General features: G+C 36.7%; 12 protein-coding genes, 3 long non-coding RNA genes and 1 pseudogene across 24 annotated transcripts; 11 read left to right on the forward strand and 5 right to left on the reverse strand.

Moving 5' to 3' along the window:
• Window positions 1–6,357: 6,357 nt before the first annotated feature.
• LOC126615912 (probable galactinol--sucrose galactosyltransferase 1) lies at window positions 6,358–10,729 on the reverse strand. Its single transcript, XM_050283836.1, has 13 exons — window positions 10,253–10,729; window positions 9,559–9,818; window positions 9,376–9,466; window positions 9,056–9,104; window positions 8,868–8,959; window positions 8,682–8,789; window positions 8,460–8,594; window positions 7,961–8,371; window positions 7,707–7,848; window positions 7,535–7,602; window positions 7,299–7,433; window positions 7,001–7,218; window positions 6,358–6,901 (listed from the first exon to the last, which is right to left on the reverse strand). The coding sequence occupies exons 1-13, from the start codon at window positions 10,441–10,443 to the stop codon at window positions 6,528–6,530; spliced, it is 2,274 nt and encodes a 757-aa protein (XP_050139793.1). The 5' UTR covers window positions 10,444–10,729; the 3' UTR covers window positions 6,358–6,527.
• A 5,053-nt stretch (window positions 10,730–15,782) lies between these two features.
• LOC126616532 (oleosin S1-2) lies at window positions 15,783–16,526 on the forward strand. Its single transcript, XM_050284600.1, has one exon. The coding sequence runs from the start codon at window positions 15,853–15,855 to the stop codon at window positions 16,270–16,272; it is 420 nt and encodes a 139-aa protein (XP_050140557.1). The 5' UTR covers window positions 15,783–15,852; the 3' UTR covers window positions 16,273–16,526.
• Window positions 16,527–18,224: 1,698 nt separating this feature from the next.
• Window positions 18,225–23,042, forward strand: LOC126615698 (vacuolar cation/proton exchanger 5-like). Of its 2 annotated transcripts, XM_050283574.1 has the most exons (13): window positions 18,226–18,428; window positions 19,015–19,177; window positions 19,366–19,626; window positions 19,701–19,768; window positions 19,856–19,884; window positions 20,583–20,779; window positions 20,862–21,074; window positions 21,258–21,392; window positions 21,661–21,777; window positions 21,852–21,905; window positions 22,105–22,221; window positions 22,423–22,522; window positions 22,660–23,042. In XM_050283574.1, exons 2-13 carry the CDS (start codon window positions 19,142–19,144, stop codon window positions 22,680–22,682), a joined length of 1,350 nt encoding a protein of 449 aa, XP_050139531.1. In that variant the 5' UTR covers window positions 18,226–18,428; window positions 19,015–19,141; the 3' UTR covers window positions 22,683–23,042. The 2 variants fall into 2 exon arrangements, with proteins under 2 accessions (XP_050139532.1, XP_050139531.1); XM_050283575.1 differs by lacking the exon at window positions 19,015–19,177 and having other exon boundaries at window positions 18,225–18,428.
• A 964-nt stretch (window positions 23,043–24,006) lies between these two features.
• Window positions 24,007–30,630, forward strand: LOC126615697 (probable amino acid permease 7). 4 transcript variants are annotated; one of them, XM_050283571.1, is made up of 7 exons: window positions 24,007–24,328; window positions 25,041–25,274; window positions 25,754–25,847; window positions 29,254–29,468; window positions 29,586–29,719; window positions 29,838–30,065; window positions 30,153–30,630. In XM_050283571.1, exons 1-7 carry the CDS (start codon window positions 24,265–24,267, stop codon window positions 30,552–30,554), a joined length of 1,371 nt encoding a protein of 456 aa, XP_050139528.1. In that variant the 5' UTR covers window positions 24,007–24,264; the 3' UTR covers window positions 30,555–30,630. The 4 variants fall into 4 exon arrangements, with proteins under 4 accessions (XP_050139528.1, XP_050139529.1, XP_050139530.1 ...); XM_050283572.1 differs by lacking the exon at window positions 24,007–24,328 and adding an exon at window positions 24,773–24,932; XM_050283573.1 differs by lacking the exon at window positions 24,007–24,328 and adding an exon at window positions 28,721–28,814 and having other exon boundaries at window positions 25,126–25,274.
• A 2,670-nt stretch (window positions 30,631–33,300) lies between these two features.
• LOC126615700 (transcription factor MYB80) lies at window positions 33,301–34,930 on the forward strand. Of its 2 annotated transcripts, XM_050283577.1 has the most exons (3): window positions 33,301–33,719; window positions 33,813–33,942; window positions 34,105–34,930. In XM_050283577.1, exons 1-3 carry the CDS (start codon window positions 33,587–33,589, stop codon window positions 34,829–34,831), a joined length of 990 nt encoding a protein of 329 aa, XP_050139534.1. In that variant the 5' UTR covers window positions 33,301–33,586; the 3' UTR covers window positions 34,832–34,930. The 2 variants fall into 2 exon arrangements, with proteins under 2 accessions (XP_050139534.1, XP_050139533.1); XM_050283576.1 differs by having other exon boundaries at window positions 33,301–33,942.
• An 849-nt stretch (window positions 34,931–35,779) lies between these two features.
• Window positions 35,780–49,032, reverse strand: LOC126615696 (proteasome activator subunit 4-like). The gene is made up of 35 exons (XM_050283569.1): window positions 48,686–49,032; window positions 48,342–48,444; window positions 48,132–48,244; window positions 47,534–47,656; window positions 47,072–47,173; window positions 46,816–46,981; window positions 46,438–46,554; window positions 46,269–46,336; window positions 46,051–46,152; window positions 45,747–45,963; window positions 45,083–45,304; window positions 44,871–44,998; window positions 44,667–44,784; window positions 44,357–44,575; window positions 44,125–44,280; window positions 43,931–44,007; window positions 43,615–43,823; window positions 43,187–43,403; window positions 43,011–43,090; window positions 42,815–42,932; window positions 42,559–42,729; window positions 41,770–41,938; window positions 41,656–41,699; window positions 41,509–41,551; window positions 41,269–41,414; window positions 40,937–41,031; window positions 39,927–40,822; window positions 39,061–39,342; window positions 38,874–38,969; window positions 37,947–38,125; window positions 37,513–37,594; window positions 37,106–37,230; window positions 36,514–36,606; window positions 36,052–36,205; window positions 35,780–35,961 (listed from the first exon to the last, which is right to left on the reverse strand). Exons 1-35 carry the CDS (start codon window positions 48,844–48,846, stop codon window positions 35,920–35,922), a joined length of 5,433 nt encoding a protein of 1,810 aa, XP_050139526.1. The 5' UTR covers window positions 48,847–49,032; the 3' UTR covers window positions 35,780–35,919.
• A 2,545-nt stretch (window positions 49,033–51,577) lies between these two features.
• On the forward strand, window positions 51,578–53,354 carry LOC126615702 (uncharacterized). 2 transcript variants are annotated; one of them, XM_050283580.1, is made up of 2 exons: window positions 51,578–52,931; window positions 53,022–53,354. In XM_050283580.1, exon 1 carries the CDS (start codon window positions 51,884–51,886, stop codon window positions 52,553–52,555), a length of 672 nt encoding a protein of 223 aa, XP_050139537.1. In that variant the 5' UTR covers window positions 51,578–51,883; the 3' UTR covers window positions 52,556–52,931; window positions 53,022–53,354. The 2 variants fall into 2 exon arrangements, with proteins under 2 accessions (XP_050139537.1, XP_050139538.1); XM_050283581.1 differs by having other exon boundaries at window positions 51,578–52,848.
• On the reverse strand, window positions 52,959–56,493 carry LOC126615705 (THO complex subunit 3-like; annotated as a pseudogene).
• Window positions 56,494–65,231: 8,738 nt separating this feature from the next.
• LOC126615707 (uncharacterized) lies at window positions 65,232–69,722 on the forward strand. The gene is made up of 2 exons (XR_007620881.1): window positions 65,232–65,600; window positions 65,750–69,722. It is a non-coding gene; the product is annotated as an uncharacterized LOC126615707 (long non-coding RNA).
• Window positions 69,723–73,491: 3,769 nt separating this feature from the next.
• LOC126615703 (uncharacterized) lies at window positions 73,492–77,724 on the reverse strand. Of its 3 annotated transcripts, none has more exons than XM_050283582.1 (5): window positions 77,581–77,724; window positions 76,534–76,755; window positions 76,112–76,234; window positions 74,938–75,109; window positions 73,492–73,670 (listed from the first exon to the last, which is right to left on the reverse strand). In XM_050283582.1, exons 2-5 carry the CDS (start codon window positions 76,717–76,719, stop codon window positions 73,591–73,593), a joined length of 561 nt encoding a protein of 186 aa, XP_050139539.1. In that variant the 5' UTR covers window positions 76,720–76,755; window positions 77,581–77,724; the 3' UTR covers window positions 73,492–73,590. The 3 variants fall into 3 exon arrangements, with proteins under 3 accessions (XP_050139539.1, XP_050139540.1, XP_050139541.1); XM_050283583.1 differs by having other exon boundaries at window positions 77,577–77,648; XM_050283584.1 differs by lacking the exon at window positions 77,581–77,724 and adding an exon at window positions 77,519–77,540.
• A 3,355-nt stretch (window positions 77,725–81,079) lies between these two features.
• Window positions 81,080–82,798, forward strand: LOC126615704 (multiple organellar RNA editing factor 6, mitochondrial-like). Its single transcript, XM_050283585.1, has 3 exons — window positions 81,080–81,578; window positions 82,031–82,128; window positions 82,389–82,798. The coding sequence occupies exons 1-3, from the start codon at window positions 81,193–81,195 to the stop codon at window positions 82,439–82,441; spliced, it is 537 nt and encodes a 178-aa protein (XP_050139542.1). The 5' UTR covers window positions 81,080–81,192; the 3' UTR covers window positions 82,442–82,798.
• A 2,948-nt stretch (window positions 82,799–85,746) lies between these two features.
• LOC126615701 (KH domain-containing protein At5g56140) lies at window positions 85,747–90,193 on the forward strand. The gene is made up of 7 exons (XM_050283579.1): window positions 85,747–86,051; window positions 86,221–86,306; window positions 87,825–87,970; window positions 88,789–88,908; window positions 88,985–89,101; window positions 89,297–89,440; window positions 89,559–90,193. The coding sequence occupies exons 1-7, from the start codon at window positions 85,915–85,917 to the stop codon at window positions 89,706–89,708; spliced, it is 900 nt and encodes a 299-aa protein (XP_050139536.1). The 5' UTR covers window positions 85,747–85,914; the 3' UTR covers window positions 89,709–90,193.
• LOC126615708 (uncharacterized) lies at window positions 87,150–87,656 on the forward strand. Its single transcript, XR_007620882.1, has 2 exons — window positions 87,150–87,190; window positions 87,438–87,656. It is a non-coding gene; the product is annotated as an uncharacterized LOC126615708 (long non-coding RNA).
• A 4,973-nt stretch (window positions 90,194–95,166) lies between the features above and the next one.
• LOC126616610 (probable calcium-binding protein CML21) lies at window positions 95,167–97,519 on the reverse strand. Its single transcript, XM_050284683.1, has 6 exons — window positions 97,374–97,519; window positions 97,113–97,178; window positions 96,391–96,631; window positions 96,097–96,299; window positions 95,823–95,997; window positions 95,167–95,494 (listed from the first exon to the last, which is right to left on the reverse strand). Exons 3-6 carry the CDS (start codon window positions 96,587–96,589, stop codon window positions 95,388–95,390), a joined length of 684 nt encoding a protein of 227 aa, XP_050140640.1. The 5' UTR covers window positions 96,590–96,631; window positions 97,113–97,178; window positions 97,374–97,519; the 3' UTR covers window positions 95,167–95,387.
• Window positions 97,520–99,447: 1,928 nt separating this feature from the next.
• Window positions 99,448–101,912, forward strand: LOC126615830 (ubiquitin-conjugating enzyme E2 28-like). Of its 2 annotated transcripts, none has more exons than XM_050283743.1 (5): window positions 99,448–99,612; window positions 100,287–100,378; window positions 101,039–101,166; window positions 101,335–101,439; window positions 101,552–101,912. In XM_050283743.1, exons 2-5 carry the CDS (start codon window positions 100,309–100,311, stop codon window positions 101,693–101,695), a joined length of 447 nt encoding a protein of 148 aa, XP_050139700.1. In that variant the 5' UTR covers window positions 99,448–99,612; window positions 100,287–100,308; the 3' UTR covers window positions 101,696–101,912. The 2 variants fall into 2 exon arrangements, with proteins under 2 accessions (XP_050139700.1, XP_050139701.1); XM_050283744.1 differs by having other exon boundaries at window positions 99,463–99,612; window positions 100,300–100,378.
• An 8,589-nt stretch (window positions 101,913–110,501) lies between these two features.
• On the forward strand, window positions 110,502–111,338 carry LOC126614827 (uncharacterized). The gene is made up of 2 exons (XR_007620540.1): window positions 110,502–110,856; window positions 110,946–111,338. It is a non-coding gene; the product is annotated as an uncharacterized LOC126614827 (long non-coding RNA).
• The last annotated feature ends 4,036 nt before the right edge of the window (window positions 111,339–115,374 follow it).

Consider the following 115,374-nt stretch of genomic DNA (forward strand, 5'->3'; position numbering starts at 1 on the left):
ACTCTCCAAAAAACCCTCGGCACTTTGTGGCTTCGACATAGAAAAATGGAAAAGAAAAATAGAAATTTAACACTACATGGATGTAGGACTTGTTAAGAGCTTTCCATGGACACCAAGATCACCAAAAATGGAAGTCGGATGAAGGAGATATGGCTGGGTCAAAAATGCTCATTCGCGGGTCAAAAAATGACCCAACTTGGGTCTATCTCCTTTCCCCTCCTTGCTCTCCATTCTGATTGGCTGCTCCTCTCATTTTCTCTCCCGCACTCTCTCCTTTCTCTCCTCTCCCTTGATGCCATTTGGCAGCTTTTAAACATTTATTTATTTCCCAACAACTAAACCATCTCTAATCTTTTTGTTATAACTCTATTTCACGAACGGTTTTCGCCTACGCGTTCGTGAGATCGAGCTCTATTCGAAAATATAAATTATGACCTCGAAAGGTCTATGGAATTTAAATAATTAATTTCGAAACTGCAACCTTCATAACTAGTTTAATTAAAGCCTAAATTCAAATAAATTAATATAAATTCCCGAAAAATAATTTAAAATCTCAATAATACAAATACGTAGATTATAACAGTGAAATCCAGGAACAGGATTTCACAACAAATGTCAAACCTTGTCAATCAATTGAAGGGGCTAAAATTTATGCTCAATTGTGTTTAAGATTTAATCTAAGATAGCTGATAATTAAAAGCATTTTAGGTTATCATGTTTGCTATTTTATTTCTTCAAAAAGAAAATGTTTGGCCTTTGCGGCCTCCTTACCATTAACTCAGAGATTTTTTAGTGTACTGGAAATATGACCTAGTACACCAAGGGTCATTGTACAAGTAAATGGACACTTTAAAAAAAAAAAAAAAAAACTTCTCCCCAACAATTAGGGTAGCAGGCCGTGTTTCGCAATATACTGAAAAATCTCTCCCATTAACTACTACATAGAGAGCCAAGAGTTTTTTGTTTCTCCAATCCTTTAATCCTCCTCACGGGTCATACATGAGTAGATCTATCGATGTATTCTATAACAAGTTCTCTGTGTGTAGTAAGTCCAACAAGTTACCTTATGAGGGTGAAGTCTCTTTACTTTTGCTGCCCCAATAACCTACATTGTCGATTCAGCTGGTGGTTCCCGCACATGGCAGCTAACATTTTTGCTTTAGATCGAGGCCAGCTTGTAATTGTCAAACTCAAGCAACCAGTTCTCATCCGAGAGATGAGGGAGCATGCCGGTGAACTTTTAGTCAATCATAGTGTTTGGACTCGAATTTACACCATCGGCCCGTGCAATCAAGATAGTTGAGTGAGTATAGTTTCACACCGTCAGACGAAAAGTGGAGATAATTCATTTTATTATTATTAAAGGATAATGTTATGGTGTTTTATCATAATTATCTTTTAATAGTAATTTATTATGAAAGATGAGATATATATTTCCAACTGGAAACATGGCAGCACAAGTCAAGCTGACTTGGGTGTTCTGGCGTTCGAATGTGTGGTGCAAATTGTTTATTGTTTATTTAAAGTATGGTGAGGATCAGGATGCATGCATGGTTAAAAATTATGAAGAAGCCTAAATAGGATATGATTGGATTGGATTTTGGTGGTGATGTGATAAGCCTAGGTTGAGATGATGACACAACAAACCTAGGTAGACTAGGCTTTTTGTGTGATTGAAGTGAAGGTTTATGCTAGAGGTTTTTTTTAATAAGATCAGAAGCCTAGGTGGATTAGGTTTATAATGTGGTGTGATAAAGCCTGAATAGGCTTTATTTTGGAGGTCGCAGAAATTTAAAGGCCATGGATCAAATTTTATTCAACGAGTTAGAGTTGCAGTCAAACTCTATCTAGCCGTGCCAAGCAATAGAGTTGCAGTCAAACTCTATCTAGCCATGCCAAGCAAGTACATCAGCCACTATAAATACAGAGTCACGAAAAATAGGAAGGGCACCTTCAACTCAATACACAAACTGCTCTGTACAAACCCTCGCTCTACGCGAATTCTCTCAACAACCTTGAGATTTTTTATTTCTTTTCGCCGACACACCTTCAATTTGGATAAACAGCATTGTGAAGGCAACCGGTGATATCTTTAGTTGGCATAAACAGCACTGTCACCATAGAATCGGCCGATCTCGCAGCATCTTCAATTGGCATAAACAGCACTGTGTCAAGGGCGATTGGTTATCTATCCAAGTCTCGGTCGAGAAGGATTTTCGAATCCTTATTGATTGAGGTCATCTCATTAGCCTTCTCGGTGAAGTGAGGTGTTATCAGGTTACTACATTCGGCACCCTGAGAGCCGAATTTGATATTGAACTTCGCAGAACTAGCAGCCTTGTCTTTAGGATCTAGAACCCGAAGGCCGAGAGTGTTCCTTCCTCGGCCGCAGTCGCGAGATTCAGAAGTCAACAGGGCACCCAACGCAACATCAACAAATTTTACTCATCGGTCGAGCTCGGCAGACGAGTTGGCACGCCTGCATACAACCGAATGACGTAGTTAGCTCATTAGTTACTTAGCATGCGCGCCACGTTGGCTTATTAGTTTTTAGGGTCAACATTTTGGCACGCCCAATGGGACACAGTGCTAAAACTACGAAGTTCACATGATCCATCTCGATCAGGCTTCATGGGATGAGTGCCATCGCCTATTAAAGAAGAAAAAACAACTCTTCGTGAGATTGGGAAGAATTTCTGAAATGCAAGAGGCCGAGGGGGGCAAATTTCCGCTCCGGCCATAACCAATATTCGGCCTAAGAAAATTGTTAATTTGGCTGAAGAACAAAGGCCACCTATTTTTTCGGTCGAGAGTCGAGACTGAAAGTGTGGTAGGCCTAGAAGAAATTGTTCAAGTTTCCGAGCCACCAATTGACTCAGAAAATGATTCGTCAGATGAGTGCTCCAATGACGAACAAGACCAATACACAACTTTTGACCATAAAACCACATCAATTAATATGGTAATTGGAGACATGGTCTTAGACGCCGAAACCATGACAGTCGATATGGTTATTGGCGATAAGGCTGATATAGAGAAATCTCATTCGACTAAGTTATTTACGTTAAAAGTTGAAATTGGCGAAATTATTATGCCTGGGGGGCATGATAATTGTTCAACACATTCGGCAGCATAAAGTGGAAAATATTTCGCCAAGTAAAAAATATTTGGAGATCACTTGCTATTCGGCTCAATGCAAAATCTGATTGGCTATATTAAAATACAAGGATCTCGGCTTGGAGTAAAGCATCGTTGGCCTCTTTCTGGTTATTATTCAGCCGTTTTCTTTTGCTTTTGCTTAAAAAAAAAAGGAAGAATAAATTATTTTCTTAAACATTGACCTTTCAGGCCGATACAATAAGAAAATAAAGGGGGCAACAATAGTGCAGCATTCCAACACATGATGGCTCGACTTAAAAAGAAAAGAAAAAAACAGTCATGGGGGCCGAGACAAAACATTTTGGCCGAGGTCTAGATTAGGCCGAAGTCAAGAAAAGTAGGAAAGAATTCGACCGTAATTGCGGTTGAGATTATGCGCATTGCTGACATGGGATTAATATATATATACATCGGCATCACATCAAGCAACCAGGCTACATATACTATCAGGTTTAATATGTATATATATATGGCTTAAAATAAGGTGGCAACTTGAAACAGTATATTAAGTCGAGGTCGCCAAGGTTGAGAAAGTAAAAGGTCGCCGAAATCGAGTAAATAATAAAAAAAGAGATTGGCCGCATAGAATATTTCTAGACCTCGACCTTGGTGTTTCTCAGCCTGCATTTGTTGATGTTCAAGACAAGCCCTTTTTGAGAAGGTTCAATCACTTTTATTAGTTATTAGTATATAACACACATGCCGAGCTCGGTGAGGCATTATTGTCGAGTGCTAGTGCTATCGTCCATGGGGTCATTCAGCTTGCCATGCATATATATCCTGAGTACCATGAGAAGCGATGAGCAGGGCTTCAAGACTTCGACCCCGTTTTGGTTTTTCTCGGCCAGCTCGTCAAGGTTTCTTTCTAGACGTGTTAAGCTATGGAATGGATTCCTCAACCATATATTTCTTCGACTGTGCTAATTTCCTTAACCATTCGGCTTACGATCGAAGGTCAAGGAAATTGGGGGGCAATGTTTGGACCCGGATTTACACCATCGGCTCGTGCAATCAAGATAGTTGAGTGAGCATAGTTTCACACCGTCAGACGAAAAGTGAAGATAATTCATTTTATTATTATTAAAGGATAATGTTATGGTGTTTTATGATAATTATCTTTTAATAGTAATTTATTATGAAAGATGAGATATATATTTCCAACTGGAAACATGGCAGCACAAGTCAAGTTGACTTGGGTGTTCTGGCGTGCGAATGTGTGGTGCAAACTAATTATTGTTTATATAAAGTATGGTGGGGATCAGGATGCATGCATGGGTAAAGATTATGAAGAAGCCTAAATAGGATATGATTGGATTGGATTTTGGTGGTGATGTGATAAGCCTAGGTTGAGATGATGACACAACAAACCTAGGTAGACTAGGCTTTTTGTGTGATTGAAGTGAAGGTTTATGCTAGAGGTTTTTTAATAAGATCAGAAGCCTAGGTGGATTAGGTTTATGATGTGGTGTGATATAGCCTGGATGGGCTTTATTTTGGAGGTTGCAGAAATTTAAAGGCCATGGATCAAATTTTATTCAGCGAGTTAGAATTGCAGTTAAACTCTATCTAGCCGTGCCAAACAAGTACATCAGCCACTATAAATACAGAGTCGCGAAAAACGGGAAGGGCACCTCCAACTCAACACACAAACTACCATGCGCAAACCCTCGCTCTGCGCGAATTCTCTCAACAACCTTGAGATTTTTTCTTTTCTTTTCACCGACACACCTTCAGTTTGGATAAACAGCACTGTGAATGCAACCAGTGATATCTTCAGTTGGCATAAACAGCACTGTCGCCGTAGAATCAGTCGATCTCGTAGCATCTTCAGTTGGCATAAACAACACTGCGTCGAGGGCGACTGGTTATCTATCCAAGTCTCGGTCGAGAAGAATTTTTGAATCCTTATTGGTCGAGGTTATCTCATTAGCCTTCTCGGCGAAGTGAGGTGTTACCAAGTTACTACATTCGGCACCCTGAGAGCCGAATTTGATATTGAACTTCGCAGAACTAGCAGCCTCTTTGTCTTAGGCTCTAGAACCCGAAGGCCGAGAGTGTTCCTTCCTCGACCGCAGTCGCGAGATTCAGAAGTCAGCAGCGCACCCAATGCAACATCAACAAATTTTACTCCCCGGCTGAGCTCGGCCGACGAGTTGGCAGGCCCGCATACAACCGAAGGACGTAGTTAACTCATTAGTTACTCGACCTACACGCCACGTTGGCTTAGTAGTTTTTAGAGTCAACACATAGAAAGGCCAAATCGCGTAGGCTTGTAGCAATGCCAAGTATCTGTTGGAAAATTAGTATTTATTTTATTATTGTTTATGGTTTTCTTGTGAGTCAAGGATATTAGAATTTCTTACCCGTTAAGGATTAGGGTTTTGCTTTAGTTTTCACTATATATAGCAGTGATTGTATTAGTTTATTTTATCAAGTCAGTCAAGAAGTAGTCTCTTCAGTTCATGTAACCTTCTTGGCAATTCTGTTGATTTAAGTTTCATATCCAGTATGTTCGTTTGTTCATCTCGCACTCCGATATTCAATCCTATCACCATACTTTACCCATTCAGCAGAACCGCAAAGCCAACAGCCAACCATTTTCGGACCATGATGTCCTCCATTTACAGTGAACACTTCGATGCAGTTGTCATGGAAAATGAAGTTTCTTTCAACAAAATATATATACTTCTTCGGCCTCGTCGTAGATTGCCTGTTTTCAAATGCTCTATGTGCATGCATCATCGTCATTAGAATGTAGGCATTCATTATTTTCACGCACTGAACGACTGTTCGTTCGTATGGAACATCCTTAACGAAAACCCAAAACTTCCCTAATTCAACATTCCATATTCACCATCGATCCGATCTTAAGCCTGAAGCATCAAAGTATAATAAAATGTGCAGAGAGAGGGAGGAAGGAAAGAGATGAAGGAAGGAACCTTGAGCAAAGATCGTAAGGCATCCACGCATCTAAAAGACGGTGTCATTCCCCTCGGATTGTACAGTGCCCCTTGTGATTGCTCTTCGCAAGCAACGCCTCCGAAACATCTTTCTCTTTCCCCGAAACTGAGATACAAATTGGATTAGAAACAGCCGCCTAGCAGACTTCCACATCACAAACATCAGGGCAAAACATCCAAGCAAACCAATATTCCATGTCAAGTTTCAAACTATCGAAATAATACGGACAATAATACATTGACTAAATAAATAGAAGCTTTCATTTCATTTCTCTCCGAATTTAATGACGCAGACAAAATGGCAGGCTGCATTTTCCTCCCAATTTTAATCAATACGATGACAAGGTACACCATTTCCTTCTAAGGCGTACACAACACCAATACAACAACACTCATAAATTACAATCCTTAAAACTCGATGCTGATGTTCCAAATGTGCAGTTCTTTCTCTGGCACTCTCAAATCAGTGGTGAGTAAACCAGACTCGGCTTCATATCCAAACTCAGTTTCCCCCGAATCAACAGTTATCCTCTTGGGTCGAGATGATGAGTAGGCTCCGAATATACCACATCCGCGAGCTTTCACGACAACTGTTGTGCTTGTGTTAGGTTCATCATATTCTTTTATGGCTCCCCCAGAGTTGAACATCTTGATTAGGCCTATGGGAGCAAATTTTATGCCGTTGGACAGTTCCTTGACAGGAACCACTGTGAAGACTTCATATTCCCGGGATTTTAATGTTATTGGCATGGATGCATCCTTGGGAAGACAAGACACCTCTCCTGCAAATTTAAATCAATGAATATGTTAAATACTCTAGACAGTATGGTGTACTAGTAAAGCGTACAGACTACACGAACTAAATCAAATGCTAAACTTACCACCAAGATGAGAAAATACGACAACATCCCCAGACCATTTCTCATCTGCGACCTTGGGCAAATAATCAACATCTTTAGCCCGAATCACCCCGGTAATTGTGCCCGGTTCCAGGTCATGGATGAGGTTCTTCTTTCCAACCTTACACCACCCAGCTCCCTGGCAATTGAAGACCCCCACAACTCCAGTAACATCGTTCAGATTCCATATCTTCAGAAGACTGTAATACCATAATTTAGATTAGAAACACACATCATTTGAAGAGACAAAACCACAAAACATTAATGTCCTTTTACGAACCTTTTCCCATCTCGGGCAGGATCAGAAAATAAGCAATCCCTTGTTGGTCTTCCTGGAAGTTTGGCCCTCAAGATAGATCCATCAGGAAGTACGAGCTTCCTCAGAAGATCGAAGTCATGCTGCCCAGGCTTGTCACTGCATCATATATAAATAGGTAGCCCAGATAAATTTGTCTCTGGTTTGATTATTTTCATATCAGAAGGAGAAGCTGACAAAGACAAAAACAAATACCATACCTAACATAAATTGCACATCCTCCAACCGCGCGAGCTGCTCCATGATATTCAGCCATTGGATGCAGGCTCTAACATGCAGAACAAATCCAAAATAAGAGTTGAAAAACTAAAACAAAATAGGAGAATACTTGAACTTCAAACTGATATCAGATATCAGAGTTTGGCTGCTTACATGAAACATATCCCAATCCGGCTGCATAAACTCCCCAAGGAAAACGGTGTTGTAAGCAACCGATGCGATATGAATTGTGTGTGATGCTGGATCTCTAGGCCAGAAATCATCTGATGCCCTTATAACAGCTGTCCGCTTCACACTAGCAAATTCAAGGTCATACCAAATCGTTAATGTTGAGAATTCATACCAAAAAATTCAAGGTCTTACGAAATCAGTAATATTGCGTGCATAAACGTGAAAGAGATTTTTACCTGTATAAAGCATCTGTATTGTGACTCATACAAGAAATAATTCCATTGTCAGGAAAGTTTCTAGCGACAGACGCTTCCAATGCTTGATGGTATTTTCTCGTAAGTTTTACCCTTCCACCATGGCCTGCCCCTAGGGTTTCAAGAATGTTCTGAACATCAACTTTTACTCCATCTATACCAGCTGATGCGAGATAAGAGTGCAGTTCATCATAAAAGTTGAAAACTTTCTCGGGGTTCACAAGGCCGAGCCCATTTGTTGTAATACTTTTCAAGGCATCACAATCCTCATTAGACTCAACTCCTGGAGATGAAATTGGGTAGGCCAACTTTGAATCGTAGTGTTCCATTTCAGCAACACCAGGTCTAACACCGCCCCAATATCCAGTTATGGCATGCCACACATAAGCATATCTGCAAGTTTGAAAAACAAACAGAATTACTTCCTAATAAAACTAAATTGTCGTGACAACCAAATGCCGGAAAATACATCAAGACTTACTTCAAAGCGTGTTTTTCCTTAATTTCGGTAACAATGTGGCGAAGCCCCAAAGCAGGATCCTCTACTCTGTGACCCTCTTTACCATCTTTCTGAAATTTGTGGTTCTCTTTTATATGTGTTAACCTGTTTGCAAAGCTGCAAGAAAAGAACAGAAATAATAATATAAAGAAATTTGTAAGGTGAGACTCATGAAAATGAGAGTACTTTGGACCAAGTGCTCACTTTGCTGCATTATCAGCGTCGTATCCAACACCAGAGGAATCCATGTCGACTGACTGCCATCCATCATCAAGAATAACAAACTTTGGAGGGGCTCCACCACTTTCTAGGCTGCAAAAAACACTTGTTACTGTCTCTGTAATGCTAATGTCAAGTATTCAAAAGCATCCATAACGAGAAAATCAGTACCTCTGCAGTCCTTGCTTCAGGCCTTCTGAAGTCACATCGGTGTAGAAAGCATCCCACGTACACCAGCCAAACCAGTTCAACATGTCTGGCATCTGAAACATATATCATAATTCATTTAGAGATGATCGAATTGAGGGAAAAGAAAAGGTGAATTCAATCCGCAAGAACTGAAGAAAAGATTAGGCTACCTTCTTTCTCTCGCGATGAGAAAATGTCTGCAAATGTTTCTCCACGGTCCTGTATATAGTTAACATTACAACTATGTCAATCGAAAACCCCATTCACAAATAATGTTGTCAAGAAAGAGTGACAGTCCTAATTCAATTTTAATTTCAACTTCAACGAAGAATCTCTATCAGAAATTCGATATCTTTGTTCATCCTAAACTAAAAGCACGGCGATCTAATTCCTTTGTACCATTTACTAATCTGAAAACTTAAAAATAAGACATGAGCAGAAATCAAAGAACATATTAGCAAGCGTGCAATTTATTAACTCTTCAACTTACTTCACAGAATCTGTGATGACATCGAATGGGTCTGATCCGGCTCCAATGAAAACCAAATGACTACCCTCAAATCCATCAGCAGCGGGATCTCCTACAAAACCGTTTCAAAACCAACCAAAATTACTTCTAAAAGAACAAAAATAAATATGAAAAAATTTGAAAACTTTTTGACTTTTGCCTAACCACTTTCTAGGCAGATTTCAATCTCATTAAGTTCATTTCCTTGAAGAACAGCCCTGAAGTCCCCTTCGAGAATCGGCAAGATAACTGTATAAGCTGCAGACTGATCCGCCCCATCTTTGCTTCCTTCACCAAAATGAGACTCATCCTTTGTTTCCACAATCAAAAACTGAGTCTCAAAGGGAACATCTTGGCCTCTATTGCCCATCCTCTGTGTCATCCACCATAATTTAAACCGGAAAACGCACATGAAACGCAATCCCCTGCACACAAAAATCGAGTACACCAAAGATTCACATAGGTTCGAGCCACAAATCCAAATTATGAAACTTAACCACATCATTAATCACAATTAGAAAATTGAAACAAAAGATCCTAAAACTTACTCAAGTTTAAAAATTGCATCAACATTAACATAGAATTAAGCCACAAATTCAAATTATGACACTTTCCCACACTACAAATCGCAATTAAAAACGTGAAAACAAAAGAACTTACTCAAATTTCCCAATTGCATTAACACATAATTAAGCCACAAATCCAAAATATGACCTTTCCCACATCACTAATCACAATTTAAAAGGCGAAAACAAACAAAAACGTACTCAAGTTCGCCATTAACTTAACGATAAACACGTCGAAAATCTCAACTAAAAAGGTAAAAATAACTAAGGAAAAAACAAGAAGAAGAACTTACTCAAGTTTGCCAATCGGGAAGACCCTGCGGCTACCAACCTGATCAGATTGGACACCGATGAAAGCACCATTGGTCAATGCACCCCCAGATGCCGGAGTAACCACAACGTTGTCATGAACCTCAGACAACACTTTGTTCCCCAACACCACCAAGTTCCCATCCTCCACAGAAATCCCAGCCCCAACCGTCATCTTCGCTCTTCCTCCGCCGCAAAAAGTTCACCAAAAACACCAACTACACCTCCACAAGAACAGTTCGAGTGAAACAAGAACACCCCAACACCAACAACGCAATTCGATTGCAGAGTTAGACACGAATATTGGAGGAAAATCCAGAGAGGGGTATTTATAGCAAAATATACAAAACTGTCACGATTAACCGTGAAGGAGTTATGCAAATTTGAATTTTGCAATCCAGGGACTCCGTGTAAATCGGGGAAAAAAAATGACACTTTCCTCGGACTCCGTGTCGAACGTAAACAAAAATATCTTGTCTTGGCGGGAGCGAAATTTATTTGGGATTCGTCGCATGCACCATGCTGTCACGTAATTAAATCATATATATTTTTTTGGAAGCATATTAAATTATTGAGATCGAGTTGTATTATTGGTGTCAATTTCCATGTTTTCGACTGACATAAAACTTAAAAGTTAGGCTTTTCATTGGTCCCTACACTATATACAGCGAATGCATGTGAACCCATCGAGATCAAATATTTGGTATGGCGTTTATCTCATCTTAGTTATTGATTGATACGTATTTATAAATTTAATTTTTTTTAAATTTTATTGTTAAAAAATTAAGAGTGGGGTTAGGTAAATTAAATTTATTAACTAAATTTACAAACTAAATGATATGTCATTAATAAAAATAAACACATTAATCAACACTTAAATAATAACATAATCTTTAACTTATATGTTATTTAATTTACAAAAATTTTTCTACAAATTTAATCTACATAACATTACCCTAAATTTAATATATGCCGAACAAAAATTAGTCACAGAAAACCACACTGCAAAAGACAATCCCATCGGTCTTTCGATTATTGGCCGTCAGATGTGTGGCGGGGGGGGCCACATACACAGTAATGCTGAATCAGAATGTTGTCATATACAGAGTCAAACATGTGATTGTATGAACGTTTTGAGGGTTGAAAGAAAGAAAAAGAAAAGGTTTGAGGTGTGACAATAATTTAAACATCTTTTAATTTGGATAATTGATGAGTTTATACTTATGGGTATAATTAATATAATATAAGTCAATTATTTCTTCTTATTGGCGATTTTGAAGGTATTCTGAATGATATTGGTTTCAAAGTGATGAGTTTTTATTATTCGGGTATAGTTTAATTTAATCTAAATTATAATGTAAGGTGTTTGAACCTGAGTATTAGGGAAACAACACGGATCTAACTAATTTGATCAAATATAATCGTTGAATGTCATTGCAGTATATTTATTGTGACTAGAAACCAAAGTGGAGAAAGGCAAAGGAATCGGTTTTTGGTCCTTGTTTTTGTCAATAGTTAGATGGGGTTCTGAAAGAAAGAGGGTGGGAAGCCCCAAATCCGAGTGAGAAAATACACAAGGGTGCTTAATTTTCCCTGTGACGCTAACCCTATTTGTTTGCGGTTGTAGATTTGTTAATGATTGATTAAAATAGTTGGAAACGGGCCCACAAAGATCAAGGGTATTGATCCATGTTGGTGCCGTGCACAGGAGAAGAGGAGCACTTGATTATCTTCTGAAACTAAAATCTACTCTATTATTGTGGTATTACCAATTACGTGACTTCTTACAACTTGGTGGTTTAGTGGTAAATGATGGATTGCGATATTTTTTTTTAAATTAAAAACTGAAAGTCTTGGGTTCGAACCCCGTTGTTGGTATGGAAGCCAGACTTGTTACTAGGAGGAAGCTGAAATAACTCTATAAGTCTTTCAGGCCCTGAGAAGGAGTGAATAACAACTGTGACTTGCCACCAGTTATCTCCGTCAAAAAAAAAAAAATTACGTGACTTCCCTGCTTCGCATGCAAAGCATCCAATTTTGAATTCAAAGAGAAAAAAAAATCTGAGGAATTTTTTTTATAAGAAAATTTGAGGAAATTAGAAGAGACAAGTTATCCGAAGAGAGATCATTTCCAGATCTCTTCCATCAAGGTCCACCAATCAATTAATCAATGCCCTTAAAATTTGATTTAACGGCTAAAAATATGGGCTCATTTTTAAAGTTATAATGATTTTAGCCGTTGAATTAAATTTCAAGGATCCGAATTAATGGATTGGTAGGCTTTGATGGAAGAGATCCGAAGAGGATCTCTTTCAAAGTTATCCAATAGCTAGAGGTCATGTGAACCCTACAACTTGGCAAGCAATTGGGTTCCACCAAATCATTTGAAAACAAATCATGAGATTTGGTAATTGAACTTGATACATGGAGAATGACTTACATGAAACAAATTCATCGTCACGTGGTATCTTTTGTTCAATAATATATGTTGTCATGTATATGTTTTTTTTCACAGGACAATGTATTATTGAATAAAGACTTCACCTGGCAATGAATCAATTCCACATAAAATACTCTCAAATATACACGTGAGTACGTGGATACGTCGTGGCAACTCATCACTAGAATTATATACGTGGTGCAACGTCATTTGTACGTAAAGTACAGCTCATATCACACTTGGAATTCATTTTATAAGCTCGTAAGTTCATAACTACACGCTTCGTTTTTCTTTAGTTAGAAGGAATGAGACCTGGTCAGTAGGTAGGCCAATACCAGAAATTAAGAGATGCAATGTTAATTAATTAAGGAGGCCGAAAGTCGTGCGAGAAGGTTGAATTTTCAACGATAACGTTTCGAATCTCTCATTACTTTGATTTCTCGATTGGGAGCATTTTTACTCACCACTATTTAGTGTGGTGGATGTTCGCTACCCTAGTAATAACCGTTAGATGAGTTTGAATTTCGAGATTCGTGTAGTGAATAAGCACAAATCTCAATATTCAAACTCATATAACGGTGATAAATAGGATGATGAGTATACACCACACTAAATGGTAGTGAGCAAAAATACATTCTTCTCGATTAAGTTGGATTCGATGCTCAAATTACTCTTCGAGTTTCTACATTGGATTAACCAAACGAGACTAATTAAAAGTGAACAGAAAGCTCTAGGCTGTCGGAAGAGAATTGCCAGCTAAAATGGTGGCGTATTCCATTCTGTTCATTCCCCTCTGCACGATGCATGAGTTATTTTCCTTTTGGTGGAACGAGTCGGATGGCTCAATAAAGATACATTGACTTGCTTGGCATAATCTCTCGTGCCCTAAACCCGAAGGGCGTCTGGGTTTTCGCAACCTTCATGCATTCAACATGGGATTACTTGCTTAACAAGGCTGGAAATAAATCCAAGAGCCTCAATCCCTTATTTCCACTGTTCTCATGGCAAAGTACTACCCTCAGTCCTCTTTCATTGAGGCCTCAGTAAATTTGAATTCCTCATTTGTTTGAAAGAGCATTTGTGCTTCAAAGGAGGTTATCATTCAAGGCTCCAAATGGCAAGTTGGGAGGGGGGAGAATCCATTCGGATTTGACAAGATAGGTGGTCCATGGTAATCACGATTCCAAATTTTCACTTGGATTCCTTTTATTCTCACTATTACCACCACTGCTCCAATCACCATTTCTACCAACACCACTCTCGTCTCAGCCACACCATCCTTTCCACCACCGCCACCATTACTAGCAAACATAAATTTGTATATATATTTTATGACATTTGGTACCAGACACATTTTCTATATTTTCATTCTCTGAAAATCACTCTCGGGCTAAAATGTCAGATGCATTCTCAAATCATAAAAAATACAAAATCTTATTTGTATTTTTGTTTTACAAAACAGTTTTCCAAAAATCATTTTGTAAAACTTTACCGAACGGACGCTAATTGTCCTAAACAATTTATTCTTTAGGGAAGGGAAGGAAATCTGGGATGGGTTTCTAGAAATGGAAGCTTTCTATTTATGTCAGTTTCCAAAAATAGAAATTTACTATTTATGTGTAAAAAATTAAAATGTTCCTCACTTTCAAAACTTGTAACTTTTTTGTTTCAACTTCGATTCACGAACAATTTCGCCTCAACACACATGTGGAATCGAGCTCGGACTTGGATTGTCTGCCCTCCTAGTTGTGGTGCCTTTCCATGCCCTCCTATTTTGTGCGGTCACGGTTAAGCCACGTCAATATTTTATATTAATTTTTTAATGAGATAATAAGACAAAAAATAATTAAAATATAAAATATTGACATGGTTTAACCGTGACCGCACAAAATAGGAGGGCATGGAAGGACACCACAACTAGGAGGGCAGACAATCCTTGTCCATCGAGCTCCATGCAAAAAGTAAAAGATTTGGCCCACTAAACCAACATAATTCATTGAAAATTAAAGAAAGGTCAAATCAAGCCTTAAACAAATCAACCTGGGATTTTCGAATTCATGAACGAAAATAAAATAAAATCCCGAAATTTAAAAAACATATCTAGGAACAACGACATCGAGGAGAATATTCACATGGCCAACATGAGATTCTCGAGATGCTTAACACAAATAACATGAGAAATTTTTTAGTATACCTGTAACATGATCGGTATACCACGTATCATGATACAAGTGAAAGGATATTTGAAAAAATAATTATATTCACTTATATTATGACACGTAATGTACTGATATATGTTCAATGAAAAACCTCTAGCTCTTTACCCCTTGACTTCAAGACTCGTTACTAACTACAGATGGTCATTGATAGTGTTGATATAGTGACTTGATTAAAAAGAAGAGAGACGACATTTGAACATTATTTTCTAAACTACATGATGTGATGATTGATTATTAGATTTTTTTTTAAATCATTAAATAAAGTGTTCAACCATCAACGTTCATAAAGTTTAGAATATATATATATATATATATATATACATTTGAACATTATTTTATAGACTACATGATGCGATGATTGATTATTAGATTTTTTTATATCATTAAATAAAGTGTTCAACCATCAACGTTCATAAAGTTTAGAATATATATATATATATATATGGTCTAAAAATATGGTATTTTCTACTTTTTTTTTTTTTAGTTAAACGATAGTGTTAGTAAGTTAAATATTAGATTAGCCACCGACGAGATTCGAACTTACGTCGTCATGCAAAAGCACAACACATTTCCACGTGATAAATGGCCACTTGCAACCGATTTTGTGCGTAACAACCTTAAGGATGTCCATTTTTCTTTTGGATATGAGGCAAAACATCCATTGGATTCTTCTTCTTTTGTTGTTGGTACTACAGTAATCGCCAGCAAAGCCATCCATGCAAAACTACGTGTCGCGTCTTCCACTGCCACGTGTCCCACATGAACTCCAGCAGTTGCCACATAACAACAGATATCAAAACCTACACGTAAGCAAAACCCAGCTACCACCTCAATATAAACCCTAACCTTTCTCACTTCAAAAAAGCCAGAGAGTCGAAAATTATACGGATCTTCATTTCACGAAGTATATATAAAGCAGAGCACAATGGAGATTCAGCATGGACAGCAGCTGCAGACCTCAGGCACAAAAGCGCTATTGGCTGCTTTCACTGGCTTAGCAATCGGAGGGCCGCTTGTGGGGTTGATGGGGTTCAGCTTCTTGGCGTCGGTGACACTGGTGGTTTTGAGCTCGCCGCTTCTGCTTATTTTCAGCCCGCTTCTGTTTTTTGCTGGGTTTGTGTTTGTCGGAGCCTTGGCTGGGTTTGCTGTGGCTGCTGCCTTGGCTTTTACAGGGATGACTACTCTAGGGTGGATTTTTCAGGAGCTTGCAGGTATAAGGCTTTTGGGATTTGGCGGCGGAGACGGTGATGGTATGGTAGAGAGATTGAAGGATAAAGGAAAAGATTGGGCTAGGTTTTTGCAGCATGGGACTGAACAAGATGGCAGGATTAGTAGTAGAGGCTGAAACTTTGTATACAGATAGATATATAGCTGCGGTGCATTGCACACTCTATGGTCTATCTTTCCCTGGTCATCTTCTTGTATGATGTAGGGTTGATGGTGTATAATTCAAAGTTTACTCCAAATTTATAATATCCTTTTCTGTATCAATAAATTAAGTTAATTTGTTTGTCTTATAACAAGAGGATCAAAACTATATATTTTCTAACATACGGTGGGAAATTCTGACTGCAAGTGGATGGGCAGTGGGCAGGCCAAACCAACCTAGCAAACGTTTGCAATTTAAATTCCTTATATTTAGTAATGTTATTCACTCCTTTTATTTGGAGCAATTAGTCAAAGTAAAGGATCTACTGTAGAAAGCTCTTTTTGCATACATTGGATGGAAGAGGAAGAAGAGAGAAACTTAATAAGGTGGCTACATAACGCAGCAAAGTTAAGCATAAGGTATAATGTTTTGGGTTTAGGGTTTGGGGAAGTACTTTGCCGTTTTTATTTTGGATAATATCAGACATCAAATTTTTTAAACTAAATTACAAATTAAATCATGTTTTATCAATAAAAAAAAAGCACGTTAATCGATAATTATTAATAGTCCAGTCATTTAGTTTACAATTACATCATTTACTTTACAGTGTATTGGTTACGGTTTAAATATTTTCATGAGATGAATCGATGAGCGGGATAAAACTGTCAAATTTTATTAATTTTTATTTGAACATCACTCTACAAAAATTCATTCAAAATGAAGGGTGCACATTTTCTTATTTACAATTAACGTACAAATGATTTAAAATAAATTTTCGTATTAATTTTCAATTAAAAACGTTCATATAATATTTTATTTACATTGAAGTTTATCATATAAGCATATCAAAGAATGAACAATTCATCATATGAATATATTATTTGATATTTATGCCGTTAATTTGTTTTATCATAACCTCTAAATGAAAATTAAAAAATTAAACGATTTTAATTATAAAATTTGTACGATAACATAATTATTCGCAAAGGAAGAATAAGCTCATTCCCAATAAAAAAAATAGTATTATCCATATATATAGTTGAAGATGTTCATACTTATTTGCCAACCTTGTACGCCTAAATCTCTTAAAGTTCTGGGGGAAAGAAGATTTTAATTAATCAATCAGATTAGTTATTAGTGGTGGGTTAAGTTGTTAAATATTAGAAAGTTAGATGGAAGTCGAACTTGTACCATAATGTATAAATATTATTATTTTTTGTGCCTTCGATCAAGTATTATCTACCATTCATATTAATTTTGATGTTGAATATATACTTAAATTAACTAATTAAAATGGAAAAAATAAATCAGTATCTCCTACATTTTTCTCTCTCCCCTCTTTTCTATATTTTATCCTACTGTCCTACATGCATAGCATTGTGTAAAATTTCTAGTTAACACTTAAACACTCCACACATCTTTCATTAACAACATGCAACTCATCTTGTCATTTACTAACAACTTCATGTAACTCATCTTGTCATTGATCGTACTTGCAACATATACTCGTGCATTATTATTGGTGTGTTTTGATGCAACGAAAACAATTAATGAACCACTTATTACTATAGTCTAATAATATTCCTCTTTATTTGTAAGTGGAAAGTCTTAAGTTCGATTCTCATCCAAAGCGAAATTGAACCACATTTTTATGGGTAGCCCATAATGTTAGTAGACTAACCCACCTCATCAAATATTCAAGGAAAAAATGTCACTAAATAAAAAATTTAGTATACTCAATTTTAAACAGAATGAGAAAGGTCTGTATACTACCTTTTCTTTTTCTCGTTTTTAAAATGAGAAATATCATTCTGAATACGTAACATAATATTTATTAGAGTTCGTTTGTAAATGTTTTTAAAATGATTGAAAATATTTTTAGTGGAATTGATTTTGAGTTCTAAATACAAACGACCCGCGTTTTGTCCAAAACCACTGGGTTGTTTTATCGACGCGGTTGCGGGGAGAGTGCGCTGGCGTAACCAAAGTTGTGCTTCACGAAACAGTTTGGTTCAAGAGGAGCATAAAGATCCAATCTTCCAATTAGTCCGCCCACAAGGAGGAAAAAAAAACCCAAAAATAATAATCAAAGAGGAAAACCAGCGACCCGGAGATTTGGATTGATTTGCTAGGTATTACTTTCTTATTTCTTTTTTTGTTAATTTCTTTTTCTTCTGTATTTGTTCATGGGATTGTTTGAATTTGGCAAGATTAAGGTTACTGCTTTACTCAGATTCCCATTTGAGTATTGATGGTTTTGTTTGAATTCTGTAAAAACCCAGTTTCAATTTCGTGTTTTGATTTCAACCCAGTTTCTGTTTCAGCATTTTTTTCGTGTTAGTTCTGGGAATTTTATTGGGTTTCTTTGAAAACCGAGTTAAAATTTCGTGTTTTGATTCCTACCCAACTTTCGTTTTGAGCATATTTTTTTTTGTTAATCCTGAGAATTTTATTGGGTTTCTTTCAAAACGCAGTGAAAGTTCGTATTCTGATTGCAACCCAGTTTTTGTTTCCGCGTTTTCTGTTGTTATACGGATGAAATGGAGTCTTGTAATTGGAACATTGGGATTGAGAATGCAGTTTCAACGTGGAAGGAACAAACTTTAAAGTTTGATTTGTGGCGATTTTCGTAACCATTTTTGAGTTGTTGTTTTAGGGATTTAATTGTGTTTATGAGGTAAGTTTCAGTTTTTTTTTTTATTGTTCAATTGTTTGCAGTATATCAAGCTTGGCTCCAACATTTTGAAACATCTTGTCTCATATTTGAGAAATGCTCACTAAGAACTTGGTGCATGGATGCCATTTTCTTCGTGTGGATGAATCATTGCGTATTTAATAAAAGACGATGAATTATAAGCCTGGAATCCAGTCTCAACTTGAAGTGAGTTTAATTTTCTTTCTCTGATGACTAAAAATTTGTCCTGCAGCAGTCCATTTATTTCCGTTTATGCATTATTTCTTTTTCCACAGCATTACTCAAAAGAACTAACGTAATGTTATTTCGCCATAGGCACTGGGAATAAGCTTTTGAAGTGATGGTTTTGAATGTTATGGTGTTTCTTGTAACAGATGGAATCACTGGGTAACGGACCAATACATGAGTTTGAGGATGAGAGTCTTTTTACTCCAAAGACAGAGGCTCAAAAGACACGTTCTATTGAAGCAGTGGGAGAATGTTCGTTTTCAGGAGGTTCACAAGCTAGCGGTGATAAAGTGTGGAGGAATACTGTTTATAGAAGCATAAAGACTGTTGTTTTCTCAACTAAACTGAACTTGCTTATGCCTTTTGGGCCGCTAGCGATACTTGTCTATAAGCTAACCGGCCATAATGTGAGTTGCAACTCCCCCTTCCTGGCTCATTACACCGTTCAATTTTGTATCTAATTTATGGATATGAATTACAGGGTTGGGTCTTTGTTTTGAGCTTGTTGGGTATAACACCTTTAGCTGAGCGTTTGGGTTATGCTACTGAGTAAGTACTATTTTCCCTCTCTTCTTTCTATATCCTACTAGCTTGAAATTTTGAGAAGCTAAGTCAACCTCATCTTTGCTTTTATAGGCAGCTGGCATTCTATACTGGAGCTACTGGTAATGTATTCTTGTTTTTTTGTGCATGATCAGTTACTTTCTACCTCTTAATCCTTTTTGGTTCATTGAATCAAATTGCTCAATTTGTATACGAGAGTTTGCAATCTAAATGTGGTTTTATCTGACTGGGAGTTGACTTTGCTTGATATTGCTGAAAAGAAAACAAAAGTTATCTTGCTGAAAATCATAAAAAATTATCTAGGTTGCATACTTGATGTGATGAGGAAAGGATCTTTATCTTATTATTTCCAGCCACATTTTAAATATGGATTGAAATCTGCAATATATGCATTTCTATGTAATAAAAGAAATGCATGTCTTTTTCATAGTCTGGTTATCTCCTTGCTTTCATTTTTTCTGAAGGAATTCAGCTTCATGTAGGATATTGATTAAGGTGCTGGAAGGCTATTATGAAATTCTCCACTTTTATATGCGCATGCAATATGCATAGATAATATATATGTATGTATATATATTTATATATACACACTTTACATAATTGTTTTGCCTTTTGTTATAAAAACTGTTGTGTGCTACGGTGATCGTCAAACTCACATTGATACTTGGGCCAGAAGCATCGAGTATTTAGTCTTGTATAATTGCTGTCCTAGTGTATTGTGACTATTGTCTTATAAAATGGTCGGTGACAACTTTTCCTTCTTGGCTCAGTTTTTGATATATCAAATTGGAACTTGCAGTTGGGGGTCTTTTAAATGCTACTTTTGGAAATGCAACAGAACTGATTATATCAATTTATGCACTGAAACGTGGAATGTTACGCGTTGTTCAGCAGTCGTTATTAGGCTCTATTCTGTCAAACATGTTGCTGGTGCTTGGTTGTGCATTCTTCAGTGGTGGGCTTGTTTTTCAAGAGAAAGAACAGGTGTTTAACAAGGTAAATATATCGGCTCTCTTCTTTTCCTCTAGAATTTCCAATTCCTTTATCTTTCATTCTGAATCTTATGTATATTGGGCAGGCAACTGCTGTTGTGAACTCTGGCTTGCTGCTAATGGCAGTCATGGGCCTACTTTTTCCAGCTGTCTTGCACTACACTCACACTGAGGTTAATTTCGGGAAGTCAGAGTTGGCACTTTCAAGATTTAGCAGCTGTATCATGCTCCTGGCATATGCTGCTTTTCTTTTCTTCCAGTTAAAGAGTCGGCATAATCAATATGTGCCTTTAAATGAGGTTAGCTGAGTTTTTCTTTTCTTTTTGTGCGTAAATAAGTTCCTTTTATATTTATCATCCTCGTAGTTGTTATTAGTATGGTTCATGTTTTAATTTGTGTCTTATTTCATCATTTGGCTTAGAAATTGTGACTGTTTTCGCACCATATTGAATTTTGTGGTGGTATGTACGGTATGAACTCAGGAAGGGATTCAGAATGAAGAGAACGCAGATGACGATGAAGCTCCTGAGATCTCTAAATGGGAATCAATAATTTGGCTATCAATAATGACTGCTTGGATCTCAATCGTATCGGAATATTTAGTTAACGCCATAGAGGTAATTAGAAGATTTTGTACTTGGGTTTTTTAGATTATACATCTTAATAAAGTTTCAATTTTCCCTCTCTCTGCTGCCTTTTATACTTGTTATTGGTCAATGTGAGTAGTTGTTGCTTTGCAGATTGCAAGTGATTAATTTTCAAATATTTCAATGGGTTGGAAAAAAAAAAATCGGTGGGATCAGAGTATGGTGGAAGTTTGGCACACGTTGTCATGCGTATATATATATGATTGATGAGCTTTGACGTTGGATGGTTGTTTTGTAGGGAGCATCTATAGCATGGAACATGCCAATTTCATTTATCAGCGTTATTTTGCTCCCAATTGTGGGTAATGCTGCAGAGCATGCCAGTGCTATTATGTTTGCCATGAAGGACAAGCTTGTAAGTCTCAAACTTTGTTGACTTCTTGTGGTTTCTCTTACTTTGTGTTCCAATAACCATGAATTTTTCTGCAGGACATTTCTTTGGGAGTGGCAATAGGGTCGTCAACGCAAATATCCATGTTTGGGGTGGGTACTTATCTGAAAGTTTTTAATGTCATTATCATGTTTCTAATAAAACGATGTCTATATTTTGTTGTATACTGTCATCCGCATTTATACCTGTTAATGATTCAGGTTAATTATAATAATAATAATAATTCAGAATCATGCTTTTCTATTTCTCATATATAAATACTTAATAAACTTTTTGTTTTGGTTATTGCAGATTCCTTTCTGCGTGGTTGTTGGGTGGATTATGGGACGCCCTATGGACTTGAACTTTCAGCTTTTTGAGACGGCAACACTTTTCATAACTGTCTTAGTTGTAGCCTTCTTGCTGCAGGTATGCATTCCAATCCCTGAGATTGAGAACAAAACCACGTAATGTCTTTTTTGAAGTCAATTTGTCTGAATAGCTGAAGAGCTTTAAATTTTGAATGATCATCTCTTTTTTCACTATCTTGTGCTCATTGTTATCTTTCCATTTGATAATTTCGTTTTCAACATTACATTCTCTTTTTGTTGATCTTGGCTTTGTTTGCAGGAGGGAACTTCTAATTACTTCAAAGGGTTGATGCTTATTCTTTGTTATCTGATAGTTGCGGCAAGTTTCTTTGTTCACGTAGATCCTTCTCCGGCAGCAGGTATGCCCCCCTTCTAGCTGCTGGAGACCTCGCCCTCTTTTGTGTAAATTGAATGATTCATACTGTATCGACGACATGCTGTCTACTGGAAGAGTACGGAAAGTTTGTCCTTTACATATTTTTGTGTAATCTTGGAGGGGAAACGCAAGTAAAAACGTGAACATGGAAGCTGTTGAAGATGACTATAAATAGAAGATGAGCCTGTTCGAGGACGTCTACGTGCAGAATGAGATGCGATATTGGAGATGATATGTAGTTCATACATAAGTCAATGAAGCTGTTGATTCTTAAGCTGGATCGGATCTGCAAATGATTTGGGGTCATCTTTCTGTTTGTACATATATACGAGTTTTCGACTGGTTTTTGTTTTCGGCCAACTTCTGCTTGTTTTGTACAATGAATATATGTTGGCTTGGATGTAAACCTTGACATAAGATGAGGGGGAGAGTGGTCAAGGCGCAAATTCTCATTTTATTTCATGTTAATGAAAATTGATATACAAGTGGTTCTTGAGTTTGTCTATGGTGACTTATGAAAAATATGTTAATATATTCGTTAAATGGTCAAGTAAACGACCATGTGACCACCTTTAAAGGTTTTTTTGTCAAACTAACTTCTCCACTTAATAAAGATATTGGCAAATTTTTCACGGGATGATCAAAATGATTTAAGATAGATAAACTCAAGAACCACTTTTATCGATTATTATTGTCAGAGATCAAAGTGAGGAGTTATGCTAATTTCAAATACTATTTTGGCTAAAAGTTTTGCTCTCCTAACGTCCTAATTTTGAGGAGCTGTGATGACCAAATATATATTAACTCCAAGATTATATTAGTTTAAATTCAAAAGCTTAAAACTCCGATTATTAGTTGATTCAAAGCTTAATCGGAGCCGTACTATGATTGTATTGCCCTTTTGAGTTTTGACATTTTGTTGATACATCTTTAATTTTCTTGTTGCTTGTACATAACGGCTTTGAATATTTTGTAGATACATCTCTAATTTTCTTATTGCTTGTACATAACGGCTTTGAATATATTATTCGACTTTGGATTGTGAATTGGAAGTGGCTAGAAAACACCATCCCCCTTAGTTTTAGAAATTTAACAAACTCACAAAACTTTTCTTCATCTAAAAACATTTAGACAATTTTCTTCTATTATTAGCAATATTTTTTATTTCGACAAAAAACAAATAAGGAGTCACACTTTACAAGGATTTTAAATTAATAAAAATATCCTTAATAATAAGAAAAATGCCCTTGATAATAATAAAAAGTTGTCCAAGAGTTTTTGAATAAAAGCAAGTTTTGATAGAGGTTATTAATTTTTTAAAAGAGTAATGCGAAATGATTTCCACTCGCTCTTTATTTCTTATTCACTTTTAAGACTAAAAATAAGTATACGTGCATAAGGAGAGAAAATGTGTACATAAACTATTTTTCAAAATATAGATGAATAATCGTTGCACGGATGAATTGGATGCCAACAACTTGTTTAGTTCGTACCAAACTGTCAAACTTTTTGCCTCACCAGAAAAGAAAAACAGTTCTAATTGTTTCTTTCATTTCTTTGACTTGTTTGATCTGCGTACTGCAGCAAGATGACATATATATCTGCCTAATTTTCTGAGACATGCAAAATTTATACCTTGTTTTTGAGCTGCATGCCAATCTGTTTATTTGTGCCTCCATTATTTTGACAAGTTTTCATCTGTCAAAGTTTTGAGGGGGGAGAGAGATGGGTGGTGGTGAAGCAGCAGAAGATCAGCAGCTACCGTTGCTCCAACCTCTCAAAAGAACAGGTAATCTCAACTCATCCCAATTTTTCTGACAATTTTTTTTGAATTTATGCATATGCAGTTAGATTTTGCTGCAAGGAAATCTGTTAGCACCAAGGGAAGTAATAGATTTGTTGACAAGTTGCACGTGGCCGTTTGGTTTAGCGACACTTGATCTTTGTATTGTTGGAGTAGATCATGAGGTAGAAATTTCATGGACGATAGTCGTTGAAGGAAACAAAAGAAATTTGAAACCAGAGGACTCAGAGGTTCCATGTTTAGAGCTTGTAGAGCTTTCACATGACAAGTTCTGGTGGTTCTGTCTAATTAGTTGGGTAGGTTGTAGTTTTTGGGTAGGTTTGATTGGCAGTTGTGGGGAGTGTGAACAACCAACCCCTAGTGGTCCTAATTCCTCCCTCAACAAACATGATGCTTGTGATCTTTTTCTCCAAACTTTGAATGTCTTATTCATGTATTTGTATTATTGATTTGGGACGCTATGGTAGCATCCCTCAGTGTTTACAAATCTCTCTCTCTACTCATGAAACTTGTCTTAGCATCCGAATTAGCGTTTTTTAGAGTTTTCTTAGGGGTTTTGGTTCTTGACCCCCTTATCTTAGCTATCGAGGTATTTCTCTTTTGCTTCTTTAATAAATTTCCCCCGTGCCGTCGAAGTTGAACCAAAATATAATGATGCGGAGGCGTTAATTTTGATATGAACTTTTGTTATGTACAGGAACCATATGGACTGCAGTAGCACATATTATAACAGGCGTAATAGGAGCAGGAGTATTATCTCTTGCATGGAGTGTGGCTCAGCTGGGGTGGATTGCAGGTCCATTGCTTATGATTGTCTTTGCTTCAGTCACCATTCTTTCCAACAACCTCCTCTCCGACTGCTACCGATTCCCGGAATCCGATAGCCCGACGAGAGTCGGATCCTACATGGAAGCTGTCAAGGTCTACCTAGGTTAGCATTTCTAACCCTCCTCTATAAATATACTCTCTAACTTTTATTTTTGTGATCTTTCTAGCATCCCATTGTCAATTTTGATCAAAATATGTATAGACCTTATGAGACGTAGGGTATGTGGCATGCATTTGTTGGGTGGCGATTTCTTCACTCTCATTTTTGTCCATTTGCACCTATTTCTTTTCGCTTTTTTCTTTTCTTTCTTCAAATATCAATTACCAAAGTATAGGATCAACCGGAAGGAGAGCAAATGGACAAACTAAGAGTGTAAAAGTCGTCATTCTTTTTTGAATCTTTTCTCATTTTGTTGAAAAACGGGAACTAGTTATACTGTAATAAGATTGTGAATGATAGGGCAATCGCCCACATGTTAAGTAGTAAAGGACATTTTAGAGTCACTCAATTTCTTGTAACATGATTTATGTGTATATCGTATACAGAGTTTTAATTTTGACGTGTGTATGATTGAATTTTAGGAGAGAAGAGTAAAACAGTGTGTGCAATATTTGTACACGAGAGCTTGTATGGCTGTGGAATCGCTTACGTTATTACAGCTGCTAGCAGCGTCAAGTAAGTCCTTGTCAAACCTTAATCTGCTTATTGCTTTTTTTTTCTTGTGGGACTTATCTTGCAAAATTCAACGTGATTTAATTGAATGATTGTTTGCATGCTTTAAGTCCTGTGTTTGAAAAAATTCTAGCGCCTGTCAGATCATATAACTGTGCGGTCACACACAATAATTAGTTTGGAAAAATTTTAGCGTCTACTTGTCATATCACATGACTGTGCGGTCACACACGATAAAAGATCGTATATATTTTCTTTTCTCTCCTTCATGCCCATAGATAGATAGATCAAGAGAGGCCGCATGCTACAGTCACACGCAAAATTTCTCTCCTAAGTTTGGGTGAAAATCAAGAGAGGTGATTTTCACAATCTTTTTAGCACCTCACACATTGATCTTTAATCTGACTATCAGATTGAATAAATTAAATAGAAACAACAAATATAATTAAACAAGGTTGTGCGAAAAGATTAAAGAAAGAGTTATTCTATACCAAAATCATACGAGTCACTTGGGTTTATGATCCCATTTTTTGAAAAAAATAAATTGGGTCAAGTTGCTTAACATACTGGACCATAATCCAATTGAAAATGAGCCATACAACTCATTTTCTGCTGGGCCAGGCTATTCTTGTACATCTGGGCCAATACCCTCACAACCTTTCTTGGGCCCCATAATGGAGTGTTTGTTAGTGTGTAGGGACATGATTTGATCTAGTAAGTGTTATAATATAAGTGGTAAGAGATTATCCAACCATTTGTATTATAAAACTTGATGTATGGGGTCGTGTTTCCAGCCGGCACACTGAAAAATATTTTGTATCAGAGGCAACAAAAGGGTTTTTAAGCGTAAGGTAGATTAGAATGGTGTAGGTCAAAATCCAGAAAGCTAAAATCCAACTTGAGCCGATTAGGAGAAAATATTCGGCAGAGATATCTGATTAGAACAACTCTCATATCGGGTGATTGTGCACCTCTACTCAAATTTTCTCGCCGACTAGAGCGTAGGGATCTAGACATGAAATGATAGAGTGACGAAACATAGCATAAAGCAACAAAGCAAAAGAGGCCAATTGCCAAGGCGGACTTGAAATTGACAATAATTTGGAGCCTCTGAAACCGACCTAGCAATTTCTGCAATGTGAGGACAAGCTTGACATAATAAAGTTGATGCAAACACATATCAACTTGACATGAGAAAAAAAGGAGGGAGATGCTCGTGTTAGAAAAACTACAAACTCATTACATGTGGGTTAGGGTTTTGCTACGAGTAGTCGTCCACGAATTACTGACTTCTATCTACTAATGCAAACAAATCTACTCGTTAATCAATAATTCGGTGTTGATTTCTATATGTTGTGTGCGCCGATTCGCGTATGCAGCAACCACGAGTGTTAAATTGACTCCACCGTAGCTCCACCTGGTTGTTGGATGGAGCCAACGCCGGTGAGGGAGAAGGTGGGGAAGGCTGTCAATGGTTTGCTTACTTGACAAAGACGATGAAACCCAAATGAGACGTTTAGTAACGGAATATCCAAAACTTCGGAGTATCGTAGCAACGTCAGCAAGTTTTTAGATGAAAATTATTATATCACAGCCTTTTTTGGTTCATTGGCCACATGTATAATCGGAGTGCTTTCAATTGAGAAAGACCACATACTTTCCAAGCAATTTGTTTGCTTGAGAAGGGGACTGACCACCAACCCACTCACCTCTGATTCTGAAAAGGCAAAGTCATGTACTAGGAATCAATTAAAAATAATGTGAGGACCAAAGTTAGAAAACGGGTAAAAGATGAACATGATTGATAGGCCCATTTGTCCAATTATTGAGAAGGTTAAAATAAGATACATTATCCATTTCTCAAAGTATGAGAAATCTTTTCCGTGGAAATCTCTGTTTCTTTTTACACATCAAAGTAGGCTTAGAGGAATCTTTTTCGTGAAAGTCTCTGTTTTATTTTACAGACAAATCATAATTTGATACATTGTATAAATTTCTTCTTTTTTGTGCTTTTAACAAATAAACTTTAGTATACGTGTTAGTTTGTGATTTACATGTAAGAAAAGAGATGAATCCTTAAATTAAGGAGTCAAGCTGTGCTCGCAAAGCTACATATAGTAAAGCCAAGTATGAATTAGAGAGAGAGAAATGGAAAATCCAAGTGTAAATTAAGGTTTGGAAATTAGGAAGTTCCTAGGTTCCAACTGCTAGTCTGATAAGTATGGCAGTCCAACACCCTCTTGAGTTAGCTAATACTGGTTCCTGTGATGATGATGGCCATCCACTAAGAACTGGTAAACTTATCTTAGTCTAATTTAATTAAGCGTAAGCTAGCGGTTTTAATACTTATCTTTTAGCTTCATGCACTCGTTATGTGGATGTGGAAAAAATTATATAATATTCAGTATGGAGTGCATGCAGCTAAATTTGGAGCGTGAAAATCGCTCTCGAGCTTACTGTATCATTTGGTCTTGAACTTACATAGTTTCTGGTGAGAAACTCATCAATTAATCAGGAACTCTATGGAGTTGTGTGGCTCATATCATCACTGCTGTGATTGGATCTGGAGTTCTGTCTTTGGCATGGAGTACTGCACAGCTAGGCTGGATTGGAGGGCCAGTTTGTCTGCTTAGTTTTGCGATTGTCACCTACATTTCTTCCTTCCTCCTTTCGGATTGTTACCGGTCTCCTGATCCTATCACCGGAACTCGAAACAAATCTTACATGAATGCTGTGAAAGTGAATCTCAATAGTAAAACACCGAAAACCTCCCTTTTTGGATCTTTTTGTTCTGCATAGTCTTCTGTTTAGGATATGTTTCTAATAGATTGGATTCTTTTAACGTGGGATTCTGATGTAGTTCAGTGATAGTTCAGGTAGAAAAAAGACCTGGTTTTGTGGTTTCCTTCTATATTTCAGCATGTTTGGAACTGGTATTGCTTATGTGATTACCACTGCAACCAGTATGAGGTATTAACTAGCTTCCCTACTGAATGCTGTGTTTTTCGTGTTGCTTGGTTTTGTTTCAGCCCCTGCTATAAGAACATTACTAGTATTTATGCGTTGGGAGTTTTAGTTTATGCTTTTTAATTTCTAACTCTCTCATATATTAGTGAATAAGATTAACCTTCACTACGATTCTTGGAAAACATGCACAAACAGAACCGGTTATAAAATTTTAATCAAAATAGTACTGGAAGGATGACCACTAAACCATGTTGTGTGTACGACTTATTGTTTGTTCCCCGCTTCTATTTTATTTTATTTTTTTTTAATGAAGAGTTTGTAACGAGTTTTGTTTATGCATATTCTCCTAGATTATACTCGTATAATGATGCTTACACTTCTTTCCAACAGAATTAAACTTCGGAAAGACGATACATATTAAATTTTGTATTCTATTTTGTAGAGCCATTCAGAGATCAAACTGCTATCACAAAGAAGGGCATGAAGCTTCCTGTCAATATGGAACTGGTTTGTACATGATGCTATTTGGACTTGTCCAGATTGTAGTGTCACAAATACCAGATTTCCACAACATGGAATGGCTATCAGTTGTTGCAGCAATCATGTCGTTTACCTACTCTTTCATTGGACTTGGCCTCGGCATGGCGAAAGCAATAGGTATTCGCTTCGGATTTTCCAGCTTCTTTTCACCAAACCTTCCGGCCTCATTCTTCAGAATAAGAAATAAATGAAGACCCGGAAGTTTGATTTTTAAAATGTGTTTATTAATTGCAGAAAATGGGAGGATTCAAGGAAGTCTGGCAGGAGTCCCAACCTCTAATGTTGCTGATAAATTATGGTTAGTCTTCCAAGCACTTGGAGACATCGCTTTTGCCTATCCGTACTCTATTATTCTTCTTGAAATTCAGGTTGGTTTTCTATAATCTTTTCACAAGCAAAAAAGAAATCTGATTAAAACCGTACGAAATTCTGATCAACTTTAGAAGCTAATTAACGTTGGATTGTGTGATATCTGTTAAATCAAAGGATACTTTGAAGTCCCCTCCACCAGAAAATCAGACAATGAAGAAGGCCTCAATGATTGCCATATTTGTCACAACCTTCTTCTACCTCTGCTGTGGATGCTTTGGATACGCCGCCTTTGGGAATGACACGCCCGGGAACCTCTTGACAGGATTCGGATTCTACGAACCCTACTGGCTCATTGATTTTGCTAATGCTTGCATTGTTCTTCATTTGGTGGGAGGATATCAGGTACTATAAAATAATATCAAAATTTTCAAATTCGACCACTTTTCAATCTCTTGTAATCACGTACGTTTCACATGTTTCATCTTGCAGGTATACAGTCAACCAGTATTTGCAGTTGCTGAGAGATGGTCCAGGAAGAAATACCCAAACAGCGGATTTGTGAACAACTTTTACTCCATCAAAATCCCATTGTTGCCAAGATTTCAAGTGAATCCCTTCAGGCTGTGTTTCCGAACTGTTTACGTTGTATCAACTACCGCAATTGCGATGATATTTCCTTACTTCAACCAGGTTTTGGGAGTTTTAGGGGCCTTAAACTTTTGGCCTTTGGCTATATATTTCCCTGTTGAAATGTACTTTGTACAAAAGAGAATCGGGGCTTGGACAAAAAAATGGATTGTTCTAAGGATATTTAGTTTCATTTGCTTTCTTGTGACGGTTGTGGGTGTGATTGGATCAGTTGAAGGACTTATTAGTGCCAAACTTAGCTAGGGAAGTACAGAGAATATTGTAATTTCCTTCAAAATATTACAAAATTTTATTGTTTCCATTGCAAGTTACAAAATAAGATTCCACTGAGCAAATATCCAGCTTATATATCTTGGTTATATAGTAGTTCTACCTGACACTCAGACTAGATGAAGCACATTGAAAACATTAGCAACTTCAACGAGTTAATACCGCTCAATCGAAAACGAATCCTGTGAAGAAGTAGAAGAAAGACCGTAAAAATGCAGATTTCACCATTTATATATCATCAACCTCTTAACTACTCAAAATTTTATGAAGTGCTTGTCTAATGCAAGTATATATTAAGTTCGATTTTCCATTACACCATAGGGTTGTTATTGGTTAACCATTAAGACCCATATTAAGTTTGATTTCTCATTACACCATCATCGCCACTACCAATCTCAACATCATATTATGATGAGATTACACTAAAAAGGTCATAACGGTTATCCATTAACAACCTAATGGATAGATTTTCCACCTCTACTCATGGGCCACAAACCAAAACCTCAAACTCCTATATAGGGATGGGCAAATACCCATTGGTTATGGGTAACCGCGGTTACCCGCCCATTTAAATTAAACGGTTACGGTTATGGGTAACCGTTTAGATAAATAAACGGTTATGGGTAACACAAACCATGTTCTCGATCCAATAATACTTAGCACCCAATAAATTAGCAAGGAATTCATCGGTCTTTCTCTCAATAACACTGCTACAAGAATGATGATTCTCATCATCAAGAAATTTGCCAAATTAATTTAAATTCTTTGCGGGTAACCGTGAAATTGACAGAAATGCTTTGACAGAAATGTCTTCTAAACAATTTTTGTAACCCAATAATACTTAGCAAATATTATATTTACCTTCATTGGTAACAGTTAAAAATATCATCTGTAAACTATTATTTCAATTATTGGAATGGTATAAAGACTTAAAAAATCAAAATACGGAAATGTATGATGAATGTACCTATAACGGTGTTTAATTGTAAAAAAAAATAAGAAAAATATGACAATTTTTTTTTTAATTTTCAAGTTGTTAAAAGACATGTAGACGGGTGAAAAATGGGTAATGGTAAAAAAAAAAGATAAACGGGTTAAAAAGGGTAAATGGGTAAACGAGTATTAAACGGTTACGGTTAAATGAGTATGCGGTTATGGGTATGGTTAACCGTTTATAAACGGTTATGGGTATGGGTATAACCGTTTAGGCAATTACCCAACGGGTAAACGGTTATGTGGGTATGAGCATAAACGGTTATGGGTAAATAACCGCGGTTACCCGCCCGCCATAACCGTTGCCCATCCCTACTCCTGTATCTTAAATCAGAGCTAAACGCTGCAAACTTAATTGTTCCCTCTTTCTTACCCCAATTTATCAGTGTGACATATTTTCTCTCCCATAAGTAGGGTAGAAACAAGATAAACCAAATAATTAAATAATTAAAACCTATGCCCAATTTGTGGTATAATTTTTTTTTTTTTAACTTTTGGGATTTGGGACAAGAATATTATAAGCATTTTAGCCACAATGATCTTAAAATTGGCATAACTCATCATTTTGATCTCTGACAATGAAAATTGATAGAAGTAATCCCTGAGTTTATCTACCGTAAATCATTTTGGTCATTTTGTGAAAAATCTATCAATATCATCATTAAATTGTCACGTGAGCGACCATGTGACTACCTTTTCAAGAGTATTTTTGTCAAACCAACCCTATTTTTTCATGGAATGACAAATGATTTATAATGAACAAACTCAGAGACCACTTCTATCAATTTTCATTGTCAGGGACTAAAGTGGGAAGTTATGTTAATCTCATAGACCATTTTGGCTATAATGCCAATATTATATAGGACAATGCTCTCATATTGCAATATTATTGTAGTAGTAGATCTCAAAAAACAATGTTACCGTAGCAAATAGTTTCATTACATCGATAGCATCTCAATATGTTGTCGAAATTATCCATTACATAGCATAGAGAAAGTATCATATGTTGTCATTGTTGTAGATTAATTTACTACAGTAAATCGGTAATAGTTCTATTTGAGAACGTTGTTACAATTTCAAAATTTGAGAGCATTTCCCAATATTATAACAAATGGTAAACATGAGGCTTGCATGATCCATACATATTCATCAAAACTAAACAAAATATTTCTTATGAGGGGTTATTTAATTATCAATTTAGGTAGGATCTTGGTAGCTCCACCAGCTTTAGGAACAAGTACATGAAGTCATCCATAACCATATATTGCATGATTACGCAACATTCTTGGACAACTCCTGCAGACAAAGCCACACGGTTGCAGACAACATGAACGCACAGCTTGGAAGAAACTAGTAGGAAATGCACACGTGACCCGCACGTGCAACAACCTTAACTAGGTTTTTGAGCAGAGCAGAAAGCCACCCAGAAATCATTGATGAAGCATCATGCATGCGTGCGTGCAGTCAACGAGAGAGAGAGAGAGAGAGAGAGAGAGAGAGAGAGAGAGAGAGAGAGAGGATTGACCGGGTGTCTTGTGGGTGATCTACCGGCCAAGTCTCACACGCTCAATGGCGTTGAATTTTTTAATGAAATCATGCGCCTTTGATGGGATTTTTTCCAGTAACCCTAATAGGCCATGGCCATGCACTTGAACCTTTCATTCATTATATATAAAGAATATTAGAGAATAGGTAAACCTGCAAGAAGTAGACTCTCTCACAAATATTAGAAATTTAGAAAAAAAAGAAAACTCCCCAAGAAAATGTTTTCATTTCTTTGTTTTTAGCAAACCAAAATCAAGGAAAAAAGTTTTAGCTCTCTCTTAATTAGCTTAGTTTACTTCCACTGCTCTCCAACTCTCAAACCCTTCTCTTGATTTTCTTTTCTTTTCTGAAAATTGTTGGCATTTTCTTTTCAGAAAATCTCCCGCACGAAGAATATTATTAGTGGCGTTTTTTTAAGTTAAGGAGTGAGAGTTTTTACAAAAGTAGATAGATAGAGTGAGAAAGAGATGGGTCGGATTCCATGCTGTGAGAAGGACAACGTGAAAAGGGGGCAGTGGACTCCTGAAGAAGATAACAAGCTCTCTTCCTACATTGCCCAACATGGCACTCGTAATTGGCGCCTCATCCCCAAGAACGCTGGTAATTACAACTGCAAAGCTCTCTCTCTCTCTCTCTCTCTCTCTCCGTCCCTCCGCCCCTCCCTCCTAAAACGTTCTTCATTTGGTTTACAAGGTTTACAAAGATGTGGGAAGAGCTGCAGGCTACGTTGGACGAACTACCTTCGCCCGGACCTTAAGCACGGCCAATTCTCCGACGCGGAAGAGCAAACAATTGTCAAGTACCACTCCGTTGTTGGCAACCGGTAATTCATTAATCTTTTTCTATAATATGATCCAAAAAGAAATTGTTGTTAGTACTCTAAAATATACTCATCTTGCATTCCTTGCTTATTCTTTTCACTATAATTAAATAACTGCAAGATAATCTTTTTAAAGTGCAATAACAGCTCTCATAAATGTCACAGATGGTCGTTGATTGCAGCGCAACTGCCTGGCCGCACCGACAACGACGTGAAAAATCACTGGAACACCAAGCTGAAGAAGAAGCTATCGGGCATGGGGATCGACCCCGTCACACACAAACCCTTTTCGCACCTCATGGCCGAGATTGCAACCACACTAGCACCGCCGCAGGTGGCTCACCTCGCAGAAGCAGCCCTCGGCTGCTTTAAGGACGAAATGCTCCACCTCCTCATGAAGAAGCGCATCGACTTCCACCAACATACCAATCCAACGCCGGGAAACAGCACTGCCACGTACATTAACAGCCAACAGGAAGAAAAGCTCGACACCGTCAAAAAGATCAAGATTGGTTTATCTAGGGCAATGCAAGAACAACCGGACATGTTAACCTCAAACAAACCTTGGATGGACACTATTGGAGCAACATCTGCGAACTTCACAGTGAACTGCAGTGATTTCCCCTTGCCCATGTCTGGATTTCAGTACGGCCATTCCACGTTTGGGAACGAAGGCGATGGATCGCCGTGGAGCCAGAGTCTGTGTACCGGAAGTACGTGCACGGGGGCGGCGGACCAGCAGGGCCAGTTGGCTGACAAACTGGAGGTGGAAGAAAACGGAGAGGAGTCCGAGGATAGAAAGGAGCTGAGAAACGGATCATCCAACATATTCAACTCGGATAGTCTCTTGTGGGATTTACCATCTGAAGATCTAATGAATCAGATGGTTTAATATATAAGTTATACAAGTGTGTGAGGGAAATTTAAAAGATAGGTTCAAATAAATTTAAATTTCCTGTGACAGTGACAAACAACGATAATGTGAATAAGGTCATTATATAAATTATGGTAAAAGATCATATTGTTAAAAGAAAATTATAATTTACTGTGAGTTGCATGGTGGATCATGCGAAATATGAAGATGAAGAAGATGAATCATGCGAAACAAGTGCTTTTAAGGACCCTTAATTCTCCTCACATCCTCCTCTTCGTTTCTAACGACGGCCTCATCTTCGACCTCCTGCTTCTCCAAACCTGGCTGCATCTCCCCCGAAACCCTTGTACACAACACGAATTGGGGATGTTTTTAATGGTTTTTAATCTTAATTTGTGATGTCAGATTTGGTGAACAACCTTCTTGGCTGTCGGGGCAAATGTTAGCAAATGTTAGTACAATGACAACGATGAGCAGTAAATGTTGTAGTCACAGGTTGGAGGCGACTCATACGTTACCAGAGACACCACTGGTGAGTTCTCAGTAGGGGTAAGAAGATCACTCTTCGCCTTAAGGAAGAACAGCTTGAGTACCTTGAGGAGCACCGTCTCATGGATTGGATTAAGAAGCACTCTGAGTTCATCGGTTACTCAATCTCACCCTTGATTTGAGAGGACGAGCGCTGAGAAGGAAGGGGCCGTTTAGGACGTCGACGAAACGAAGGAAAAAGAAGGAAGATCTAAGGCGATAGGTTAATTCTTAAAAAATGTTGTCGAACTTCACTAATCATTTTCCGTGAACGGAACAGATGGCGCGGTTGATTGCCTGGTCGCACCGGCAATGACGGGAAACATCATCAAACTGAAGAAGCTATCGGAAGAAAACGGAGAGAAGTCCGGCAATGATGTACTTATTCGGATGGTCTCTAGGGAAGAGACTAAAATAAATTTCTTTGGCAATGATTAACAATGATAATGCAAGGCTTATTAATATAAAATTATGGTAAAAATAAATTATATAAAAACAAAATTACAGTTCATTGCTAGCTTTCAACCAATTTGTTGTACAACTATGTGGTTTCTCTTTCCTACGAATTACATGGTGAATCATGCGAAATACGACGATGAAGACGACGTATCAGCCAGAACCTGCATATATCAATTGAAGAAGAAAGTTGGAGAACCAGAACTAAGGAATAAATATTTTAGTGCAAGGTTTAGTTTGGCCAGCACACGCACCTCAAGTTGCTCTTCAGTAAATGAATCTTTCTGAAAATTCCATGTATCAGCATGTGTACGTCGAAACTCTGCAACTGCTTTTGTAACTGTAGATTTCACCGGCGATGGCTCTCCACTAAAACGAGCAAGTAAAGTAACGTGCTCGGGCAACCAACTGAGAAAACAATGGAAAATGGAAATGCTATGAGATAGACATTCAAACATTCATATCCCGAGATAATTAAGATGAAAGAAGTCATGGAATAAACGGGTGAGCAAATGGAGTGTTAACTTCCTCAACTACAACAGGCCACTGAATAAATTTGAGCTTGTCATACTTGAGAAGAAAGAAAGGGATCGGTGTTCTTAAATTCATTTGAGCTTGTCATACTTAACGCTGCTAAAACCCAAACTATAAGTGCAATTGTTTGAGTAACCGTGAATAAATTACAAGATCAGTTGCCTGTATTGGATATGACGTACCTGGGCATATCATACGGGGCTGACAACACGGAAGCTACCAAAGCAAGTACAGCACCGTGAATAGAAGCTATGGACTGGCTTGAGCTCAAAGTTCTGCATTCATACACAATGAAAGTATATGAGTTTAGGATTAAATTATTGAAATCATATAGGAGATGCTTAGTTGCGGCTGTAGACATAAATACACATAAAACTGCCTCATGTATGTATGACAGCATGCATTATGCACGTTTATGAATGAATACATGTAGTATTGTATACTAAAAATATGATGTTAACAATGGACTTCAAAAGAGCTTCTAACATGCTATTTGCACTTCAAAAGTAGCTTCTTAGACTCCTCATGTATAAGTGTCTGCAGGAATGTGGGAAGCTACTTTGGAGTGCAAACAACATTTCCTTGTCTAAATCATTTTCTACCCATAAAGACGTTGAGTTTCCATAAAAACAACAAAAACTTGATGCGAGACCAGCAAATTCTAAGAATGAACAAGTGAATGTGGAACATGGATAAACGATACAGATATATGAATCCTTTTAAAAAAAGAACATTGTATAACTAAAAACAAGTCTTTAAAAGCAAGGGGAATACCTCCGCTTTCTCTTCCTCTGAAGAATAGTAGCTTCTGTATAAGCTTTATCGCGAAAGTCTTTAGCAAGATCTTCATCCCCACCCTTCATTAGGCCAGCTAAAACTGCAGCAGCATGCTCTCTTACCTGAGACATAAATTATAAGTTAAAAATACAAAATCAACCCAATGTTGAAATAATCTAATACCTAAAAGAGTCGGAGACTCTCGAAAATCAGTGCATTAACGTTTAATGACCATCCTTAAGAAACACCTAAATTCAGTTTTCCTCTGCTTTCCAGGTCAGAAGCTTTAAAGTATGTGAGTGTATAGATCTACGTTCTATATATAAATAAAATTGTTCAAAAGAAAGGAAACATTAAGTCATCAAATAATGAAATATGTTTATTATCTTGAACTAGAAACTTGCCTCAACTTGGTTGTCTAAAAGTAGATTTTCAACAGTTCTCCAAATTTGCTGCTTCTCCGCATTTGAGAGAATGAAACTGTGCCTGTTGTTTGAGAAAATACAAATAATAATAAACTTTCTTAGTCTACATGCTAGAATCAACACCATATGTTATATCTTATCAAGAAAACTGGAAACTTCAAGGTACAAACAGAGAAAAGGATGGCTCAAAACCCTTTATCTTTTAGTAAACACTGACCAGAATACTTCTATAAAAGCCAATTATGAAAATCCGATGCTCTTTTATGGTGAACACACAAAATGTGTGAAAATCAAATAAGTATTTAGTTTGTCTTTGGGATTCCTAACCAAATCATATAGGCATAGGACAAAGGATACAGACTGAAACCAGAGGCTCGTAACAGAACAAAAAAGATGCAAAATATGTATCATACCTATACATAAAAGTTCGCAGATATGTAAGTGTTGCAGATCTAATTCGCCAGTTAGAGTCATTGGCAGAAGAAAGGATCACAGATACAGCCTCCTGGAGATGAGGTCCACAGAAAATTCTCCACTTCAGCAATTCAAAAGCTACTTTCGCTAAGGTTGACAGATCTTTACTTGACGTTTCCTTTGGGAAAAGAAAAACACCAAAATCATTACTCAGATACAAAGATAATTTCTAGCGCCATTACATTACAATAGAACCATCAGGTAGATTGTCACAAATTATAATATCAAACCCATCCAAGTAAAGAGAATCATAGTGGCTATCCAGGGATGTATTAACAGAGCCAGGGTACTGATATGACACGTAGAACCAACAATAGATCATGTTAGATGAGCTAATTAACGGATAGCTCCACTCAAAACCTCAATTTCTAAATTCCACATTAAAAAAATACTACAACTGGTTCTATGAAACTTAAAAGTGAACTTACGCTGCTAAGCAGCCAATCTCTTTAACTAAGATATTTTATTGTTGTCATTACCAATTTGCTTAAATTCAGAGAGCTGATTGTTTGTAATTGCAGGTTAATTTAAGGGCACAACATTAGGGCCAATTTTGAGGAAAACTTTATGTACTGGTGTTCTATGTAAACCACTGCCTTGTACTGGACACAGACATTTCCTCCTGTATTCTTTTTTTTTTTTTATAACAAAGTTCTTTCATCTTATCCCAAACCCCCGATTCTGATGGAAAAGATTCCATAATGCCACATGTAAATGATGATAAACTATCCCCTATTAGTCACTTAAAATTAAGCCAAGTACTCATGCACAAAGAAGAGTAAAATACAGTGAACTTCATAATGAGAATTGACCTCAAAAGCAAACCAGTAAACACCACCGAAAGCGACAACTTCAATTTCACATACCTGTAAGGATATTACAGGAGAAAGAAGTCCCACAATAACATCCAGAAGATATGAAATTCGCCCAGACTTCAAAGATGAGATGATAAAATGGAAAAGCTTCACAAAATATGAAAATGTACAAATCGATCAGTCCAAAACTTTATAAGAATAAAAAAAATACTACTAAGAAAATGTAAACAAATAGTACCGTCTCCATCCACTTGATATCATCCTGTGAATCACTATTGGAATTCCCATTCTCAGAACTAGTATTTGTTGCGGTCTCCAAACTGTCAGACTGGGAAGTATTCTGAATATTCATCAGCACTTCAGATGCTCTCTCTTTCAGAAACTGAACCCAATTTTTCCCATCAAATTTGTAGGCAACATCTCTTTTTTCCCCCTCATGTGAATGCTCATGATTAAATGACTCATAAAGCTGGATGTTAGAGCACAACACTGCAAGAGTAACACCTAAAGCTTCTCTTACCTGTCCCACAGAAAACATTCGTCAGAACTTATATTTAAAATGAATGACAAGGTTTGAAATCCCAATGAAAATGCATAACAGGGATAGAGGAAGAAAATAAAGGTTGCTTCTTTCTTTCAAATAATGATGCTAAATTACGAGATCAAAAACAAAAGAAATTAGGACAACAACGACACACACAAGAGATCATTTTGCAAAAGTTTCGGTCAATGAGTAACATGGTATTTAATAACCTCCTACAGCGATCAGTAATCCTCATCACAATGTCAGAATCTCTTCCACTCATGTATCTAATTGGACAAGACAAGAGTATGATTCATTTATAAACAGAAGTCACGTGATATTGCCATTCTAAAATGAATGATTGATTAAAAGTAAAAACTTGTTAATCAATCTTTCAAAGTATCACAATCCTCTGATTTTTTTTTATAATGAGAAAATATCTGATGATAACCTAGCCAATAATTTCTTATGAGAAAAGTACTGTTAAGTGCTCTGCTAAGATCTATTTTATCCTGCTGATTATTCTTGAACAAAATCAAATGGTAAAAGGCATGTACAGATACAGAGTGAAAAAGGCTTACCTGGGCAGATGAATGGCACATGCTACTAAGCAGCTCCTCCAGAAGTCTATAATGGAGCTGTACTTCAGTGAACGGCATTGTCTGTGGAGATAATTCTATAAGTGCAGCCGAAAGAAAAGCATAGCGCTTGGCAACTACAGTAGTGGTTACAGTTCCAGTTAAAGGTGTGGCCAAACAATCCAGTACTGGTTGCCTCAAAACAGGAACTCTCGTTCCATGCTTCCCTTTCCCAGTAACAGCGTAACGTATACAGGCTGCCCACTCAGGTATTGACTCTACTGATTGTGATACGATGATATTCTGCAACTGGGCCAAAATCCAAGTGTCCCATGCCACTAAAATACCGTCAACATCAGAATGTAATATTCCAGCCAATGCTTCAGCAGCAACACACTGCTTAGACCTCTCCTTGGCATTTACAAACTCCTCTAATGAGCTTTTCAGTGACAATAGAACAGGTATGCCACATTCCTGTATTAGCCGCTTGAAAATTCTCGCAAAGTTTGAGTAAAATGTGTCACTCCCTAATAAAGAGATCCAAGTAGGAGTGCGTGGCCATGAAGCGGTGAAATCAAAATAAAATCGGGTGATTGATTTGTCTGCTAGGCTCTGAAAAGATCCATGATTTCCTCTAGAAGATGCACTTTCAGCATCAGTAACAATATGAACATGAGAAAGACTGTTCAAGGTCTCATTGAAAAAACCATCTTCCTGAAATATTTGCGTTAATTCTCCTTCAAGGGATGACTTTTTACTTCCTTGCAAATTCCCAGAGGGAAGAGTCTGTTCCCCAGCAGACAGTTTATAAGGTGATTCTTTTAACAGTGTATTTAAAGCTGAAATTGCAAGTATCCTTGTCTGAGGAAGCTGACTTTTTAAATTCTTTAAGAAGTGACCTGGAAGGACAAAAATAAACAATTTCGAATTTCACTAAAAAGGAAACCTGACAAACAAGATTAGTGCAAAAAAGAAAAGGGTCGGCCCATGAGTCAACAAAATCATGAACCCACCTGCAGTTTCACTCAAAATTTTTGAGGAGGAAGTTGGATCATTCCTAGATGACATAGCCAACAAGAGTAGAACCCTATTAGCCATCAGATTGTACCTGAAAAAATATAAAGAAAAAGATTTTAACAATTAACTTTATGGATTTCAATGCCTACGCATTTAAAGCTTCTAGATATGTAGTTCGCTTCAAATAGAAATCTTCAGGAAACACCAACCAGTCAAGTATAGTTTCTCAGTTTTAGTGTTCAAGGGACGCACCAGAAAGTTCAAAGATTAAGGTGAAAGTCAAAAACGTTTTTCAAACCTAAAAGGTACAAAATATTTAGTTATTTACCTCCAATGCAAGCCAGTAGATTCAAAACTCATAGAAGTGATCTGAGAAACCAAATCTGCAAAATCTGGTGCTTCTGTATGATTGCCTGATGCCCTGAAAATGCTTCTAGATACTCCAGCAAAGTGGATGTTGTATTTGACAAAAAGCTGCTAGCAAAAAAATTATTTTGTTTATGACAAGCACAAAGATTATTTCAGACAACTTGAAAATCACATGACTTAGCTTTATCTCAACTTTTACCTCATTGATTGCTTTCTGGGTTTTCAGTGATTCATGATGAGAGCTTCAAGAGGGAGAAATAGCAGAAATAAGTCTATAACTTCAAGATTAGCAATGCCAAATCAAACTCACATCAGATATTGCTACATGTCTGAAAATTAGCATTACCTTGAAAGAATTCCAAGAATACAAGAAGAGAACGCCTTTGGGTCCTGGAATGACAAACATATCAGAAAATCTAATTTGCAAAATCAGTTGGAGCAATTTGTGTTGAATGACTACCATTGTCAAATGCTTGAGAACTGTCTGCGTGGCAAGGACTGCACATGAACCTAGCACCGCATATTCTGGTGACTTGGGATTCCGTAAATTCTCTGTTAGAGAAAGGACGCACTTTGAAATCATTGATGGCCATCTCTTTATCATCTTTAAAAGAGATTTTCCAGCAAGTCTTGGACACCATGTGAAAAATTTAAATAAGATATGGTGTCACAGAATTGTAACATTGGAAACCACTAAGAATCATTGAAAAAATATCAGTGCCATAAAGAATCAAGGAACAAGAGGTAATATTTACTAATTTGAATAAGTGGTAAAACTAAAACAAGATAACAATGAAGCAAAGGAAAAGGGAATACTTATCTCCACTTGCAAAGAAACCAAAGACAAAAGTTGACTAATTGGGAAAACAACGTTCTAGTAGAAGACATAGAAATATGGGAAACAAGATCTTCAGAAAAAGAAAAAAAAAATTATGGTAGTCTACCACCAAAACTTCTTAAAACATGGAGCACCAATCAAAGTGCCTCTTTCTCATTAGAGTGTTTTCTGACACATCATTCAGGTGCCGTGGGTTGTGCACAGCGTCAACATGTGATCACATCAATTTCATTCTATTTTTGGACTTGTTGCTTGTATAAGTATATGCTGATTCAATATCAGATACAGATGCAGACATAGTAGGCTCCATTTTGTTAAACTATATACGGATAACCTGATGTGCATTTTGAGTGAACAATATATTTGCTACGGCTTCATTATAAAGTAAGGTCAAGAAGATTAGAGACTCACAAACGAACAGTTGCATAGCTATGCAATGAGAGATTTAGAAGATTATCCACCAAAAGATTCACATGGTCTGGTGGACCGTAATTCCCATTAGTACGATATATGTGATAAGATGATTGTGATGATCTCCAAGTACTGTGCATGAATGCCTTGTCAATGAGTGCCCACCGCGGCCTGGCACAGAATAACATTATCAGGGTTCAAATTCTAAGATAGATATGATTATTCAATGTGACAAAAAGGAGATTCATTTTCTAACCTTCTCTTCCCCTTAGAATGAGCTGAAACTATAAAGTTTACTGAAGGTTCTACAATGGCAGCAGATTCTAGTTTCCATGCCTGCCTGTGATTTGACCACTCATCATATTCCGAACTTCCTGCATATAGGGTAAAGAAATTGATGATGAGAGAGCATAGGGGGTCAGGATGAGTAGTCTAGAGTCAATGTCCATTACCATAGTTTCCTAAAGCATCCATAATACGAATAATGAGTATCAACAGAATGCTATCATCTGATTTTTTCTCTAGTATGTATCTGCACAATGCACAAAGATAAAAAAGGATTCAGGTAAATCAATCTGCACAGAAGAAATGGCAAATATCCACAGGAACATTCCAATGTAGACATTACTTGCAGGCTGCATGTATAATGTCAGCAGCTTTTTCCCGCAATTTAGTGGTACCAACAGTTGAACCTGTTGCTCCAGCTATTAGAAAAGCAGCATGATTTGGATGTTCAACAGTCCCATTCCTTGAGGACGGGGCGAAGTCAGGCAAACAAGACAAAACACCTTGCAATGAAGAATCTATACGTAGAAGAGTCACTTTCAAGTGATCTTTCTCATCTCCTGGGTTGAAAATGGCATGTATATTAGACAATATAACTTCACTTCCACACATATGAAAAGGCACTCACATACAAGTATATGCGCATGTCATACATGGTTGCATATCAGTTTGAATACTACATTATTTAATACACTGGATCTCGCTCCTGATAACAATATCTCCCTTCACCACTATATCTCCCCAGGGAATAATACCATAAAAACAAATTACCTGGATCAGAGTGGAGTTTAGTTTCACATATTCTCGAAAGATCATCCAAAGCCATCCGAAAATGAAAGTCCAAAAGTTCATTTGCAAATTCAACTTCTTCGACACTTGGGATATGCCACTTGGGGGCCGCCAATGGTTTATCATTCAAGTAATCTTTGGTGCTGATCCATTCCTCTAATGCAGCAGCATTTGGATGATGCAAAACACACCTAGAAAAAAAGAAAAAAAAATTATTTTGTTCCTTTGGCAGACAGATTTAAAATGTATATTGTATATTCACAGACAAATATGTAGCTAGTAAGAAAAGTTAATATACTTGTACTGATCAATAGGATAATAAAGAACCAGGCTTCCAAGGAGAGATCGAAGAAGATGATCACCAGCTCCATTGACCTGTCAAAAAAATCATTCAGATCATTAAACAGTGTCAGAGAGCATCACATTTTGAGACAAATGTAAAGGAAGAAACTGCTGATCATGAAGGAACAATAGCCATCATAGTTACAAGACCTTCCAAGATGGGGACTCAAAAGCAGAAAGTATAGCCTCTTTGAAGTGATCCTTGTAGCGCAGAAGTGCAGGACCTCCATAACTTATGGCAATTGATACCACTTTTAATTGATAGTCAATTGCTGTTTCAAGAGCTGGAGAAATTGTTGGCTTAACCTGGAATGAAAATAATTTAAGTTCATAATAAAACCCTAGACACATATAGCTTTAAACCATTCACAACAAAAAGTACCTTAGTTGACACTGAAGTGTCACATATTCCTCTACCTCCAAATCCTGTAGCTGGTGTTCCTTCCAAAGAAGAAATAACAGACAATAAAACTGGCTTGACAAGTTGAGTAACCGCTTCTTCTGGGTTGGAATGAACGCATGCACAACAAAGCAGTCCAACCTCTGAAATTGCCCCAGGAAGAATATTTGTCTTCACAAACTTGGAGATCTTCTTCAAAGCCTGCCAGTGATTTGAGGAAGAGTTTACAATTATGTCGTGATGAAATGTTTAACCATTAAAACACATTGATTATTATGTCAAAACTACAAACCTGATTATAGAGAGGTTGTGAAAGTCTCCCGAGCAAGATTTCAAGCATGCAATAGTAGTAAGGACCATCCTCAACTAGAAAAGTTCCTGACACTGCTGATGAATGTAGGCCTTCATTCCTGCAGCAGCAGTAACCAATTACTGATTATAAATAAGTAATAAACTATACAAGTGAAGCAACAGAGAACTGAATGTCATTACTTACGTAACACTGCTTGGTTCCAGGTGTAAGAGTAAGGAAAATAGACGACACAAGAACTCGTCTAACCATTCAGAAAACCTAATCATTGGCATGACTGATAGCTCATCAATATTATCATCCAATGAAGACATCTGCGAACATAAGTGAATTAGTAAGATTGTATAAGCACAACCTACAGGCATATTGTCAATGTTAGTTAAGGGTTGTGTGCTTACATTGGAAAATATAGAGCCAATTAATTGCATTGTTGCTAAGGTTTTAGGAGGATCATTGGCATCCATACCAAGTAATGCGTTGGATAGTGAAACCATCAAAAGCTCTATGAACTCATCACCATTACCAGGATCAACTGATTTTGATAGGGATGTGAGGAACAATGAACGCCCAACAAATGCTACCGATGTCACTGCAATCTGCAACTGGTGGGTGGCAGTCATCTGACTAGACAAAAAAGTTGGTAAAGGAGAAGTTATTTCAATGAAAGAACACCACTTACAGGAGCACACATTTCCTATTATCCTATAAAGTGCATGCACTAATAGAAAATAACACTAAGTTTTATAAGGCTGTATGTTGAGTAGAAGCCTTCATAAAGGACAATCAAAAAAACATTTTCTAGAAATAGTTTGCCTAACATTCACCAACAACAACAACAAAGCCTTTTCCCACTAAGTGGGGTCGGCTATTTTGCCTAACATTCACCAGGCAGAAGAAAATAAATTCCAAAGAAAATTCTTTCCAATAAACTTTTCCAGCAGAAATATTCCCTAAAATTCTATTCTCCATCTGAAGTCTGAACCAACAGAACCTACGGTAAGCCACATATAGTCTGTATTCAGTAGTTCTAGAAAAAAGATCAAAAAAATCAATATGACTGACCGTCTCCAAGGCCATTTGGAAGCGAGATGCGACAAAAGGAAGGACGAGAGTAGGCTCCACATAAGACAAAATTGAAGTTGCAGCAGCAACTGTTTCAGAAAGATGTTCATTCTTGCTATATTGACCACGATCAATTAACTTGAGCACCACCTTGACAAAGAACGTCCTTTCTGATCTTCCTAGGTACTGTTCATCCTGTCTATCTTTATCAATGTTCCTGTAATAAGAGTAATTTAGTGGAAAGAGGACAAAATAGGCCAAAGCATATAAAGAAAATATCCATATCATGTAGACAGAGTCTTACAGTTGTTCACGCTGTAAGCGTTTCTGGAATGTAATTACCAAATAGAGCAAAAAACGTTCTAATGCATAAGTCCAGCGACCACCATTAGAAGGATGGTAATACCTACAAAAATGAACACCGGTAAAAACTCAATAATAGATCCTCAGAACAAGCAACATGCTATTAAACAATATAACAGAGAAAAAGAGAATTAAAATTGAGTATTTGAGTATACAAACTGTTCTAAGAGATTGACCAATTTTTCAAAATGCTGCTGTGCTGAGCTACCAGGCCTTAGCAAATTGACCTGCAATTCCAGTCATAATATATCTCATTCTACTATCAAGGAAGCTTATATAGGGACAAATTCATTTAATGCAAAATGTTGTGTGTGGCATATAAACTCACAATGGACTTTGCGATGGCCTTTGCTGGGGTAACTGTCTTATTGGAGAACAAGAATCTTGTGTTTCTTGGAACATCCACAGAGAATGGATATGATCCACCTCCATTTGCCACAGGAACCTTAAAATAAAAGATAAAACATTTAAACTTATAATTTATTTAATACACTTTTTAACAAGTTTATTATCTTTACAAGCCAAGTCACAGTATAATTATCAATAATAGTACAGCAGAGATCAGTCCAGATTTGATTGTACTTCGATTACGACAAGCTTTGGAAACTAGTAAATTATGTTCAGCGGCATGATCAAACATCAAGGAAAATGCAAGTAACCTAACTCAATACAAATTCAAGCTTCCTTGAAGGGCTTATTCACTCACCTCAAACATATTTAAGTATCTGGTGAAAAGTGTGGGCAAGTAACACTCCCAATCAATCAACTTGTAGTTCTTTACAACACGAGCTATAACAGCTGCCCATTGACTGTTCCAAAATTGGCAATTCGGTATCGAGTCCCAGAGGCGGAAAAACTCTTTAATCCAATCGCTGCAATACCAAGAATACAAGGTGACTTGCCACAACAAATCATGTTGAAAACCATAAAGAACAAGAATATGAGATATATGTGCTCCTTACTGCGAGAAGAAGTCCTGGTTGTCCAAGTTTGTAGGAAGAAACAGTCTAACAAACCCGGATCCCTCAAAGGATGAATTATGCCAGGGATTTTCCAATAAAGATCTGCACAATTTGTTTCAGTAAACAAATAGAAACAACAATGAGGGAGTGAGTGGAACAATTAAGAGTTCAACTGTAATCACCTATCTTGTAGTTCTATTAAACGTGAATGTGCATGTGTGTGTATCTATCTATGTAAATGAAAACATACAAAAATTTAAAAAAAAAAAAAAAAACTGAAAAAAAAAATGATGCAAAAGTGACTTGGACCATGTGGAACAGTATTTTAATCCTTTTGACCTGATGAAATATCAATAGTGTGTCAAACATCCTAGAGATGGATGGAGGCTAAAACCCAGAAATGGCATCATGCATCCCAGTCCAACTAACAAATTCAAGGGAAAAGGGCCTCAAAGTACTTACCTAAACTCGGACCATATCTCAAAGGCAGAACCTGGTGGGAAGAACTTCCGGCAGGACCGAACTAGAGAAGTAGTAGCCTCAAAATGCCGTTGTCTCAATCTCCAGCCTTCTGGACCTGTATTCCTGTAACAGGTATCAATATATGAAGTTCTTCAAAAGCTGTCTATACGTAAAATGCTATACCAATTTAATTGAGGAGTTGGTTGCATCACATAAAGGTAGTAATCAAGTCAAATATTTCAAAAGAAACAATAACAAGAACTATACAGCATTATTAAAGCCAGATGTCAGGTTATACACTGCATACAATTAAGCACTTGAAGTTTGATTGGTTATCATCTTCCTTCATCCTTCCTTGAAGCCATTGGCTTCAGTATTTAAGAACACCTTTTTTTTTCAAAACCACAGTTTGACTGCATTCACAATGAATCATGAACGTATGTACATAAATTTGTCCTGTTTAGAAAATAGATGGTCTTATCTTAATATTTTCTACTGGCATCTATAATAAAATCCTTATGAATTAAGAACAAGCAATAAATTAATAAAACTATGTATGAAAAAGGCAGTATATTTGAAGGTGAATGTATAAGCTCACCTAGTGAAATGTGTATGGATCAATGTATCGTACAAAGGCCGCCATTTTAATTTCAAAGACAACTTCTTTCGATGCTTATTGAGTAGTTTGACTAGGATATTTCCCCATCTAACCTAATCAATACAAATCGAACCCATATTTAAGAATAATGACGACAAGCATGTTAATGAATAATGAATTTAAGTAAAAATCAGCTATACAAAGTATTACCTGGGCATAAAGCTTATTTTGCGATACATAAAACAATTCCAATCCAAATTCAACAAGGGCAGTTACATCTTCCAAGGATACTTCACTTTTCGCCTTGACGAAACTGCATAACAAATTATACATCCAACTTGGCAACTTCAATATGATTTTACAGTAACACTAACACATTCATTGCTTACAAAGCTCGAGTATATTATTGAAATGATGAACAAAAGTAATTCGGATTTTCAAATTTAACAAAAAACGAATTTAAAACAAACCCAACAGCAAAACAATAAAATAGTTCAGAAAAACCATAAATTTAACGAAAATATACAGAAAGAGAGTAAATTGAGTGAACTCACAGGTCGATAACAGAAACCCATTTGAGAGTAGCATAGACGGATTCAGGGTCGTCGGGTTTGTACGAGTTCTTGACGGAGGAGACGACCCAGGAGAAGGACTCCTTCTCTTTCTTCGACTCCTCGGCCACCGGTGGCGGCAGCCATGCATTGTAGAGATGCATACTTTGGCAGGATTTGCTCTGCGATTGGTGATCCGAATGAGAAAGGGAAATGAATTTGGGAGAGCAAAAGCTGCTAGAGCGTGTAGGGATTTATAGTGAGAGCATTTGAAGACTTTGGGTTTTCAGCCTTTCTTTCTGAACAAGAAAGTTGGGTGAGGGAGACGGATTGGGATTTTCTTTCTGCCCTGTGGGAAGACTGGCTACCGGGAGGGGTGTTTTTGTTCACTTAACTTTGTGCTTGGTAATTAATGTTCGTCTTTTGCCGTCAGAATGAATAAATCAAATAAAAACAACAGTTTGAAAAATACGCTAAAATACTTTGTCCGACAAACACATAAATATTTTAATTTAACTTTTGAAAAGAGATTTGAGTGTTCTAAAAAGGGAACCTAAATCTTATATGGAATATTACAATGAAATGTTTTCCATTCAAAGTAATTAAATTACTTAATATTCCAACTATAAATACAATATAGAACTAGCATATGGGCACACACAAAGTGTGTGAGAAATTTTTTCTATTTTTGTTTTTTGAAATAGAAGGAGAGAGGAAGAGAGTTATAGAGAATGTGGGAGTGAGAAATATTTTTTTTTAATTAAAGATGTGTTAGGATTACATGTAAGTGAGGCTTAGAAAAAAAAACAGCAAAATTTGGTTGTGTGAAATTACATTTCTGCCCCATATTTCTTATTCATGTGTTGTTTTAATTGGAAAATTAAACTGGCAATTTCATAATATTTTGATTAACAATGAGTGTTTTATTAATTAGTATAGATATTATTTTTTTTGGAATAATTTTTATTGTGCTATTATATTACTCAATTTTCCAACAGAATATTGACTTTGACTATGAGACACTATGACCCTTTTTTTTTTTTTTTTTTTTTATTTTGTCAAAAAATTGAGGAAAAGAGATTTACTTTATTACAGGATCATACCATACCACATCTCTTTGAAAACTTTCAAGAAGATCTTAACTCATTTTTTAGTTTTTACAGATCACTCAAGGGATTGTTAATGGCAGAATTCGAATTTATATTTTGGTCTAGTGAAAAGAACGATCCAATCGATCCTTCCAAACTTAACCAACTCTCGATGGTTATATCAAACAATTAATTTCAATCCAAACAATTAGGGCTTAGGGATTTTGTATAGTTTAAAAGAAGTGATATTGATAGTACAAAAGTCATCTCACGTGCTTTTCCCCACAAGTTTCTATCTTTTTTATTTTTGATGCAATTTTTTTGGAATACTTATACGTCTCGACAATTGGGTTGTACCGTGGTAATATGTATTCTTATTGTATAAATTGTTGTTGAATGAGGGTAATTTGATTCATTTTTAGACGAATTTTAGAAAAAGATAATGAAATTGACACTTAAATCAACTAGAACTAGAGTCTTTGCAGATAACGTCCTGAATAAGGTGCGACAATCTCATTCCACGCTAATACGCTTCTTACAATATTGACCGACTACATTACAAGACAAAACAAAGAAAAGAGTATTTCAGTGGCCAAATTGCGTGCCACGATCAAGGCAATAAGGTCTTGTAATGCAATTTTGCATGTACCCTCCCTCCACTTATTTAAAAGTTAAATATGTACAGTTTTTTTAGATATTAATTTCTCAAAATGGTTCATTCGTATAACTTGGAAAAGAATCCTCGCCGGATCTTTTTCTTGGGGATCCTAGGAATTTTGTGATCATGACCGTTCATCGTACATCGTTCGGTCAGTTTTCATTAGGTACTATTTATATTTATTTTAAATTTTAAATTTTGAAATGATTTCTGACCGCACAATGTACGATGAAAAATCACGATCAAGAGATCCCTATAAAAAGGATCCAACGAGGATCCTTTTCCATATAACTTAGGGGGCATATTTGCTAACATTGGAGTACGGAAAAGCAACTTGGCACAAATCTTAAGATTAGACCCAAAACTGATTGCAGTGGCGTTCTAGAATTTATATAGCTGACTTCATTTAATAGGATAAGACTTTTTTTTGTTGTTGTTGGAGTATGGAAAAGTGACTTGATAAATGGGATTTTGATCCAATGGAGCCAATTGGATTTATCATAGGGAGATTCAATGGACATCCTAGCTTGATGTTTTGGTCACACCAATCACAATTTGTGTTGTTGAAAACTTGCAATTTTGTTTATGCAATTGTTATTACAAGCGATATTGAAGAAGGGCGGATTCAAACGAGAAATTTCGGAAACAAAAGGCGATCACTCTTAACCAATTGAGACACAATCACTTCACTTGTTTTAGGCAATTAACTTAACACAATTAATAACAAATTTTACTCCACCCTAATCTCGTGTCGTTTGTTGGCCACGAAAACAGACAAGCGACATAGTAGGAACCAATGTTTCGCTATAGAGAATTAGTCTAAGGTTGTATGACATTCGAGCTATTGAGCTTCATTATGTTACGAGTCGGTTTTTAGGGGCAAGTTCCGACCATGGGCTCGATTAAGATGATCGATAATTGGTGTAGTCATATTATAAAGTCACTAAATATTGGTACATAAATGCGAGGCTTTTTCTAGTGCAAATTTAAGTTATACATTTGAATAAGAGTCGTTAGATCAAGTTTTATGAGTCCAAAAATCCAGTTTGGGTGTGCACATAAATTCGTACCGATCATATGGGCTTCAAATATTGACCCAAACTACTATCTAAGCCCATCGGAGACTGAGAAAATGCGACTTTTGGAGAGAATAAAATAAACGGCCGGAAAATCGGACCGTTTGGAGAAAAAGTAACCGTTGCCGGCGAACCCTCATCACTCTCAGGCTCTTCCCAACAAATTTAAATACCTCGGAATCCTTCATCTTCCTCCACCCAAAAGCAATCGATACTAATCATATCTCTCGCTTGCTCTCTCTCTCACTGCAAATTCTCAAGCTTTCTCTCTCTAAATTTCAATTACTTTGTTGAACTCCCACTTTCTGCACATTTTGTTCATCTACAATTCCATTTTTTTATCTTTCAAGCTTTGATTTATTCAAGCATTTCTTTGCCAATGGCCGAAATGAAAGATGCCCACATTGTTGAAATCCCTGTAGACGAAGAGCACCAGCAGAAGCTCTCGTCCGCCATGACCATCATTTCCGCAATCCAACACCACCCACTGATGGAAATCTCCGAATCCCCCGGCCATCTCTTGCTTCTCAAGCTCTGGCGAAGGGAAGAAGACATTTTCGCCAGGCGCATTGCGCGAAAGGAGTCCAGAATGGACTCCATCCGCCGAGAAATCTTTCAGCTCTGCTGCTTTTTATTGATCTTTCATGGGTTCTTCACCACCATCCTGTTCACGTCTTCGTTTTACAAATCGGAAGACCACCATGTCTGTAAAAAATGGTGGATACCGAGCGTTTTGTCCCTCTCGACCTCTTTTGTGTTTGTGTTTTTGGTGCAGGTGAATCTTTGGAGGTACTGGAAGGTGTGGAACCAGTTGCTGAGGGACAAGAGCGTGAACCGAGAACTCACTAGGTGTATTCAAGAGCTGAGGATGAAGGGGGCGAGCTTCGATTTGTCGAAGGAGCCGCAAAGCCGGAAGAGGATGAAGAGCTCGAGCGTTGAGAACAAATGGAACCCATTGACTTGGTGCTCTCAGTATCTGATTACCATCTGCCTTGTTTGCTTTGCAGGTTTGGTGTTTCCGGTTTCGAAATTCATGCTCTGCGGATTATGAAGATGCTTGGAAAAGTAAGCTGAAGCTGTGAATGGTAGCATTCAAGATTGCTCAAACCAGCCAACCAGCAGAGCTGAACACAGCTGACTTCAGCCGGGTTCTCCATCAATCTCCGGGCCAAAGATTGCTCAACTCTTTCCGTCAAGCAGTCACCGGTGATCTGATCAGAGTCTTCATTCAATGCCAGTCACGGTGATCTGATCGAAGTCTACATCCAATGCTTGGGAAGCCTGCAGAAAACGATCCTTCAAACCAGCCCACCAGCGGAGCCGAACACAATTGACTTCAGCCAGGTTCTTCCATCAATCTCCTGGCCATTGCTCAACTATTTCCGTCAACCAGTCACCGGTGATCTGATCGGAGTCTTCATTCAACGGTGATCTGATTGAAGTCTTCATTCAACTTTTAAGAAGCTTGCTAGTATCAGATAATCTATCATGGTAATCCAAATGTTTTGCTGCTGCAGAATCATCCTTTTCTTCGATGTCCAAAAGGTGAAGGGGGGATGAAGCCTCTTTGGTCCGCTTACTAGCCAGACACATTCGAACAACCAAATTATACTCTCTTTTCAGGTTCTGATCATTCAAGATGAAGAGCGGAAACAGACATTTTATCTGGGCACACTACCTTTGAAGCCTGCATTCACTCAAACAACGAAATTACATCAGTAGGTTTTGCAAAATCTAATACTTCCAGCCAGATCAAGGGCACACTGCTAAAGCTCTCCTCTCTTTGTACATGTGATTATATATCATAATTCATCCAATGAAATTGTTCTTGTTTATATACAGAAATACAATTGTGTCATACAGTCATACTACAAACACCTTTTATCGAAAATAAAATTATCAATATTCTCAATAGAAATCAATATCAAGCAATACTTGTTTTCAACAATATGAAGGTTTCAAATAAATAGTACAAGCCAAACAGAAAAATGGGGCAAAAACTTGCTCAGCCTCGTGTTGAGAATAAATAGGGGATGTGATATCCACACACCCTTTTTACTTCTCTCACACCCTTTTAATTTTCGGCCGTCGGTTCGGATGAATTGAAAAATATCAAAAGGACAAAAATTAACAATAATAAATGATTACTGCTTAACAATACAAAAATAAAAGTATTTTCTTCTTTTGTTCGTTTATTAATTTTCTGTCCATTTAAAATGTGATGTGTGAGTGAGATGTTTTATATTCGATTCTCGTCAAATGCAAGTTTAGAACCACAACAGTCGCGTCACATGCACAACCGCTCCAATTACAAGCCAAAGGAGAAGCGCATAACTTAGGTTGCACTTTTGAAGCCAAATATCCTAAAAACACCTGCAACAAATTAAGGTAACCAAACACACATCAGTTAAATTTGTCTTGTGCATATGAATGAGCTTAGTGGAAGAAGAAACGGCAATACCTTCATCAGTTTGATATTTGTTCTTGTCATCTCCGGCATATGCAAGTAGATTGGATTTGGGATTCCACTCAACGTTGTTCATGGCTGCCCTACATGGAATCTGATGTACTGTCCTCCCGGTTTGAACATTTGACTGTTTTAGACAGCAGCAATATCATCATTATTACTATTTTTTAACAAAGTCACCGTACAGGTGATGAACAGGCGGGAGCCCTTGTAACCAGACATCCTCCCATAGGGAGAATATACTTGAAAAGATAAAAGCTAGGAGTGGTAAGCCACATGAAGCACTTACTATGTCAATGAATAAGTCTTCACTGGCAGACGTAAGATACTCTCCAGTGTGGTTGAAGCTTATTGTCCCTCACAGGTGATCTGAAAAGGTACAAAAAGAGGTCATTCAAGTTTTACGGTTTCAGGATGCTGATGATAAAAGTCTACCCAACAAACTAGTTATTCAATAACTGCAGAATTTAAAGTAATAAAAGGAATAATTAATTTAGAGGCAATACAGGGTAGAACTTACTCAAGTTTTGGAAATGTTTTCACACAGAGCATCTCTGAGATATCCCACAGGCTGACCACGGAATCAACACTCCCAACAGCAAAATATCTGTCATGGTACAAGAGCATTAAAAAGAGTACAAGGCAGCAGTACAAGCAGGTCTTCATGTGATATCGCCAAGAGCATATTTTGGATCGATGATGGTGGAGTTTGATAGGCAGTACAAACTAATGTAGCAAATTAACAGGCCAGATGACATCAAAAAACATTTTTTTTCTTGCTTGAACAAAATAAAAAATAATAGATCTTTGTAGCAAACCTTCCAATTAGGTCAATAGCAATGCAATAACAGGCAGCTGTATGAGCCATGAGAGTGTCGACTGGTTTAAGAGATGGGTATGCTAGTACTTCAACCTTACCCGAACAAAAGAATATATATTTAAATATCCAATCCGAATTTCAACATATAGAAAGAAAAGAGATTACTAGCAGAAAGTTATTCTCACCGTTTCCAATCGTCAAGAAGAAAATTTCACTTGTTGTGCTCCAAGCAATTTCATTAACCTGGAAAAGCAGAAGACTGCCCAATAAGTATTTGAGGTGCAGAGTCAGATGCTATAAACAGGATTTGAGGGTATCCCTTGTACTAAGATGAAGCAACAAGCGGAAGGATCGCACAAATGATCTACAGATAAGTTACACATGTTTCCACAACTATGAAGCAGTCATACTACTTACGTTAGTGGCTCGACTCACAAAAATCATTGAAAACATAATCAAGTGGATACAGAATAGTCGATTCAAAGCACTGATGTTTAATGAAAAAGGACGAATTAGTGTTGATTATTTCATAAATTTTACGCCTTCAACTCCAACACCAGCATGAAGATCATAATAAAATTGAATGACTTCTCAAGGTTAGGCATCAAAGTTTTTTCAAAAAGCCTCATGCTGATGAGATATTAATACAAGAAGGAATAAAAAAAACGTGTCCCTTTTGATAATTACCTCATAACTGAACTTTCGTTTGTGAATTGGCTTAAACTTCCGAACATCCAAAATTGTGAGTTCATCATCCTACATTTGAATGAGGGGCGAAAAAAACAGCATAAGAACAGCAAAACATAGGTATTAGCTACTGATACCACCACTCAGAATTCCACAAAATGAAGTTACTAAACCAGAAACTGCACAAACTCGTGGAATAGAGGTTCGGGACAAGTAAACATTACCCTATCATTACCAACGGCGATGTGCGTCCCATCAGGTTTATAGGTGATATTAGTGTTCTCCCCACTAAGTTCTGCTAGCTGTGCACATTTTCCACCTGAAGCACCCACATAGGGATAACATCAAATTCCCATCTTTGGACCTAAAAAAAAAAAAAAAAAAATCGAAACTTGAAATAGCAATGGCTTACTTCGAGCAGTGGCAATCAAATTCCCAAAGACGAACCGTCTTGTCCCCAGAGGCAGTGGCAATCAAATCAGCATGCTTGGGGTCCCAACACAGCTGATCCACACTATCTGTGTGCCCCTTCAATTCAATATCTTTAGCCTCACCCTGCAACATATATAAACAGATATATAAACATATATTAACATATATACAACTTAGAAAAAACAGTGAATTTATTGGAAATATGAATAAATTAACTGGAAAGAGCTAGCTTTACATGTCCATGGGGCTCAATGTGCAAAACCCTAGCAGTTTGATCAACAGAACCCGACGCAAGCTTCGTCCCCGTGCAGTTCCAAGCCACAGAATGCACCTTTTCCACAACGAAACGAACAAATTTAGCATATTGAAGACGGGGAGCAATAGATTATAGGGTTTTGTGTAGATTGCGATTGGATTATTTAGAGAGAGAGAGGACCTTCTTCTTGTGGCCCTGGTACTCTCTGCTACTGAGATTCTTAAAGTGTATAGTGGGTTCCTCCGTTTCTGTCATCGTTGGCGAGCTTCAAGGTCAAAATGCTTACTTAGTAGCGGGAAGAGAAATCAGTCCCTCCATAACCGAAGGGTGCTGTGTGTTTGGAACACAAAATGATACATCATATTTTATTTTATAAATAGTATAAAATTTTATTTTCAAATGTTTTTACATTTATATAATAACATTTAATGTAACATCTTACGTCTCGGTCATATTTTTCATAATTATACCGGTGTATCGTTGATTTGTCAAACAACTGTAAGGCTTGAATCTCTTTAAAAACAACTTAACTCGCCCCTCAGCCTATAAGTATCAATGTACTTCTTAGAAGTATATTATTTAAAAGATGTTTTGGATGCGGTTCTTAATTCTTATTATTCTTTGACTAAAATCTTAATGGTATTCAAAGTTTGATCAAAGTCCTTGACTCTGTACATCTCATCATATTACAGTTAATATTTATATTTTTATAGTTTTGACATTAATTGTTTGATATTTTATGAGATTTATAATTCTATAAATTTAAAATCCCTCATTATAATACTATTAGAAATGGTTACAATAAAAAAATTCAAACATTTTGATTGAATAAATGGATAAAAACTATGTAAAAATAAGAAATAATAAATGGCAAAAGAATCTATCCGTAGTGTTAAAAAAATTGGTACATTTCACATATAACAAAGTGATACATTAATAAAGAATAATGAGTACATTATAAATAAATTAGTGTACAGATAAAAGATTAAAAAATTATGAGTACAAATGAATTTAAAAAAATATAGGCGCTAAAAAAATTAATACATGGTACAAAATAAAACTAAAAATAAAATACTACAAATTAAAAAAAAATGTTGCAAATTAAAAGTGGGTACAAACTAAAAATATAAATATAAGTTTAGGCATAAAACATAAATATTCCATATGTAATTTCTCTATTATTGATTAAATATACAATGTCACGTGATGATATACACATGGGTACTAACACAAATAAAACTTTAAAAAATATGGTCACAAAAAGAAACTAATATATGGGTACAAATTAAAAATGAAAAAAAAAATGGTACAAATTAAAAATGACACACCTCGACCGAGATCAAGGCATGATGACCGTCACGTGAGAGTGACGTAGTCATGTGCACAGTGCGGAAGTAATAAAGAAAGGAAATATACAAATAATTAAAAACCGAATTACTAGAGTGCACTACTAAACAGGAAGTGATATGAGTTAGTTACAAAAGTAAACAGTCATAATCAGAGCATAATAAGTCTATGTGCAGTCCAGTAGGACAAGTACTAGTTGTATAGTACCAGGAATGTCCTACTATTATTTAGATGGGTCAGAATTGCCGACGTCCTCAAGCCACCAACAACAAGCTTACTTAAAACCTGGAGGGGCGCAAAATATAAAACGTGAGTGGGCAAAAACAAATGTTTTACAAAATCATTTCATTTATCAACATAACTAACCCCTCGTTGTAAAACATGTATAATCTTTCCCATAATCAAGATATAGGCATATATATATATATATATATATATATGTATAATCATATCAAGTCAATTCATGCTTCACATAATCATATTCATATGTATGTCATACCAAGATATAACAGAGTAAGCAATTCATGTAAGAATAATTTCATAGAAATATAACATGTTAGCCGGAACCTCTGTAGTAGTCTGTAAGGCTGAATTCATAGCTCAAAAGTCACTCTAGCCGGAGTCACTACAATGACCTATACGGCAACATATTGTACAAGAGTTGAAACCAAACAAAAAGGTCTATACGACAATAACGGTTGTAATATAATCATGCTCAATACTACTCTCACATAATAGCTGGGCGATAAATCCCTAGTCACCTACGAGTTGGAACCATAATAAAGGTCTGTACGACAAGACTGTGCACCTAAATTGGATCCAATATGAGCATATGGTGCGGGAGGTGACATAATAAACAGACATGTGTCATATCTATGGCTAAATCACAATCACCCTAAGTGTAGTTTTATGAGCTCAACATCATTCAATCACATATCACATCATCGATGATTCACATAACCAAACACAACTTACCTAAGCATCCACAACACCACATTTACATATATAAAGCATCACACACCAAATCATGAATGAATTATAAACTTATATGCATGGCATTTATGGCATACTATCATTTAAACACATATTTCTGGGAAAATATCAAGTATATAATATATACTAAAAACCAAAAGCCCACTCATTAGTATGTCGAAGGGTTGTAGCTCCCGAGTCGCCCTTGGATACGCTCGTCATCGGGATAAGTCTCACCTATATACGAATTAACTATAAAAACGTTATTTTAAAGCACTTAGGTAAAGCTAACTAATAACTTCTCATACAAAGCTCAATTTTGGTATTTGAATATACCAATGTGACCTACACAACCTCACGAACATTGTGATATTTTTAAAATAATTTTTCTGTGGCTCACGCGCCTGGGAGGGCACGGCCTCACTCGCATCATCTTTAACCTCCAAATGTTGGAACAGTGTCGCAGGCACCGGATTCTGGGCAGACCTGCAACTGCATTCTTTCACTCGTTTTTCATCATTTTCCACAAAATTTTCACCAAAATGTCATAAATCACGAGAGGAAGAAGGTTATACCTCTTAGGAGCTTCAAATCCCTCGAAAACTCATCAGGAAAATCCTACCAAAATCGGCCACTTTCGAACCTCGTGACCATGACGTCAAAACCGAGCCAACGAAGCACTCCGAGCTTTGTGAGAGCCTCTTAGAGCTCGATGTGAGCTTGGATTGTCCTAAAACATAGCCATTCAAAAGTTCATGAATAGTGCTCAACTCGAAGCTTGAGTTTTTAACGTGATATCGGACGAGTTCTTACCTGAAATTGGTACCTTTAAACTTGTAATGGAATAAGGAACACAATGGTGTGCTCAAAACCTTCGATATGTGAAGCTTAAGGCGTTCTTGCTCTTATCCGTACGTATAGCAAGGAGAGAGAGAGAGAGTGAAACCGATAGAGAGTATGGGAGTGAGATAGAATGTGATGCGGATGTGTGTGTGGTCTCATCTGTCCACCCACCAATCAAACCAATTATTTTCCTTACTTGCAATTGGGTCCAACATACTAGGGACTCATCAAATTGGTCTTTAAACCAAAACTTAGTCACACAACGCCACCAACGCTCAAGAGCAGTTCCATCTTTTCACATCGCCCAAAATTATTTCCGAAACGGGCTGTGACAAAAAATAGGTACAAACTAAAAATAAAAATATATGATAAAGAATTTAGCCATAAATATAAATATACTAATTGTAACATTTTTAACACTAAAGGAATATATTTAAAAATAAAAATATTTTATTATTCAAATAATTAATGATGTTATTAATACCCAAGGACCTTGATCAAAAATTGAAAATGGATAGGATTTTAATCAATAGAGTAGCAAAAAGAAGGATGTGAACCTAATTTCTCCATTATTTTATTATAATTTTTATCATAATTTTCTTATAATTTTTTCAACAAACTAGTTTTAGCATTCGCAAGTGGCATTTTACCAAGTGGTGAAAAAGTGTTGAGTCTTTGCATGACGCTATGGATTCGAATTTCGTCGGTGGCTAATCTAACATCTAATCTAACAAAATCTATGATTTGACAATATGTGTATATATATATATATATCTATATATATAAAGTGAGCACCCTAAAATGGTGAAACATTCAAAATACCATAAATTGTCCTTTAAGAATTTCATAAATTACAATTGAACCAAAAGAAGCTAAAGTATTTAACCATATTTTTATTTTGAATGAATTTAATATTTAAAATTATAGAAAAAAAAAAACCTCCCACATTAGTCTATATATATAAAGTGAGCACCCTAAAATGGTGAAACATTCAAAATACCATAAATTGTCCTTTAAGAATTTCATAAATTACAATTGAACCAAAAGAAGCTAAAGTATTTAACCATATTTTTATTTTGAATGAATTTAATATTTAAAATTATAGAAAAAAAAAACCTCCCACATTAGTGGGTGGTTTAACGTTTTTAATTCATTTCTTTTTTTTTAATATTTTTTAAAAGAATATGTAAATTAATTATTTAAATAAAAGATATATATAAAAATGTCAATTGCCACACGTGTATGTGTGGCAAGAGGCTAGTAAAGAATTAATTAATCGGTTGGATATTCGGGAGTCAAAAACTCGTTAATTTTATAAAGGCATTTTGAATTATTTGATTTATTAGATCTTGAATTTTAATGAATTATCTATCTATATATATAAAGTGAGCACCCTAAAATGGTGAAACATTCAAAATACCATAAATTGTTCTTTGAGAATTTCACAAATTACAATTGAACCAAAAGAAGCTAAAGTATTTAACCATATTTTTATTTTGAATGAATTTAATATTTAAAATTATAGAAAAACAAAAAACAAAAAAACAAAACCTCCCACATTAGTGGGTGGTTTAACGTTTTTAATTCTTTTTTTTTAATATTTTTAAAAGAATATGTAAATTAATTATTTAAATAAAAGATATATAAAAATGTCAATTGCCACACGTGTATGCGTGTGGCAAGAGGCTAGTATATATATAAAGTTTTAGCATTCATGTTAACTCCTGACAAACACGTTTATTGTCGATAAATCATTGTGGTAAAAAAGTTCTAATCATACTGAATTTGTTTCAAGCCATTATTATTTGATGAAAATAAGTAGAATATTTTCACCTTGCCAAACCTTCTCTCTTTGGATGTACTAGCCTTCATGCACTCGCGTCATTTTTTAAATCACGGCATGCTACATGCGACTTACATGTTTTAAATGTATTTATATGCGTGAATTGACAAAAGAAAAGTCAAATATTTGAAATAAATGAATAATTTTAGATCATGCTAGAAAAAACAGCTCACAAACTAATCAAAGTAACTAAATTCACATAATAAAATTGGTATTTCAATTTCCATCTCCATTTTATTGAATTTACATTAAGAATTGAGAAAATAATATTTAATAAACAATTGATTGAATCACATTATTATTAGCTTATTGTGAGGCTAAGCACATCCTCTTCCTTTTAGTGTAGATAATATAGTTTGTTAAAAAAAAAAGAAAAAAAAACAATCATTTGACAACTAATTTAATCACATTATTATGCACGTGCAAATTTTTTTCCTAACCGGCATTATACGTCTCTTAAGATGTTTTGAACATGTTTAAAAATAGAGAAAATAATATTTAATGAACAACTGATTGAATCAAATTATTGCTAGCCTATTGTGAGGTATTAATTATATATAAAAAAACTGTACAAAAAGAATTAATTATTAAAAAACACCATTAAAATGACGAAAATAACCTTGCATTATTTGGTGCATTATTATGGGTTGCTTTTGAATTTTTTTGTGACATCCCACATCGCCCATGGAAGTGATCCTTAAATGTATATTCCTATCCCTACCTAGCACGAGGCTTTTTGGGAGCTCACTGGCTTCGGGTTCCGTAGGAACTCCGAAGTCAAGCGAGAAGGAGGCTAGAGCACTCCCAGGATGGGTGACCAATTGGGAAGTTGCTCGTGAGTTCCCAAAAACAAAACCGTGAGGGAATGGTAAGCCCAAAGCGGACAATATCGTGCTACGGTGGTGGAGCGGGCCCGGGATGTGGTGGACCCGGGCCGGGATGTGACAATTTGGTATCAGAGCCAATCTTTGGCCGGATGTGTGCCGACGAGGACGTCGGGCCCCTAAGGGGGGTGGATTGTGACATCCCACATCTCCTAGGGGAGTGATCTTTAAATGTATATTCTTATAACTACCTAGCACAATATTGTCCGCTTTGGGCTTACCATTCCCTCACGATTTTGTTTTTGGGAACTTACGAGCAACTTCCCAGTGGGTTACCCATCTTGGGAGTGTTCTGGCCTCCTTCTCGCTTAACTTCGGAGTTCCTACGGAACTCGAAGCCAATGAGCTCCCAAAAGGTCGGGTCCACCACATTCCGGGCCCGCTCCACCACCGTAACACGATATTGTCCGCTTTGGGTTTACCATTCCCTCACGGTTTTGTTTTAGGGAACTCACTAGCAACTTCCCAGTAGGTCACCCATCCTGGGAGTGCTCTAGCCTCATTCTAGCTTAACTTCGGAGTTCCTACGGAACCCGAAACCAGTGAGCTCCCAAAATGCTTCGTGCTAGGTAGACATAGGAATATACATTTAAGGATCACTCCCATGGGCGATGTGGGATGTCACAATCCATCCCCCTTAAGGGCCTGACGTCATCCTCAGCACACATCCGGCCAGGAATTGGCTCTGATACCCAATTGTCACATCCGCCCCGAGTCCACCACATCCCGAGCCCGCTCCACCACCGTAGCACGATATTGTCCGCTTTGGGCTTACCATTCCCTCACGGTTTTGTTTTTGGGAACTCACGAGCAACTTCCCAATTGGTCACCCATCCTGGGAGTGCTCTGGCCTCCTTCTCGCTTAACTTCAGAGTTCCTATGTAACCCGAAGCTAGTGAGCTCCCAAAAGGCCTTGTGCTAGGTAGGGATGGGAATATACATTTAAGGATCACTCCCCTGGACGATGTGGGATGTCACGTTTTTGTGTTGGGGGCATTTTTGTCCAAATTTTTTTGGTGAAGCTTGTGACCGCAAAAGGGGTTGTTGGCTTTATAAAGATAACAAGCAAAAAAGTAACCTCATCAGTTACAAATGTATTGGTATTTTGCATTTACAGAATTACCAAAATTTTCAAGGATGATTTTGTGTAAAACCAATAAAAAGTTGCAATATGTCAACAATATTTATGTTAATTATAAATATATTAGTTATGTATTGTGATACTTAAATGAATTTAAAATAAACAAAAATTACAAAACATGCCGCTATAACTGGCACCTACTTCAACTAACACTTCATTTCTCATAGTTTGTATATTTTGGAATAAGTCAATATGAATGGCAATGTATGTTTCCTTATTACGTTTTTTTTTTCTTTTGGATTTAGACGATGCATTGCAATGTTTGTTTCTTGGTTTTGTTTTTCCATCGCTCACACATCTCCTACGCTTCACACCTCGCGCGACTCCTGATTTTTACATTTAGGTTCAGACACTGTAATGCATTGTCTATTTCTTGGCTCTATTTTTTAGGATTTAGACATTGTAATGAAGTGTCCGTTTCATGATTTCGTTTTTTTTTTTAATTGAGCAGACTCCTCCATGGAAGGGCGAGAGAAAAAGTGATAGAATATACATGTTCTAACTATTTATAGGATTTAGATAATTTCTGAATTAGTTCCATGGGGATAAAAATCCAATGACCAAAACCTCTCCCCCTTTTTCTCTTCCCCCTAAACTCCTCTTTCTCCCTCGCACCGTCAAACCTCGCCTATGTTAACAAGCCCAAAATTTAATTGCAAGTCATTTGTGCTCTAAGTTTGATTTATTTTTTGCTCTCTCTTACTGTTTTAGCTTTTTGTTTGTCATCTCTTTCTTATTCTTCATCATTGCTTCTCTCTCTATTGTAACTTTGTTTCTCTATATAATTCTTCTATAGTTATGAAAAAGATTTGCAACCAAAAGACACCGGTTGGCATGACCTTCTCTTTGTTGTTTCATTAACATTGATTGAGATTTTAAGGTCGAGTAACCTGCAAATGAGGGATGACGTGGCGCTTGGGCTAATTTTGGGTAAAGTGAGGAACATGCGATTGGGGTTGTCGGTTAGGTGGGTTGTAACGGTGTTAGGGCAAATTTTGAGATGGGATTAAATTTGATCTGAAATTTGGGGTGCTAGTGGTTCGAGGTTGAGAGCTTTGAAGTTAGAGAGAAAGAGAAGAGTTGAGGGAAAAAGAAAAGGAGAAGAGATTTGGCCGTTGGATTTGTATCAATGGACGAGATCCATTGGTCTAGGAGAGTCAAATCTTAACTATTTATAATGACTTAAAGCATATGTGACATTTATCATTGACCTATGCTTAATTAATAAAAATATATCATTGATTAAGGTCAAAATAAAAATATGTCATTGATATATAGCTTAATAGTAAAAATTTTATTGACTTTGGGCTGAATTGCCTAATTTTCAATTTTTATTAACAGATGTATGAAACTGTCACAGAAGTTTGACTTTAGGTACCACTCTGGGATGAAAAAAATTTGATGTACCAAATGTTGAAAGTCAAGAAACTTGAGGGTAATAAAGTGAGATTAACCCAAATTTATTATATATCATATAAATAAGTGACTTATTATATTTTAAAAAATACATAATTGTATTGAGATACATAAATTGTAAAATAAAATGAATTATAAAGTATTAGAATATATTGAAAACCTGAAGAACAAACATATAATGAGTGTTCATCAAAATATTTAACAATTCTCTTAGATTTTATTGAAAAAATAAAATACAAAATGAATGTTATTAATTTTCAATCTAAGTGAAAATTACGATCTAAAATGGTGCTTAGGCCGTCTAGGCATACCCCTAAATAGATCTAGACGCTCTTTATTAATTTTCATAATGCTTAGGAAGTAATCAAAGTCCTGACGAGCAGCCTAGTGTAGAATTTTTAGAACAATGCTATTAAGTGATTCAGATTATTGAAAAAGATATTGCAAAAAAAAGAAAAAAAGTCAATCTAAAAAATTACGAGTAGTAGTCGCAGGAGCAGTAGTTGCAGTCAAATATCCACTAATGACAAAAGAATGTAAATAGTAATAATTCGGGTGTACTTTTACTATTTAGACTTACCCTCTTGGTAATAAAAGAGAAACGAAAAAGACGACAAGAGATTTCCCAAAAAAAACATAAAAATAAATAAATAATAAAAAATAAAAAAGTAATAAACGACACAAACCCCAAAGTCAAATCGATCTATCTACACCGATCTCTCTTCACCCATCCCAGTTCGAACACTTTACTTCTCCCTTCTCCTTGGCCGCCGCCGCCTTCGCCCCTCCTCCCCTTATTTCCACCATCAGTTCTGAAGAATGATTTTTTGTTGTTATGGATCCATGCTAATCGGAGGAAGAAGCAAGCCACAGGGAGAGATTATGTATGACGGCTTGGATCCGTAAGATCCCCAAATCCAACTTCCCACTCCAATCCCAATCCCAATCCCAATCCCAGTCTCAACCTAATCGTGGAATTGAATTGAAGGTGTTTATTTTTCAGGCTCAACCCAAAATCCCAATTCCAATTTCAATCCCTCCCTATTATCCCGATTCAGTTATCCCAGTTCCATGAATCTCAATCGAATTTCAATTTTAATGCTAATTTTTATATATTTTCCTCTTATTGTTTTGCAGGCAGGCACATAGCACCAACATCAGATCAGAAACACAGAGAAGCAACAGAGGTAAATTTGACACAAACTACTTTGTTAGCTATACTATCTGTTACAAGTCAAATTACTCAGTCATAGAAAACAAAACAAAAAAACCTAATCCCAATATTCATCACTCTCCTGTCTCTCTCTCGGCCTCCTTCCAGCTCTCCTCTATCATTCTTTCGTGCTCCGACCTCTTCACAAGTTTTCCGCACCACTTCGATCCCCACGGTAGTCGCCTCATAGGCGCAAACTCCCAAGTCCTGTTTTTCCGATCAAATTTACCAGTTAGTGGGATTCACAAACATACATTGTATGAAAATAATTTAATTCATGTAGGAGAGTTTTCTACTTACTCGCTTGGAAGCAGAACCCACGCCCCCAAACTCTCGATCCCTAGCACGTCTTTCCCCTTCTCGACGAGGATATTGCCATCCTCCCTGGCCTCTTTGCCGTATGAATCCCGTAGCATCCAGAATCGCTGACCATCATCGGTCACTCCGTGACCGATGAGAACTAAGGCATGGAGGCCCCATCCAACACCGCAATAACTGCATTGAACGCTAACAACCTGTCTAAAATGGGGACACTCGGAACTGGTGCATATGTGCTCAGGGACCTCATGCGGTCCTACAATCATCCCCTACAATGCAGAAAAGGTGTTTTGATTAGAATTTTTATTTCTCGAAACCTTTAAAAAAGAGAGGTTTGCCCAACTCACTCTTGTATCAGAGTCAAATACAGGGTGGGATGCTATAGTGACAGCAATCGGATGCTTGTCTAGCATCCTCTCCATCTCGCGCTCCCCTTGAATACGGTGACATAATCCAAAGTATATCCACTGGCTAATATGCTAAAAATGAGAAATAGTTACACAGTGAGTATCTTTGTGTTTAAACTATAGAAAACAAGATTTCTAGTCCTTAAAAATAATTACTTTTAGATCAATTCCTTAATTAAGATTAAAAACTAGTTTAGTCCTTTGATTCGTGTTTGAGTTAGCATTTACATTCCATGTCATATTTAAGTTGTTTTATGTAACTTTATTGTGTTTTGTCTTCCTATATTACACCAAAATATTGCTATTAAATGGTTTCTCAATTAAACGGATTTTTAAAAAAATTCTAAATCAGCATCCGACATTTAAAGATGCAACGTCAAAAGGACTTAGAGATTAGGCTTCTGCAATTGAAAAAGAGATTAGGCAACCATCTATATGTTGGTTGATATCTTCACATACATTTCGGTTGTCCGTTTTTTATTTGCATTTTAGGTCTCTTTATGTTCTTTCTATTGGTTTTGGACGACATATGACATGTGTATCTAGGTGATTCTAACGATTTTTGAAGAATGTGTTCAACCTTAGTAATAATTTGTGCATTGTGCTTGTGGTATTTATTCTTATTTTATTGCGTTTGTGGTTAATTTGTTTTGGTTGCTTTTATTATTGGATTTGATCATTTTGTTAGCGTATGAATTGTTGAGTTTGGAGTTGGGTTTGCTCATTTATGTATTAGATGTATGTGATTAGGTACTATAACTTGGATACATTCGATTAGGTATTATGATTTAGATACATTTGATTCGATAATATGATTTGGTGTGTTCAACGGGTACTATGATTTATGTGTGTTCTAATAGGTATTGTAATTTAGGTTTAAGGAGGTACTGTAATTTAGATACATATACTAATTTGGTGTATTATACGTGTTATAGTTTGCCTTTTTTATCTTGTAATTTATGCATGATTATATGAAAAATCTTCTAGGTACAATAATCATGGAAGAAATCAAACATAAATCAAGTCAAAACTAGTTCCTAGTAATGTGGAACATACCAAGAAAGTTTGAATAATTAATTACAGGGGCACAATGGGAATTAAAAGTCATTTTTTTTTTTTTTAAAACAATGGAATATGAGTTATCATAATCATGATGATGTGGAGGATTAAGATTAAATATCTTATCGAACACTAGGTTTTAATGAAAAATTAATCTAATTCAAGTATTACAATTCATTTACCCAAACAAGTTAGCCATATTTTAAGTTAATTTAACCAATGAAAATCTGACCTTTTTTCGCTTCCCCATATACGGCCAATCCTTCTCGAGTATAGCACCACTAGTGTTCATCAGGCGAAAAGACATCATCAGATTATAACCTCGATCCTTGGAAACTCTAAAACGGCGCACGATACTCTGCGGAGAGAGCCTAACTCGTCTCCGCGTCTCTAAAGCGTATAGCGCCTCGGCGCATACGCATGTGGATATTGCCCAACAATGGGAACTATCCCCTTGGTCGCGGATAGGACCCAAGATGGGCCTCCAATCCACAATATAATCTCTATCATTGTCCTGCAAAAATCCATTTTGGTGTCCACACAATCAGACTTAATAATACAGCTCCATACGTACACATTGGTTGGTAAAAGTCTATGCACACATACATAAAAATATATCTCATGTTGTTTATTTTTTATCATGTATGCACATTGTTTCTTTGAGATTGTGCCTTTTCGGTCATGTATGCTCTTTGTTTCTTTGATTAATCTAATTCATCTAACGATAATCAATATAGTTTGATTGGGACCATCACCTTCACCTAAGTGATTGTAATTTTCAATTCATTTCTATATTAGTGTTCCTTTGGAAAGAGAGATTCCCTCTTGAAATCATTTCACTCGACCTAGTGGAGTCACTCGGCCAATTAGTGCTTGCTTTGCCACGTGCTCAAAAAGTGAGTTACCCATCCAATGAGGGGTTGCCACGCGTGTGAAATGGTTGCAAGAGAAAATCTCCCTCTCCTTTAGGAGGTTTAGGGTTTGTGAAGACCTTTCAATGCCAAGTTTGAAGATCAATTCATGAACACCTAGTAAAGGGTACAATGTATACATAGACATAATAAGTAAAATGATTGGGGGAAATTAGCAACAAGAAAATAATGCACTTGTACATTTCGGCCTAGTGTAACCTAGTATTCAATACATTGATAAGGTAGGCGAACTCAGTCGTTGGGAGAAAGAAGCTAATAAGAGTCCTAGTAGCGCCACTTGTATTCCTAAGATCCTCTGGGCCCGAGCCTAGTAACGAGGATTATTGACTGAATTAGTAGTCATCGACTGCCTCCAATTTTAAGAACGATGCGTTCTATGGTGTCAAGCGGGAGATAAGGGATTTCAAGATTTTGAAATCACCCTCACAGAGCATCTGCCTAGCCTCGACAACTCTCACAAAATGGAGTTTGGCATTCGAATAGAAAAGGAAGTGAAGAACATTAGGTAATGTTAAAGCAAGTAACACATCAAACTCTCTTTTTTTTTTATAACAAAAATAACCTACTAAATAAATGGCGAAAGTTACGAAATATTCAAACCTTTTTCCTGTTATACTCTTCCACGGAGAAACGGGCAGGAGCCATGGGATGATCCATAGAACAAGGAGATGGACGGCCGAGGAGTACTGTTCATAGAATAAGGGGATGGACGGCCAATGATGCTTACGCCGTAGCTTCGGCCCTATACAAATTGTAACGAGAAGTGTTACAACCACACAAAAAGGACAATCCTTGCACAAAACCTAAAACCACTAAGACATCTAGCTAGTAGTAGTTAAAACAGATAGACGAACACGGTATGTACACAGATGTAAATATACATGTAGTATGTTCATCGGGTTCAAAATGTGATACCTGCATGATCCAAGATTTGGTCGAATGAGGACTTTTTTCGCGGTGGCAGAGAGACCTTGAGGTTGAGCCATTGTGGTGGTAGATGGCAGCAGTACCAAATCGAAAACCCTTGACCAAGTTTGCAACAGCCTTTCTATGGGTGCTAAGACAACAGGATGACTTACTCCACATTTTTACCAAACTCTGTATATAAATAAATTAGATTTTGGGTCATCATCATCACAATCATCACGATCATATCAAAAAACCAGCTCATTTTTCGGTAATCGCAATCATCGTCATGTTGATAATATAATGCGGAAGTTGAAGCCCTAAATCCCAATACAAGAAGCAAGTAATAAACAACGAAATCGAGTCGGTGAAATACGAAGGCATGGACGGTGGACTTCCAATTCCCAAGAGATTTGACGTCCATGGATTGCATTTGCAAGCCGGGCTTTTTGTGATCCATTTGTTCTAACAGTGAGCTAAATAAATAGGTAGCAGACCGGCCAAACTTGCAAAGAAATCCAACAAAACGTAAAGAGAAGAAAATTCAATCAACTAAAAGTAGAAACCCTAGATCCCAAATCTAGCCCAATTTTTCTTCAAAGAAATCCAAACGGCACTACAAGGCATGGATCCATATACGTCGCACAAAATAACTAGTAAAAATCAACTACATTGTCATTGATTGAGTCGGTGAATTGAAATTGCGTACTCACCCAAGAGAGAAGACGAGATCGGAGACCCGCTGTGAATTTTTTCTCTCTGAATTTTCCTTCAGCTGTCGACTGCTTGCCGCATCTTCCATCTTTCCGGTTGTTTTTGCATTTATTGTACTTTGTTGAGCTTCCTACTGCCGTTGGATGAAACCCCGATCAGATCCTTTGGGCTACATTTCCATCTAACGGTGCACCTAGAGGCTGGAGCCTTAATGTTAACTAATAAGTTTTTTAGAAAATTAAGGGTCTCATTAGATTTTAGTCTTAACGAAAACACATTTAGTGGGATTTGTCCAGATTTTTCAAGGCCATGAGATACCTACCCCCTGGAGCAATTCTACACTAAGGTAATTACTGCTTTAGTGAACAATAACCGCATGACTGCATCTCCACCTCAGAAATCAATGCCCCAAGCAACTGAGCAAGTGCATCAAAGATTAGTTTTTTTTTCCCTAAAAAAATTAATAAAAGAATATTATGATTAATTTCCGATAGGATATTTAAACAAATCCGTCGCGCCATGTATTTTTTTTAATTGTAAATAATTTTTTTGGCTAAATTTATATTGCTGGTTAGATTATTTAAATTTTGTGACCAATTTGTGCCACATGGCACGTCAATCATTTTCGTTTTTTTAAATTTTATAAACTCAAAATCTGAATTATTATGATAGTCCGATTATATGACCATTGGAAATCTAGGGGTCTAAATCTCCCACGTTATAAAGCATCTGCATTGCAGGTCTCACTGAAATTTTGTCCCTTGACGCGCCACCACGCGCACGTGTAATACACGTGCTGAGCACAAAAAAATTTCAACTTGATTGGCGCCAGGTTGACGTCACACCAACTCAGGCCCTCACTCGAGCCATTCTTGCTCGACTGCCCAAGGGTGTTGGGCTAGCCTGACTTGTTTGGTTTGGGGTGAAGGGGATTTTGCGGGTTTTGGGGGGTTCATTCACGCACTTGCACGAGGGGTGTACTTGGTCTTACTAGGCTGATTTCAACGTTAGAAAATTCAATTTTATGGTATTTATGTCCTGCAGAATATTAGAGAGAGAGAGAGAGAGAGAGAGAGAGAGAGAGAGAGAGAGAGACAACGGCAGGAAAGGGGGTGGTTATCATTGGCCGACACCACCAACAAGGAAGGTGGCATAGGATGAGTGCTTAAGATAAGGTGTTAGAACTTTTCATTTCTAAGTGAGGTTTTAAGTTCGATTATCATCAAAAACGAATTTGAATTACATTATTGTTATCTCATTATGAGGTTAAACTCATCTCCTCCCGTGTAGATAACAACAATATAAGCCCTAAAATTGGAATTTTCAAAGAATAATTTTGAATTTAGGGCGTATTCATAAGATTGTGAGATGTTGAAAGAAGCATCCATTTCAATATTGAATCAGCCCATCAAATTTGATCCAATATGGATAATTTAATCACTTTTATTAAAAATGAAGGTGATGATGAACCTGAATGTACACTACAATTAAACCTCTATAAATTAACAGCTCTGAAACCAAGAAAAATCTATAGTAAAACGTCGATATTTTGGGATCTCTCCTACTAAGTCCACTAAACCTAGTGATCTGGACCATTAAAATTTAATTCAACGGCTAAAAACATACTCCTTTTAAAAGTTATAATAATTTTAGTCGTTTGATCAAATTTAAAGAACTCAGATCACTGGGTTTGGTGGACTTGGTGGGAGAGATACAGAGATGATCTCTTCCCAGTAACCAAAATTATTAATTTATTTATTATTTGCATCTCCTTCTCCTTCTTCCTTTTCCTTCTTCCTTCTTCTTCCTTCTCCTTCTTCTTCTTCTTCTTCCTCTGAAATCTGGGGAAGTTTGTTTGTTTTTTTTTCTTTTTTTTTCAACCTCCTTCTTCTTCTTCCTTTTTCTTCTTCTTCCTCCGACTGTAATTTTTTTTTTCTTCCTCCTTCTCCGTCTTCATTCCCATTCTTCCTCCTCATTCCTTCTTCTTCTTCTTCTTCCTTTTCCTCAAAAAAAAAAAAAAAAAAAAAACTTTCATCTTCCCCCAGATTCGGAGGAAGAAGAAGAAGAACGAAGAAGGGGAAGGAAGAAGGAGAAGGAGGAAGAAAAAAAAAACTGAATCTGGGCAGATTCGGAGGAAGAAGAAGAAGAAGAAAAAACTGAATCTGGGTAGATTCAGAGGAGGAGGAGGAGGAGGAGGAGGTTGCAGTCGGAGGAAGAAGAAAAAGGAAGAAGAAAAAAAAAAAAACTCGGATGACACGTGGCGCCCAGTCAGTGTGTCACGTCACAGTTAACAGAAAACTTAACAGTTTGACTAACGGATGTATGAGACTGTCCCAAAATTTATACTTTAGGTATGAATCTGAGACGAAATAAACTTAATGTACTAAATGTTGAAAACCACGAAACATGAGGGTAGTAAACAGTCTTTTGGTCCAAGATATATATATCTAAGCCATAATGTAAACAGGGCTGGCCCATGGGTTGTGCGAGGTGTGCATTCGCACAGGCCCAAAAGGTAAGGGTACTCCGGAGAATTATTTTGGTCCAAGATTGAAAACGGGCCAATGTGCTGAAAATGTGTGTTTTCTTTTGAGCTAGCTCATATTTCAAAATAGTGGTCCTTTTGTCTTACTTGTCCAGGCCTATACTTATTGTCCAAAACAATTTGACTTTTATTATATCAAATTTAAGAAGAGTTTTTATCATAAATTATCTCTGAAATTGATCGTCACCATTAAGATAGTGATAGTCTTTAAAATTGAAAATCAATTAATGTAGTCATTGAAAATAAGTGTAGCAAATCAATATGGTTCTTCCGTTACAGTTTTGTTAAAAATTCCTTTAAGTGCAAAAGTGGCACATATATGGATCCATAAGATTCACCGGTTTTTATCACAAAAATGATCCCTGAAATTGACCTACACTATCAAGTTTTGGGTTTATGGGGTTTCGATGGAAAATAAGAAAAGGGATTTTGGGAGAAATCGGTGAAATCAAGTTTTGGGTTGGGGGCAAGGAGAGAGGGAGAGTGAAAAAAGAACAGAGAGAGGCCTTAGCTAGGCTAGTCCCATTGTTTTTGGAAAGTCTTGATAAGAACCTCCAAGGACGCCTTTAGTATAGGCGAGTAACATTAACCCCGATTGATCACTGGACTAGACTAATAATTATTCCAGTCTAGTTCAATTACAATTAGTAAGGGCAAACAAAAATCCCCTAATAATATAAACAAGGCAACTTTTTGCACTCCATCTATAATGATAACTTTATAAATTTAAGGCTTATTTTTAGCAATGTTCCTTTTTAAAACTTCATTTTGATATCACCTTGCTCTCAACTTAAAAGTCATCACTTTATTTTCTAAAACTAAAAATTCGTTTCATTTTAACTAGAGCAACGAGGGATCATAGTCCATAATATTAACACAAATGGTTAATAAAAATGTGCAATTTTGGTAGTAGAAGTTCCATAGCGAATCGTCTTTTCCACAAACTCGTGCTTCTTGTGTTTACCTGGTCAGCAAAGTTGACAATTAAGCACATGCCAAACAATGAATCTCAAACTACTTCGATATTTACGCCTAATTATTGTTGCGCCCGTTAAAAGTATTTCTGGAATCCCACGTTGCCCCCGAAAACTCTTTGTCTCGCCTACTTCGCCCTTCCTGTCTCACTTTTTCCTCGGTCCATCAAATTTGTCAAAAACTCTTATCGACTTCAGTTGAAGAAATAGGGATAAAAGCGAGATGGCAAAAGTGTGACAAGATGAGTTTCCAAAGGCAAAATGAGATTTGAGAGACAGTAAATCGGCATACCAATAATCAAGCCTAAAAACAAATCCAAGCACAATCCATTATATATATAAAGAAACACGCATGTGAATATCGCGTTTTAAGAACGGAAAAAACAGAACAAACTCAGGAAATTGAAAACAGAATAACCAAGATAAACTACCTCAAGAATTAACGTGGTTCAACTATATGTGCCTATGTTCACGAGGCAACAACAATCATTCACTACATCAATAACAAGTGCAACGAATAACCTTACCAAGCCTCTCATTCTTGACGAAAAACCTGAAAGAATAAGAACAAGAAATACACTCTATATCTTTTCTTAACCACCTCGGGGCCCCCGCGCACACAATTTGCCCTTACAATATTCTATCACTCTTAACTCCCCAAGTGGTATACAACTTATTGTTTTCCTCCAATTCAGAATTAGTGCAATAGTTCCTTTATATTGACATATAAAGGTCTTCTTCAATAACGATTACTGATCCTAATTGGAATCTAGTTATCAATCATTCTCTCATTGGAAAACCAACTCAAAACCAATCGATCTAGCCATGAGCAGGTTGAAGAGAGCTCTAACATGCCTTGGAGGACTGAACCCACGTATGTGGCAAAATACTGAAAGGCCAACCAAGATCCAAGTAGGGAAACAACTTCAATTTGATAAATAATTTAATCCTCTAAGATTATAATTCCAATAGACTTTAGGCAACCCATCATGGGCTAGAAGAACCCAACAACACACATACATTGCATATAGCAAAACACACGTAAGCACAATCACCGTTTGCAAATTAACACGAGCATGTTTCCATCCATTCGGATCGAGTACACGAGGATCCTTACAAGGTTGGTTTTCTTAGTGGAACCGAGATCATCATCACCACACACACACTCTGACCTCACACATTCAATAAGCATGCGCCTTAGTGAAACAAACTTTCATAATGATAAATTAACAGGGTACCATAGCATAGAACAGTTACCTCCGCCAAATGATATCAGCTTCATATTGCAGCCGAATCTGCTCTGAACTCTTGCATTGTACATTTCGGTCACACCCCCATCAACCGCATCAAAGTATACATTTTGCATGAAATCACCATGAAAAAGTATCTGCCTAGCGTAGACAACTCTCACAAAATGCAGTTTGGCATTCTAATAGAGAAGAAGAAGCAAAGAACATTAGATAGAGTTAAAACAAGTAACATATTAAACTCCCTTTTTTTGATAAAAAAAAAAAAAAGGCTAAACAACCAAAATGGTCCTGAGATTTGTATAATCAATAGAAATGGTCCCTGAGATTGTGTACCATCCATGATTTTGGTCATTCCGTTAAAAACTCTTTGGGTAATTTTCAAAGTTTCGTAACTCAATCGTTTCTTAACCAAATTCGACCCATAATATATCAAAATGAAGATAAGAAAGTGTAAAACAATATTATACCTATTTGGAAGCCTAATGGTTGCTGGGGATGGTCGGAAAATAGCCTGAAGGATGATTGTTCCGCGGGAAAACTAGAAAACTCGCCGAAAACTTTAAATGTTCATAACTTCTTCAATACTCAACAAAATCGAGTGATTCAAAAACGAAAATCATACTTCTCGACGAGACGAAGATAATGGTATCTTTCTCTAAGGCTAACTCACTTTAGTTTGGCCGGAAAACGGCTCAATTCGAGAAAGGTACCATTATCTTCGTCTTGTCGAAAAGTATGATTTTTGTTTTTAAATCACTCGATTTTGTTGAGTATTGAAGAAGTTATGAACGTTTAAAGTTTACCCAGTTTCTGGCGAGTTTTCCAATTTTCCCGCGGATCAGTCATCTTTCAGGCTATTTTCCGGCCATCTCTGGCAACCATTGGCATTTTTCGGCCATCTCCGGCAACCATTGGCTTCCAAATAGGTATAATCTTGTTATACGCTTTTCTATCTTCATTTTGATATCTTATGGGTCGAATTTGGTTAAGAATCGATTGAGTGACGAAGCTTTGAAAATTACCCAAAGCGTTTTTAACGGAATGACCAAAATCATGGATGGTGGATAATCTCATAGACCAATTATATTGATTTTCAATCTCAATGACCATTTTTATTGATTATGCAAATAGCCAAAAATAAACTATACAATAAATGGCAAAAGTTACGATATAATTCAAACCTTTTTCTTGTTATACTCTTCCACGGCAAAAAGGGCAGGAGCCATATTCATGGGATGATCCATAGAATAAGGAGATGGATGGCCGCGTTGGTTGAACCCGAAGCATTGTCCGTAGGTTTGGCCCTATTCAACATTGAAACCAAGTAGTGTTACAACAACCACACAAAATAAGACAATCCTAGCACAAATCTAAAAGCACTAAGACATCCGGTAGTAAAAAAGATAGGCCAACACATTATGTACATAGCCGTAATATACACGTATTCTCTTTTCTTTTGCAAGACAGGGGAATTGCTTGTGTGGCCCATTGTCCATGGAATGGAAGTGTAATAACGGAACGGTATATTCTTAAAAAAAATGTCAATCACATCGACAACCAACTAAACACTTGATTATCAGTTCAGATCATTGAAAAGTAATACCCGCGCCCGCCTACTATTGGGAGGAATTTTTTCCTGGCAGCGAAAGAAATAGCCATGCCCGAAGAGAGACCTTGAGGTTGAACCATTGTAGTGGTTGACGGCAGCGGTGGCAAATCTAAAACCTCCGACCAAGTTTGCAGCAGCTATTTTATTGGTGTGAAGAAAACATGATGATTTACTCCACATTTTTCCCAACCAGAGACTGAATTGTTGTTCCAAAATCTGTAATAAATTGGATTCTGGGTAATCATCATCATCATCACCATCATATTAATAATATAATGTTGAAAGTTAAAACCCTAAACCCCAAAACCAACGCAATTTGTATCAATACTACAAGGAACTAAATTTTATCAATACAAGCAATACTACAAGGCTAGATCTCTATCAAACCAAATAACAAGGAAATCGAATTGGTGAAATGTAAGACACAACCTAACAATCATTTGGGATTCTACCCGTTTCAGGCTATGTATGGACAAGGGACTTTAGTGCCAAGAGATTTGATATCCATGGAGTGCATTTGTAAGCCGACCTGATCATCTTTTTGTGACCATTTGTTACTAAACTGGTCTCCATCCCTCGGATTTGAAAGTCCCTCTACCAAATATAGACATAATGCAAAACAGCCTCCTTGTGACCAAAGGGTCACGGGTTTGAGCAGTGAAAACAGCGTTTTTGCAAAGCAAAGGTAAAAACCTCTTTGCAAAGTAAAAGATAAAACTGCGTATGATAGACGTTTCTTTCCCTATCCTATCCTTACAAAGAGGGAAGACAAGTGAGCTATAATTAAAAAAAAAAGTTAGCTGACCGGCCAAACGTGCAATATCCAGAGCCCCTAAACCCTAAATCTCCCAATAAAATGCAAAGAGAAGAATATATTAAGTAATTGAGAGTCGAAACCCTAGATCCCAAATCTAGCTCAAATTTTTTCTTCAGAAAATTCCAATCAAAACTACAGGGCATAGATCTATGTATGTCTCACCAAAAAACCGGTAAAAAATCAACGAAATTGATTGAATTGGTGAAATAAAATTACATACTCACAGTCTCAACCAAGAGAGACGACAAGACCCGCGGCTACTGTGAATTTTTCTTTTCTTCAGCCGTCGACTGCTTGCCTTATCTTGCATATTTGCGTTCATGGGGCTTTGTTGGGCTTCCCACTACCGTTGGATGAAACCTCGATCATATCCTTTGGGCTACATTTCCATCCAACTGTGTACCTGGAGCTTAGAGTCTTAATTTGAACTAACAAATTTGAGAAAATTGTAGAAATGTTCTCTCAATTTTAACTTAATTGGAGTAATGATCCTTTAACTAAAAAATCATGATTATTGATCCCTTACCTCATTAAAATGTGCAGCTATGATATTTTTCGTCAACTATATGAGTTTCGTAAAAATGAGTCATATTGGAAGAATTATTGTTACACTTGGTTAAAATTGATGGAGATTTCCCCAATGGGTATAGTTGATGGGTCATTTCTCCAATTAGGTTAAAGTGGGGACCATTGCAACAATTTTTTTCATTTGCTTTTCCATATTTGTCTCTTGATTCAACCTCGCATGCGTGGAATATGACTCATTTTGACGGAAGTTCTAATGGAGTTGGCGAAAATGATCATAGTTGCATATTTTAATGAGTTAAGGAATCAATAGTCATAAATGTTTAATTGAGAGACCATTACTCCAATTAAGTAAAATTGATGGGTCATTTCTATAATAATCTCAACAAATTTTGTTCGCTTTTAAATCCACCTCATTGTTATGTTTTTCAACCTAAATTACAAAACCCACCATAATTTTTTTTTCCACCCGTCATTATTCCCCGCATGTCAAAAGGAATTTAAAAAAAAAATTCAATTCAATTCGACCGGACATATGGGTGCGTTTGGTATGTGGGACGAGACGAGGCGTTCCGTCCCGCGTTTGGTGCGCCAAAAATGGGTGGAACAGGCTGTTCCACGGGACAGATTTGGGGTGTTTTTGCGTTCCACCTCCTCCCCCTGGAACGGGTTTGTTCCACGTCTGTGGAACACAATGTTTTACTATTTTAAGACAAATATACCCCATGTCTTTTTCAAAAATTACACCTTCGTTCCGTCCCGTCCCGTCCCGTCCCGTTCCGTCCCGTCCCGTCCCGTCTCATTCCATCCCGTCTGTATACCAAACGCACCCATATAGAACCAGTACCGAACCAAAGTCTTATAGCCTGGTTATGTTTTATACCGAAACCAAAAAAAATATTAGAAAACCAATATAGACCGAACATGGGTATTGAAAATTTTAAATGGGTTCCCAATTTTTATATTTCCGATTCAGGCCAGAGATTCGGTTCGATTCTCAATTCATTCTTCGCAATGCTCATCATGAAGTTTAATTTATTATCATTTTCTCATATATTTAACATTTTATTTATAGTCCAACATTTTACAAAGTAAGCTTCAACCCTCAAAAAAGTTTGGTAAGATGCAGGGCTAGTTTGGTATTGATGTGCTTTGAAAAAAAGCTGCTGTGAGAATAAGCGGCTGTGCTGTGAGAATAAGCGGCTGTGAAATAAAGCCAGTAGAGTGTTTGGTAAACTTTTTTGTGAAAGTGCTTTTGGAAAAAAAAAAAGCAGGATGATAGTGTGTCTTTTCATTAAAGGAGCATTATAGCTCCGTGTGCTTTGAAAAAACTGGTTTTTTTTCAAAGCAGCAAATACCAGCTTCAGCTTTTCCTTTGATTTTCAGCTTATTCTCACAGCAGCTTCCAAAATAAGCCATTTTTTTCAGTTTACCAAACACAAAAATGACCCTCAGCTTTTTTTCACAGTGGCTTTTTTTAAAATCACCTCAATCCCAAACGGGGCCGCAGTCTCTCAAAGGCCATCTCCAATAAAAAAGGTTACATTTGGCCCCCATATAAATTATAGCTCAGCAATTAATAAACAGTTTCAGGTCATATTTATATACAATTTATAACAGAATGAGGTTATTTTTTAGCCCATCAATAATTTATTATTTTATATTTGTTTTTTAATTTTATCGGTTAATTGAATTAAACTACTATATTAAAATAAAATTTTCTGACATATTTTAAGGGTCATTTGTCGCTAAATGTTGTTTTAAGTTTCATGTTATTAAATGTTTTAATTTTACTTGCATGTTAACAACTTAGATATTAAAATGATGTAAGATAGTATGGAGATGTGAAAATAATGTGAGAAATGGTGTATAAATGGCTTAGGTATTTATAAAAATAAAAATAAAATCTTTTTTTTTTAATTTCGTCTTAACAAAAAAAAGGTTACATGACGTTAGCTAGCAACACAATTGGGCCCAACTTTCAAGGCTGGTTGGCTAGCTATGTTTGCTTAGTCCTTTGGCCATTTGGCTATATTTTGGCCTGATGGGCCCCAATTTTTTTTTTGCCCAACCCTCTATTAGAGATGGATTTTGTGTCAAAATGGGTTATGTTTTGGCCTATAGCTTTTTGGCCGGCTCTGTTGGAAATGACTTAAGAGTCTTTAGGATAATTTTATAATATTTCTTTATTTTCGTTCATAAATTATTTATAGTTTTATTTATTGGTTGTTGTGTCTTGTTTTAATTTAAGGGTTAGAGATGGTCTAAGTGGCGAGAAAGTGGGCTAACCATAATAATATAGTTCAAATTATGTTTGGCAAAAATCGAACCTAAAACCTTTCACTTACAAATGAAGAAAAGTACCGCTAAACTGTAGTACTAAATGTCTAGGTGTTGGGACTAGTATATTGTGGTTTTTAACTGCTCTTCCCATTGAACGATTCGGGTTTGAAGGAAAGCATGCTTTGATTACTCAAAAAAGTAAATAAGTTTCCTAAAACATCTCAAATGTAAATACCACGTTACCCTGTCCCCACACTAAACCCTCATCTAATTTCATTTACACTATGTTTGGATGAAGGGAATAAACTTGAAATTTGGATAAAAGTTAAAATTTGTAAATTGACATGCATCAATTCTCTTGTTTAAATTCATAAACATAGAAATTTAGAATTTCCGCGTGGAAAAAAAACTTTGAATTTAGGACATCAAATTCTTAAGTTTAAATTCCATGTAAATAGATGTAATTTCCCAATTTATATGATTGAAAACTTAAAAATAACAAATTTCGTATTCAATTCCATTGTTCTTTTACACTATATTTGGACGAGGGAAATAAACTTGGAATTTTGGTAAAAATCAGAATTTATAAATTAACATGCACAAATTCCCTTGTTTGGATTCATAAACATAGAAATTTAGAATTTCCGCGTGAAAAAAAAAACTTGGAATTTGGGACCTTCAATTCTCAATTTCAAATTCCATGTAAATATATGTCATTTCCCAATTTATATGATTTAGAGTTTAAAAATAACAAATTTAGTATTCAATTCCATTGTTCTTTTAGATTAACCAAACAAGAAAATTTACAAATTCATGAAAATAAAATCTTGTCATTTTAAATTTTTTTAACAATCTTAAATTTCTTCATCCAAACATAGTAGGCTAACCAAACAAAAAAATTTACAAATTCTAAAAAATAAAATTCTGTCAATATAATTTTTGTTATTTTAAAATTCTTTAATAATTTTAAATTTATTCGTCCAAACATAGTGTTAGTTTACTCTCTCGGCCTCCTGATTTCCCCAAAAATGGTTCAAACCCTAGTCCGAGCAATTGCAGTGGCCGCCCCCACCGCAACATCTCGCCACCCCACAATCTCTCTCCTCATACCCAAACTCCTCTTCTCGACATCCAAACTTACCAACCCTCCCTCCATCCCATCCCTCATGCTGGGCCGCCGATCCCTCGCCCCGCCCACGCACGATGTCCGATTCCCTACCGCCACCACCAGGTACACTCCGATCTGCTGCGGGGTCAAATCATGTTCGAAATTTGGCCGTCCACCAGAAGACATGGAATTGGTCCACCAAGGTTGGGATTACTGGTGGATCGTCATGGAGAAGCCCGGCGGTGAGTGTGATCCAATCGATTACTATGCAGAGACACTGGCTAAAGTCGTTGGTGTGAGGTATACGTACGTAATGGGTTCTTTGATATTTCTCGTTTAGTTGCTATTAAAACGTTGGAAAACTATTTTGAAAATGACAACGTTTTCTGCTATGAATCTCAACTTAAAAAAAAAATTGATTGAGCAATAGCATGATTGTTTACATTAAAAAAAAAAAATTATTTTCATTGATAATTTATAATGCGAACTTCGCGACCAAAAATTCTAACTTAATAAATTATAAAATATATTAATATTATATAACATCTAAATATATTTGGTTGTCTACACTTTCTGACTTTTACTTTTTAAAATTTCACGCTTCTCTGACAATTTCTGACTTCGTTACTCGTATGTAATATTTACGAGATTTTAAGCTATTATTTATTCTTGGTGGTTTGATGATGATTTGTTTGTAATTGATCGGTTAATTTTGTTTTGTATTCCTGCTTTTGTTCCTTCTTCTTGTGGTGTGGCAGTCTGGAAGTAGCAAAGAAGAAGATATATAAGGTGTATTACGGCTGGAGCTCCGGTTTTTTTTGTAAGATTGATGAGCTGACGGTACGTAAGTTTGAAGGTAAGTTTGTTTGTGCCATTGATTTGCATGTTACTGTTTGGTTTATGAGTGTACGTGATTATGCATAAATAATTTGGATGGATGTGTTATCCATATACTCTTTTTTACTTCTCACACACATGTTGTTGATTTATATCCCTTGATCTTCTTCAATTCATCCGATCCGACGTCTAAAAATTAAAAATGTGTGTGAGAAGTAAAAATGAGTGTGTGGATATCACACCCCTAATTTTAACTGTTTTTTTCCTTCTTATTATTAGGCTTGCCCGGTGTTCTTGAAACTTACCCGGATCCGGATATGGCCGACGACTGATCTGATACTTTATGGCTATTCGGCGGATAATAAAAAGGCAATTCCAAGCCAACAGGACTTCTTGCTTTACAAAGATCAGGAGGGGGAGGGTTATTGCAATAGCTCTTACGTATGGTGATGAAGATCAAATGCTTTAAAGCATAAGCATATTAGGATGGCTAAACCATGATTTTGTTTCGTATCATTTTGGCAAAGTTATTCTCTAGTTACTGTAGTTTCAATTGTCACGATTTAAGTCATTGACTAAATTATTTTACAACAACAACAAACAAAGATTTATTCTATTAAGTGACATCGACCAATGAATTTAGAACGCTATTGTGCTCGGTTTTGCACGAAGTCTTTCGTTAACTTCAAGTACTCTATATCTTTTCTTAGAGTCTCTTCAAGTCTTCATATGTTTTTCTCTATGCATTTTGTCCTAAGCCTTTGTCATATAATCATATCTTCTAACCAAAGCATCTATAGATTTTCGGTTTACGCGTCCAAACCAATTGAACTTATTTTCTCTCATCTTATCTTCAGTTGTGGTCACTCCCACTCAACTTAGATATCATCATTATTAATCTTGTCATATCTCGTGTAAACACACATCAAACGAAGCATTTTGATCTTTGCTGCACTCATTTTGTACACGTGGATACTTCATCGCTCAATATTCTATACCATAAAGCATTACTGGCATTATTGGCTATCCTATAAATTTTCCTTAAACTTTAGTGACATACGTAAATTACATAACACACCAAATACCATCCTAAATTACCAAAACTATTAAAAAGCAAAGTGAAACTTCAACGCAAAATATCATGATTTCGCATAATAAAATAGAGTGACGCATTAAGAAAAGACTATCGCCTTAGGAAGTGCATTTAATTGGAATTTTGATGGATTTTAATTCTTTTAATGAATATAGGAGTATTCAATCGAGATTTTAAGTGATTATCTGAAATTCAAGGTGTATTCAATTAGAATTTTAACATAGTTTATAAAATTCTTAGAAATCCAAGTGTATTCAATTAGGATTTTAAATAGTTTATAACATTCCAGGTGTATTCAATTAGAAATTGATTTTAAAGAATTTAAGAAAGTTGAGGAATTAGAGGGAATTAGAGAGATTTTGTAGTGTATTTTAAATATCCACAAATCTCACATCTCCCTATAAGATTTCGAGGGAATTGAATTAAAATTTTATATGGAATATCTACAAATCAATTAAACTTCATAAAAATCCATAGATTTATAAATCACGATTCACCTTAAAAATAGCAATATTGGATGCTATAAATGCATATAATTTTGCTTTTTAGTCAACATAATTGGTAATCTTCTATATATAAAGCCAATGGAAAAGGTGAATAGTATTTTAGTGTCATCAAGTTTCAACAAAAATATTTGGACAAAAATGCCCCCAAGATAAAAAACTTTAAAGGCATCCCAAAATAATACATCAAATAAGGTATGGGCATTTTCGTCATTTTAACATTATTTTTTTAATAAATATTTTTTTGTTTTGAAAAAAAATTATTGTCTCACGATAGACTAGTAATAATGTGATTCAATTTCTCTATTTGTAAACACATTCAAAACATCTTAAGAGGTGTGTAATGCAGGTTATAAAAAAATGTCTTTCGCACGCGGATAATAATGTGATTAAATTAGTTGTCAAATAATTTTTTTTTTAACAAACGATATTATCTACACTAAGGGAAATAGAGTGGGCTTAGCCTCTCAATGAGCTAGTAATAATATGATTCAATCAGTTGTTTATCAAATATTATTTTCTCTATTTTTTAAACAAGTTCAAAACATATTAAGAGACGTGTAATGCCGGTTATAAAAAAGATATTTCACACGCGGATAATAATGTGATTAAATTAGTTGTCAAATGATTGTTTTTTTTAACAAACGATATTATCTACACTAAGAAGGAGAGGTGGGCTTAGCCTCACAATGAACTAGCAATAATGTGATTCAATTAATTGTTTATTAAATATTATTTTCTCTATTATTAATGTAAATTGTATATAGATCGATTTTATTATGTGAATTCAACTACTTTAATTGGTTTATGAAGGTTTTCTTTTAAAATGATCTAATATTATTCATTTACTTCAAATATTTAACTTTTCTTTTGTCAATTTAAGCTAGATACATTTAAAACGTGTAAGTTACGTGTAGCACGTCGTAATTCAAAAATATCTTCTGCACACGTATGAGCATGTGCCCGAAGACTAGTAATATCAAAAAATTGAAAAGTCATTGCCTTACGGGACAGAAATATTATAGAATTGATGGACCGTATATATAATATGTTGAAATGGCAATAAAATGTGGGACTGAATTGGTACACGTTGCCACCTCAAGGTTTCATATTTTCATGGTTGAGACATGACAGTCCATTTGTTGCCAACCGCTCACTCCACAGTATTATATTACCCTAGAAGTGTTTTTTTTTTCCCAACAAACAATAGGATCTATTCGAAGGGGTGAGGTATTCTTTTGATAATAAACATCAGAGATACATGATCAAGTCATCAAGAAATTATATTGGTTCAATTTTTCAGTGGATATGGTGTTAAAGTTTCAGTCATGCATCCCGGGAATCAAAACTCTCCCTTTTTAAGTTATTGTAATAATTTCGAACCTCTTTATTCCTGCTTATTTTTTATTGGTGATGACAAGTTATACAATCTACAAATTTGGTCTACATAACATTATTTTATGGGTAAAAAAGATCTCAATCTTACCTAGACAAACCATATAAATTAAATATTTAGTACATATAAATAAGTTCACGTATTGTGATATGAGTTTATGTTCAGTCATGACAACCTGAAAAATATAATTGCGTCTTTTATTCATATTTGAACATGTGAAATGATATACTATGTGATCGTATCCCACCATTATATTAATATTTAGGTAAATTTTTTTTTTTTTTTGGCAAATCATATTTAGGTAGTTGAATTACGAGTCGAAATCTTCTTTGGATATCTTGGAGCCCAATGACCCATGAATTTGAGTTGTTGAAGGGAGTGAAAGAGAACATGATCCTTGATTTGTGTAAGGTAAGACATCGAAATGAACTAATAAGAACCACATAATTTAAAAAACGTGATCCGAATGTCCAAGTTCGTCGGTTCTAGACAAAATTCCGGTGGGAATTTCAACTCAATTTATCACTTTACTCCCCAAAAGAAGGAAATTTACTGTGTACTACACTACAGTAGTAGCGTCGACGGTCAAAGGTAAAAGGTAGAACAATCAGTTGGGAGTATAAATCAAAATCCACCGACGCTTGTAGACCTGGACTGAAAGAGATTTCAGAGGGAGAGAGATCTTCAGAGAGGGAGAGAGCGTCTGGTCGGGAATCGCGATCGTCCCGCCGGCCAGCCTCTGACCTACACACACAGAGAGATCCCTCAGACGACCAGAAGAAGGAGAAGACGATCGGACGGCTGAGAGTCGCTATGGAAATGACGTCATCATCGGGCGGTGGAAGGTACATGGCGTACTCGCCGTCACCGTCGGCACCTCACTCCCCTCACCTCTCCGGCCTTCGCTCCGCCTCCTCCTCCGCTGCTCTCGTTGCCGCCGAGAAAGAAAAGTATGCCTCTTTAGATCTATTTACGATTTCCTGATTTCTCTTCGATTAGAAACCGTAATTTGATTTCTTGATCTTGTATGAACCCTAATCGACATCGTTTTATTTTGTGTATATATATGCTTATGTGTGTGTGTGTGTGTGTGTGTGTGTGTGTGTGTGTGTATTGCAGATATCTATCTGAGCTGCTTGGGGAGCGTCACAAGCTGAGTCCATTTTTGCCTGTGCTGCCGCATTGCAACAGGTTACTAAACCAAGGTCAGTTTTCAAGTTTGTCTTTGTTTACGAGAACTGATTTTATTAGTATATATGCGAATGTATAGATGTGGAGACTCTGCTTCAGTAGCTGCTTGACTTGAATCACAATTCACTTCACACGATTCGGATAACTTTGCAGGGTGCAGGGACACCCTATAAACCTAACATGAACAAAACACTCGATAACCCGCCTAATAGACGTGTAATTAGTTTAACTTGGTGATAGATGCTAATGGGCCTGTCCTGCTAATCAAATTTGTTAAAGTTAGCTTGGGACTGATTGTCTCGTGATATCATCGGGCTTGGCTGACATTGTATTGCATGAGTGGGATAGAACTCTTGAAAAGATAACTTGCTTGATTAGTTTGAAATGCCTGTTCCAAATCAAATTCACAAGGGTTGAAAAGTATTGAGGTGGTGCTCATATCACAAGCAACTGCTTTGCATATGAAGCAAAAAATAATTCGATTACAATGATTAGCGATGTGGAATGCTTTTCATTGTATTGTATCTCTTTTGGCTCCAAGGTTTTTTACATACGGCAGAGGTGGGATATAGGTTGCCTTGTTTAGTCTGACTTGGAGCTCTCCTTTTAGTACTTTGTAAACCTTTGCAGACCTTGTCTTTTAGTTCAAGATGAGGGATAGTCTCATTTTCTTAGACCCTAAAAGGATGAGAAACCGAAATCTTGTCTATACCAGTGGGAAAATGCTAACATAACAGGTTTTGGGTGTTTTTACATTAATTAGAGGATAAAAATATAATAAACCTGGCCCTTCTGTATAAAGTGAAACTGAAAATGTTCCATGTTCTTTAAATATTTATAGTGGGGCCTTCCTTTTCAGATACCTAAAGACTACAAAGCCACCTGTCCCAACCAAAAGGTATGAGCCCTTTTCAAGTATAGATTTTTGACCCATAGTCTATCAGACTCTATCTTGGGATTCATTACTACCAAATTTAGATGCCAAGTTCCTAGCTGAGGACATAGCTTGATCCATAAGTTTTTGCGTTGTGTTTGGGAGTACTTCATGTGTACTTTTTTCTGGGTTTCTTTTTTTCCTGTCTCGGAGAGGAGTCCAAGTTTCTGCTTATTGTTGTTAATTGGTAATATTGACATTGATTTCACAGGTTTAAGTGGTTTGGTGATATCGTCTCAAGCCTACTGGCGGTGTTTGGTGGATGTGTATCCTCTCTTGGGGTTTCGTGCCTCTAATAACTTGGGTTCTCATTTATTAGTTTCCAGCTTCTGTAGTTTGTATTAACTAAGTTTTAAGGATAAGTGTTGGTGTTCATAGCTATCTTACAAATGATAAGCTTCTTTTCTTTATTAACTTCTCATTACTTTAATGGTGGTGTACACTCTTTTAAAGTTAATTTTATTACTTGGGGGAAGCATTGATTTTAACTGACTCAGGAAAAAATCGGTGTTGTCTCTCCATTTTGTGGTGACCGCTAACCTTATAACAAATGCTAACTGGTACATCTTATTCTTGAAAATTGACATTTTTGGAGCAGAAATATTGCGTGTAACTACACTGTTGGGGAATGCGTCAGTTTTAGGTCAAAGTGGGCTTGAACATGCTAGCCCCCTGGCATCTAGAGGAATGTTTCCAAATGGAGGTGCTGATGTGAACGGATGGGCATCACGGATTCAATCAGAAGTACGGATACTAACCATTGACTTATTAACTTAACATAACATTGTTTTCCATCTAATTTACTGTTTTTTAGAAGCATTGCTGACACGATCTTTTACATCTCATGCTAACCTTTAACATCTGTTTAGGTGCTGCAATTTATATTGCCACTTTTGAGACAGGTAGTCTGAAGCTAACATCAACAAGCAAGAGACTACTAATTAGCTTTGCTTCTGGAATCCTACTTCAATTAAGATGGTCCTCTGTTTATTCTGTCTTTTTGTCAAGACGAACTTAATTTGATTTTGTTACATATTCTCAAATTTTACATTTGGCATAAAGATGCAATTCAAAATACTAATGCAGAGTACTGAAAGTCGTTTACAATCTACAGGAGATGTCCTAATTTTCTTGTTTAGTGTACTGGCCCTTTGGTTATGCTTGTTAATCGAGTTTGCAAGTTTTTGGTCTTTGTTGATGTTGTTTTGAAATACTTCAGCTACCAGATGCCTTTGTTTGCAAGGGGATTGTAGAATGATTTAGTTTGTTGTTGTATTGATTTTTTAGTCCTTGAAATGCATTGTTCTCTACAGGCAATAGTCGGGCAATTTTCTGAGTTCCATTGTATCTTCTAAGGTCTACATGTTTTTCTACTTAGTTATTTCTCTGCTTAATTATTCATAATATTGTTCAAAGCATGCGTAATGAATTTATTTGGATCTTGAAGGTTCTTCAAAGAACAATATCTTATGTTATCATATGTGTAGAGCAGAATACATATGATCATGAATAACATTACGATGTTATTTTAGGTTTTAACCTTCTTGGATTATACTGTTCAGATGTCAGGTTTATTACAGCCTTTATCAACCCAAAACTGGCTGAGTTCTCAGAGTAGTTCATCTGGTCTGATTGTGAAGCGAACAATCCGGGTGGATATTCCAGTTGACAAATATCCTAATGTAGGGATGAATTACTAAATTCTGTTAATTTCTCTGTGTACGTTTCTATGTTTGTCTGACATCATCCTTGTTGCAGTTTAACTTTGTTGGGCGGTTGCTAGGCCCCAGGGGAAACTCTCTTAAGCGGGTGGAAGCAACTACTGAATGTCGTGTTCTGATCAGGGGACGTGGTAGCATAAAGGATCCAACTAGGGTAATAATGAGTTTTTTCTTAATATATGAATGCATCTATATGCTTATTTGTGGAATTGATCTGGCATTCATGCATTCAAAGAAATTCTGAACGAATATCTGTTACACTATGCTGTAAATAAATTCAGTTTCTGTTACTTTTAGTTCAAATTGTGTGAATCTAATGTTAGTCCACTATCATATATTTGTTCTAAAGGAAGAAATGATGAGAGGAAAACCAGGTTATGAACATCTGAACGAACCTCTTCATATTCTAGTGGAGGCAGAACTACCAGTTGAAATTATTGATGCTCGTTTATTACAAGCACGTGAGGTACTTGAAGATTTGCTCAGGCCTGTGGTATGTTCTCTTATCTGATTTGAAATTTTTCCGATCACCTCTCTTGTAAATTTGTTAATCTTGTCTTCAAATACAATCTCTTGACTATTTCTGGGAATGGTTTCTGTATCTTTTTAAGGACGAATCTCAGGATTTCTACAAGAAACAGCAGCTGCGAGAGTTGGCAATCCTCAATGGCACACTTCGTGAAGAGGGTTCTCCAATGTCTGGTTCGGTGTCACCCTTCCACAACAGTCTTGGTATGAAGAGGGCCAAGACCAGGGGGTAATAGATCCACACTCTTGGAGCTTGTTTTGTTAGTTTCTGCCAGTAAACAGCGGTTTCCACGCCACACGTGTTGCTGTGTCAGCCAATCCTCCAACTACCATCGGGGCACTGGCAAACACCCCTTGTGTGCCAGTTCTAACTTGTTTCCATGTCAAAGTGTGTGTAGCTACTGGTCAGGAGGAGGGTTGGCGTATCGCATAGGAAAAGAAGGACAGTTTGTACGGGGGGTTTGCTTTTTATATATTGCGTTAGAAGTTTGGTCGGAGCATTAGCTCTCTAAGCCTGTCCTTATACTATTGTAAGCATTTGATGACAGTTGTGCTACCGTCTTGGGGCTCTGTGAGCAAGTTATGGTATGGTGTGTATATGAATAGCGATTAGCGAAGCGAGGCCAAAATTCGAGTAATGTTGTACTGTCTAGATTGCATTTGGATTTATTTTAAGCGTTCTTTGTTTTGTTCTATGAAAAACGTAGTTTCTCATTTACTTGATGCTTCTTGCACCAACAGCTACATTTCTTGTATTTTTCAGTGACGATTTTTGAACAAACGATATGATATGCATTAAAGAGGGGTGGGTTAAGCCTCACAATGAGCTAGTAATAAATAAGGGATGTGATATCCACACACCCCTTTTTACTTCTCCCACACCTTTTTTGTTTTCGGCCGTCGGATCGAATGAATTGAAGAAGATCAACGAACAGGAATTAACAAGGGGTGTGTGAGAAGTAAAAAGGGGTGTGTGGATAGCACACCCCATAAATAATGGGGTTCAAATTAACCTATTTTGAGGCTAATTCATCCCTTCCTCCTTAGGGTATATAATATCAACAACAACAACAACAACAACAAAGCCTTTTCCCACTAAGTGGGGTCGGCTATATGAATCCTAGAACGCCATTGCGCTCGGTTTTGTGTCATGTCCTCCGTTCGATCCAAGTACTCTAAGTCTTTTCTTAGAGTCTCTTCTAAAGTTTTCCTAGGTCTTCCTCTACCCCTTCGGCCCTGAACCTCTGTCCCGTAGTCACATCTTCGAACCGGAGCGTCAGTCGGCCTTCTTTGCCCATGTCCAAATCACCGGAACCGATTTTCTCTCATCTTTCCTTCAATTTCGGCTACTCCTACTTTACCTCGGATATCCTCATGCCCAATCTTATCCTTTCTCGTGTGCCCACACATCCCACGAAGCATCCTCATCTCCGCTACACCCATTTTGTGTACGTGTTGATGCTTCACCGTCCAACATTCTGTGCCATACAACATCGTTGGCCTTATTGTCGTCCTATAAAATTTTCCCTTGAGCTTCAGTGGCCTACGACGGTCACATAACACGCCGGATGCACTCTTACACTTCATCCGTCCAGGTCGTATTCTATGGTTGAGATCTCCATCTAATTCTCCGTTCTCTTGCAAGATAGATCCTAGGCAGCAAAAACGGTCGCTTTTTGTGATCTTCGCTAGATTGCTCCGGTCATTAGTGTGGATAAGTATATAAATGAATAGAGATAGGAAAGCAAACACAAGATGTACGTGGTTCACCCAGATTGGCTACGTCCACGGAATAGAAGAGTTCTCATTAATTGTGAAGGGTTTACACAAGTACATAGGTTCAAGCTCTCCTTTAGTGAGTACAAGTGAATGATTTAGTACAAATGACATTAGGAAATATTGTGCGAGAATGATCTCGTAATCACGAAACTTCTAAGTATCGGAGTGTGGTATCGTCTTGACTTGCCTTATCTGTCTCATAGGTAGATGTGGCATCTTCTCTGGAAGTACTCTTCCTCCATCCAGGGGTGGTATCTTTAACTGGTGGAGATGCACAAGGTAATGTATCAATTTCACTTGAAGCTTACTTGTAGTTTCAGGCTTGGTCAAGCGCGATACAAACCATGTAGTAGGAGTCTCCCAAGTCGCCGAGCTAGGGGATCTGCTGAAAGAGGTGACAGACAAGGTAAGCAATCAGAGCTCCGGCTGATTGTTCACCTTCTCCCCATCTTGCAGCAGCATGAAGGATAAAGAGAAGAAAGATGAGAAGAGATGATATGGGATACTTTTGCTTTTGAAGAAGTAACTTTCCACAGGCTTATTCTTGAACTGAGCTGGAGGGTTTTCTGGTTTCCTCCAGAGCCGACTGAAGAATTTGAGGGTCAAAACAAGTCCATCAAATCTAGAGTACGTTCGACCCTGCTGATATGGGATACTTTTGCTTTTGACAGAGTAATGGATGTATCGGCACGTGTGCTGTTACGCTTGTCTCCACATGCTTCCTTGTATCATTCGCACTTGCCCTATCTGTTCCTCAAGCAGATGCGGTATCTTCCCTGGAAACATAAGATGTTGAAGATGAGTACTCGAGAGCAATGCTAGGTAAGTAATCAGGTAAGGGGTTCCAGGCAGTCAGTTCCTGGCTGGAAGCTTGATTCCAAGTGCTGACTGATTGCTCTCTTTCTCCTTGTCTTGCAGGTAACAACAAGGCCAAAGGAAAAGACAAGGAAAAAGCATGATATGGGATACTCTTGCTTTTAACCCTGATGATATGAGATATTCTTGCTCTAGTATAGCTTGTTTGCAAAGGTATTATCGGGGGGAAAGAAAGCTGAATATTTCGAAAGGCTTCGTTGGGAGTGCCCTCTCAAATATGAGGAAGGGTTGAACATTTTTGCAGGTCTGCCTGTCCGTTGGGGATGGAGGTCGACATATATAGGAGTCTCCCTAACAACAAGTAGTAATGTTATTCCTTTACCCTGCTTGGTCATAGCACGGTAGTGGGAGCTGCCAGCTTCACATGTTTTAACTCTGTCAGAGCACTTTGAAAAAGTGGTCTGTGCTCTCGAGAAGTCTTCGACAGAATGCCCATAATTTCCGCAAAGCTGAGTGTGCGTGTGACAGGTGCTGACAAGGCTAGAAAAGTAGGTGCCTCTTCGATTTCTGAGATCGGCCCTCGTGGTCTCTGAGCAGCCCAGCTTTTGAGAAAGCGAGCGTCTCTTCGATTGATTCGGAGAACGATGCATCTTCGATTTTTAAGAAAGCAATCGTGATGGGGGTCTGGCTCTCGAGATTCGGGGAGCAGTGTCACTTCGATTTTTGAGAAAGTAATCATGTTGGGAGTCTGGCTCTCGAGATTCGGAGGGCGGTGCCTCTTCGATTTTGGAGCAAGCAATCTTGTTGGGAGTGTTTTCTCGAATGTGAGTAAAGGTTGGGCATGTTTGCTAGTCTACCTTGCCACGAAGCACAGAGGTTGACACACAGGGATTTTCCAATTATCCAGCAATGGTACTGTTCCTTTACCCTCTCTTCGATTTTTGAGAAAGTAGTCATGTTGGGAGTCTGGCTCTCGAGATTCGGAGGACGGTGCCTCTTCGATTTTGGAGCAAGCAATCTTATTGGTAGTGTTTTCTCGAGTGTGAGTAAAGGTTGGGCATGTTTACTAGTCTACCTTGCCACGAAGCACAGAGGTTGACACACAGGGACTTTCCAATTATCCAGCAGTGGTACTGTTCCTTTACCCTTGTGGGTAATAATATGGTAGCTAGACCTTCAAAATTTATGGGTCTAAACTTTGTTAGTGCTGTTTCTTTGCTATTCTTTTACCTTTCTTGGTCAGAGCGATGTAGTGGGAGCTGCAAGCTTTACGTGCTCAATTTTGGCAGAGAACTTTGGCAAAGTTATCTGTGGTACCCATGAGCTAGTGTTGCGTGTGGGAAGTGGGTGATTGAACAGTAAGATTCATGTGTTTTCTACTTCCTCAGAAGTCTTCGACAGAATGCCCATAATTTCCGCAAAGCTGAGTGTGCGTGTGACAGGTGCTGACAAGGCTGGAAAAGTAGGTGCCTCTTCGATTTCTGAGATCGGCCCTCGTGGTCTCTGAGGAGCCCAGCTTTTGAGAAAGCGAGCGCCTCTTCGATTTCTGAGATCGGCCTTCGTGGTCTTTGAGCAGCCTAACTTTTGAGAAAGCAAACGCCTCTTCGATTTCTGAGATCAACCCTCGTGGTCTCTAAGCAGCCCAGCTTTTGAGAAAGCAAACGCCTCTTCGATTTCTGAGCAGGCGCCTCTTCGATTTCTGAAGATCCGTCGAGTGCAGATTTTTATAGGGGCTGGCATTAAGTTCCAAAGCACACTTGAATCTCCACCAGTAGAAGCTCCATTCTTGCACTTCTAAGATCTTGATTTGTCCAACCTCTTCTCTCTTCAACACCTTTGAAAATGTCTGGCCCCTCCGACCGTCGTTTTGACTTGAACCTTGTTGAAGAGGCAGCCCCGCCTTCTCCAGACAACATATGGCGCCCATCCTTCGTCTCCCCTACTAGTCCTCTTACCGTTGGGGATTCCGTGATGAAGAATGATATGACTGCTGCGGTGGTGGCCAGGAACCTTCTCACTCCCAAAGATAACAGACTACTTTCCAAACGGTCTGATGAGTTAGCTGTTAAGGATTCGCTGGCTCTCAGTGTTCAGTGTGCAGGTTCTGTGTCTAATATGGCCCAACGCCTATTTGCTCGAACCCGCCAAGTTGAATCATTGGCGGCTGAGGTGATGAGTCTCAAACAGAAGATTAGAGGGCTCAAGCATGAGAATAAACAGTTGCACCGGCTCGCGCATGACTATGCTACAAACATGAAGAGGAAGCTTGACCAGATGAAGGAAACTGATGGTCAGGTTTTACTTGATCATCAGAGATTTGTGGGTTTGTTCCAAAGGCATTTATTGCCTTCGTCTTCTGGGGCTGTACCGCGTAATGAAGCTCCAAATAATCAACCTCTGATGCCTCCTCCTTCTAGGGTTCTGTCCAGTACTGAGGTTCCGAATGATCCCCCTCCGGTGCCTTCTCTTTCTGGGGCTCTACCGACTGCTGAGACTTCTCCTAAGCAACCCTTGTGAAGGCTCCCTCTTGTTTGTTTATTTTGACTCATGTATATGTACACATTTGTAGCTTATCGGGGATATCAATAAATAAGTTTTCCTTCATTTCAACGTATTGTGTTAAATACACCAAAACCTTCTTCGCTAAGTTCTTTGAATTTTCTTTTGTTGAAGCTTGTATGTTGAACCTCTAACCTCTCGTTCAGTCTTGGCGCAAATGATTAAGAATGCTTTGCGGCAAAGAAAAGGTGGCTCGAGGACGATTTACGACAAAGAAATGTGGAACACTCTTGGCGCAAATGATTAAGAATGCTTTGCGGCACAAATGGTTAAGAAGAGATTTTACGGCAGTCGTCTAGAAATGTTAAATGGTTGAGGAATTCAGATCCTCTTCGGATCTAGTTGTTCGGAGTCAATGGATCGAGTAATTCAGACCGTTTTAAGAGAGGGAGAGAGAGGACCGCAACACTTGGTTTGTGTAAATAAGCCAGTGAGATGAGCTAATAGGGTAAATTTTTCAATCCGCCAGATCCGGACTGCGAGATCCAGAGGTTGAGAATTTTGTGAGATTTTGCTGCAGTTCGAAGTCGATGAACGAACAAAAACACTGAGTCTTCTTATAACATACAAACAGGTACCGGAAAATCCACATACACAGCATACTATGAAGTGATATGAATTGTCGATGACGAGAGAATTTTAAAGTCTACGTTTCAAACTATTTACATGGTCATCTCAATGGAGGACTCATCGTAACATTTTACATGCTCTGTATCAACTAGGGCACTGTTAGAGTTATCGAACCTCTAACCTCTCGTTCAGTCTTCATCCTCGTCCTCAAGATCGTCGATTCCAATCCATCGAGTAAACGCAAACAGAAACTCCTTGAAGTTCACCATTCCGTTTTTATCCCAGTCCATCTCTTCTGTAACAATGGAGAAGTTAACAGATTTAGAAAATGGATTTTCCCTACCCTCTAACTTCAGGACATTTAACTTAATGAACTAGTTCCTCAGAATCCACAATTGGAGACACGAACAAATGAAATCATGAGCAAAACGTCCGCGCCAATGCATACAGATGAACACAAATGATCTATTCTGTATGTAGCAAAGAAACGATGCCTTCTAATTCAAGGAATAAAAATCCTTCACAAGATAGGGTTTAATGTGTATGCTTGTATTGGTGTGTTTGTGTGTAAGAATGCGGGTAGAGAGAGAGAGAGGGAAGGGGAGAGAGAGAGAGAGGATGACCAAATCTTTTCATGGCTATGCGGCCGGAGGAACGTTCTCCTGTCGTAGTTTCGTTGATGGCCTCGACCATTTCACTCTTGCTGACATAACCATCCTTGTTCTTGTCCAAGAACATAAACGCGTCTACCAGTGTTTCAAACGTGGCCTCCAGTTCCGGCATCCCCAGTTGCAATTTCTAGCAAAAGTCACGGAGCACAAAGAGAAGAGGAAAAAGAACACAAAAAAAATGAAGCTTAAGAAAAATACACAGAACCAAGTATGTGTGTTTGGATACAGTGTGAACGGCTTTGTTATCATCCTTAAGAAGATGAACAAGGCAAATAAGAACGATGAACTCGTTAAACTTGATTCCCATATCCTCGTTAATATCGCATGCCTCAAAGAGATCAATGATCTCCTCGTCTGTAAAAGAGACTTCCAGTTTAGAGAAACATTTTTTCATCTCTTCTTGATCGATCATACCATTCGAATCCTCATCTGTCGAGAAGAAAAAAGTACACGAGTTACTGACTAAATAGACATGGAAAGTACAAATTTAGAACAGAACTGAACGGGATACGATGCATACCAAATTGCTCGAAAATAGCCTTGCAATTTCTTAAGCTCTCATCGATCTTTGGGAACTTCAAGATGAGGCTGTTAAACGATTTCATAACACTTCCTTTCGCTGCTCTGCGCTGCATAGCTTCAACCATCTTCGCCTCTAGCTTCGTTTCATGTATCGAAAACTTTCTATAACTTTCGCTCTTTCCCACTACGCCCCCCATTGTCAATTACTAAGACAAATCGGGATTCCGTTCTGGACGTACCTAATCAGTAAAGTAAACAAAAACTTCAGCAGCTGACATTCAAACAAAAACGATGAGTAAACTATGAAGCGATACACGTAAACAATCTGATCAAACAAACGGAATAAACAGATGAGAAACACCGTAAAACTGCATCAGAGACGCATCAAAATACTTCGAATGAGATCAAAGCGATGTCCCAAATCATGCATCACCCCAGAAACCATATAACACCCCGGAAAAAACCTGTCTTAAGCTTTCAGAGAGACGAACTAGCGGTCAACTACTAATCAACACCGATATTTCCCAACTTGCGTTTGGCCACAACGGGCGTGGGTTTTGAACGCAAAATCCATCAGTGCTATTCGTAGCGGAGCATTCCTTATATACTGTATTTTATTTTGTCAAATTTCCGACAGGTGACTTTACGTTCTTCAACACAGTCCTCCTATAAGGCATGCATAAATTGATTCTTCGTACAAAAATAGATACAACAACCAACCTTTGTCCTGCTAAGTGAGGTTGGCTATATGAATCTTAGAACGCCCTGATTCCGTCAAACATATATCTGGGAAAAAAATAAGAAAACACATAAAAACATACAACTAATGGATCGAATTGTTGATTTATATCACAAATTTTCACTCCCAAGTGATCCCAAATGAACACAAAACCAACTAATTTAACATTATTCAACAAAACTAGCAAAAAGATAAAAAGTAACAGAGGAAAAATGAAAAGATTGAAACTTTCGGGGACACACCAGAAAATTCCCAGGTTGCTTTTACAGAAACAAAAAGCTTGAAACTTTAACACGATGAGAACCTCCCAGATGGACAAATCAAGAAGAACCCAGAAATTGATCACAAACCAAAGAAGCAGAAACAAGCACGTAACAAATAAGCAGAAAGAGAATGGCCCAATATTTGTGTTTGTTAGTGGGATGGGATGGGATGGGGATGGGGTTGGCTTTCTTTCGGCTTTCGGGCTCTGAACCAATATTTGTGGTGTACCCAACACGTATTCTTGTCCATCTCCATCCATCCATCCCAAATCGATGTCAGAATTTACAACACATGGCACCTTCGCTGACATTTTACTAGAACACAACAAAAAAACTGAAATTAAAAAATAAAAACCATTCAATATAACATATTCTATGAGATAATATTAAATACATGAACAACAAAGTTCCCTTGAATCCAAGGCCTTCTCACCAGTAAATTGTAGGACGTGTTGTAGGACGTGTGGTTATCAATCACATAGCAGGTGATCCCAGACTTCAAGCCAATTCGTTAAATCCAGTTAGGTTTTGTTAAATCCAGTTAGGTTAAATGATCTAACGGCTCTTATTCAAATGTCTTGTACCGTTAATTCCGTTAAATTCCGTAGATTAAATGATCTAATAGCTGTTATTCAGATATATAACTTAAATTTGCACTTTTAATGTGGACTAGAAAGCCCAAAAAAACAGGAGAAGAATAAGAGTGTAGAGGAGTATGTTTGAGCCCACACATTGCCTGGCCCATATTTTTGGGCCTGAATCGGGCCCTTATCAAAGGGGTTGGGTTGATGCCAGCCGAACCACTGGACCCACAAAAACAAAAGTAAAATTATCTAAAAAGACTACAATATTTTATCTATTATTTTACTTTAATTTATTCGTGAAGAAGAAAAACAAGTTCAATTAAAGTTTAACATAAATAGGAAATAAATAAGAAAATTAAGGCGCACGCATATGCCCTTATGGATATGCATCAGCCTAATTATCCTACTACTCAATATTATCCAACATTTATTTCCATTAATTTTGTGGTTAAATGCAAATATTGAGCCAAATTACTAAATCTAAATAACTTACAATTTTACTTTTTTCTTATTCCAATTTTTATAAAATAAAAAATGGTACGTAAAATAAACTCGTGCACCAAAATTGGGCACTAAATAATGTAACATATTTTACACAATATAACATTTACGTAGGTTTTGTGGTGTGGGAATTGATTTTCACATGCACTTATTCTCGCTCTACTCACTCTTATCAATTTTCTAATCATTGAATTGAATAAATAAATAAAAAAAGACAATGAATACAAATGAGCCAGGTATGTATATGTCTTATTCTCGTCTCATGAGTCTCATATATTAGTATCATACTCAATTTTTTTGGTCCACTGTAAAATCGTAATCCTTACATGAACCGAGTATATTTGTATTACATTCATTTTGACCTACAGTGGCAGGCTAAGGAGAAAATATTCCATTTCCTTTTTTGAATAGTTTATGTTGGATTTTTATGTAAAGTAAAACAATAAAAAAATAAGGAAAACTAATAAAAATGATTTGAAAACTTTGAGTTTTAACGATAAAGAGAAACTAAAAGGCAAAATGAACAATACCATGATTGACTTTTTAATCTAAAAATGTAGTTTTTTGTTAAAATAAATAATACCGAGAGTTTTTCGGGGAGTCGTACAACAATGAAGGATTGAGAGGAATTGACACTGGCTGATACGATGTTAAAACCTTGCTTTGCTTCTTCACAATTGCATAGTACTTTCTTGCTTTGCTTCCTTTGTAAGCTATCATCTAACAAGCTTACAACCATCTTATCTACTACTATAGCATCTCTACCTTACATTTGTCATATCGAGATGATGACAAGTGGCATCCTAACATTTTTAGTGTAAACAACATCGAAAACTTTTCGTTAAAGTAAACAGCACCGAAAACCTTTAATTAAAATTCTTTAAAAAAATATCCAACAAAAAAAATAATAAAAAATAAAAAGTTGGTGGCCACAAATTAAAATTCGAGTTTCATACGAACACGCCCACACTCTATACTTGGTAGTATATATACGAGGGACCTTCTGGCCCAAACCCATTCCTGCGTATCTCTCTCTCTCTACGGCTCTCAGACGCTGAGTTTCTCTCTGTTCTTTCTCTCTCTGGAAGTAGAAGCTCCCCAAACCCAACCAGAAAACCCTAGCCTAATCGCCGGTGAGCATATCGCCTCTTCGATTTCTCGATTTCTTATGCTTTTTTCTCTTCAATTGTTTCGGATTGTTGATTTATCGAACGATTGTATGCGAATTTTCATATTTTTGGGGTTCTTAGCGATCGTTTGATTGATGTTTGTTTCGAATTTTGTTTGAATTTCCTTTTGAAACGATGGTTCTGTTTTCCTTTTCATGCAATGAATTGATTGAAGTGTAGTTTGAGGGATTTGGCTTTTTTCGTGTGCGGATTAGATCGTTGTGATGCCTTTGGTTACTAGTTGTGGGTTTTTTTGGTTTCGAAATGCTTTGCTTTTCGAGTTTTTGAATTTTGAATCCTAGGGTTTGCTGGTTGATACTATTACTGAGATAAAGCAAGATTTCGATGCGAAATTGTGAGTTTATTTTTAATTTTGTAACCACCTGATTCGATTTAGGAGAAAGGGGCACTTGTAGTGTTGAATTTGTACGTATCAGGTTGTTGGTGGTGGGTGTGTTGATGTTACAGGGTAATGGACACACTACTGTTTCGTGAGCCTTTTACTTTTAATTGGAGTATTGATGTTGGCACAGAAACTCCCGTTTGTTCTATGCGTTTCTTTCGGTTGTGCGACACTGCAACTCAATCAGATGCATATGTAGTATTTATTTTGACTGTTATTGTGTTTAACCTTGCAGCACATTATTGTAGTGTTTCGTGATGGCTTCAAAGCGGATCAACAAGGAGTTGAAGGACCTTCAGAAAGACCCGCCCGCTTCTTGCAGTGCAGGTATTTTGTTCTATTCTCATGTATTTTTAAATGTTTCTTTTGATATGTAATATTTGGGTCGGTTGGTGTTTTGGATATGTGAACTTCAGTTAGCAGTTGTTCAAGTATTCATCTTTTCCTGGATATCATTTTGTGTTGTTGCTTTTGATTCTTGAAGTTTATACGAAAAGATTACTCTCACTGAACATTCACATGGGAGAAGAATGATATTAGAGAATTCACATTTGAAATGAAAAATGTGAAGAGATTCGTACATCTAATTTTTAAATAGTTGTTTTTGTGCATTGATTGGTATATTGGGCAGCTGGTTTAAGTGTACTTTATAAACTCACTCTCGTTTTAGATTAGTGTGTTTGTTGTTGTTTCTAATGCATTGTCCTTCAGCAGTTTGTTTTAATGTAAATTGCACAACAGTTTTTTCCGGGAAGGACTGAGTGTGCCTGGTTTTTTAATTAGAGATACCAGTATTATCTCTTATTCTTCTGGTTTGGTGGATATATTGTTTATTTTGGATGTTGCATGTAATTCTTTTAACCATGTTTTTGAGTAAGAACCAGGTTTTAATGCAGAAGAGAAGAGGCATTAAGGTTTTGCTGTTGAAGTTTACAAAATATTACTGTTTTATGTATGTTTTAAAACTAAGTTTTTCTTTTCCAACAGGTCCCGTTGCTGATGATATGTTTCACTGGCAAGCAACTATTATGGGCCCGGGGGACAGCCCATTTTCTGGTGGTGTTTTTCTCGTATCCATTCATTTCCCGCCTGATTACCCTTTCAAGCCACCCAAGGTATATATCCCCAGAAATTTAATCCACCTTGTGCAATACAAACTAGAGCAGCAAAATATTTCATCTGTTTAAGGCTTGTAATTTCAATGCAATTGGATTGATGTAGTGTGTTGTTTTTATATGGTGATAATAATACTCATAGCGTGCTACTTTTTGTGCATTGAACAGGTTGCCTTCCGAACAAAAGTTTACCATCCGAACATCAATAGCAATGGTAGTATCTGCCTTGACATCCTCAAGGAGCAGTGGAGTCCTGCCCTGACCATTTCCAAGGTAACGCACTTATCTCGTGTTATTTAGATCTTCCTTCATTCTTTTCTGTGTCAATGCATATTGATGCGCATTGTTTGTCATTTACATAATAACTGATTGTTTCTTGATGCAGGTCCTCCTCTCCATTTGCTCCCTTCTGACAGATCCAAACCCCGACGATCCTCTGGTGCCTGAGATTGCGCACATGTACAAGACTGATAGACAGAAATACGAGGCCACTGCTCGATCGTGGACCCAGAAGTATGCCATGGGCTAGGGGATTCTTCTCCCTGAGAAATCCATTATGCTTGAATGTTATCGTAATAGTAAATAAATAGATGTAAGAGGTGGAACTGGGATTTTTAAGATGCTTGTTCTTATTTCGTCTGCGTATTGTCTCTTTTGGTATGGAGGAGGTTTACATTGTTTTGCCGCCTTCAAGTTGAGACAATGTTATTTTCAATAGGTGGAAAATTTCCCTTCGTTATTTGGAATTCCTTTTTTCTTGTTTGATTGATAAGTTTATGCTTTCTTGTTTGCATTGTTTTAATTTGATGCTCTGGTGTTGGATGAGAAAAGCTCAATCTCAACATGCAATGCGTCTCGGAATCGGACCGAACTTTCAATTCGATGTCAAATTCCGAGATAGTGTTTAGAGGAGGTATTTATGTCTGTTTTGGATTGCTTCTTGAAGGGGTAAAAACTTTGGAGGCGGCCTTTTCGTTGTGTGTTGATGAAAATCGTACTTCTGCATCTCTCTCCACAGCCCCTTGAAATTACAATTGTGACTTTTTGCTCTTTGCTTTCACAGTCTCAATTTGTCCATTTTGTCAAGTTGTTCAGGAAAATCGTTAACTTTGTATAACTAGAACCAAAACGGTAATGCTAAGTTTTGAGCAAAAAATTTCCGCTTCATCCAAGTTAACGATTTTTTTGACCAACGTAATGGAATAGGGTAACGGACACAAAATGAAAGTGTGGCAAAATCACATATTTGCAAGTTCAGGGGAATGTGGGATTTTCGTGAAAGCGCAACAACATATAAATGAATAAAAACTCGTTTGGATGTAATTTTAAAATGGTTAAAAGTGTCTTTAGATAAAATGTTTTTTTGTTTCAAAATCACTTAAAAGTGTTTTCTGCAAGAAGCACCAGTTATGTGCTTTATGTGATTCTTCCAAGAAGCACTAATTATGTGTTTCTTCCAAGAAGCATTTTAAGTATTTTTCCAGAATTTACTTGCATTTTTACTAAGGATTGGTTCCAAAAACATTTTCACGAAAAGCGCTTTCAGTCATTTTAAAAGCACGTTCAAACAAACACTAAATCTTTAGATGATTAAAAGTGTTGTTTATGGTACTTTGGGGAAGAAAAAAAATTTAGAAGTGCCCATGAGCTTTAAGTGCTTTTTAGTGCATTTTGAAGAAGCATCTATGAGGTACTTACTCAAGGAGCGTTTCTACTTTCTTTTTCGAAAGAAATAAGCATGATCGAGCACAAACTTTCTTTTGAGGAGTGGTTATCACGCTTCCTTTTGCTTTATTTGTCTCATTCTTTTTGTTACAGCATGGGTTGAACAAATCAGGGCAAAATTAATTTCGACAAAAAACATTTGAAGAAGTGTATAAGAGGAAAGTTGGACTATGTAAATAACTGTTCATTATGATTTTCACGAGTAATATTTGCATAATATTATGATGAGCAACAGGGCAAGCCATCATTCCTTCCTGCTACATAATAAAGAAAACCTCATACATGGTCAGAAAAAAAAAAGCAAATGACTCTAGGCCACAAAACAAAACAAAATATTGAACTAATGAAGTGGATTGTGAGAGAGAAACATGTAGGAGGGGAGTTGACATGGATCAGGCAATCTCCTTGAATGAAAGGACCACCCATCCAGCAAAGAGCGAGGTCTTGATGTTGATGGCCCGAGGTAGAGCGCTCAATGGGCTAGGATGGCCCCGTTGAGCCTTACCAACCTCAGGAAAACTTCGGAGAACAATCGAGAAACTGAATACACTGAAAATGCAAACTCCATCAACGGGCCCCAAGATGACACTTTGAAATTTTCCCATACATTATATATATGTATAATACTAGTGAAGAAACTATCCATCTCCAGTGTAAAGCTGTGCAATGCAAGTTACATTATTAGCTATTCCAAGTAACATCTTTATGTTGTGCAGCAGGCAGAGATATGTAACAAGTTTTAAAGAGTAATGAGCTTCAAGGTGAAGAAAATGGGTTACTAATTGTTTTTGTTACTTTTGACCACAAGGCTAGAGGTTTTTTTTAAACGCTCAAGATTAAGTCAAATCATCATCTTGTTTACCTTCTTTGTAGAGAGAGAAAGAAGAAACTGAGAGAGGAGTGGAGAAAGGAGAGAGGGAAATGGAGGGTAGAGAATCAAACCTTGTTATAGATCGGGTTAGTGGCGCCTTTTTCATATATAAATAAATTATACTACATTCTCTATTGAATCTGTAGCACAAAAAATAAAATCTCAAGATCTGAATCTTCCTATATATTTCTCTTTCTCTCTCCCAAAATTATAAACTATATATTTCTCTCTCTAATTTATCAACTTTTGCTAGCATGAGATGAGAGATGTTATTCATGTGGAATGCAAGAAGGAAAAAGAAAATTGTAGCAATGGTCTCTTAACTTTAACCCAATTAGAGCAATGGTCCCTCAATTTTAACCCAATTGGAGTAATGATCCCTAATAAAAATCTATGACCATGGATCTTTTAACTCATCAAAATGTGTAGTAATGGTCATTTTTGTCAACTCTGTCAAAATTTCGTCAAAATGAGTTATGTTAGAAAGACCATTGCTACCATTGGGTTACAACTCTCTCTCTCTCTCTCGACCATGGATCTTTTAACTCATCAAAACGTGTAGCTATGGTCATTTTTGTCAACTCTGTCAGAATTTCGTCAAAATGAGTTATGTTAGAATGACCATTGCTACCATTGGGTTACAACTCTCTCTCTCTCTCTCTCTCTCTCTCTCTATATATATATATATATATATATATATTAACCCAATTGGAGCAATGGTCCCTCAATTTTAACCCAATTGACCATGGATCTTTTAACTCATCAAAACGTGTAGTTATGGTCATTTTTGTCAACTCTGTCAGAATTTCGTCAAAATGAGTTATGTTAGAATGACCATTGCTACCATTGGGTTACAACTCTCTCTCTCTCTCTCGACCATGGATCTTTTAACTCATCAAAACGTGTGGCTATGGTCATTTTTGTCAACTCTGTCAGAATTTCATCAAAATAAGTTATGTTAAAATGACCATTGCTACCATTGGGTTACAACTCTCTCTCTCTCTCTCTCTCTCTCTCTCTCTCTCTCTCTCTCTCTATATATATATATATATATATAGTGAGCACCCTAAAATGGTGAAGCATTCAAAATACTATAAATTGTCCTTAAAAAATTACATGTTTTTTTAACAACCGATATTATCTACACTAAAGGGGAGGGGTGAGCTTAGCCTCACAATGAGCTAGCAATAATGGGGTTCAAATTCATCTTTGGCAATAATCGAATCTAAGACCTCTCACTTATAAGTGAAGGAGAATACCACTAGACCATTGTACTAAGTGGCAAAATTACACTTGAATGAAAAGGAGTTAAAGTAATTTTAATTCAACACATTTTAATTTTGAATGAATTTCAAATTTAAAACTTTAGAAAAAGACAAAAAAAAAGTTCCACATTTGTGGGTTGTAACATCCTACATCGCCCAGGGGAGTGATCCTTAAATGTATATGCCCATCCCTACCTAGCATGAGGCCTTTTGAGAGTTCACTGGCTTCGGATTCCGTCGGAACTCCGAAGTTAAGCGAGAAGGAGGCTAGAGCACTCCCAAGATGGGTGATCCACTGGGAAGTTGCTCGTGAGTTCCAAAAAACAAAACCATGGTGGAACGGGCTCGGGATGTGGTGGATCCGGGCCGGGATGTGACATGGGTGGTTTATGACTGACTTCCAATTTATTTTTGAATAATTTTTTAATAAAAATATATAAATAAAAACTTAAATATACTAATACTTATTGTGAAAAAAAAACTTTTAGTTTAGTATACAAGGGCCAATTGTCACACGTGTAAGCATATGACAAGATGTTATCCCTCCCTGATTAAGACCCTAAATAAAAACATTTACTTATTTTTTTTAATTCAAACAAAGCATAAATATAAATTACAAATAAATGATAAAGAAAAAGATGTAAAAAATTTGCCACACGCAAGAGCCTGTTGCAAGAAATTACTAATTTATAAAATTATAGATTGAATTTAAATTTGAAAAAAAATTAAATATATTTTTATGAAGACATAATAATATTCCATAAAATATTAAAAAAAAATTAACCCCTAAAATATTCAATTATTTATAATAAAAAATAGTAAAAACACAAAAAAGAGTCGATGTAAAAGAATTGCCACATGCATGAGCATGTAACAAGAGGTTAGTTTTAGGGTGCATTAAAAAAATTTAAATATATTGCTACGGACAAATAATAATATTCCATAAAATATTAAAACATTTAACCCTTAATCTATTGCTATTCATAAAAAACATTTTAATTTTTTTTAAATGCAAACTAAGCATAAATATAAATTACAAATAAATGACAAAGAAAAAGATGTAAAAAATTTCCACACGCAAGAGCCTGTTGCAAGAATTACTAATTTAATAATATTCCATAAAATATTAAAATATTTAACCCCTAAAATATAAAGGAAAATTTTTAAAACACAAAAAATAGTCGATGTAAAAGAATTGCCACATGCATGAGCGTGTAACAAGAGGTTAGTTTTAGGATGCATTAAAAAAATTTAAATATATTGCTATGGACAAATAATAATATTCCATAAAATATTAAAACATTTAACCCTTAATCTACTCTGCTATTCTTAAAAAAAAAAGGAAAAAGTTCAAAAACAAATACAAAAGCCGCCCTTGGGAGTCCCATAAGGAATGTATACGTTTAAATTTCGTAACCCTAAACCCTAAACCCTCAACCAACCCTAAACCCTAAACCCTAAACCTCAACCCTCAACCAACACTCAACCCTAAACCCTACACCCTAAACCCTAACCCTAGACCCTAAACCCTAAACCCTAACCTTAAACCCTAAACCCCAAACCCCAAACCCTAACCTAACCCTAAAATCCTAAACCCTAATCCTAAACCCTAAACCCTAGACCTTAGACCCAAGACCCTAAACCCTAGACCCTAGACCCTAACCCTAAATCCTAGAACCTAAATACTAACCCTAAAACCTAAATCCTAACCCTAACCCTAAACCCTTAACACTAACCCCTAAACCCTATACCTAAACCCTAAAACCTAACCCTAATCTTTTGGTGTGATCCAAATCAGTCTCAATCTTTTCAAATTTCTCAAAAAGGTATATGGAGTATAGGAAATGTCACTTCCGTTAGTTCCCAAGTTAAAAGAACCGTTAAGTGCCTGTAATACCCCGTATTTAAAAAAAAAAGGTTATATATATATATATATATATATATATGGGTGTCTGTTGGGTAATTATTTTACGTAATGATTTTATTTGATTTATTTTTATGCAAGAACCTATTCTAGGTATGTAAAATAGTTTCAATGTAAAATCCTTTTTTCCGACAAATTATTTCAAAAACTAGCTATTTCATGTTCATATGTAATTAGGGATATTTTTAGTTTGAATTGGAGAAGGGGATTATGATGAGTTTGGCTAGATTTTTCTCACAAAGGCTAAGTGGCGTTTTGGCAACCATTAGAGAATAAAGGGGAGGGGTTAGTCACTACTCTAAATAGGTTGAGGTGGAGAGTTTGTAGCATTAGGAGTCAATGATTTGGTGATTACTCACCACTCTAAATATGAAGGTGGAAGTCTACTTAAGGGTGAGTTGGCAAGTTTGTATTCATTAAGAATCTAAGAGCTAAATGTTTGGTGATGATTCATCCCTCCAAAGTTTGAAGAGGTAGTATTCATATTCCTTAGAGATGAATGTGGCCTTGGATGCTTGTATCCACCTTTCATAATATTGATTAACTTCACACATGTCTCTTTGCCATTTGAACACATATTAGAGCTAAGGTTTTGTTTAACATTTGTTATTTTGTCATTGGACCACATTTCATTGTGATGATTAGGCTAACATTTGGTGTGTTTTCATTGGAACATATTTCTAGGTAATAATTAGCACGACACTTGCTTTCTTTCCATTGGCACACTTGTGGAGATTCTTTGGACAAGAAGATGTCATGCAATTTACATAAAGGAAGGAGGAAAGAAACAACGGAAGGACATAGAGAAAAGAAGAAGAGGAAAAGATAGAGGAAAGAAGAAGAAAAGGGAGAGGAAAGAGGAAGAAGAAGAACAAAAGAAAGAAAAAGAACAAGTCCAACAAAAAGTCATTCTTCCCTTCATATTACCTTCCTATTTTCTTTTATATATTCTTAGGGCTTAAAGCCATCTTTCATTGTATTTGTAAGTCTACCACATATAGTGAAATACAATGAAAACACTACCCTAGTGGATGTAGCCAAATTAGTGAACCACTTAAATCTTGTGTTGTTTACATTTTGAGATAATTTCCATGAGAAGCACTTCCACCAAACCATAGAAAATCTCCATTTATTTTCCCTTGAGAATGATGTACAAAGAGTGTGAGACAAATCCCAGAAAAATACATGAGCCTTACCCAACAAATCTCTCCATCAAACTACTATCATTTTCATCTATCAAAAGAAAGATATCCAAGACTAGAAATTCGTCCAGCCTATTTAACAGATCCAAACACCATCATCCATATATTTTATCATAATATTTTCTTCATGAGAATTGTTTGTCTGTCTCTCTACCATGACATATCAAACTTTCAGGAAAATCCAACGGTGCGATCTTCCAATATGTTTGAAATACCAACTTATGTTTCTAATTCCGTGGAAAACTGGACAGCCATGTTATGACTACCAAAACCCCATTTTTAGTAGCTCCGATAGAAACATCTCCTTCACAAAAGTTGTTCCTTATCATCTCCTCTATAACATATCCAAAAACCACGACAATCTAATCTATGTGCTGACTTGTATCCCAGTTCAAACAGCTGATGTTTGGTTGAGAGTTTCAGCTATATTAAAGAAGTAGAAGTGGTGGGCTAAAATAAAAATAAAAGATGATGTTTGGAAAGAGAACAGCTAGAGACGTAATTTCATGCCTTGTGGCATTTGAGACATATATTTCACTCTAACGATTATTTTCTCTAACATGGATGTCTATTCTTTTCTAATAAAAACAGGTTGCCCGACCAAGATGGACGAGACGATGAACAAATATATATGGAGTGGTCAACGAGTAACATTTTATATGATGGATTATAGATTATTATTTTGTTAATTTTATGATTATATTACTCTTGTTACTAATCAATTTGATTTATGTTGAAGTTGCTGGCTTGTTAGATAAAGTGTGAGTATTGATATCTATGTGAACATGACATATACATATGCATTGCAAAGCAAGAAAAAGAGTTGTGTTGTGTCAAGTGCTCACTTGGGTGAAGTGTCTGTTTAATAAAGTGGAAACTGAGAGTTTAATTACAAAAATTGGGTTTAAGGGATGAACAGGAGTTAACTCATATTATAACATACTTGGAGCCAAGTGGTATAAGCATGGTATGGGACGTGCAGGCTTGGGTGCCTTAGGTATGTGTTGACGGGATTAGAAGGGAGTGAGTACATTCATCCATCTTATTTGCATATGTTCCATGCATCTCATTGAATATGTATTATGTATTGGCAAGGACTACTCATTTCAATTATTATTTTAGTTGGTACTTTTGTTATGAATTAAATTTTGTATACTAATATTTTATTTCCGCTGCGTATTCAATAAATTATATGTGGTACACTCAAGCTTTTATTATGTAAGATTTGTTATATGATGTATTTTGTAATCGTTGTAATTTAATTTAATTTTTTCCACCATATCTTGGTTGTAGAATTTATTTCTATAGCTAAGATATGGTTCACACCCTACCTCGTGAATAGTCTTTATTCGCGGGTCGGGGCGTGACAGTGCCTATGTGGCATTCATGGTCAGATTTTTTTTAAATGACGTGGACAAATATTATAATTTCTAAATCTCATAATTTCACCTCAAGAATGGAAAAACAGAGTGAGACCAGGTGAAATGGGTGCGGGCCGCAGAGCACTTAACCAACCGGCCCAACATGTTGAATCAGATGGAGTACGTTCGAAAATTCTAAGGCTGTTTATTCTGTGGCTCGCAGCCAAGGATTGGCTCGGTAAGGTTTTGTTGGGTTCACTGTCCTTGTATTATTTACCGTTACGGGTAAGTTTGTGGTGTCATGTAAAACTTGGATGCATTAACCGATGTGACAAGGGTCAGGTTTTGTTCAGTTTACTGAATGATAATATGATTAAGTGGTGTTTCATTTTTTATTAATAGGGAAGATAATTCGAACTTGTGGTTTCTTTCGGTGTCAGAAAAAAAAAATATCACTAGACTAATAATTGAAAGATAGTCCAATATGCTAAAATCGAGTTTAATTTTCACATAGTAAGTATATTGATCGAATTTCTCATAAAACCAACCAAAACAATATAAGAAAATACTCTATTTCTCACATGCTAGGAGTTATTTCTTCCTTCATACAAATCAAATTGACACACGTGTATAAACTTAATTGTGAGGAGTAATTATCACACTTCCTTTTGCCTTACTTGTCTCATTCTTTTTGTTATAGCATGGGTTGAACAAATCAAAGAAGATTAACTCCGACAAAACATTTGGAGAAGTTTATAAGAGGAAAATACTGTAAATAACTGTTCTTTGTGATTTTCACGAGTAATAGTTGTATAATATCATATTTTAACTTGCATATAAGGAGTCGCACAATGTTCGAAAACACTCATAATATTTGATCTTCACAGTCAAAACTCAAAATGGGTGGTTGAAAATTGAAACCCTTAAGTCCCAAACTGCAATAAGCTTTTCAGTATATCGGGGCAGCAATGCATGCTGTGTTGGCCTCCAATGTTTTTTGTGAAAACAAATGGGGACCCCCATAAACACTAACACGACGACAACACCATCCTGATCCTGCCCAGTTTATTCAATGTTTCCACCTCTGCAATTGCTTGTGGTGTGTCTCCTCCCAGCTCCTGCAAACAAACGTGGCTCTCCATATCTTTTTTATCAGCCCATATCTTTTTTATCAGCGCGTGAAAGGTTCAGCCATCAATTACCAGATGGGAGCATGCAAACGATGCAAATGCAAAAGGAGAAAGAGAAGCACATAGTAATATGGTGTTGGTGGATTGAGATTCATTCCGGATCTTTTTGCCCAGAATTCGCTGATCGAGAGACTCGGATTACTCAATTTTAGGTCTCCGGTCACTATTAGTCTATTTTACCGACCCACTTCAAAAAAACTAAAATATTTGAACGGTTCTGATCTCTATCTCTTCTAAACAGTTTGAATCTCTCGATCCGCGGACTCCTGATGCAGAAAACCGTAGTGGATCTCAACCCGTGTTGGGGAGGTGGGGGAGCAGAAGCACTTGAGGACAATAATAACCCCTCTTTTGTGAAAATTATTGAGCTCAATATATGTAAGGTACAATAATACAATTAGACAAACCAAATAAAAAAGGCATGCATCTTGGCTTTTCCACAATGTTTATTCACACTTGCTTCCTACTTGTTTGGATGCCCTCTGTGTAGGCACATGGGCATATGCTTGCTTTCTTTTGTTCAAACTTAAAATTATGTACTGACCAACAGTTGCAAGTTGGGAGTCATGTTGTAGGGACAGTAACAAAGTACTTAAACTATTGTTGGTAAATAAATATAAGTTGCTTTTGTCTATTGCTATTTTATTTCTATTAAGTATTCGAACTTGAAGATCAGGGCAAAGAGAAAATATTAGGTAGGAGTGTCACATGGTCGGACTTGTATGTCCATCTAATAAAAAGTCGTCATGTCAACACAAATGAGGCCGGATTAACCAAAAAACTGAGGTGGTGTGTGTTTTTGCATGAGAGAGGGAGAGAAGATGCTCACTTGCTCCCCTACTTAAGTTTTTTGCCATTGCATTTGCATGTTTCGTTGAAATTAGGGAAGTCATGAATAGGAGAAGTAAGAAATAATGTTGAAGATAGAATGATTAGAAATTAGGTCTACTATTTCCCAAATCAATTTAAAATTGATTTTAAAGTGTTTGATTACAAATTATAATACGAGGAAACATATATATTGTTTTGATTCTTGTATTAGTGAAGAGAATCATCAAGCACACTTAACAAACAAAAGACATGAACTAGAATAATTCTAATTCTAGTCAGTTTCAAATTACCACTACAAATTATAGCTCATTGCGATATCCAACAACCATATATGATCGTTGATATGTGGTTATATCAAATATTTATAAGTATTGTAGCCAGTCACGTTATTAGTATTTTGTAGATTGAGCAATGTGGATGCAAATTTTGTACACAATTGATTTGACAAAATTTTACCAACAAGAGAATAAACACCATTAGCCTAATTGATGAACACCCTTAAAAAAGTTGGGAGGGTGTCCACAAAAGAGTCTTCGGTGCCTTAGTTAGAAAAGTAGTTGAGGAAAAAAAGAACTTGCGAGTATTTTGAGTAGTACGTGTTGATTACCGTTTCCTCTTATTGACTTGTCTATTTATAGGGAAGAAACCTTAGCAAGCAGCTGGGAGGGAAGGCTGCAAAGCATACTAGGCAGTCTGTGATGATGCAGGCTAGTCTTCGCTATCTTGCCAGCTAGTAGTATTGAAGGTCCCTGTTGGTAAGAGCGCAGGTGGGATGGACACCCAAGGGGAGACTGTGAGAGTCGTTACCTTGCCTCCATTAGATTGGGTATGGCCCGATGGTAGGACATATTATGTGTGGCCTGGAGATTCCATGCCTTGCACCGTGGTGACCCAAAGAGCTCATGGTTCGTTTGTGGCATAAAAGCCCAATTATTTTAGGGCAAACTATGTCTTATTCCCTTAGGGTAATTTTAGTCACTCACGACGTCAAAGGTAAAGCTGTCATATTGAGAATATAGTTCATGTTTTCTTTCTCTTATTGAATGTGATTAATTTACGTCTCTACATTACTAGTTTTACTCGCAATTTTTCTTGAGTACCTACAAATACTTTGTGTCGACTTATATTTGAATGTTGAATAATTTAATGATTGTCAATTACTTAGTTTAAATTGTAAAATCAAATTCATCGGTCAAATATGTATCGATTGATTCTATCCAATTTCAAGTTACCGCTACAAATTATATATAACTCATTGCAATTTTTCTAGGGTGGTGCTACCCATTTTGACCTCCTACACATCTCTTATTAATACAAGTCTTTTGATTCTTTTCAATTCGAGAAAGGTGTCTAAGAGATAAAAATGAGTATGTAGTTAGCACAATCCTCTATCTATTAGAACTTTTTGTGCCTTTGCAATTCACATGAACTCTTTTCTCAGTTAATGCCAGAACACATCTTTACATTCTCCAAATTAAAAGTTACAAAGGAAGAGGATGTCCCAATTGTCATTGCCTTGCACTGAACTAGGCATTGACATTTAACTTTCTGCAAGTGTAAAAAAAAGGTAAACACTTCATCAAAACCAATGTACATTGACCTGTAACTGAAAGGATGTATCTTGTCGTAAGAAAAAGCAAAAGCTGTTGGTCAAGATTTTGATGTCGGTCGGCGCGTTGGATGTTCATGTACACTAATATGTATTTTGAGGTCTGATATATTTTATTCCCAATGTTAATCAAGTATTATTCTGAGAGATAAAGGACTAAACAGAGAGGAAGGTGCCAAGGTTTTTGTAAAAAATCCCTTGTTTTTATTCAGCAACTTCCTCAATGTCCAAGTAATTGTTAATTTTGATGCTTATAATTAAGCTGCCAAACTTCTTCGTTACAGTCTTCTAGGAAAATAATTAAAGATGTTACTCAACCTATGAAAAAAAACTAATTATATAACGGAATTTGACTACAATACTTATGTATACTTAATACAATTATCAGTTAATGATTATATATGTTGTAATAATATTCAACAACTATATGTGGACGTCTATTGTAGCTAGTCCCGTTAGGTAATTAGTTCCTTTTGTGGATTGAGTAACATTACTAGTGTCGATATATATTTGACTGCTAAATAATTTAAGTTTAAATCATAAAATCTAATTCATTGCTCAAATATGTCTCAACAACAGATGTCTTTGAGTACTTGAAAAAATTGATAGGTTTATTTTTAGCTACACTCCCTGTAACTTGATTTTGTGCTGTCTAATACTTAAAAATCGTCACTTTACTCCTTCTAACTCAAAATTTGCTCCACATTGCCTTATTTTTGTTATTTTCGTCCAAACATTTTAGAATTGTTAAAGACACAAGTGATCCCTGTTCTCCATATCCTAGTTGTGGCGCGTAATGTTTTTATGAAATTTGGGTGCAACGGAAGATTTAGTTTGAAATTGGTTGTATGCTTGTACTTTTTTATTTTCGTATAAAATATATTTTTCAAAAGAAAAATGCTAAGAAGACTCTCTCAAAGTAGATTCTTTATGGACTATCTGTCACCTCATTTTTTTTTTTATAATATTTTATAATGTTGACAAGAGAATTATGTCAAATATAAGATTACAGAGAGTCTATGAAAATCTCACTTTTAGAAGATTCTCCTTAGTATTTCTCAAAAAGACGGTCAAACATTACAATTTCAGCAAGATGGTGGGGTTGTTTGACCAAAGTTTTGCTATGAAAATTAATTAGAGAAATCACACTGAGAAAAGCAAAGCAAATGTGTATAAGATTGAGCTAATGATTAAATAATGAATGGAACCGAATGGGAAGGCCAAACAAAATGAAATGATTAGTTTCCAAAAAAAAAAAAAATAGAAAGAAATGATTTCCTCATGAAATGAGTCCCCTAAAGAAGTGGCGAAAACCAGGCGAGCCAACCCACATACTCACATTATTCAATCTTCATCTTCTCCCTCTAATTAATCTCCGTCTCTCTTTCTCTCTCTGAAAAAGAAAAGAGAGAGACCAGGGAAAAGAAAGATTTCTGGAAAGATATGGCCATGTCTTTGTGCTGCGGTTATAGACCAGCTAGGTTACAGCTACATTCTGGTTTCTAGTGCAACCGTCAGAAAATTTCACAGAGAATCACGAGCTTCCCTATTTTACTCCTGATATCAGAAAAAAAGAATGTGGGACATTACAAGGGGTTTCTTGGGACTGACGTTTCACAAAGTTTAGAAATTGGAAAATGACAGAACGAAGCCAGAATAAATATCTCTGCGTGAAATCATGATGAGAGAGAGAGAGAGGAGGGGTATCTTTCCGTTGTCTGTTTCTTGGTGTTTTTTTACATCGGAATGTCTAGAGGGTATTTGATATAGGATGCAGACGCTTCTTAAGACAACAGAGCCATGCATGCAGTATTTATCTTCTACGCAGAGACAGAGAAAAGGAAGAGAGAGAGGGGGGCAAAGTGATAGGACACAGTAATGTGGAAAGCTCAATGACTCTTTCTTCTTCAAACAATAGAGAATTTCGTTAAATTTGAATGTAAGTGTCTACATCAAATGAGTTTTAACAAACACTTCGTCTCAAATCGATCTCATCTATGAAGATCACTTCCCTTGAAACAAAAAAAAAGTTACTAAATGTGTTGTCTTGTTACAAATACGAAGAGCAAAAAGAACTTCTACACACTTTCATAAATGCTCGTTTATATATGTTTTTAAAATGATTGAAATAACTTTTAGAGAAAATATTTTCGGGATTCAAAAGCACTTGAAGTGCTTTTTGTAAGAAGCACCAATTATGTGCTTCTTCCAAGAAGCACTTCAAGTGAAT

This window comes from Malus sylvestris, chromosome 3 (genome assembly GCF_916048215.2).
Source record: "Malus sylvestris chromosome 3, drMalSylv7.2, whole genome shotgun sequence".
Lineage (NCBI taxonomy): Eukaryota > Viridiplantae > Streptophyta > Magnoliopsida > Rosales > Rosaceae > Malus > Malus sylvestris.

Coding starts and splice junctions, on each gene's coding strand:
- LOC126615912 (XM_050283836.1), bottom strand. CDS start 10,443: ATGACGGTTGGGGCTGGGATTTCTGTGGAGGATGGGAACTTGGTGGTG. Junction 7,219..7,298: donor CCTGCCCGAGATGGGAAAAG/GTTCGTAAAAGG, acceptor ATGGTATTACAG/TCTTCTGAAGATATGGAATC. Junction 6,902..7,000: donor CGTATTTTCTCATCTTGGTG/GTAAGTTTAGCA, acceptor TTAAATTTGCAG/GAGAGGTGTCTTGTCTTCCC.
- LOC126616532 (XM_050284600.1), top strand. CDS start 15,853: ATGGAGATTCAGCATGGACAGCAGCTGCAGACCTCAGGCACAAAAGCG.
- LOC126615698 (XM_050283574.1), top strand. CDS start 19,142: ATGAATTATAAGCCTGGAATCCAGTCTCAACTTGAA. Junction 19,627..19,700: donor ATAAGCTAACCGGCCATAAT/GTGAGTTGCAAC, acceptor TATGAATTACAG/GGTTGGGTCTTTGTTTTGAG. Junction 22,222..22,422: donor TTGTAGCCTTCTTGCTGCAG/GTATGCATTCCA, acceptor CTTTGTTTGCAG/GAGGGAACTTCTAATTACTT.
- LOC126615697 (XM_050283570.1), top strand. CDS start 28,066: ATGGCAGTCCAACACCCTCTTGAGTTAGCTAATACTGGTTCCTGTGAT. Junction 28,597..28,720: donor TGTGAAAGTGAATCTCAATA/GTAAAACACCGA, acceptor GTGATAGTTCAG/GTAGAAAAAAGACCTGGTTT. Junction 28,815..29,253: donor ACCACTGCAACCAGTATGAG/GTATTAACTAGC, acceptor TCTATTTTGTAG/AGCCATTCAGAGATCAAACT.
- LOC126615700 (XM_050283576.1), top strand. CDS start 33,587: ATGGGTCGGATTCCATGCTGTGAGAAGGACAACGTGAAAAGGGGGCAG. Junction 33,943..34,104: donor CACTCCGTTGTTGGCAACCG/GTAATTCATTAA, acceptor TAAATGTCACAG/ATGGTCGTTGATTGCAGCGC.
- LOC126615696 (XM_050283569.1), bottom strand. CDS start 48,846: ATGCATCTCTACAATGCATGGCTGCCGCCACCGGTGGCCGAGGAGTCG. Junction 41,939..42,558: donor AGCTATGCAACTGTTCGTTT/GTGAGTCTCTAA, acceptor ATGGTGTCCAAG/ACTTGCTGGAAAATCTCTTT. Junction 41,032..41,268: donor TCTACTGGCTTGCATTGGAG/GTAAATAACTAA, acceptor ATATTTTTTCAG/GTACAATCTGATGGCTAATA.
- LOC126615702 (XM_050283580.1), top strand. CDS start 51,884: ATGGCCGAAATGAAAGATGCCCACATTGTTGAAATCCCTGTAGACGAA.
- LOC126615703 (XM_050283582.1), bottom strand. CDS start 76,719: ATGTGGAGTAAATCATCATGTTTTCTTCACACCAATAAAATAGCTGCT. Junction 76,235..76,533: donor CCAATAGTAGGCGGGCGCGG/GTATTACTTTTC, acceptor AATGTTGAATAG/GGCCAAACCTACGGACAATG. Junction 73,671..74,937: donor GCTGATATCATTTGGCGGAG/GTAACTGTTCTA, acceptor TTTGCTGACCAG/GTAAACACAAGAAGCACGAG.
- LOC126615704 (XM_050283585.1), top strand. CDS start 81,193: ATGGTTCAAACCCTAGTCCGAGCAATTGCAGTGGCCGCCCCCACCGCA. Junction 81,579..82,030: donor GTCGTTGGTGTGAGGTATAC/GTACGTAATGGG, acceptor GTGGTGTGGCAG/TCTGGAAGTAGCAAAGAAGA. Junction 82,129..82,388: donor GACGGTACGTAAGTTTGAAG/GTAAGTTTGTTT, acceptor TCTTATTATTAG/GCTTGCCCGGTGTTCTTGAA.
- LOC126615701 (XM_050283579.1), top strand. CDS start 85,915: ATGGAAATGACGTCATCATCGGGCGGTGGAAGGTACATGGCGTACTCG. Junction 88,909..88,984: donor CAGTTGACAAATATCCTAAT/GTAGGGATGAAT, acceptor TCCTTGTTGCAG/TTTAACTTTGTTGGGCGGTT. Junction 89,441..89,558: donor AAGATTTGCTCAGGCCTGTG/GTATGTTCTCTT, acceptor TATCTTTTTAAG/GACGAATCTCAGGATTTCTA.
- LOC126616610 (XM_050284683.1), bottom strand. CDS start 96,589: ATGGGGGGCGTAGTGGGAAAGAGCGAAAGTTATAGAAAGTTTTCGATA. Junction 96,300..96,390: donor GGCTATTTTCGAGCAATTTG/GTATGCATCGTA, acceptor TCTTCTCGACAG/ATGAGGATTCGAATGGTATG. Junction 95,495..95,822: donor CATAGCCATGAAAAGATTTG/GTCATCCTCTCT, acceptor CCATTGTTACAG/AAGAGATGGACTGGGATAAA.
- LOC126615830 (XM_050283743.1), top strand. CDS start 100,309: ATGGCTTCAAAGCGGATCAACAAGGAGTTGAAGGACCTTCAGAAAGAC. Junction 100,379..101,038: donor GCCCGCTTCTTGCAGTGCAG/GTATTTTGTTCT, acceptor CTTTTCCAACAG/GTCCCGTTGCTGATGATATG. Junction 101,440..101,551: donor CTGCCCTGACCATTTCCAAG/GTAACGCACTTA, acceptor TTCTTGATGCAG/GTCCTCCTCTCCATTTGCTC.